This window comes from Sminthopsis crassicaudata, chromosome 5, assembly GCF_048593235.1.
Source record: "Sminthopsis crassicaudata isolate SCR6 chromosome 5, ASM4859323v1, whole genome shotgun sequence".
NCBI classification, from domain to species: domain Eukaryota; kingdom Metazoa; phylum Chordata; class Mammalia; order Dasyuromorphia; family Dasyuridae; genus Sminthopsis; species Sminthopsis crassicaudata.
The window spans coordinates 202297707-202416574 of record NC_133621.1 but is presented as its reverse complement, the minus strand read 5'-3'; the positions used below and the strand labels follow the sequence as shown (position 1 = coordinate 202416574).

The 118868-nt window shown below is 32.8% G+C and overlaps 1 protein-coding gene and 1 pseudogene across 2 annotated transcripts; both read right to left on the bottom strand.

Moving 5' to 3' along the window:
* Positions 1-3675: 3675 nt before the first annotated feature.
* ABCD2 (ATP binding cassette subfamily D member 2) lies at positions 3676-112414 on the bottom strand. Of its 2 annotated transcripts, XM_074269470.1 has the most exons (10): positions 111148-112414; positions 108279-108459; positions 98771-98892; positions 93813-93978; positions 92482-92576; positions 88384-88529; positions 57138-57283; positions 27339-27423; positions 13453-13578; positions 3676-7510 (listed from the first exon to the last, which is right to left on the bottom strand). In XM_074269470.1, the coding sequence occupies exons 1-10, from the start codon at positions 112081-112083 to the stop codon at positions 7291-7293; spliced, it is 2223 nt and encodes a 740-aa protein (XP_074125571.1). In that variant the 5' UTR covers positions 112084-112414; the 3' UTR covers positions 3676-7290. The 2 variants fall into 2 exon arrangements, with proteins under 2 accessions (XP_074125571.1, XP_074125572.1); XM_074269471.1 differs by lacking the exons at positions 3676-7510; positions 13453-13578 and adding an exon at positions 39737-39786 and having other exon boundaries at positions 27372-27423.
* Positions 18658-21337, bottom strand: LOC141542640 (aldo-keto reductase family 1 member B1 pseudogene; annotated as a pseudogene).
* Positions 112415-118868: the final 6454 nt, after the last annotated feature.

Here is a 118868-nt window from a genome sequence, read left to right as displayed (position 1 = left end):
TGAAATTAGGGTCCTTGGTCCACACATTGGGCACCAAATGTGAAGACCGAGTTAGCACCCTGGATACCTTAGAATCAGGATAAGCAAAAGTCCTTGGACTTTATTCTTGGTCTCTCGGGGTAGAAGTAAATTGGATGGTTACAGGAGCTCTAAGACCTCCCTTCTCCTCCTCTACCACCAAAGTGACTCTGGCTTATTTTACTCCACCCTCTAATCCCTCTTACAATTCTCTGTATACAGCAAAAGATAGTGCCAGCACAGAATAGTGGGAAGGGCCATTTTCCAAGCATATGCTAATAAAATATTGTCCAATTGGTAATTAGCCTCAAGTGCTTGGTTGTCCAACCTCAGTGCATCAACTCAGAGTTTCAGACTTTTCAGTGAATTCTTTTATTTTGTAATTCAGCTGACTGAGAAAAACATAGAAAACAAACTACAAACTCACACACACACACACACACACACATAAACACAAACTACTTTTAAATTTCTTTTCTTTCTGTCTAGTACAGTGTTGTTCCTTCCTCACTTCCTAGAAAAGAACCTCTTCTCTTTTGAGACCCCACTTTTTTTTATTCTCCCCTAGAGTTTCTTATAAATACATGTCTTGTGCAGATTCTCCCTGCATTCCAGCTTGGAGATCCCCACACTCCAGTGATTCCAGATCACTCATATTTATTCAACCCTAGATTTCCTGGCATTCCCCTCTGAGAGGAATATCCCAGGAGTTCCCACTTTTTGGCTCACAAAATTTCCCCTCTTAATAACCTAACATCTCAGACCCCATAGGATGGCCCAAGCCACCAAAGGCAATACTAGGCAGTCCCTGTTCTTACCTTTGGTCTGTGCACAGAGCTGCCTGGCTGCTGCAGAAGCTACTCTAGTCCCTTCCTGATTCCTGGATCCATCAGTGACCTTACTTATCAACGCAGTCCTAGGATCTTGGACAGTCTATGGGGGGGGGGGGGGGAGAGAAGGGAAGCTGGAGCTGAGCCACAATGGGACGCATCTCCTTGAGCTTCAGCAGGGCCGAACGAACTCACATGATGTCTGGATCTCAGGCAGAGCCATCATTTATAAGAAACAAAATCTCTTACCAAGAACTCCACTGATTCACCAATGAATGCAGAAAAGATTTATTTTACACCCTTGCCTGAGTGGGTTTCTAGGTGCGCAGACACACTTTTGAAACTCCAAAAGGATTTTATTTCCTCTCCTGAAGCACAAATCCCTCCTGATTCCCTATTAATTGGATGTTACAGAAGTTAGGAGACATGAATCTCGACCCCTCATTACATAACCAGTCACTGCCCCAAAGGAGCTTCCATTCTAGAAGGGGAAGGTAACAGAAGAGGGCTAAGGGCAAAGAACCAAAGTTTCTTTTCAAATCTCAGGCCTCCATCCCTCCTTGCAAAAGCCAGTCTGTTCTCCCAAGGAGCTTATCTTCTCCATCCTTGATTATTTCTTTATGTCCTTGTGGGTTTCTTTTCTAATTTGTTTCCCTTTTCTATTTAATTTTCATAACTGTGGAAACATTCATTTCTCACACTTGGGAACACATTAGCAATACCTACACTACCCAGAGGCCTTTGAAGTAATGACAAGCTCTTCAAACAATGCATTTGGATAGGAATAAGATCCTGAATCCACACATTCTTACAGTACAATTTATTTAGCCATTCCACATTCATTCGATATCTATTTTGTTTCTACGTACTCACTACCAAAAAAAGTCATTGCAATAAAAATGACTAACAAAGATATAGGCTATTTTCAAGTATTTATTATTGCCTGTTATGTGCTGGGCACCTTGCTAAGTTGATGAGAACACAGCGCCAAAAACGAAACAGTTTTTGCTCTTTAAGAGCTTACTATCCAAAAAGGTGAGCTGTACATACATACATACATACATACATACATATATTACATATCTACATGCATACAAAATAGTTACAATATAATTTGGGGAAGGGAAGGCAACAGCAGTTGGGGGATGAAGGGATGAAGGTGAAAAGTGGTAACTGATAAGCCTTGAAGAAACTTAGAAATTTCAAGAGGGAGAGATGAGGAGGAAATACATTACAAGCATCAGAGACACCCAGAAATGGAGATGTTTAGTTAAAAAACGTTAATTTGGCTCTATTGTTCAAAGATGGTAAAGTAATTTATTCTATTCAGTCCTCGTTTATGTGGATCTTTGCTATGTTTGACTTGTTTTGTTAAGCAAGCTAGCCAGCAGGAAGGGATATTTTTTTTTTTCCTTTTACTTGCTCCATTGGCAGAAAGTTAATCATCTTGGAATTTATGTATGCAAATATGCATACAATACACACTATATTAGTATGTATGCAGTGCAAACATGTATGCAAATAAATTCTATTATATTTGTTTTCTGATGAGATGTCTTTCCATTTTTATGCCTTTTTCCAAGAAAGCAAAAAGGTCCCAAGCTAGCAACTTGGATTAACCAAGTATTACTGGTTTCTAAGTATTACTGTATTCCTGTTTCCAATCAATCTAAATACATAAGGCTGCAATTCACATGATCAAAATAAGATATTACTAAACTACATAGCAAAGAAATTATATTTATTTAACATTTAAAATAGAAATGACATTTATTGCTATATAGGCTGTTTGTAAAGGACATTAAACCTGAAAATTTCATAAAGAAGTGTTATTGAAAATTTCACCCATCTTACTATTTATAGAGAGACTAGAAAGGAAAGAATAAGTTATTTATGGATTGTACATATTTTTAAAATGCGTTAAATACATGTAATTATGGTTATGCACTGGGTAGTAAGTTATACATTTTGGGTTTTTTTCAGAACAAGATAGTTGTTTTATTTGCTCAAAGTCATCTCAATATACATAGCCCTTATTCTAAGTAAATTTGAAGTTATAGAATTGAAAAAGAAAGGAACCAGTTAATTTTACATGCCTTGAAGCTTTAAATTTAATGAATATTCAAGGAACATAGTGTATTAGCAAATCATAGAGAGACAGTTTGAAGTACAGTAGATAGAGCACAAGGTCTGCAGTAGGAAGATCTGAAGTCATTTAACTTCTGTTCCCTCAGTTTTTTCCACTGCAAAAAGAGAATAATAATAGCACCTATCTTGAAGGATTGTTGTATGAATTAAGTGATATAATATTTATAAAAGAACTAAGCTTAGTACCTGGCACATAGTAGGCACTATATCAATGCTTACTTCTTTCCCTTCCCTATTAGTCCTAGCAATTACTAAAGTATAATAAAGTATAAATGTAATCTATTTCATATTGAAACTATTCTGACCAAAAGAGGAAGGAGACGAAATTACCAGATTTATAGAGATTCCAGCTTCAGGGGGGGAAAAATGCTCAAGATTGAAGAATGATTGGCATTAAATGATCTTAAAGTGAAGAAAATCTTGCAAAGAAAAATCCATTGTTTATTAGGACTAAAAATACTAATGATTATAGAATGATAGTTTTCAATTATTGTATTACCATGTTCAAATGTCCAAAAAGTCATTCACTTGCTAGGTATCTTTTCATTTAAAAAAAAAATCAATTCTATTATTTTAAGAATTTTTCTATGAGATCAAAAATCAAAAGGAAAACAAAGTTCATTTTACTTAAATTTTCTTTTCACACATCTTTGCTAGAAAGTAATCAAGTACATGTATATCTAATCTCTTAAAATTCAGTATATCTAGTTTTAAAATGACAGCTGATCAAATGTGTCAATAAAATTTAAGAGATTTGAAACCCCACAGGAATTAATAATATAAGAAAGACTTAAGTCAATCAAAGAAAATGTATAGGACCTACTATGTAAACAGCCTTTTGTGTCAATGATCATGTGTTGGGTAATCTGTTAATAAAATTCTGTGTTGGTATAGTTAACATAGCAATTTAACTCAATTAATTAGAGAATTTATTATTTTTCTGTGACTAAATGCTTGACTTTAATCAAATATCTTTAATTTTCTTATCCCCAAGCTACTTAAAAGTATAAAAAGATGTGAAATTAAATCACTACATATTAGTCATAAATACATTTTGAGTATCACTGTCTAATTTAATGATAATTTTCGATAATATTAAGTGGAATTTATCTCTCATTAATTTTAATTCATACAAGTTCATACAAGAAATGAAATGTTTGATTTTCCTAGGTTAATGCATCAGGAAGTTATTACAACCACATTTCTTTCTTTCCTTTTTTAAAAAAATTATTTAATGCTAATCTTATTATTATTACATTTTTATGGAACTAAAAATTCCAATAAGAATTATCTTCAATTGTACCTTAATTGGCAGGGCTGTAATTAAATATTAGAAATAATGTGCAAAAGAAAGCATCCCACATGCAAATGTGACCTCACTTAATTTTTTAAGACATAGTATAATTGACATTAATCCAGAATGATTTAATATGTTATTCTTTACAGAGGACACATTGTTTTGCTATCATGCTTGACATAACTCTAAATGTTGTAGGAATATAGGGTAATATTTTGGTAGAACATAGCTTACTTTCCAAGTTATAATTTTTTAAAAATAATTTTTAAAAACTTGACTTTATATTCCATTATGGAAGTTTTCTTTACTGAAGAAGAAATATTTGGATAATGTGCATGGAATAGTTTGAGCATTAAAGTGTTTCCATGTGGTTTCTCCTTCTCTACATTTCTTCCTTGATCCATCCAAAGATGGCTACTTGGTTTTTTTCTCAATTTTCATTGAATATAATAATGGGAGCATAGAAATATGATATATTATGGTGGATCATTATGGAAACAACTTGAATGTTATCAGAATGTGTATGTGTATATATATATACATGTATATGTAGTGAGGCAATTGGGGTTAAGTGACTTGCCCAGGATTACATGGCCAGGAGGTGATAAGTGTCTGAGGCAGGATTTAAGTTCAGGTCCTCCTGCCTCCAGGACTGTCTATCCATTTTACCATCTAGCTGCCCCAACAAAATTATTTTTTTAATGAGACCTTCCTACTGTTAGGAAACAACTTTGAAAATAATAGGATACAAAAAATGTTTCACAAAGTTTTTTTAATGTTTTACATAGTACCTAATAATTTAAATGATGAATGTGGGTGACTTTCAATTGGCACCAATGATTTTAAGTGCACCCCCAAAATGTTATTATTCAAATCTCATCCAATCTTACATGCAAATGACACAGTTACATTTTATTATTTGGAGAGCATATACACAAAATGAGAGACAATATAGCATAGTAAATCAATGCTTCCCTTAGGGTCAAGAAAATCTGGGTCCATGTCCCACATCTGAAATACTTTGGCTGTGTGACACTAGACAAATCACTTATTCTTTCAATGCTCTAGGCAGAAGTTGCAGGGAAGGTACTAGCTTGCAGTGTTACAGAAAAATTATCTAGGAGTTCCCTTTGCCATAATTTAGTTTTTATCCTCTTAGTTTTTATCCTTATTAGTTCCTGATACTAAATACTAAATACATGCTAAGTAATTTTTACAATCTATATACTTTATGTCAAACAGAGGGCTTAGAAACTATTGGATTTTTAAAAATCAGAAGATAAGGAAGACACAACAATCAGACATCATAACCCAAAGGAAACCTTTTTTATTTCTCTGTTTTTCCAATAACTTCTTTTTTTATTCAAGAACTTTGATTTAGAGTTTAACAACTAAGAAGGCAAAGATGGTGTTAATACTTCTACATGTCACTGGAACCTGAGGGAGCTAAAAGTTTAGATTGTTCTGATTTTTTTTCTGTTCTGTCAACATGGTGTCACAAGCACCAGAAATCTCAAACACTGTTCTTTCATTTGCAGAGTATCAGAAAATTATAGGAAGTAAAAATAATCTAAACTTTTACTTGTATCAATAGCTAAAACATTCATATATGTAATGTGCTTTGCAAAACTTAAAAGTGCACTGTAATGTTAGCTATCATTATTTTAACCCATGTCACCTAGATATTCTATAAAATACCTGAACCACTGTGATTAAAAAATAATAAGTTTATTGCATAGGAGTTTTAACAAACTCCTGTTTGTTAAGGTTCAAGAAGACCATTATTATTTGTAATAATAGTAATAGTAAACAAGCATTTAAGTGCCTACTATGTGCCAGTAACTGTGCTAAGTGTTGGGGATACAAAGAAAGGCACAAAACAATTCCTGCTTTCAAAGAACTCTTGATCTAATATGGAAGACAACATGCAAACAACTGTGTGCAAACAGGCTTTTTGCTGAAGGTGGGATTTTTATCTGAAATTTGAAGGAAACCAACTAGGTGAGGATGAAGATAAGGACTACCTTTTCCTGTTCCTCACTGAATAAATTATGTCACCTCCATTTTTATTTTATCATTGTTACTTAGAAAACAATAGCATTAACACTAACATTACTAAATCCATTTTTTCTCAACACATTAATCAAACTTCTTTCATTTCATAACCAATTAGGTATGGTAAAAAATGATTTTCTATTTCTTTCCATTCTAATATTTTTGGAATGTCTATTTTTGCTATAATATAACTATTAGACTCATAAGTTTTGCATTTCTGGATTACAATTACATGTAGATAAGTTGAAGCAAACATTTTTGGATTGTCCTTTTTAATTTTGGCCATTCACTATTTGAAATTAAAGAATGTGAAATTCCCACTGAATTTGATGTTACATGCCTACATCAAGTTGTTTAAAGTCTAAAATTATAGATAAACAACTGAAGATATTTATCAAAATTTTCACAATTTGGCTTTCAAGTGCCAGTTTTTAACCACTCTTATTAATAAACTGCTTTCTTTTTGTTGAAATTCAGCAGCAACTTGGAAAAACGAACCATATAAAACTTACAATGGAGTATAAATGGACTGGAATCCTATGTAAACATTGTGTCTTATGCATTTATACACACAATTCAAACCTTATGTTGTTTCATGCCTGCAATAAATTTCATTTAATATAGTAGGCACATTAAGTAGATTGAAGAGTCCTGTATCTTGCTTATATCCTTTCAGATCGATAAAGTCTCCTTTTGATGATGAATTGGATTTTCATTAGAAATTAGAATAATCCATAGTGATTGCTCTTTTCAAAATGCAGTTATTTTCTTCTTAAAGTTCAAAACATATTCTATGGCCATGCTCAAATCTCATAAATCATTTTTTTGGCTGATTTTTCCCTCTGTGCTTAAGTTAGGGCAATGCATGCATTGTAATAGTGTCTCAGAGCTCATTAGCATCAACAGCAATGATGAAAAATTTCAAAAACACATCAGAACAAATTAAGATGTTTCATCTTCTTTTTTGTTTGTTTTCAGCACTGAATTTTCTCCTAAAATTTCGCAGAGTTCATTGAGTCTCTGCTGCATCTTGGGAATACCAGCTAGTTGAGATTCCAGTTTTTGTTTTTCTTCACTCAGTGATAAACGAATAGCTGTATCCAACTGTTCAAAGCGCCAGCCTCCTTCTCCATCAAACTGCAATAAATGAGTATGGTATTTCCTGCATAAACAAATTAAATTAAAACCATTAGAAAATGTTGGCACAATTATATACTAAGGCAGATCTTTAAGGAAGATCCCTAATTTTGTAGACAAAAGAGAAATAGGAACAGACTAGTCACTATGATAGTTGAAAATCTTTATTCTTGTCTCTTTAAAGTGCTTGTTGTTTCTATCCTATTTGTTTTACTATGGAATGTAAAACAAATTCTGTAAATACATTTGATCATGTTCTATGCTTTCTGAAATAATCCTAGATTTATACAAACCTGAGAGATTATACAGAGAGGGGAAAAAGGAAATGAAGGTTTTCAAAAGCATACTTTATGTAAGAAAATTTTTCAAAATGAAGCATTTTTCATAGAAATCTTTCTAAAAGATACTACACACTTTATGGTATTTTTCTCTTTTGAAAAAAAAAAGTATTTTCAGCATCCCCCCCTCAAACTTATGATTTCATGAATATGGTATGTGGTGGTATGGAAATATCCTGGACCTGCCACTCACTAGTAACTTATTATACTGAGAGATGCCAGGGACAAAAAGTAATAAAGTAACTTTCTGTTCATCCAATCAGTATATGTCAGAGGTTAAGACTTCCACCCAGGTCTTTCTGAATATGAGGCTGAATTTGTATTTATTGTACTATGCTGGCTAACATATCCTATCATGAGGAATATCAACGAATATCAAGTTGTGGAATTTTTTGTCCTTAATTGCCTCATAGAGAAGGTAAATGGAAATTGTTGTGGAGGGGCTTCCTCTCCCAGATTGGTTCCCTTTTTTTCTTTCTTTTTTACCTAGTCTTAAACACTGAATAAGTGATTGTACTCAGTTGTTTGCTGAGCATTTGGACTCAGTTGTACTCAGATCTTAATTGAAAAAAACAAACCCTGAACTGAAAAAAATTAAAACAAAAAACAAAAAACCTTGGCTGAAAAAGGCCAAGGCCTCCACCGCATCTGGTGCTATCTCCAGTAATTCTGATCTGTAGCTGACTACTGGACCCATATGGTTCCCAAGGAGAAAATGAGGCTGGTATCCTTGCACAGTCCTCCCTCCCTCAAATCAATTCACTTACATGTCAGCAATTAACCTACAATACAATTACATCACAAAGAAAAAAAGCACAGGAAAGTGGCTAATAAAAACTATAATTCTATCCAAGGATCTAATAATCTAATAAACTTCAGTAGCTTTGACATTCACAGATATTAGCATTGATTTTTACCATGTATTTTCCAATTACTATTCATTTATTACATAAACAATTCAATATAATTTGTCTATATTGGTACTCTGAAATCCTATGTAATGGTAAACCTTTTGGAGTCTAAGAGGGACCTCTTTCTTCTGATTTTCCTCTTCTACTTGACCTAATAAAATAGCCTAATAAATTTCTTTGTAAAACTATTTCAAATTCGGGGATTTATTCTCATGACTAACAATTTATTTTAAAATGTCAGAATTAACATGCAAAAAGGCAACATGTTACTCAAATTCCAGAATAGCAAAATAAACATAACATAATACACAATGAAAGAATATAAGTGAACATGAGAAACAAGTTCCTTCCTTTGCCATTTTGTCAATTTGATTTAGGATCATCTCTGGAAATATAATTCAGTACTACACAGGAAGAACACAAATAGGTCATTTTTGCTTGAGTCATTATTCAAACCAAGTTCAGAATACCTCAGAATTCTAGAGCAAAGGCATAATTGGCTTAAGGTTTCATTCATTCATTCAATAACAAATCTTTATTAAACTATTACTGTAGTTTAAGTTTACTGTAACAAGGCCTTGCACTAGATACTGAAAGTACAAGATATAGGTACATGTGAATATATATGTATGAATGTATATGTATATACATACATTTGAAACAAAACTTACTAAAAGGAATTTATAAGAGTACTAGACTCTATCAGTCACAATCTGTATGCTCTGAGGCAAGTCACTTGATGTCTCTGGGTCTCATATGAGTCTTTTAAATGGGGGGAGGGAAGGTGATATCTATGGTTCCTTAAAAGTCCAAATGCTATTATCCTATAATGGGAGGAAGAAAGGAAGGAAAGGGATGAGGAAAATAATGTACAGAAATAACTATGTCCAAAGGATAAATTTCTTTATTTCTCTGTTCAGACTTTTCTTAGTCATTATCTTTCTTGACTTCTTTTCACCATTTGACACAAATGGCCACCTTTTCCTTCTGGAACTCACTTCTTTCTGCTTTTCAAGATGCTATACTATCTTGTTCCCTTCCTTTCCCTCTGACTGATTTTTCTTAGTTCATCTTTGTCCCATTTCCACATGTGGGTATACTTCAGAACACTGTTCTGGAATTTCTCTTATTGTCTCTCTATTCTTTTGTTGGTTTCACTAGTTTCCATATATTCATTAATCATGTCTATTCAAATGGTTTCCAAATCTATACATTTAGACCTTACCTTTGTGACTCTCTAATCCTACATTTCCAAATGCCTGCTGGACAGCTCCCTCTGGATGTATTATAGATGTCTCAAATCCAAAATGTTCTAAACAGATTTTAATCTCTTCTTCCCCCAAAATCACTTTTCCCCCTAACTTCCCTATTTCTGTAAATGGTATCATCATTCTTTTATCCAGAGCAATTCACAATTTTTAGATTTTTCCCTTGCCCCTCAGCTCCACTATACAAATAGTTATCTCTTGATTTTAACTCAAACATCTTTCTTATCCATCCCTTTCTCTGAACTTACATAGTATCACCCTATTTCAGGCCCCATCACTTTTTACTTCAACTACTGCAATTATCCTCCTTGCCTCCATCCTTTTCCTTCTCCAATCCCTCCTTCCCACAGCTGTCAAAATGATAGTCTTAATATCTAACCATATTAATTAACCTCCTCCTTAAGAAGACGCATCAGATCTGTATTGTGGCCTCTAAGATAAAATATAAATTCATGTGTTAACCATTTAAAACTATTCACAATCTGTCTCCAGATTGCCCTTCCAGAATAATGAAACATTACTTTCCCCTTAAAGCATTCTCAGCTGTAGCTGAAGAGGTCCTTTTGTCTCTTGTATGTGATAGTCTATCTTAATCCTCTGTCTCCATGATTGGAAAGCTTTCCCCCCTCACCTCCATCTTTTTGAATCCTTTGCTTTCTTGTAGGCTTAGTGCTATCCTCTGCCTTTTCTGATTCTCCTAGCTGTCAGTGCTATCCCTTCCCCATCACTCTGTATTTATCTTGTATAAATATCCTACGTTTTCTTGTCTGTGACCTTACAAATATCTCATTTGATCCTCACCATGAGTCTGGAAGGCAGGTGCTAATATTATTCTCCTTTGGTAGTTGAAGAAATTGGGGCAGACAGAGGTGATGTGACCCTCCAAGGTTCACAAAGCTATGGGACATCTGAGATAAGATTTTAGCTCAGGTTTTTCTGAATTCAGCCTCTGCTCTATTCACTGTATTCTGCCTAATGGAAGTACTTAAACAAATAATGATGGATAAAGAAGGGAGAAGAATATATTTCAGATATGGTTTGAACAAAAGCATAGGAGTGTGAAAAAGCAAGTTACAGCTGGGGAACGAAGACTATACCCTGCCTATAATATATAATATGTAAAAAGGAGTGGTCTTAGACACTTTTGGAAAGGTAGGCTGGAGCCAGATTGTAGAGTACCCCTGAAACCAAGATCAGGGTTTTAATATTATCGAATTGTGTCAATGTTGGAAATGGAAACAACAGATTGGCTGAGAAATACACTTTGGACCAACTATTTTGAGTTCATCAGCAGGGTAGTCTCACCCAAAGAGGCAAAGACACTCTGAATGAACACTATAAAAAGTTTATATAGATTGGGAGGAGCAAGGAACAGAATAGGGTCTGGAGGAAAAATTGATTGGTCAAGTTCCCAATTGCTGGTAGCTGAGACTAATCTGGTGCAATAACCTTTTTCCACAATTTCAGGGTTAGGAATTTCTGCATAACAAGATATGAAAGGCGAGGTTGCGTTTCAGAATAGATTGCACAACATTCTATGTCCAATTTTAGGTTACTTGCATTGAAAGCACTAAGGGTAGAGTATAGACAAACCTATGTGAACAAAATGGAATGGTTCTTAAAATAAAGTAACTCTGGATCTGCAATAGGTGATCCAAAGGCTGAAGTTTTTCAAATAGTAAAGACCTTTTGAATAATTTTTGAACCTAAGTCTCCATATTTCACCCAAACTAGGAGTACAGGGGCTAGACATGAGCCCAATTCCATTACTAAATGGGAAAGAAAATTTGACTTCCTCCTTTTCCAACCCAGCTCATTTCACCCCTTCTTGGTCAGCATGCTGAATCCCCAGTCTTGGGGGTTTACCATATTGGTAACTAGGCTTATGGCAGATATCTATCATTAGTTTTACTACAACTCAGCTACAACTTTACTACAAGCTATCTGAAAAGCTCACTCCCTAAACAAGAAGAATTATAGGCATATATTACCACACTGAATGTAGTGAAGATTTTTAAATCATAAAGTAATGTGTGAAGATTTATTGAACAGAGAATAGACTAAAGGTAGAAATATAATTTAAGTTGCTTTTTTTTTTTTTTTTTAATCTTCCCCAGAGGAATTTCGGAGAGTTTATTTTGAAACTAAATATTACCTTATTCTATTTTGTACCTAAATCAATCTCATATTAGGTGTGGGGTAGCAAGGAGGGATTTTTAACAAGGTTAATAGAACCACTTTAAACCAATCTTCATATAGTTGTTTATACTAAATGGCTACATTATAAATTCTATAGAAATTCCTGCTTTCAGGTGGAGTCTGAAAGATGGGGAATTTAGAAATGAATCAAAGGAAGAGATATGATCTCAAATACAAAATACTCTAGAGGCTTAACTTGAACCAACATTTTACAAAAGTAAACATACTTTTTTCTAGGAGGGCCTAGGAGAGCTTTAAGAGTAAACTCAAATGGATCCTATCAATGCTATACACTTTTGAGATTGTTCTAGTTGAATGTTTGGGTCATGAAATTCAATAGTTGAATGTTTGAGGCATGAAATTCAGTCAACTGTCATAGTACATTGAAGCTAAAATGGTGATAAGAAGTGCACCATTCCTAGAAAATGGGACTCCAGAAAGTTAGAACAACCCTAGCTACTAGTATTGTAAAAAGAAATAAATAACTTTTGAATTTTGAACTGGAGTCAGCAATCAGAGAAATCATAATATTCAGCATGTAAATATTAAATAATAAAATATTTTTCAGGCTTTATCTATGGAGTACATTTTAATTAATGATAAATGAATAGAAACAAGCAAAATAACTATGAGAATAATGGCAGAATGTAAAAAAAAAAAAAAAGAAAAAGAAAGAAAAACTCTGAAAAAGTTCCTGGGATTCCAAAATGTTATTGTATAGTTAATCTTTTTGAAAAAGTTTCTTTTTCTTTCTTTCTTTTCATTATATTGGATGGGGGGTGGGATTAGGTAGTTCTTTTAAATACTGTCCTAGAAATTTGGGAGAAAATATTAAACCTATTTTTTTTTCTTTCTAAAGATTAGAGAATTATCATACAATTATCCTTTTTAAAAATGGTACATTATATTTTGTAGTTCTTACCAAATCTAACAGATAGCCTCTCAAAAATTTATCATATTTTTTTTTTTTTTCAGAACACACACATACAGTGATTTAAAGAGTAACATACAAGCATTTCAAAAAGTTGTTTGAAATTGTGATGTGACATGAATTTGAATTTCATCTTCATTATTGGTATACATCTTTACAGAAACTTGAAAATTAAATAATAAAAATGCTTAAATATAATTCCTGGCCTCTAGCATACAACAGTATAGTTAGTAGAAACAGTTCTATAGATGTTTCATTCATCAAAAATCTGAAAACAAAATGACATCAAATTTGGAACTTTATAATTTATAAGAACTTACCAAAGAGAAGGCCTGTGTGTAATTGACAGCAAAGATATCCCAGCACCTTTTGCAGCCTGAAATATCTTCCCTTCAACATCAATGCTGACTGCACTAGTACATTCATCCAGTAATGCATATTTTGGTCTTAAAAATAAACACACATTAACACATTAATAATTTTTATTAATATTACTGAAGTTTATACATGTAACATGGACTTAATCATTAAAAGTTTCACTTTTTTTTCTAATAAGGGAAGTTTGTAGAGATTTTTCTTTCTAAATTTTTTGAGATTATTTTGTGCAGTAGAGTTATTTACAAGCTCTTTACAAGTTTGAAAATTCTCCTAAACATTCAACTGGATGAGGGTTTTCTTTTAAAGCTAATTCAATTTTCTTTTTTGAAATTGTATTAAGGTACCTTTATGATATTTTGATGATTTTGGTATTTCATATTTTGCATATAATCCCCAATTTCTTTTATATTCTCAGGTTCGCTTGCATATGATTATATAGTAGGTTCTGATCATTCTCCTTTACTTCTTGTTCATTTTTGTGACCTTTATGTTAATTTTTGTTTATTTGATTTTCCTTCCTCTTTTTAATCAATGTGGTTAAATATTTCTTATTTTTGTTGGCTTTAAAAAAAAAAAAACAGCTTTGAGTTTTGTTTATTTCTATGATCTTTTTCTTTAAAAAAAAAAACAAAAACAAAAAAACCCTAGAAAAATCCTATCTAAAAATTCTCTAGGATGGAGAGATTGGAACATAGAAGATTCTGTAGACCAAGATTTTCAAAGAGAAAAACACAAAGATAAAATCATAAGCCATAGCAAATATATGGGAAGAAATCCAGATTCTTACACTTATTTTATTTTCTGAATTTTTGTTACCATGTTGCTTATTAAAATAAACCTAACTGTAGTTTGAGAAGGAAAATAGAGCAAGTAATGAAACGAAGGGAAAAGGATGATTAATGAGAAGATTGAGGGTGAGAATCATTGGGAATAGGGCCCCCTAAAAAATAAGCTAAAGTAATTGAAGGAATATTGTACTGTTTACAGCCAAAAGGAAAAAATCATAACTTGAAAAAAAATTAGAGACAGTTGAAAAAAAAATGTAAACCTATCTCTCATGACTTTAACTGTGAGTGAATCAAACAGTATTGAAAAATTAGAAAGTGACATTTTGAATAAGAAAACAAAAATAAAACCTACAATATGTTGCTTGTAGGAAACACATTTTTAAAAAAGCATCAAAGATATTAACAAAATAAAACTGAGGAGATGCAATTTTTTTTTCTTACTAGGCATTAAGTGAATCTTAAAAAAGCAGGAATTGCAATCATGCTAATAAAGCAAAAAACTACATTCAAAAGATAAAAAGGGGTAAACAAGAAAACAAAACCCATAGATACCATGGAACCTATGGACAGAAGACAATAGACAGAAAGGAACCATATCAGTGCTAACTCACTCTAACTGTTGATATGGGATTCTCCTTATTGATGGAGATCATTATTCCATACTACTATCAGAAGCAGGAAGGAGTTGGAAAGAGTTGGGAAGCAGAGAACTCATCAGTTCCAATTAACTTTTTTGAGGTGTCTTCTAGTTACTGAGTTTTTTTTTCAGACTTATTCAAGTTCTCTTCAAGATTTAAACCACTTTGGGTGATGAGGTTTAGATAGAGAACCAAAATAAGATTAGGGTTTCTGGTGGTCAGGGAGTTAAATGATAAGGTCTAGTGGCAGGTTTGGGGTTCAGGGAACCAAATGGAGAAGTGTGGCTCCCCTGCAACCCCTTGGAATTTGGCACAAGGGTCGGGAGTTGTGGGGAACCCCCTTCTGGTGGTGCAGAGATTCTCCATAAAGGAATTTACAGACCTGAAAAACTAGATGTATAAAAGGGCTTATTATGGGGATTGGAAGAATCTCTTCAAAGAGAGGGTTTTAGTTTGGCTCTTTTTATAATGAGAGATATAGCTAAAGGAGGCCTGTGGGTGGAGTCCCAAGTTGGCTCCTCACTGGGATTCAGCTTGAGCTAGAATTTGAATTGAATTCAATGAGTTTCAGAACTGAGCCAACCCCACCAGAGAACAAAGATGAAATTGTTTGTCCTTCGGGGAGAGGCCCCTCACTGAGGCAGAGTAGAAGGAGATTTTCTCCTTTAAGGATTTTCAGAGTTTCGGGGTCCCCTCTTCATGGCCTCTGTAATCACCTTAGAAAGTTTTGGTTTCCACTAGTTGTCATATTAGGTAGTCACAATTTTATAGTTTTTTAAGTACTGTTCCATTCGTTGTTCAGTTCTTTCAATTGTGTCTGAATCTTTGTGACCCCATTTTGGGTTTTCTTCACAAAGATACTTAAGCAAAGCAGTTTGTCATTTTCTTCTCCAGCTCATTCTATAGATGAGGAACTGAGGCAGAGTTAAGTGCTCAGGCTCACAGAGTTGGTAGGTATCTGAAGCCAGATTTGAACTTACAAAGAATGTCCAAAATGGAACAGAGGCTTCCATTGGGCATCAGAATGTAGAATGATTCAGAGAAATGGGATGAGGAGCCTAGCCCTAGGACCCAAGGCAAAAAAAACTTGTGGCATGATGGCAGTACCTAGACATGACCAATCAGCCAGTAAGAAATCTGATGGGAGAAAGGGAATACAATTGAGGAGAATAGAGTTATATGCAGCTGGGACAACTGACATACCCCCTGGAAAGGTGAAATCTGTTCCTCTCAAGGCTATGCATCCCTTGCCTTCAGGCACGGTAGGCTTGACCATTTCACCTCCTGAGAGTACTTGCAAAACAGTGTCCATCCGTATACTGATGTGGGAAACTGGGGAATGTGTAGATAATATCCTAGTCACTAATACAGGTAGACAATGTGTGACTTATCAACCAGGAGAAGTAGTAGCATCAGGTTTACTGATACAGAGTCCTAATAGGCAATCTGGTGATAGTCGCCCAGATTCTGACTCCAAGCAACAAAATCCAGGAATATTCTAGACAGCAGCTGTGACAGCTGACTGACCTATGCTCACTATCTATATAAATGGCATACCATTAGAAGGACTGGTGGACACAGGTGCAGATCATACAGTCATTAGAGGTGCCAACTGGCCCAGTCACTGGCCAAAGATTAAGGCAGACACCTACATGTCTGGAATAGAAGGATCAATAGCAGCTGAAGTTAGTGCTATCTCTTTGAGATGGACTTTTGAAGGTGAAACAGGAGTTTTTACTCCTTTTATAGTTGAAAAAATCCCCATCAATCTGTGGGGAAGAGACATTTTACAACAATTAGGATTACAAATGAGTACTTCAGTTTTTTAGGCAGGGCTGCTGTTGAAGGCCTGCCACCACTTTCACCTGTTCCTATCCAATGGAAAACTGATACACCAGTGTGGATAGAACAGTGGCCCTTAGCCAAAGATAAATTTAGGCCTTATTAGATATAGTACAGGAGCAACTTGACTAAGGACACTTACAACCTTCTCTAAGTCCTTGGAATTCCCCAGTATTTGTTTTAAGAAAGAAATCTGGAAAATGGAGGATGTTGACTGATTTAAGAAAGGTAACTGAACAGATGGAAACTATGGGAACTCTTCAGCCTGGACTTCCATCTCCTATTCAGTTGCCTAAAGAATGACCTCCTTGGGTTACAGACATTAAGGATTGTTTCTATTCTACCCCTCTAGATAAGGAGGATATGAAAAGATTTGCCTTTTCAGTGCCCAGCGTAAACTTAGCTGAGGCTTATAAAAGATATGAATGGACAATTATGTGTCAAATGTATGTTGCTGTTGCTCTTACTCCAGTAAGAAAAGCATTTCCAAAAGTAATGTTATTACATTACATAGATGATATATTGGGATGTGCACCTGAGGTACAAATGTTAGAAGCATATCTACAAAAGATCATGGAGACACTAAGGAACTACAAATTGCACAGAGCTCCAGAAAAAAAAAATTCAAAGACATGCTCCTTTTCAATATTTAGGATATGAAGTATACCCTAAGTACAAAAACTTTCCTTAAGAACAGAGAAGCTAAACACCTTAAATGACTTCTAGAAATTAATAGGAGATATCCAATAGATGTATCGAGTGTTAGGCTTGACTACCTATCAATTGCAACCATCATATGACATTTAATGGGGGACAATGCTTTAAAATCATCATGCCAGATTACAAAAGAAGCTCAAGAGGCTTGCTTTGAGAGAAATTGAATTGGCTTTATCCAATGTGGTTGAAAGAGTCATTCAAAAACCCTTGGAAATATCAGTTTTTGCTACATAAGAGGCACCCACAGCAGTCCTTCATCAAGGAGACGGTGTGATAGAGTGGCTGAACCTCCCAGCACAACCAGAAAAAAGCCTTACTCCTTACCCAGTGCTTGTGGCTAGAATTTTATTAAAGGCCATTAAGCAAACAGTACAATTATCTGGGATAAGACCTGACAAGATATACACCTTTTATACTAATGCACAAATTAACATATGCTGTGAAACCAATCTAGAGTGGCGAATTTTATTGGCCACAGCCCCAAATCTTCACGGGTCTCCCTTAAAGATAACCAGACTTTTTCATAATTTGTGAAGGATTCTTGAAGAAAATGTTTCTAAAGTTCCTCTCCTAAAGGACCAACTATCTTTAAAGATGCATCAAAACATAATATTTGTGCTTTATATTCTCCTGACTTAATTATAAAGAGAGTAGTCAGAACTCCTTCTCACTCCACTCAGCAGAATGAATTGTATGCAATCATTCTAGCTCTTACTTATTATCCAGGAGATATAAATATAATATCTGATTCGGCCTATTCAATAGATGTGGTACAAAGAATTGGCACAGCCCAAATAAAACTTGTAGCCTCTAATACATATCAGCTCTCTAAGCTGTGAGCAAGTGAGAAAGCATCCAGGTAAGATTATATCTTACATGTCCACTCTCATAGTGGACTTCCAGGTCCTATTTTTGATGATAATTCAAAGGCAGATAGCCTTCTAACCATGTTAGCCAATATTCTTTTATTTCAAGAATTTAAGTTAAATGTCATCAGGCTGCTTGAGCTTTACATTTACAATTTGGAATAACAAGAGAGGAAGCTAGGAGCATAATAAAAGCTTGTACAGCTTGCCTTCCTTTCCACACTCTTACGCTTCCTCCAGGGAAGAACCCTCATGCTTTGAGACCCAATGAAATCTGGCAAATGGATGTAGCCCATTATAAATCTTTTAGTCATCTGTCTTTTATCCATGTTGTGGTAGACCCCTTTTCAGGATTCACTTTTGCAATATCAGCAGCAAAAGAGACATCCTGAGTGGTCACTGAATTCCTTATACAAGCATTTGCAATTATGGGTGTGACACAAGCAATAAAAACAGACAATGGACTTGCTTATATTTCTAAAAAAATTTTGTACACTTTTGTGAACAGTATAAGATTTTACATACCCTGACATACCCTTTAATCCTCAAGGACAGGCAATAGTAGAGAGAAGAAACAGAGACATTTAGATGCTCCTCCAAAAACAAAAGAAAGGGGGAGCAACAGGTAACCCTAGAAAACCTCTAAATCTAGCTCTTTATACTGTTAACTTCTTGATTTTTGACAAAGATGTACTGGCTCCGGACAACAAGTTTTGTAGCCACCTGGAAGGGCCGTCCAGTGTGAGCAGCTCCACTATCTTTAGATATTCACCAGGTGATGTGCAGGGACCCAGAAAGTGGTGAATGGAAGGGACCAGATAGGTTAACTGCTTGAGGGAGAGGGTTTGCTTGTATCTCTACAGATGAAGAAGGAATCAGATGGGTGCCAACGAGCCATATTCACCTTGTCTATCAGAGAGATATGAAGCAGAACCTTGAAATGAAAGAGAAGATCCAAGAAACATCGGGTGGTTCCGTTGCTGACTGTGCCCACTACTGAAAGAGCCTGGCAGTTATGGCATTTGACTCATGGACATCAAAAATTGTTGGACTTCAAAATCCTCAGGAATCATTGGATTCTCTGAGACATGATAAGACTGTTGTAGGACTTGAAAACCCTCAGGAATCATTGGATTTTCTGAGACATGATAAGACTATTGTAGGACTTGAAAACCTTCAGGAATCATTGGATTCCCTGAGACATGATAAGGCTGCTACAAGATTTCAAAATCTGCAGGAATCATTAGATTCCCTGACACATGAAGCAATGGACAATAGATTGGTTTTGGACTATCTCTTGGCTACTGAAGAAGGTGTATGTGTGACTGTTGTTTACATACCTTCCTTCTAGGACTTCTGGAAATCTTTTACAACACCATGTTGATTATATTGTTTGTTATATCACTATTTGCATGTACAATTCATGTTTGTTATACTACATTGAACCTTCACTGGCTGTGGGGAGAATCATCACTAATAGCCTGTGTGTTATTGCTATGTGCTTGTGTAATACCTCCCATGCTGATGGGTTTGTGCATACCTGTCACTAGTAAGACCCTTCAGCCCAGAAACCCACTAACAATATCTGGCTTGACTCCCCACTTCCCTTTGGTGTCAGGGAAGGCATGATCATCTCCTTTTTAGTGCTTTCACCTCCCTTCCTGAGAAGTCAGGGAGGGCATGATCACCTCCTTTTTGGGGTTCTCACCTCCCTGAGAAGTCAGGGATGATGTGACCACCTGAGTTCTAACAAAAGAAAGCAGGAGATGTAAAGAGCTGAAACTCTGAGTAGGTGCATTGGACAACTGAGTACTTAAGGCTAATTACCTATTGGACAATATTCTATTAGCATAAGCTTGGAAAATGGCCCTTCCAACTATTCTGTACTGACTTGATCTTTTGGTGTATACTAATAATTGTAGGAGGAATTAGGGGGTGGAATAAGACAAGCCAAAGCCACTTTGGAGGAGGATGACAAGAAGGGAGATTGATCAGAGGAGAGTGTGAGCAATTCCCTTCACTTTTCCCCCTAAAGACCAAAGACTTTTGCTTATCCTGACTCTGGCTGATCCTCAGGTCAACAGAGAACTGACTTAGACTTCACAGGGATTACAACCACTTTTCTCTGGATGTGGAACCTCATCTGAAGCTGTGCTGCAGTTTTTTGTTGTTTTTCTATAATGGCCTACATCCTAGGGTCATTCCAAAGAAAAGAGTCCTATGGGTTGGCCCATGGGCAATTAGAAGGAGGGTGGGAGGGGAGTAAGGTAAGCTGTCACCACAATGCCCTTGACCTAGCAATATTTGATCAATTCGCCTAAGTGAGACAGGGATGATGGTCAGTCTGGTTAACTGCGGGCTCATGATTCAGTCCCAGTTTGAATGAAAGCCTCTTAATCTGGAGATGGTTGAAGTTGAAGAATCCATTGGCTATTTTACCCTGCACCAACAACTTTTCATTGGCCATACATGTATCCAAGAAGCTAGTGTTACTGGCTATCACACTGCCATTGTCATCCAACAAGAAAAAATCCTTCCCGACCTTAAATGCTGTGGACCAGCGAACAAGATAGAGATCCAAGTAATCCAGATTCAAGTCACCCAGAGTTTTTTGGCAGGCTTTCCTCATGGTACATGCACCCAAGTTTGCTGCCAATAAAGGATCTGCTCATTTGACAAAGCTCACTTTGATCTTCTCTTGGATGGTCTCACCCACTTAGTTCTCATAGTGAGCACAATCAATGTCAATCCAACATCAGTTGCAGCCTTTACTGACTCAGCCACTTTGCCAAGGGATGACCTGCTCAGGTCCAGGACTGGCATCTTTGCCTAGGTCTTCAGCACAAGGAAGATGGCCATGGTGTTCCAGCTTTGCAGAAGAGGGCCTTCACAGCAAACAGAACTGTTGCCCCAGCACAAGTTGACCTTGCTTGCTTTTGGTTTTAGATGCCTTGGTAACATTTTTTTTTTAAAGTTTTTTCTATCCATATATATTTTAGGGGTTTTTAAAAGTCAGAATTAATATTATAATACTAAAAAAAAAAAATCTATATATTGATCTAATTATCTAGTTGTGGGTGTCTTTATTTTAATGTGATTTGTTATGCTGATTGATTTTCTGATGTTGAATTAACCTTTCATTCCTAGATAGAAACCAATTAATCAAACAAATGACTTCTTGGATAAATTGCTACAGACTTATTGACTGTATTTTATTTTTTTAAAATTATAATCGATATCAATTCTATTGGTCAATAATTCTTTTTTTCTTGCCTTAATATTCCTTGTTTTATACTTTAGGACTATATTTGACTCATAAAAAGGGCTTGGAGAATGTTTTCTTTCTTAAGTTTTGAGAAAATTTTTATTTAGTATGGTTATAAATTATTCTTTAAAAGTTTGATAGAATTTTCCCATGAAACCATAAGGACTACAAAATTTTGTTTTTTACCCTCAGTGGTATTTCCTTTACATTTATTTGATTTTCTGGAATCAGGTTAGGTAAGATCTCTATTTATTCTTCTTTCAATTTGAGTATTTTATTTTTTAAAAGATATTCCTCTCTATTGAGTTTTCAGTTTTATTGATATATAATAATTTTAATAGATGATATATAATGTTTATTATTTTTGTTTCTGATTTTGTTGTGATTTCACTAGTACATTGCTATTTTCTTGGCTTGATTTTCTGCCCCTATTTTATTTTATTTTTATTTAGTATTTTATTTTCTCCCCAGTTACATGTAAAAATAATTTTTAACATTTATTTTTAAAACTTTGAGTTCCAAATTCTCTCCCTTTGTCTCTTCTCAATTCCCCACTGACAAGTCAAGCAGTTCAATTTGTTATACATTCCATAATATTTAGGTTGCAAAAGAAAATGTAAACAAAAAAAAAAACTCAAAAAAAAAGTTTAAAAAGTATGTTTCAATTTTTATTCAGACATCATAAGTTTTTTTTTTTTTTCTCTAGGAATGGATAGCATTTTTCATCCTAAATTCTTCAGAGTTGTCTTGGATCCTTGAATTACTGAGAATAATTAATGCATTCATAGCTGACCATCTTACAATATTGCTGTTAGTTTGTACACAATACATTTAACTTTGTATCAGCTCATGAAGTCTTTCCAGGCTTTTCTGAGAGCATCTTGTTCATTTTTTTCTTATAGCACAATAATGTTCTATAATAATCGCATACTACAATTTGTTTAGCTATTCTCCAATTGATGGCTCTCTCATCAATTTTCAATTCTTTGCTTCCAGAAAAGAGCTAGTACAAATATTTTTGTACACATTGGCCTTTTTCCTTTTTGTTTTTCTCTTCTTTTGGTGTACAGCTTAGAAGAGGTATTAATAGTTCAAAGGTTTTAAAGCCCTTTGGGCTTTACAGAATGGTTAAATCAGAATACAACTCCACCATGAGTGAATTAATGTATCATTTTTCCCATATCCCCTCCAATATTTATCAATTTCCTTTTCAGTTCTATTAGCAGATCTAATTCGTACTTCAGAATTGTTTTAATTTGTGTTTCTCTAATCAATAGTGAATTAGACAACATCACTACTAGGTATAAGTTCCAAAAGAGATTTTTTTTAAAAAAGGAAAAGGACTTTTATGTACAAAAATATTTATAGCAGCTCCCTTCTCAGAACAAAAAATTGGAAACTGAGGGGAATGCTCATCAATTGAGGACTGGCTGAATAAATTCTGGTATGTGATTATGATTGGAATATTATTGTTCTATGGAAACCTGGAAAGTCTTCCAAGAACTCAAGCAACGGGAAATGTAGTGTGTGCAAAGTAATATCAATTCTCTGGGATGATCAACTATGAATGACTTTGCTATTCTTAGCAATACAATGGTCCACTACTACTCTGAAAAACTTATGATGAAAATTCTACTCATACCGAGAGAAAGAATTGATTGTACCTGAATACTGATTGAAACGTACATTCTCTCTCTCTCTCTCTCTCTCTCTCTCTCTCTCTCTCTCTCTCTCTCTCTCTTCCTTTCTTTCTCTTTTTCCTCCCTGTCTCTGTGTCACTATCTATTTTTACTTTCTGCTTCTTGAAGGTATTTTTTAAAGGAGGGAAATCTATGTTTTCTTTCACAACATGACCCTTATGAAAATGTTTTGCATGACTTCACATGTGCTTTCTTAATGGGGGCTGGGAATAAGGGAGAGAACTGAAAATTTTAAAAACAAATGTAAAAAATTATTTTAAATGTAACTGGGGAAAAATAAAAAAATTAACATTTTAAAAAATATAGTTAAAGAATTTTCCCATACAACTATAGATCACTTTTATTTCTTTATCTGAAAACTGTCTATATTTTTTGGTCATTTATCAATTGGGAAATGGCTCTTATTTTTGTAAGTCTGACTCAATTCTCAATGTATTGAGAAATGTGACCTTTATCAGAGAAATTTGCTTCAAATTTTTTTCACTGTTACTTTTGCTAAATGCGTTTCCCTTCATCCTACATCCCTACTCTCTTTCTCCTTTCACCCTGTCCCTACTCAAAAATATTTTGCTTCTAACTACCCCATCTCCCAAATTGTCTTCCCTTCTATCACATCCCTTTCTCTTATACTCCTTCCCCTCCTACTTTCTTATATAGAAAGATAAATTTCTATATTCAACTGAGTGTGAATATTGTTCCCTCTTTGATACAGTTCTGATGAGAATAAAGAACACTTACTCTCTCTTGCTTCCCCTTTTTACCTTCCATTGTAAAAGCTTTTTCTTGTTTCTTTTATGCAAGATAATTTGTCCCATTCTACCCTTTCATTTCCTTTCCTTCCAATACATTCCTCTCTTACCTCTTAATTTTCTTTTTTTTAAGATATCATCCCTTCACATTTAACTCATACTGGTGCCCTCTGTTTATATATATATATTCCTTCTAATTGTCCCCCAAAATGAGAAAGTTCTTATGAGTTACACGTATCATCTTGTAAATGTAAATTTACATGTAAATATAAAGTTTTATTAAGTCATTTATGAATTCCCATGATTTCCCTTTCCTGTTTACCTTTTTATTCTTCTATTGAGTCTTGTATTTAAAAGCTAAATTTTAAATTTAGGTCTGGCCTTTTTTTTTTTTTTACCAAGAATGCTTGTAAGTCCTCTATATCACTGAATATCTATTTCTTCCCGCCTTCTCCCTGAAAGATTATACTCAGGTTTGCTGGCTAAATGATTCATGGTTGTAATTCTAGCTTCTTTCTCCTCTGGAATATCATATTCCAAGTCCTCTGATCCTTTAATATAGAAGTTGCTAGGATGATTTCAAAGGCTTGGAGAGACTTACATGAACTGATGCTGAGTGAAATGAGCAGAATCAGATCATTATACACAGCAACATCATATCATATAATGATCAATTCTGATGAACATGACTCTTTCCTACAATGAGATGATTGATACCAGTTCCAATGATCTTGTGATGAACAGAGCCATCTACACCAAGAGAGAGGACTATAGGAACTGAGTGTGGGTCACAACAGTAATATTTGTTTACTTGCTTTTTATTTTCTTTTTCATTTTTTTTCTTTTTGATTTGATTTTTCTTATGTAGCAATATAATTATATAAATATGTATGTATATATTGGATTTAACATATATTATTACCATGTTGAACATATACTGGATTGCTGTCTGGAGGAGGGGCTGGGATACATGCTAAATCTTGTGTTATACTGGCTGTGGCTCCAGGATCCTTGAATTGTTTCTTCTTGATCTAGGACCTTTGGAATTTAGCTATAATATTCCTGGGAATTTTCATGTTGGAATCTCTTTTAGGAGGTGATCAGTGAATTCTTTCAATTTCTATTTTACCTACTGGTTCTAGAATATCAGAATAGTTTTTTCCTTGATGATTTCTTAAAAGATGATGTTGAGGCTCTTTTTTTGATCATGTCTTTTAGGTAGTCCAACAATTTTTAAATTATCTCGCCTGATTTTCAAATCAGTTGTTTTTCCACTGAGATCTCGAGAAGAATCTGGGTCACAACTAATTCAGTAGCTCCCAAGATCTGCCCCTAGTTTGCTGGGCTGGGGCTGTGCTGGCCCCTGCACTGGACTACACTCTACTCTCATCTTGCTATAACAGACCTTTCCTGCTGACCTCTTAAGTTGTAATAGGCTGCAAAATTGTTTCTCTCCATCTTCTTGTGGATTCTGTTGCTCTAGAATTTGTTTAAAGTCCTTATTTAAAAGTTATTATTCAAAGGTATTTAGAGAGCTTTGGGGAGAGCTTAGGCAATCCTCTGCTTTTACTCTGCCAACTCAGCTCTGTCTATCTTTTCAATCACATTAGCTAAATATCTTTCTTCAGTCTGTTATTCTTCAAGAAATTAAAGCTTTTAAAGTACCTATTTTAATTTCCCTCTTCTAAAGTTTCTGAGTCTTATATATTTTGCCCTTTACCGCATTTTTCTTTTGTGCATTACTTTTAGAAGTATCAGTTCATGCATGAGATAGAAATAAATAATGCCCCTTTGTAGAAATATTTCTTTCCTTGATTAGATGGCTCATTACTACTTCTGTCTTCCTAATGACTATTTTACCTATTTGCCATAAAAATTTCTTCTTTATATCCATACCTTCCCATTGTTCCAGATACTAGTTTTCCCCAGGAGTTTTTCTTTTCCTGAGGTGGATTGCTTTTCACTGAGGCACAATATTATCCTAGAGGGAGATGTCCTTCTGATCCTTCCAAAAAAATTCTTTTATCTGTAGGAAAGTTGTTATGAAATTTAATGTATAGAGTTTTCAGATCTGCTCTTCCACCATCAATATAAATTCTGCTTTCACTTTCTTAATGTATTTTTACAAAGAAATCTCTGATTATGTTTCTGTTGTTGTGATGGTGGTAGTGGTGGTGGTGGTGGTGGTGGTGGGTGGGTGTGTGTATGAGTATTTTAAATACCTTAAGTATCTTTCTGTTTTTAAGTTATTTTCTTCTCTTATTTCTGAGATAATTTATTTAATCCTGTGTACTTTACTTGATTGCAGCACTTATTTATCTTTCTTATATTTCTGCTTTCTGGAGTGTTTAAAACCAATAATCTGTCCAAGTCTGGTATTTTTTTTAGTAGAGAGATGCCTCTAATTCTTCTCTTTTGTTGGTCCATTTTTAAATTGACAATTAGGCCTAGATTTATAAGATATACCTGTATGGTTGGCAACTTGAATTCCTCTGTTCTTCAGAACACATTCCATTCCCTTTTATAGTTTCTGGTGGGTACAGAGAGGCTGAATAATACTTTAACTTCATTCCTTTATATTTTAAGTTCTTTCTCCCCTGCTCATGCAGAATTTGTCATCAGAATTAGTACTTTAAAAAGTGCCTGACACATAATAAATGCTTAGTGACTTGATTTAAATGCTTGTAGGAGGTCAAAGTATTATGAGAATAGAATGAGGTGCATATCATTTCATTTGAACTATTTGCCATATGAGGACATTTGCAATGATATCATAGAAGATGAACTTTATTTTACCCCACAAAGATCTTTATCTGCCTAGGCAATGGTTCTTAGAACATCTAATATCAATCAGTTAACTTCAGGATGATAATTTATCCCAAGATCATTTCTGTCTGAATTCTATCAAAAAGATGGGAATAAAATAATCACCATCACAACAAAATAACAAATAAAACAATAAGAAACAAAATATACTCAATAGAATAAAAAAAATTCTGTGAATAATGTCAAATAAAATTAGTCAACTGAGTACAACATTGTGGTGTGATTTCAGAGTTACTCTGAAGGTAAACCAAACATTGGCCATGTTGTTGAACAAGAGCTCTATGTACTATATATGGATAGGCAGTTACATACACACACACTCTATAAACTGTACTATATACATTAATAAATCACATAATTCCATCCATTTAAATTGTTTCATGCTACATTGTCAAAAAATAATGTTTAACAAAAACAAAATAATATGTGGTACTTACTTATGATAGAACATCCGAGCCATGCCCATTCTCTGCTTCTCTCCTCCTGAGAGGACATCTTTCCAATCCATGACAGCATCCCACCCTTCCAAAATCACATGTAAAAAAGCATATATTTTTGTTAAAAATATTTACCCAACATTAATAATAGCTTCCTTCCCTAGGGTATTAGTAGAGCTTATTTATTATGAAACTAACTATAAAGTGGTTCTGAATGAATGGGGCATGTGCCCAGAATATTGGCAATACAAAATGAAGGCACATTCTTTTTTATAATTTATTTTCTAAGAATTCTAAGCATCACAATTATTTTAATTATTATTTTAAAATTCTTAAAATATTCTTTATCAAGTAGGTATTATTATTATTAGTGTAGGTATTATTCTGGAGAAGAGGAAATAGTGACAACTGAAAGGCTAACTTATTTAGATCCTTTTTATATTTCTTGAAATTAAGCAGTAAATTCAAACAGTAATCTACTTCTAAGTATTAAAATTCATTAAAATATAATGAGAAAAAAATGAATATATGGTACAATAAAAAGAGTGCTGGATTAGAAATCTGAAGTTTGGGTTCTTGTGACTGTTACTCTTTGACCATGTAATCATAGTCTTATCTCAAGGGATCTAGGATAGAAACAAACAAACAAAAAAGAAACTTTGCAGGTATGTTTGTTGGCTATCCAAAAAAGCCTTAATAAATAATTTCCTCTCTATAATGGCAATGTTAGAAAACAGAAGAAGGAGAATTCCAGTGGTGAAGCCAAGATGGTGGAGTAGCTGCTGGAGCTTTTTCAGTTTTGCTTGAAAACCTCCTGATACCAACTCTCTGAACAGAGTCTGACCCAAATGGAACCACTCTCCAGCTCAAGATAGATTGAAAAAACTTCATTGGGGTGAAAAGGGTTTCAGCTCCAGTCAGATAGACTCTGGGAAATTTGGTGAGAGAGTCTTAATCACAGCAAATCAGCAACTAAGACCCTCAGAAGGCAAACTCTGGGAAATCGAGTTATTTCCTGAACAGAGCAGGCAAAGCTACCCCTTACAAACACAAAATGACCACTATGCTCAAAGCCAAGACTCAGAACTACACAGGAAGCTTGGGACAGTTCTCCCTTGACCCCAGGAGCAGAGCTCAGTCTTAAAAATAAAAAAAAAGAGAAAGTATCAAAAGAAAAGAAAAGAAAATGAGCAAGAAACAGAAAAGAACCTTGACCATAGAAAGCTACTATGGTGACAGGGCAGACCAAAAACACCAACTCAGATGAGGACAAAATGCTTGCAGGAGAAATCTCAAAGAGTGAAATGATTGGTCCCAAATCCAAAGAGGCTTCTTGGAAATGTTCATAAAAGACTTCAAAAGGCAAATAAGAGAGGTAGAAGAAAAAATGAGAAAGGAAATGAGAGGTATGCATGAGAGAGTCCATAGTTTGGAAAAGGAAGGAAAAAAATTGTCTGCAGAAAACCCTACTTAGTAGTAGAATACACGAAAACAGCAGAATAAACCAAGTGGGAAAAGAGATACAAAAGATAACTGAAGAAAATCACACATTAAAAACAAGGCAAGTGGAAGCTAATGACTTTGTGAGACAGCAAGAATCAAACATATAGAAAAATAAAAAATATGGGAAAACTGTGAAATACCTCATTGATAAAACAGTTAACCTAGAAAATAGATCCAGGAGAGACACTTTAAAAATTGTTGGCCTACCTGAAGGCCATGACCAAAAACAAAACAAAACAAACCAAACAAAAAACAAATGAACAAAAAACCTGGGTAGCATCTATAAGAGGTTATTAAGGAAAACTGCTTCAATATTCTAGAAACAGAGGGGGAAATAACTCATTGAAAGAATCACCTATGCAAAGAGATCCCATAAGGAAAACCCCAAGGAACATTTTTGCGAAACTCCAAAACTATAATCTCAAGGAAAAAATACTGCAAGCTTCCAGACAAAAACAATTCAAATGTCAAGGAGCAACAGTCAGGATTACCTAGGATCTGACAGCTTCTATTATAAAGGAATTGAGGACCTGGAATACCATATTCTGGAAGGCAAAGAACTTGGGGTTGCAACCAAGAATTAACTATCCAGCAAGATTCAGCATCATTTTTCAGGGGTGGAAATGGAGCTTCAATGCAGTAAGAGACTTTCAATCATTTCTATTGAAAAAAACATAACTAAACAGAAATTTTAACCTACAAACACAGGACTCAAGAGAAGCATTGAATGGTAACCAGGGGAAATATATGGTGTGTATATCTATATATCTATATATCTATATATATATAGATCTATATAGATATATCTATATATCTATATAGATCTATATATATATAGATATATAAAGGTTAGACTGTTTGCATCTCTAGACAGGAAAACAATATCTGCAACTCTTGAGAATTGTATTTGGCACTGGGGCAGATGGAGGGAGGTATCACATGGACTGAGGGTATGGTTGTGAATGGACTCAGATGTGATGATATCAAAGAAAAAGGTATTAAGGAGAGGAAAAAGGTCTGTACTGGAAAACAGAGGAAATGGGGAGGTATAATGGGACAATTAATTCATATGAAGAGGCTCAAAAGACCTATTATAATCCAGGGAAAAGAGGAGGGGGATTACCACTGTCTGAAGCTGGATCTTATCAGTTTTGGCTCTATGAGTGAATAATTTAATCATTCAGTTGGGCATAAAAATTTATCTAGAAAGTACATCTTGATAAAGCTACAATAAATAATGAAGTAGTAATGATACTAAATGTTTATACACCAAGTGTAGAGCAGGAAAATTCTTAGAGAAGATTATAAGCTAGTTATAGGAATAAATAGGCAGCAAAACTATTCTAGTGGGGACCTCAACCTTCCCCTCTCAGAATCTCAAATCAACCACAAAATAGACAAGAAAGAAACTAGGGAGGTTAATAGGATTCTAGAAAACCTAGATATGTTAGACCTCTGGAAAAAACTGAATAGGAACAGAAAAAAAATACACCTTTTTCTCGGCAGTATATGGCAACTATACAAAAATTGATCAAGTATTAGGATATAAAAACCTCACAACCAAATGCAAAAAGACAGAAATAGTAAGTGCTTCCTTTTCAGATCACAATGCAATAAAAATTTCATTCAATAAAGGGTCAGGGAAAGATAGACTAACAATCAATCGGAAATTAACTAATCTAATTCTAAAGAATGAGTAAATCAAACAACAAATGAGAGAAACAATAATTTCATCCAAGAAAATTATCATGAGACAACATACCAAAACCTATGGGTTGCAGCCAAAGAAGTTCTTAGAGAAAATTTTAAACCTCTAATTAACTACATAAATAAAATAGACAAAGAGGAGATCAATGAAATAGGCATGCAACTAAAAAAAATTAGAAAAAGAATAAATTAAAACCCCCCAAATAAATGTTAAATTAGAAATTTTGAAACTCAAAGGAGAGATTAATAAAGACTAAGAAAATTAGTGAACTAATAAACAAAAATAAGAACTGGTTTTATGAAAAAAACTAACAAAATAGATAAACTTTTGATTAATTTCATCAGAAAAAGAAAAGAAAAAAAACAAATCACCAACATCAAAAATGGAAGGGTGAACTTACCACCAATGAAAAAGAAATTAAAGCAATAATTAGGACCTATTTTGCCCAACTCTTTGGCAGCAAGTCTCATAATCTAACCAAAATAGATAAAAATATAAATTGCCTAGGATAACAGAAGAGAAAATAAAATATTTATCCCATTTTAGAAAAAATAAATTGGACAAATCATTAATGAATTCCCTAAGAAAAAATCTCCAGGGCCAGATGAATTCACAAATAAATTCTAGCAAATATTTAAAGAACAATGAATTCCAATACTATGTAAACTATTTGGAAAAATAGGTAAAGAAGGAGTGCCAAATTCCTTCTATGACACAAGTATGGCACTCAAACCTAAATCAAGAAGGGCCAAAACATAAAAAGAAAAGTGCAGATTAATCTCTCAAATGAATATTGATGCTAAGATTTTAAATAAAATATTAGCAAAGAGATTACAACTTAGCAGCAGGATAATACATTATGACCAAATAGGATTTATACCAGGAATTCAGGGTTGATTCAATATCAGGAAAACTACTATCATAATCCACCATATCAACAACAAAACGATCAAAAATCATATGATAATCTCAATAGATGCAAAAAAAGCTTTTGACAAAATACAATGCCCAATCCTATTAAAAATATTAAGAGAGCATAGGGAAAACATACAGCAAGCATTATTTGTAATGGAGAGAAGCTAGACACATTCTCAATAAGATCAGGAGTGAAACAAAGATGCCCATTTTCACCACTATTATTCAACATTGTACTATAAATACTGACTTTAGCAATGAGAAAAGAAGAAGAAATAAAATGAATTAGAATAGGCAATGAGGTAATAAAACTATCACTCTTTGCAGATGATATGATGATACACTTAGAGAATCCTAGAAAATCATCCAAAAACCTACTGGATAGAATTCACAGCTTTAGCAAAGTTGCAGAATATAAAATAAATCCTCACAAATCATCAGCATTTCTATATATTACTGACAAACTCATCAGCAAGAGATAGAAAGAGAAATTCCATCTAAAATTACTGTAGACAAAATATAATACTTGGGGGTCAATCTGCCAAGACAAATCTAAGAACTATATGAACACAATTACTAAATACTTCTCACACAAATAAAATCAAATTTAAACAATTGGAAAAATATCAATTGTTCATAGCTAGTCTGAGCTAATATGATAAAAATGACAATTTTGCTTAAATTGATCTACTTGTTTAGTGCCATACTAATCAAACTGCCAAAACATGATTTTATAGAATTAGAAAAAATAATAACAAAATTTGTCTGGAAGAACAAAAAGTCAAGAATATCAAGGATGGTGGCTTAGCAGTGCCAAACCTAAAACTATATTATAAAGCAGCAGTAATCAAAACCATTTAGTACTGGCTAAGAAAGAGTGGTGGATCGGTGGAATAGATCAGACACACACAATAATCAAGGCTTATAGCAATCTAGTATTTGAAAAAACCCCAAACCCCAGCTTCTGGGATAAGAATTCAGTATTTAACAAAAATTGCTGGGAAAACTGGAAAACAATATGTCAGAAAAAAAGCATAGACCTACATCTCACACTCCACACCAAAATAAGGTCAAAATGGATACATGATTTGGACATAAAAAGAACATTAAATGTAAAGAGGGCATTAGGAGAACAAGGAATAACTTACCTATCAGATCTTTGGAGAAGGGAGGAATTTATGACAAAGAAGAACTAGAGAACATTATAAAATGCAAAATGGACAACTTTGATTACATTAAATTAAAAAGGGTTGTATAAACAAAATCAACAGAAAAAAAAGATTAAAAGGAAAGTAAAAAGCTAGGAAATTTTTTTACAGACAGTATTTCTGATAAAGGTCTCATTTCTAAAATGAAGAACTGTGTCAAATTTATAAGAATACAAGTCATTATTCAATTGATAAATGGTCAAAGTCTATGAACAGACAATTTTCAGATGATGAAATTAAAGTCATTTATAGTTATATGAAAAAACTGCTCTAAATCACTATTGATTAGAGAAATACAAATTAAAACAATTCTGACATACCATCTCACACCTCTCAGATTGGCTAAGGTGACAGGAAAAGATAATGATAAATGTTGGAGGAAATGTGGGAAAACTGGGACACTGATGCATTGTTGGTAGAGTTGTGAAATGATCCAACCATTCTGGAGAGCAATTTGGAACTATGCCCAAAGGGCTATCAAACTGCATACCCTTTGACCCAGCAGTGCCACTACTAGGTCTGTATTCCAAGTAAATCATAAAGGAGGGAAAAGTATCCACATGTGCAAAAATGTTTGCAGCATCTCTTTTAGTGCTAGTAAAGAATTTGAAAAAGGAATGAATGTTCATCAGTTGGGGAATGGTTGAACAAGATGTGGTATATGAAGATAATAGAATATTATTGTTCTATAAGTTGATTATAGAAAGCTCTAGAAAGATTTACATGAATTGATGCTGAGTGAAACAAGCTGAATCAGGAATACATTGTACACAATAACACCCTGAATGTGCGAAGATCAACTGTGCCTTCAGGCACATTGTTATTGTGTACAATGTATTCCTGATTCAGCTTGTTTCACTCAGCATCAATTCATAGACTGCATGCCATCTGCATCCAGAGAAAGAACTAAAGAGATTGAATGTAAATCAATATATGCTGTTCACTTCTCTTTTCTGTTTTGTTTTTTTTTTAATCTCTCCCATGGTTTTTCCCTTTTGCTCTGATTTTTTTCTCCCAACATGATTCTTACCACAATTTAAAAAAGCAATAAAGTAAATGGAGAACAACAAAAGTAATAAATAAATGAATTTTTTTAAAATAAAAATTTATAATTATATTTTAAAAAAAGAAAACAGAAGGATTCGCCAAACCAAGATTTATAAACAAGAAAAGAAACATTATAGTTGCCCAAATAGGAAATTTAGACCCTTAATCTTCTTTTTTTATTCTTTTTGTTATTTGCATTTTTGCCATGACTTTCTTTTCATATCGTCACATGTTGTATGACACCCAGCAATAATAGGCACTTAGTAAATGTTTGTTGCCCTGATTATTAATTATTACATTTTTGTTTATTATAGTTTGTTTTTGCATCACATGTATTGCTGAGAATAACTCTCCCTTCTCAAGAAGTCACCCCTTATAACAAAAAATAATAAAAAAAAGTTTTACAAAACTAATCAATGAATATGTAGTGTTCCATAGGCATAGTCCACCTCTACAAAGAAAATGCATTTTCATATTTTTGAGGTAGTCTCAGTCATTAAAATTTCATAGCATTATTTTGTTGTAATCATTATTGTACATTGCTTTCTTGGTACTGAACCATTTAGGTATATTCTACATGGATTCTACATTATTATCTATAAAATCTCAAAAATCATTAAAATGAATTTCAGGATTTTAAATTTCATTTAAAATAATTTTTTGCACATATATCCACGGGGAAATTAGTTCTTCAAAAGATCAAGGATAGTTGATGGAATGAGGGAGAGAGGGAGAAGGAAAGAAGGAGGGAAAGGGAGAGGGAGAAGGAAATAGAAGGAAATGACTTGAGCAGGGAGACCAATTAAAAGGCTATTACAAAAATTGAATCAAGAGATAATGAGGTGTATACATCTATTGTATTTAATTTATACTTTAACATATTTAACATGTATTGGTCAACCTGCCATCTGGGGTGGGGGGGAAGGAGAGGAAAAATTAGAACAAAAGGTTTGGCAATTGTCAATGTTGTAAAATTACCCATGCATATATTTGGTAAATAAAAACTATTAAAAAAAAAAAGGAGATAATGAGGGAGTGTTGTTTGTGTATGCATGAGAAATGTCATGAAAATAAAAACAAGATTTGGCAATTGAGTGCATATGTAGGAAAATGTTGGTCTCAACAGTGACAAGAAAATTGGGAAGAGAGAAGGGTTTTGGGGGGAAGATAATGAATTTTATTTGAGACATATGTAGTATGAAGCTCTTATAGAACATCCAATTTAAGATGTCCAAAAGGCATAACTGGAGCTCTGGGAAAAGATTAAGATCTTTCATCATATCTAGAAAATTATGCCAAAGAATGAAGGTGATGTCTTCTAATGGCAGTGCTCTCTAAATTGAGTCAGTACTGGGGAAAAGAGAAGCACATAATGAATGGTCTCTTTTTTTTTTTTTTTTTTTTTTTTTACATGAAGCATATGGATTGAGGACCTAGTTGAGAAAGCTGAAGTTAGAATAGAGAAAGACTGGGCTAGAACAGCCTTTAAATAAGAACCATGAGGATCTGGATTTGGTGATAAATTTGGATAACTCAAAGGAAGAGAGATTGCTTAAGGATGGTGATAGAGAATCTCGAAGTATCAACAAGAAGCAAGAAATATTTTCATTCCCCTGCTAAAAGTGAGTTAGGAAATAGTAAAGTACAACCAAAACTGGAAATAGTGACCAGGAATGCAATGTCATCAGAAGGAAGTCAAATCTCAGTGAATGCTAGAAAATGTAAGAATAAAAAAATAGTTTAAAATGAAAAGAAAAATTTTTAATTGAGGAGCAAGAATTCCGACAACATAGTGGGAGGGACATCAGGACATATTTGAAGTGGAACATTAAAGGGAAGAGAAAAAGGATTGAGTGCTTGGATTGGGATTAGGGTCGGAGATTGGAATAAAGAAGCAAATAGAACTGGGAAATAAGGTACATCAGAAAATTGAGGTTCAAAATCCTTGGGGTAGGGAGAATATGAGAGTGACAGGTAAGCTGAATATTGAAGAATGACATGTTCAAGCAATGTCAATGGTTGGAGAGAAGAACATTAAGGGAGGTAGGTGATTATATTGTTTACAGTTTTGTTTTTTTTTTCAAAGCCCGAACTCATGGTAGGTGCTGGTTTTTTCATACTCTGAAGGTTTGGGAGCTCACGACAAAAAAAAAAAAAAAAAAAAACAAAAAAAAGGCAGTCAGGAAGTATCAGATAGCTGCACAAAGTAGATTAGCTAAGAAAGGAGGAGCAAGAAAAATATTCTGGTCTAGGGGAGCACTGCAGTAGGCAGTGCAAGAGATAAATGTTACTAGTCTAGGACCAGGACTAGTGAAGAGCACTTAGAGTGAAAAGTCTGGAAGGTAGGTGGCATATGGCTTGTGCAAAGCGCTGGGGAGTGTCCTGGAATAAAGATGGTGACCAGGAGTCAGAGGGACTCTCTTTGTCAACACATTATTTCTCTAGTCTTTGGAGACATGCTTGCCATGTGATTCCAGGATATATGACCTTAAAGCCTTGCATAAAAATCAAATTAGGACTTATTTATTTAAAACTACCAACCTAATCTTCATTTGTGACTACAGTCTCTGCCAACACTGAGTGTGTCTGTTGACAGCTGAATCCAAATCTGCCATAATTGTTTTTTTGTGGTGGAGTTCTAGTTCTGAAATTTCTAAATTGGATCTATAATACATTATTGACACATGAGATTTGACCTCAATCTGACAATAAAGGAATAGTCTTTTCTAGAATTAGGAATGGCTTTTAATTTGTCTGTGGTCAATATTTCCTTACTCACAAGAGATATTTCTTTTAAAGTACCTTTTCCTCAGAAGATGGTGGGCAGAATAATATTATTTCCTACTTTCAGGACAGCAGTATTTTTTTAAAAGTCTGATTATTCTCAGAGAACTTCCACTTTAATTAACATCACTTTAAAACCCTCCAAATCTTGTGCTTCTATTAATTTTTAAATTAAAAAAATTTAAGTTAAAAATCTGAATGTATACCTAACTTATGGATACATTCATATACTTTAACACCCATATCACTACAATACTTTACAATCAATTCAACAGCCATGTTTTCAAGAAACTGCACCATGTTTAAAATACTCAGCAAAATTTTGGAGTCATGTGACCTGGACGGAGAAGTAAGCTTTTTTTTTCATGACTTCTAAACAAGAAATAAAGCAATTTTAGCCATTTCCCTAATCCAAGGCACCAAGAACCCAAACAAAGCAAAAGCATAATGAACAGAAAAAGCTAATAATTCCTAATCCCTAATACTCTGATTTCTCATCCCCTCCCATATCTCCTGAATTACTGGAGAACAAGGTTTCACAAATCAACTTTTATGCTTGCAAAATAATGCAACTTATTCCCCCACTCCACCCCAGTCCCCATCCCTAGTACCTCAGAGATCCAAATGACAGAAATTTGTTCAGGTTGCATTAGTAGCACAGTAGTACTCTGTACATTAACTTAGCCAGAGAATATTAAAAACAAAGAGAAAATGGATAAGATACATGTTTATAGCTGTGTGACACTAGATTTATTAAGTCTGAGAAAGTCTACTAATAGAAAGAGCCCAGTATCCAGCTGGGGCCAGATCTATCTTTCCCTTCTTAACAGAAGTTACTTGGGACAGAGACAGAATTCTAGATCCCAAAGAAACCACCATCAAAGGGAATGAAGTCAGAAAGTGAATAAAAGAGGAAAATAAGGAAAAATTTAAATTATCAAATATCTCAGGAGGAATATGACTTAATCAAAGACATTGAGCTAAACTAACAAGGAAGACAATTGTAGAAGGAAATAGAGCTACTACAAGATAAGGAAAATTAAAAATACCCATTAAGACAGAGAGTCCTATAGATTTTGAAATGTATGGTTTTCTTAAATGGCTTAAGAGAAAAATAATAATCTGGAAAGCAGAATTTATGTCCTATATAATGAAAAGAAAATTAACTGAATAGTCAAACTTGGATCCATAATGGCAGGTCTCACTAAAGAAATGAAAGAGAAGATAGCTGATTGGGAATGCAGATACCCAGAAGTAAAGGATAATCTGAAAGAAAAGATGTAAAAAATAATAATAACAAAAAAAATTATCTCCATGAATCAAGGAAAACATGCTGATCTTGAAGAATGAGTGGTATGTAGAGGCAACTTAAGGATTATAGAATTCCAAAGGAACATGATAATTTTTGAATATTATAAGGAAGTTGTATAGAACTTTTAAACAATAAAAACAAAATGTGAAAGAATCTACTGACCTATTCCAGAAAACAACAAAACTCTATGTTGCAAATTCCAAATATTTAAAAACTACATTGACAAACAAATTCTGCAAGTAACCAGGGGGAAAAAATCTTCAAATATAAAGGAAATCAAATAACACAAGATTGTTCTGTACTTATCAAAAACTGAAAGAAGAAAGGGAAAAATGTATTACAAAGAACAAAGGAACTCAAGATACCACCCAAAACAACCTACTCTTAAAACCTGAGTCTAACCATAAATGAAAAGCATGATTGTTTTTAAAAAATTAATAATGAGGTATTTAAAGAATTCCTAAAAGGAAATCATATCTGAAGAAATAACTTGCTTCTCAAACACACCAGTAAACAAAAATACAAGAAGGGTAAATAAATACAGAAAACAAAAACAACAAAACAAAAGTGAGATCATGAAGAGATTCATTTCTAAATGTGTATATAAGATATAAAGATAGAAGAAAAAGTCAAATAGAAATGATAGAGAAACAAGACTGAAACATCATGGATTAAGTGTTACATCCTGTCTAAAGGCAAATCAATGTTATTGCAAGTTCAAATTACAAAATGAAAGGGAACATAGAGAAAGAAAATAGAGGGAAATATATGATGCATTCCAACACTATATCTTCTTACAGTACAGCAAATTTTTTGTCTTTATGAATTCAAACGATAATAGATTGATATTGATTTGTTGTCTATGGTTCGATATTGATAAGATAATGAATAATGTAGTCTTGGGAAAGGAAAGAGCCTATAGGAGAATAGACAGAAAGATAAAATGAGAGCTTGAAAAAAAGAGGAGGTGGGAAGGGACAAACTTTGTTTCAGTGGTGGGAGGGGTATCATAGATGAATATTTCTATGAAAGGAGAGAGATAGTATATAAATGGATATGGTGACCAATGAATATGATCCACAAGAATCTGGATTTTTGAAAAACCATTCATCCCGCAACAGAAAAAAAAAAGGAATCAGTGGGTACATGGGGTAAATGACACCAACAAAGATGGGGCTAGGGAGGAGGCTTCAAAGAAAATGGGAGAAAAAATTATAAAGGGGAGGATGAAGGTCAATAATGACTTGCACAATGATATGTGGGGCAATATCCTCTTTGGCATCTGCAAGAATTAGTAGAAGACAATACAATACATAGAACATAGAATAACATAAAAATTATTTAGAAGGAATCCAAAATAGGTACAAAAACATTTACAAAGAAAAACTTAACATACATCAAGTAAATCCAAAAAAAAATCAAGGGTTGCAATCATTCTATCAGAAAAAAAAAAAAAGAAAAGAAAAGAAAATTCTCACTCTTTAAAAGAGATAACTTTCTGCTGACTGGACTATAAGAATATACAGATAGTAATGTTCTCTTAGTTTCATAAAAGCTAACATACATAAAGTTAAACAAAATGGAAAAAATAGAGCTGAATAAATTGCTGGAGAAATTAGGGTTATAAGTCTTACAGCATCTTCTTAAAAGTACTGCTGAAGAAAACACATACATGCAAACATACATAAATATTCATGTATGTATGTATGTATTAACACCATGTGAAACTTTGTAAAATTTGACTGTATTAAGGCACAAAGATACTGCAAACAAATATAAGGCAGAAATCATACAATAAAAAGACATGGACTCAAATGAAAACTAAAAATTATGAAATGGTAAATAATGGATAAGCCAAACAAAAAACTGAGAAGCAATTGATAACTGTGTTAAACAAAATGATAATGATGAAACGACATACCAAAGTTTCTGGGATGTAGCTAAAGCAGTCCTCAGGGGAAAATCATATCCCTAAAAACATACATTAACAAAATAGAAAAAGAGAGGATTAATGAACTGGACATGCATTTAAAAAATTAAAAAGTCAACAAATAAGCAAATCCCAAATAAGCACAAGAGAGGAGATCATAAAAATTAGAGCAGAAATAAATTGGAAATAAAAATTTAGAAATGAAGAATAAAATTAATAAAATTATTTAAATTCTAAATAAATGAAAACTTTTTTATGCCCAACTCATATTTAAAAGGGCAAAAAAATTATCAAATCAACAAAATAGCAAAGGAACATGGTGAAATCACAAAAAACTCAGAATAAAAAAACAAACGAATAATCAGGACCTATGATAGACAGCTATTGATTAGCAAAACAGAGAACACAAAAGGAATATAAAAATGCCTTCAAAAACTCAAAATATCCAAACTAAGAAAAGATAGAAAATCTTAAATCCAATTTCCAAAGAGAAAATAAAATTAGCTACAAAAGAAACAATCAAAGGAAAAAAAAAACACCTACTAGTCCTGATGGATTTACAAGAGAATTATATAAAACTTTTAAAGAAAAATTAGTACCTATACTACCTCAATTGTTCTCAAAAAATAAGAAAGAAAGCACTCTACCAAAAATAATTTTATAAGACAAATAGAGACTAATACACAAGCCAGAGACTAATAGGACACGGAAAAATACAATCAATATCAAAAAATATAAATAAAATCATATCATAATCCCATATCTTTATGACCAAGTTGGATTTATTCCAGTAATGCTTTTGATTTTTGAAAGTTTATTTTTCTGTTACAACTTTGCTGAAACACTGGTTTCTGTTAGTATAATTTCTAATTCCTTAGAATTTTTCAAGGAAACCATCCTATCATAGATAAGTAGGGGATTTTTTTTTTCTTTTTACCTTAGAACTTTTAATTTACCTCTTTTGTCCTTATTGCTACTATTAGCATTTTCCAGAACTATATCAAATAAATAGTAGGGAGAGTGAGGATCTTTGTTTTACTCTCCCCTTTATTTGACCAATAAATATAATATTAGCAAAGATTCTAGAGCAGGGGATAGAGAACTATTGCCAATTAAACAAAATTTTTCAAAAAATCTCATGTATGGATTTTCTTTTGTAATATTCATGGGCTAGGACTATATATTTTTAAATGACGTATCAAAATAAATAAAGCAGTTTAAAAATTTTAAATGTTCTTTGCTCAGACAAGCAAAATCCACTAGAGAAGGAAAAGTCAAATCATTTGCCAATAAAATGCCCAAAGGAGTCATGAAGTCAGATAAAACTGAATGACTGAACAACAGAGAGAGACAGAGAGAAAGAAAGAAAGATAAAGAGACAGACAAACTGAGTGAGACAAAGAGACAGAGACAGAGAGAATACATATGAATATGCACATTTGTGACAAGGGTAAAAGAATAAAGAACAAAAAAAGGGGAAGATAAAACATTCAAAAATGTTAGACAATGATCATAGGGTCAAGAAGGAATATTGGAATCCTGGCTATGTAGTTCTTGGGAAGTCAATTATCCTCTCAGAGTGTTCAGGCAATTCTTTAAGAACAGAGCCTTACCTGCATTTCTAGTCATTCCACATTTGGAGCTTCCTACATTGATGAGATTTGACCCTCTAGAAATAATATACAAAAGACCAACTCTCACGTAAGAATACAAAGTTACAAAATAATCAGAGAAAAATAGAAAAAAAAAAAAAAAGAACTTGAATATAGAAACATATTATAGTGACAGAGAGGATTAAGACAGATTTAGAAGAGCTCAATAGGGGAAGCTAGATGGCACAATGGCTAGAGCACCAGCCCTTAAGTCAGAAGGACCTGGGTTCAAATCTGGCCTCAGACACTTAACACTTCCTAGTTGTGTGACGCTGGGCAAGTCACTTAACCTCAATTGCCTCAGGGAGAAAAGGACAATAGTGTCAAAATGGCTACATGTGAATCCTTAAATAAAAATGTAAATTCTTCTCAAAATTCAAAAGAATTTTAAAAAGCAAATTAGAGAAGAAGAAAAGTTGGGAGGAATTAGAGTAATGCAAGAAAATCATGAAAAAAAGAGTGAACAGCATGGTAAAAGAAATACAAAAAATTGGAAAAAGATTTATAAAATTTCAAAAAGATACATAAAAGTAACTCCTTAAAAATAGAATTGGAAAAATAGAAAAGGTGGTACAAAAGCTTACTGAAAAAAATAATTCCTTAAAAATCACAATTGGACAAGTGAAAGCCAATGATTTTATAAAACAACAAGATATGATTAAAAACAACATTACAAGAACCACAAAAAAGGGGAAGATATAAAAGTTCTCATTGAAAAGGACAACTGATCTGGAAAATATATTAAGTAGATAATTTAAGACTTATGGTAGTACTTGAAAGTCATGATCAAAAAACAGCCTGAATATCATATTTCAAGAAATTATCAAGGAAAACTGCTTTGATATCATAAAACCAGAGGATAGAATAAAAAGTTCATTAGAAATTGAAAGAATCCACTGATCACCACCCGAAAGATATCCCAAAGTTAAAACTCCCAGGAACATCATAGACAAATTCCAGAGCTCCCAGATTAAGGAAAAAATACTGCAAATAGTCAAAAAGAAACAATTCGAACATTGCAGAGCCACAGTCAAAATTACACAAGATTTAGCAGCTTTCACATTAACGAATCAGGGAGCTTGGAATATGACAGTTTGAAAGGCAAAGGAGTTAGGATTACAAGCAAAACAATTTAATCTTTCAGTGAAAAAGTAGATATTCAATAAAATAGAGGACTTTCAAGCATCCTTAATTAAAAGAATGAAATAATTTGACTAAAAATTTGATCTTCAAATATGATACTCAAAAAAAAAATAAAAAGGGAAAAAAGAAATGAGAAAACATAAAAGATTTAATAAGGTTAAATTTCCTACAGGGCAAAATAACATTTATGATTATTAATATCCTTATTATGATAAGGTCAATGAGAGGGAGTATATCTAGATGGAACATGTGGGGGATATGAGGAAACATTAATGAGCTGATACCCACATAAAACAAAATAAGGGGGTGAGAAAGAAAATTGAACTAAGAGAATAGGGAGAGGAAAGATAGAATGGTGTAAATTATTGCACTAAAAAAGGGCATGAAAATGTATTATAACAAAGGGGAAGATGGAAAGATGAAGAGCAAAGCTTGAATCTTACTCTCATCAGGATTGGCTCAAAGAGGAAATAACATATACATTCAGTTGGATAAAGAAATCTATCTTACCCTATAGTAAAAAAAAAAAAAGAGCTAGGGATAAGAAAACTGGAGTGAGGGGCAATGGTGATAAGAATTAAAGCACTTATAAGGAGACACTGTGAAAATAAGGGACAGAGAAGAATAAACGATAGGAAAATAGAATGGAGGGAAACAAAATATTTAGTCATAATAAATGTGAATATTAATGGAATAAACTCATCTGTAAGATAGAAATAGACAGGAGAATGTATTAAAAACCAGAATCCTGCAATATATTGCTTACAAGAAAGGCATTTGAAACACAAAGAAAGAGTAAAGGCAAGGGGCTAGAGTAAAATTTATTATGCTTCTGTTGAAAGGGGGGGAAACATAGTTAGCAATCATAATCTTAGACAAAACAAAAGCAAAAAGAGATAAGGAAGCAAACTATATCTTGCTGAAAACTACTAGTCAAGAAGGTGACTAGAATTCTAAAAAAGTTAGATATAATAGATCTCTGGAGAAAATTGAATGAGAATAGAAAAGAATATACCTTTTTTCTCAGCAGTATCTGACCTTCACAAAAAAACTGACTGTACATTAGGACATAAAACCCTCATAACCAATGCAGAAAAGCATAAATATTAAATATATCCTTTTCAGATCATAATGGAATAAAAATCACAATCCTTAAGAGGCAGTGGAAAGATAGATGAAAATTTGTTGAAAAGTGAATAATCAAATGCTAAAGAATAGGTGGGTTAAAGAACAAATGCCAAGGGGAAAATCAATAATTTCACGAAAGAATGATAACATGTCCAAATTTATGGAATGCAGCTAATCTTAGGGGGAAATTTATATCTATAAATGCTTGCATCAATAAAATAGATATTTTTTTTTTGGACTAGGTGAAAGAAGAGATTCTTTGCCTCAATTTCTACCTATCCTTAATCTCTAAATGGGTGTGATTTCAGTCAAATTGAGAATTGTTGAAGACTTTAGCTTTAAAATACCACTGCATCCAGGAACATCTCCAGTTGTCTTGACCTATATCTTGTTATCGGACTCAGATGGCTCTGGAGGAGAAAGTGAGGCAGGTGACTTTGTACAATACAGCCTTCCCTCATTTAATCCAATACATTTGCATGTCATGGCATCACATCCTGATGTCATGGTCCTTTTCAAAAATGAAGGACAAACAACAATCTCTGTGAGTAAAGCTGGTCCACAAACTGGAATTGGTCAGTTGGAAGACTCCTTCCTATTTTCTTTTCTTTCTTCTTTCCATCCTTCCCTTTTTTTCCCTCTGTTCACATAGGCTATCATATCCTTATCTACAGATGCTCTTAGGAGTATTTTCCCCCCTTTTCTTTTGCACAAGATAGCGTGGGCTACATTTCTTTCTTAAGGAGCATACCTTAAACCAAAATCAATCTGAATCTCGTTGGCCACCAATAGGTTCTAGGCAATTTTATGAAATTTTCTTAGATTGTCTTCATCTTGACTCTTGTTTATTTTTGCTGTTCTACATTCCTTGTAGGATGATGTTCTGTTTTTTTTCTGTGGAAAAAATTTAGAGAGCCAAAACTTTTCTGATCTACTCTGCCATTTTCCCAGAATCCTCCCCACAATGTTAATTTAAGAGGCACATTTGATCTTGAATCGCATATATCCCATGTAGATGTCTGGTCCCTGGAGATATTCTTCTCTGGATATTCCCTTCCCCAAGGCAGCTCTAAAAGAGTTCCTCCTAGAAGACTTGCTTCTCTGGTTCCATGTCATTTGCAGAAATTTCTAGAAATTTGTTAAAACTTTCCAATAACAAGATTCAATACAATTTCGTATAACTTCCTAAATTTGGTTTTCCAATAAGTAGTTCACAAGATCAGAAACAGTCTAGATCTTATAGTTTTAATTCTATTAACAACAGTGTTGTAGAAAGAACATTACAAATTAAATATAATTTTATATGTAAAATCTTTAACCCAACTTTGAGAACTTGTTAACAAAACTTATTCAAGATCTGTATATCCCATTAGAAACATTTGGAAGCTAACAGATAGATAGAAAGGCAGGGAAACACATATTTTCTAATTTTTAGAGAAAATGACCTAATTCTGTTGATCTCTCAATATTAATTTTAATTAGAAAAATTTTAAACTTTTAGATCTTTATCTCAACACACACACACACACACACACACACACATACATACCAGGAAGATATTTTCCTCACATCATCTCCCCCAAAATGAGATACTTCATGAATACAACTATTAGCAAGTAGATTTTTAAAAAAACTAAGAACTGATTTATTTAGTTTCTTGGATATGGAATAGATTACAAATTCAGATTGAAATAGTACTTGAACTCAGATGTTTCAGTGTTACTCTATTAATGAACAGCTTTGGTTTTGCAACAACAAAACTTCTACTATTCAACTGCCTTGTGACAGAAATTTTCTATGAAATGAAAAAGAAGGGACATGATTAGGACATCAAGACTGACCCTCAAAGATACAGACTTGACATGACATGAGCTAAAATAGGAGAAAACTCCTTTGTTTTGTTTGATTGTAGGCATAAGGCATATTTGCCAATTAATCTTGCAACAAAGTTTCACATTATTCATAGGGTATCAAAAGCTAGGTTCTGAATAAACCAGATGGGAAAATTTCTTGTTCAGAAAAAAATAATATAATGGGGAAATTGAGTCAAGAGGCTCCAACCTGTGCCTATGCCAAGGTTTTTTTTTTTTCAATTTTTCCCTGGAAAAAACATTACAAACGTAATGTAGCAGTTCTGAGATTGTGCTTCCTTCGGCCAGCACATTGCATTCCCCTTGAATGGTGGACTATTAGTGCCATGACAATTCAGATGACCATAAATGAAATATCAGATCAGTCCCAGATTTTACCTCAAATAGCAAAATTTCACTAATTACAGCGTAGGATCAGATTATTGACACCACAGCTAATAATGAGTACAAATACATTTATCTTTCTTTCATAAATGACGAATAGACACATTTTGGAGTTTCACACATTTACAGTGACTACAAGTTCAAAAATACAGTGAATAGTTAGTTTAAAAGTTCTAGAAAATTCTTGACTACTGTAAGTTTCTAGACCAACATATATGAATTGAAATTATATCTTTGATCTGAATTTATCTAGCTAGCATTTATAAAAATAGTTCTAATATTCATACTCATAACTGATGGTTAAACAACCTTAGATAATAATCATTCTTTTTACTATAGTAAAATTCTAAATTTTCCCATCTTGGTTGGGAAAGGTCCTAGAGTTCCTCAAATTTTAGAATGTCAGAATTCTATCACATATTGTCTGCAGAGCTGATATGATCTTATGACCTCCTCCAAATTGAAAGTCTCAAGGAACTACACAGATAAAGATAACTTAAAAAGTACTTTGCTACTCTTTTTCTCATCAGCACATTATTACTATACATTTTAAAGCAAAATATACCCCATGAAATATTTAGCAGTTTTAAAAATTTGTCACATTTTAAACAGTTCAACTCATAATCTAACAGCATTTCTGAAACAATGTCTTCCCAAATTTTACAATATGTAACAATTTAGAAGCACAATAATAGCATAATTTAGTCAAATGCATTTGTGTAAATGTCAAAAGTGACAAAATAAATGCCTTATCCTAATCTTTCTTCTTATCAATCCTGGCATTTTATACCAATTACATTTAAATCAAATATAGAGTAATTCAGTATAGACAATAACATTTGTATAATGAGGCACTGTATTATATGTGAGGCATTGTATTAAGCATGTCAAAATTATGTGCTCCTCACAACAACCCTAGTATGTGGGTGATATTACTTATTATCACTTTTATTTAAAAGGAAAGCCAAGGCAAACAGAGGTAAAGTAATTGGCAAGATCACAGAGTTACTGATTCATACATTTCCCAGCATTGCTACTTTGAAAAGCAAATGAATTTTGTACTAAGTTCTTATTTACCATAATTATAATTTAATTTCAGAACAAAATTTTAACTTAATCAAATCTGGATTTACAACCAGTAATGGTAGCATTTAAATCTCAATTTTCCTAAAGACCAATTGTTTTCTGTTAACTTATGTAGACAGGAAAAAACTATTTATTAAAGAAGAGACAATATATCTATTAAGTATTTTATCAGGCAGGTTAATAAAGAGAAAGGATTTAATTCCTGGAATTATTTAAAATCACAGAAGTTTTCTTTTGTAATCTTAAAATGATTGAAGAAAGTAAGTAATGAAGAAAATATCCAGTACTTGTCAAAAAGGCATTTTTCTAAAAGTGTAAATTAAAACCTTCTCAAATCACTTTTCCAATTCCAAATCCTTCCCTTCACTTTACCCTTCATTCATATGATCAATATAAAAACCTCCATCATTAGCTTTTCTACTTGCTTTCCTTCTGCTTCTACTTACTTAAACTTCTCTCTCTCTTGCAAATCTTTTTTATTTTACCTTCACTGTCCACTTGAATCTATCTCATCTTATTCTCAATCATACACTAGGCTAACATTCCACTAAATCAATACCACAAACAATTAAATTCTGTTGAATTATTTCAAACTAGATTCAGGTCTGTTTAAAATCTAGTTCCTCTGTCCCTCAATTGGAGAATGATTGGGTAAATTATAGTATATGAAGGCTATGGAATATTATTGCTCTGTAAGAAATGACCAGCAGAATGAATTCGGAAAGGCTTGGAGAGACTTACATGAACTGATGCTGAATGAAATGAGCAGAACCAGAAGATCACTATACACTTCAGCAACAATACTGTATGAAGATATATTCTGATGGAAGTGAATATCTTCAACATAAAGAAGATCCAATTCACTTCCAGCTGATCAATGATAGACAGAAACAACCACACCCAGAGAAGGAACACTGGGAAGTGAATGTAAAATATTAGCACTACTGTCTATCTACCCAGGTTACCTATACCTTAGGAATCCAATACTTAATGTGCAACAAGAAAATTGGATTTACACACATATATTATATCTAGGTTATACTGTAACACATGTAAAATATATGAGATTGCCTGTCATCTAGGGGAGGGAGTAGAAGGAGGGAGGGGATAATCTGGAAAAATGAATTCAAGGGATAATGTTATAAAAAAAATTACTCATGCATATATACTGTCAAAAATGTATAATTATAAAATTAATAAAATTTTAAAAAGGAAAAAAAATAAAATAAAATCTAGTTCCTCTATCATTCTCCTGGAAAGGGGAGAAAGATTGTATATGCTTAACTTTAATCTTCAAACTTCCAAAATCTACTAAGATGTTTTAATAGTCATCATGATTTGGAAATTTACACTAAAGATATTACAATTTAGTCACAAAGTTTAGCCTCTAGTTCATAATGATATAAATTTCTACAGATAGGGAACAAAGATTCTCTTTCTTATTATCTTAGTTATTTGCTTGCCTTTATAAGTTGGCCAGAGTTAGAAAAGGAGAGATAAAAGAGAGAAGGGGTGGAGGAAGGAAAGAAGAGGGGAGAGAGAAAGAGGAGAGACAAAGATTTTCTCCTTTTTGAAGGTTTTGAAAGTTTTTCAGAAGAATACATTTCTTTTTTCTTGAACTAATCAGTCCATAGGAAGAAATTAACAGCATTTACCAAAAACACAGACAATATGCTGACAGATGTATAGGTATACTTGCCAGCACAGTTTTTCCTTCTTTTTTTTTTTTTTTTTACTGAAAGTTTAATCAAAAGTCATTATGCACAATTTAAAAAAAAATTTCAAAATCTTAATTTGATCAGTAGAAGTAGACTATCTAAGGAGGATTAGGGGGAAATGACACTTCATATAGGCCATTCCCCAAAAATCATAGTTCATTTTGTAGAAATAGGGTGGTTCAATGGCCAATTTTAATTTCTTTAATATACAGCAATCAAAAAGCCAGAATGATTTATCCACCGGATCCCTTGCAGTTTTAGACCAAACTTCCCCCAATTGAATAGCATGCTTTTTTGGTCATTCCTGACTGAATGGGAATTTCATATACATATACATACAAAGAGATATATATTCATTCCCCAATAAGTAGGTGAACAAATAATATTAACAAAAATTTCTTAAAAGAAGAAACACAAACTATTAAAAAACCATAAGAAAGAATACTCTAAATCAATAATAATAAAGGAAATGAAATAACTGATTCCCTTCTTACCTTGAAACATAGCAAAGGTAACAAAAGATGGGAATAGTTAATGAATTGTGGTGAAATTTACAGATTGTCACATGTTGGCGTAGCTGTGAATAAGTACAACCATTTTGGAAAGCAATACCTAGACATTCTATTATTAGGATTATATCCACATGAAGGGAAGAATAGTCCCATATACACCAAAATATTTACAGCTTTTTTTTTTTTTAGCAAAAAATTGGAAAAAAAAAAAAAAGGAAAAGCCTATCAGTTGGGGAATGGCTAAATAACGTGGCACTTGAATGAATGAAAAGTAATATAATTTGAATATCATTTGAAAGTAAAGTATCATTACTTTACTGTAAATAAAAATGTGATGAAAAATAGAGAAAGGCAAAATTCTCATGAACTTGGGCAGTGGGAAGTAAGTACAACCAAGAAAATAAGGTTTCCAATAATTATAACATTGTCAATAGAAAGAAAAACCACACATACATAAAATCAAAAGAAAATGTTGCAAATTATAAAGAAAAAGTTTGGCTCATAAGAAATTATATGAGAAGCATTCCTACCTCACCCCTTTGAAGAGTTTGGAGGTTGGCAAGTGTTGTACCTTGAACATATTTTCAGACTTCTTAACGTATTGATAAGTTTTGTCGATTTTTCCCCCTCTTCTTTTTTTGTCTTAAAAATACTATGTGTTATATGAGATGGCTCTCTGAGAGAAGTAATAGGAAGGATAATGGAGAAACTATAGTGAATTGAAAAAACAAAAAGACTTCAACAAAAGTATATTTTAAAATATTCAGAAAATCAGTAATGTACTTTTAAGAAACCAACATGTAGTTATACCCCCAAAACAATGCTATAAGCAATTAATATATCTACTATTCAAATTGTTATCATTGTAATAGAAGTCATAATATCATGAAATAACTGTTAACTTTAAAGTTGTTACAAATAGTTATGCAAAGAGTATGCAGAAAATCAAAACATTTGTTCTTATCTATACCCTCATCAATATAATGCATCGCTTCATATCACTAAGAAATAATTTGTATAAAAATATTGACATGGAACTACATATTGTTCATGTGAGAAAGAATTGCATCTATTAAGACTAGTAATAAGACTAAAATAAAACTGGAAAAAACACTACTTTCCCGGGATCAAAACTAAAAATCATAAATAGAAAGTATAAAAAGAAATATTTATAAATTTTTAAAATTTGAAACAAAAAATGGAAAGTAATTTTAAAGTAGCTACACTAATAGTCTGTACTAAGTGGAGAAAAGATCAAATTGAATAACATTTTTTTGAAAAAAGAAAGAAAATCCTAATGAACACACACACATACAAATGACAAAAATTAAAACTAAATTTAAAATATCTAAATAATAAAGTAAATAAGCAAAAATATATTAAAACTTATCATGGTAAAAAATAAGTACAAAAAAGTAAATGAAACAAAATAGAAACTGGCTCAAAAATAGCTTAAGTCACTTCTAAAAAATTCCAATGGAAAAAATATTGTCAAAAAATAATCCTAAGGAAAATCTCCCCTAAATTAATATATAATAGTTCTTCCTCCTTCTAGTACCACCAAGTATAGTGTCTGGACAAGGTATGTTTAGGTCCAGCATGTAGGATTTGAGTAAAATGAAAGCATTAGATTTCTGGAATCTTCTACTTGTAGGATCAATAAGCCCACAGGGTGAATACTGAAAGTATCCTTGCTCATATAAGGAAAACGAGACTAGTAACTGAGTTCATATTTGATCCTGAGATTTCTGATTTTTCTGATAATTTCTGATTCTAGGCCTGTTGCTCTTGTCTACTGCACCACCTAGCTGTCCCTGTTCTATAAGATACCAACTGTAATATCACCACATAGGCAAAAGGAGGCAATGTGTAACACATCTTTTAAAGAATTTTTTAATTTGAAGAATTCTTAAAATCCCATTTACCTCTCATAATTCTTAGACAATTGGTCAATTTATATAACTCCAATGTAGATTTTCATAACATCTGGTATTTGCTAATCCTACATTAAAATTTTAAAAATAATTTCAGTGTGCTAATAAGTAGAGAAATATTTCAAGTTTAGGAAATTACTCTTTCTTTTCTCTTTGGGAATATGCACTTGGACTGGGAACCTTTTTGGGTCAAAGGAAATTTAATGGAATGTAAATTGGATAATAAGAAAACATGGCTTATAAAACCATAACTCTGTTTCTAATTTAATCATTTTACAAAAGAAAAAGAACAGTTTTGTTTTTTGTTTTTTTAGATGTGTATGAACTTTCTGAGTTTTCTGCAGTCACTTTCTTAACTTTGCAGGCAATTTCTTTAAACTAACATTGAGGGAGGTGGCTTTTTGAACTTGTGGGATATCAACTTAATTTATTTCTATTCTTTGTTGAACAAAATTTTAAACAAGGATCTAAAAAGAATTTATTGCAGCTCCCTCCTAAAAATGTTATGAAGAAATAGGTTCATTTGTTGTATAGTAAATCAATAATGTATAATAAATAAACAAAAATGAACAGGATTTAAAACAAGGAAAAAAAACTTGTTTTTGAGATTGTTATATATATGTAATCAAAATATCTTCTAACTGAAACATAATACATTATTAAATGCATAGATGTTAGTTTCTGCTCTGCTAGTGATTAGGTACCATGTGACCTTGGAATAGGTATTAAAATACTCTGTTTTAGAAAGCTCCCTGTGAAAAATTTCTAGGACCAAATGAATTTATAAATGAATTACCAAATATTGAAAGAATTTGAAGAATAATTAATTCTAATATTATATTAAATATTTGAAAAAATGGATAAAAAGGACTCCTATCAAACTCCCCCAAAACACAAATATGGCTTTGACACCTAACTAGGGAGAATAAAAAGAGAAAAATAATTATATACGAATTTCCATAATGAATATTGGTGTAAAAACTTAAGTATTATGCTAGCAAGAGATTACAAAACTATACAATAAAAATCATATACTATGGTCAGATGGTATTTATGCCAGAAATATTGAGCTTGTTCAATATTTAAAAAATTAAAAGCATATTGTACTATCAATAATAAAAAATAATAAAAGTCATGAGATTATATCAATAGATAAAGAAATTTGACAAAATATAGCACCTATTACTCCTAAAAAGATTAGAAAGTATAAGAATAAATAGTTTTTAAAAAAGACAAGTACTACTTAACTAAAATCAAAAGTCATCTATAAATGGTATGAATTAAAAGTTTTTCCATTACAATGAGTGGGGAAATAAGAATGTCCATTATCTTATAATTCAGTAGTGTACTAAAACTGCTACAATGATAATGAGACAAAAAAATTAAAGGAATAAAGAAGTTGTAATGAAGAAGCAAAAAATATTACTTTTTGCACAAATATACTTAAGTATACTTAGAGTCTCTAGAGAGTCAACAGAAAAAAAAAGTTAAAACAACTAACAACTTTAGCAAAGTTGCAAGATATAAAATAACTCCACAAAATCACCAGCATTTCTAATTACCAACAAAACCAAGCAAAAAGAGACAGAAAGTGAAATTCCATTTAAAATAACTTCAGATAGTAAAAAATATTTGGGAGTTTACCTGCTAAGACACAGTAGATACATAAGCCACATAAAACTATATGAACACAATTACAAAACACTTTTTACTTAAATAAAATAGATGTAAATAATTTTAGAAATATTAAAAGCTCATGGGTAGATTGAAACAATCAGTATAATAAAAATGATAAAATCACCTAAACTAATGTATCTATTCAATGCCAAACCAATCAAACTACCAAAGAATTACTTTAAAAAGCTAGAAAAAATTTCATCTTTTCATTTTGAAAGAGAATCAATGGGGAAAAAAAGTGATGAAGGAAGGAGGCCTGCCAATACTAAATCTCAAACTATATTACAATGTGGTAATCATCACATCCATTTGTATAGGATAAGAAATACAGTGATTGATCAATGGAATAGATTAGGTATAATTATATAGAAAGAAATTAGCACAGTAATTTACAACAGTGTACGACAAACACAAAAATTCCAGCTACTGTGGCAAAAATTAACTATTTAACAAAAACTCCTGAGAACACTGGAAGGTAGTCTGGCAGAAAATAGGCATGGACCATCACCTAATACTGTTTAGCAAGATAAGGTCAAATTGACTATATCACCATCTCACACCTATCAGATTGATGCAAAAGGAGTCAGTGAGAAGTGAAAAATGAGAAAATGGGAACACCATTGTGGGCGGAATTGTGAACTGATCCAACCTTTCTGGAGAGCAATTTAAATATTCTAAAAGAGCCATAAAACCGTGCATACCCATTGATCCAGCAATACCACTATTGGATCTATATCCCAAAGGGATTAAAAAAAAAAAAGATTGGAGGAGGGGGCATATTTAATTGTACCAAAATATTTACAAGCAGCTTTTTTTAGGAAGGCAAAGAATTGGAAATTAAGTGGCTGTGTATCAACCAGGGAATGGCTGTGTTAAATGACTGTAATGGAATACTATTGTGTTACAACAAATGATAAATAGAATGATTTCAGAAAAACCTAGAAAGACTCACAAAAACTGTGAAGTGAAGTGAAACAAATCAAAAGAACAGAATACATTGTAACAGCCAAATTGGACAATGATGAACCATGAATGGCTTAGCTATTCTCAGCAATAAAATGATCCAAGACAATTCCAAAGGACTCATGTGAAAAATGTTACCCATAGCCACAGAAAGAATTGATGGAGATTGAATACAGATCAAAACATACTACTTTTCACTTTATTTTTTTCATAGTTTTTTTTGGAGGGGGAGGGAGAGGAGAAGGATGTCTATGTCTTCTTTCACGACATGACTAATATCAAAATACGTTTTGCTTGGATCCATATGTATAACCTATATCAAATTGGTTACTGACTTAGGGAGAAGTGAAAAGAGGCAGAGAATTTGGAATTCAAAAATTTAAAAAGCAAACACTAAAATTTGTCTTTACATATAACTGGGGAAAATAAAATATTTTAAAATGGGTATATAATTTAGACATAAAAAGTGAGATCATAAGCAAATTATGAAAATATGCTAAAAATCACTTGTCATAACTATGGACAGATAAAGAGTTCATAAGTAAGCAAGTGAGAGAAGATATATAAGAAGTAAAATGAATAATTTTGACTACACAAAATTTAAAAAGTTTTCACATAAACAAAACCAGTATAATCAACATTAGAAGACAAGTAGGAAAGTGAAAGGGAAGAGTGAACTTATAAATGGTTTCTCTGATAAAGGTCTTATCTTTCAAATATATAAAGAATTGAGCCAAATTTATAAAAATAAAATCATTCCCCAATTGATAAATGGTCAAAGGATGTGAACAGGCAATTTTCAGAGGAAGAAATTAAGGCTGAAAGAAATGATTATTTCTGTCTCGTATCAATAGTCAATTATTACAATTAGGGAACCTTTTTTTCTCTGTCCTATTTCATGGTTCAATCTGTCAAGGAAGGAGCTGATGGAAGAAAGATTAACATTCTCTTCATTTTGATGATTGCTACTTTATAGCTCTTCTGGGGAGGGGAGGAGAGATTATTATTTTTATATTTAATCTTCTTTCTAAATTATCTTAGTAAATATTTGTAGTCAGAAGATAATTAAATTTAACGGATTATTAAAGCAGTAGGGGATTAACGTAGTAGGGGATAATGAATGAGTAGTGGAAGCCTAGTCCTTCAGGTTTATTCCTAGAATACTGAGAATAGTAATAGTAGTTGTAGTCCCCCTTAGGGAATCTCTCCTTTGAGTGAGTATACAGGTTGGAAGAAATAAGGTATGCTGGTAAATATTTAACAACCGCATCGCTGAAAAAAAATGTAACACTTTTAAATTTAGTCGGCAGTTTTTTCATTTTCTCTATCACTTTTTAAAGCCTAGACAATCAACAAAACAATGCACGAACCCCTGACTTATAACTGTTTGCTAACAATTGACTCATAGGTCAATTAAATACAAACTGTCTCCTGCATATTCTCTGTGTATATGTGTGTGACAAAACAAATAAAATTAATTCAGAGAAGGAAGCAAAGGAGGCATTAGCATTAGAGGATAAGGAAAGACTGCTTGCCTATTGGAGATAATGTTTGAGCCGAGTTTTGAAGAAAGCTATAAGTTCTAAGAGAAGAGAATTCATACCATAAAAATTTTGAGGGTAGGTAAGGGATGGAATTTGTGGAAATGAACAAAGATGAGAAGTGTGACATTGTGTAAAATAGACAATTTTAAAAACTCATTTGGTTGGAATGCATAGTATACAAAAGGAAGTGATATGTATGTAATACATCTGGGAAAGTAGTAAGGATACTAAGAGCAATAGAGACCCATTGGAACTTTTAAAATGGGATAGTGACATGATCAAACCTGTATCTTAGGAAAATTAATTTGCTAGCTCTGTGGAAGATAGATTGGAGCTGGGGTGCTAGGAAGCCAGACTACAAGAGGTGATGGATGATGAAGGCCTGAACTAAAGTTGGTTTCCATGAAAATGGAGAGAAAGGGACAAATTTGGGAAATATTGCAGAGATAGAACCCAGAAGATGTGATGATTGATTGAATGGAGGGTAATTGAGAATTTAGAATGAAAATGTCCCGGAGGTGACTAAGAAAGGTCAGAAAAGGGATGGGTATAGAGGGAAGTATCTGTTTGGGACTTCTGATTTTGAGATGTTTATGGGATATTCAACTGAAAACGTCCAGTAGCTAGTTGGCTGTATGGGAATGGAGCTCCAGTCAGACATGACATAATAATAATTAGTAAAGAGTTAATAAGATTTACACAGTTCCTCAAAGTTAGTAAAACACTTTACAAATGTTATCTTATTTTATCTTCACAACAACCTTGGGAGAAAAGTGAAACTGTGGCTGAAAAAAGGTTAAACTTGCTTAGGATTTCTAAGGCTAGATTTGAATTCAGGTCTTCCTAGCTCAAGATCCAGTGTGCTTTATTCTCTCTATAATCTAGCTGCCTCCATATGTAAATATGTTCATGTACAATATATAAATCTGAGTTATTTTCATAAAGATTTTAACTTAACCAATAGGATCACCATATGTAGAGAAGAAAAGAGGGTCTATCTAAGAGAGCTTTGAGGACATCCATACTTACGAAGGAGTCATGTATAGTGATTCAGCAAAATAGTCTGAGAAGGAATAGCAGACAAGTAGCAGAAAAGTCAAGAGAGAACAGTGAGAGTTCAGAGAAGAGAAAATATTTAGGAAGAAAGAGAGGTCAACAAGGGTGAGAACTGAGAAAAAGGCTTTAGGATTCTGTAATAAAGAGGTCTCTGGTGACCTGAAAGAGAACAATTGCAGTTGAGTAATGAAGTCAAAAGTCAGATTGCATGGGATTGAGAAATGAGTGAAAAGGCAATGGAGATGATGGATACAATTTATTTCTAGAATTATGACTGTTAAATAGAAGAGAGATGTAATATGCTAGCTTGAGAGGGTGATAAGTTCAGATTCAGATTTTGTTTTTTTGGTTTTGTTTTTAAGAATGTGAAATATTTGGTAGTATTTGTTGGCAATAAAGTAAGAGGCCAGTAGATATAGAGAGACTTATGACTAAAAAGAGAAATGGGATTATTTGAGGGGTGAAGGCATTGCTGAAAGAGACATTGCTGATTCTGACTCTGGTAAACAGGAAGATCATCTTTTTATCAGGAACTAGAGAAAAGAAGACAACCTGTCAAATATTTGATATAGCCTACTTTCCTAATCAATCAAGAATATGATTTTCTTTAAAAAAAAAAAAAAAAAAAGAAAAGAAAAAGAACAAAAAAGAACAAAATTCTCACATTATGAAGATAGTGTAAAGATGACAGTAATGTAATCTGGCATTAAGAAAAAACATTTACCTCCTTCTCTCTGAACAATGTGATAGAGATGGACATTTTGGAGAATGCATTCCAGGTCTTGGTCATTATATCCTTTCTCATGCATATCATCTACCGAGTCAGGGTAAATAACTTGATCCCGAAGAGTTCCAAGAGACATGTAAGGCCTGTAAAAAACCCCAACAAGTTGGCACTGTAAGTTTCAAATCAAATAAACAGTTCAATCAGCGTATTAACTTAGTTGGACTATAAATTTCATGACATTTTAAATACTGTGTTTCTAGAATAATAATATGAGGATAATTTTTTTAAATCAAAGGTAACTACAGGATAATATATTTACATAAGAAATACTTAGGATATAGTCCAAGTAAAAGAATATTGTACTGTGATACTTCTAGTGTAAAAACACATTTTACTGGTCCTTGTTTCATTTTACTTGACAACATAGCTTCTCAAATTTACCTAAAAACTGAATTTCTTTGTTATAACAATTCTCAGTTTTGTGATTCAACACAAAGGAAAATAAAATAATTTACTAAAACCCTAAATCAACATTGTGGGAAATTTACTTATCTACCAATAGCCAGCTAGAAAGGTCTACAAGATTTACAGAACAAAAGATTTTGCTTTGGTCTGAAATTCCTTCTCTATTTACTATTCTACAGGCTTCAAACTATGGTAGAAGTAGGAATTGAGACCACTGCTGTTGCTGTTTAGTTCTAAACTTGCTCCTTATTTAGGTATATGGCCTAGATAGGGTTCCTGATCACTTCTCAGCTACCTCTGAGCACAGATCTCCTCAGCCTGTCCTGGGCCTATGACAGAGAACTGGATGGTGACATCCATTCCTGTATCAGGGACAAGATAGGAGTGAGCTAAATCTTGCAGCAGCAGGAATAACAAAAATGGAAGAAAATCGGAACATCTAGGGATTTCTGGGTACTCCAGTTGTGGCTCAGAGAGGAGTACCTGAGGTCAGGGCCCTGGATAGAGTTCAGAAAAGAATAGTATATAGAAAAACCTAAAGCCTAAGGTATTATCCATTATACCTTGGAGGACTAGAGCCAGTCCTCTAAAACCAAGTTAATTAATGAGAAGTAAGCACTTAAAATTGAGTTAACGAGAGAGAGAAGAGAGAGAGAGAGAGAGAGAGAGAGAGAGAGAGAGAGAGAGAGAGAGAGAGAGAGAGAAAGAGAGAGGAGAAAGAGAGAATTCAACCATAGAGAGCTATTGTTGGTGATAAGAAAGATCTGGGTTCAAACTAAAAAGATAGTGAAGTTATGATAACTTCTTCTTTAAAAAAAAAAAAAAGTATTTCTTTAAAACAGCTAAATTGAAAAAGAAAAAAAAAATCATTGCCATGTCCACAGAGAATTCAAAATGTAAAGCAATAAATTTCCATTTCAAGAAAGCCTATATAATAAATACTATACATTGTGTTAACTGTGCATCTTTTCTTTACTTCGTTGTAGCATTTTGTTCTCTGCTGTACACTTTTTACTTTATTCTTTTTTCCCCCCTTTCTCTACCCCCCACTCCCAATCCTTATCAAAAAGGCTACAATTAAGCATGGATACATTTAAATACACACACACACACACACACACACACACACACACACACACACACACACACACAAGACTGTCCCCTTGTTTGTCCTGTTTTTTCCTGATGGTGGATTAACATTTTCCTTCATAAGTCCCAGTCTTCCCATACTTTTCTAAATAAGCTAACTCATCATTTCTTACACCACAGCAACATTCCAATCTTATACTGTCTATTTACTTTAGTCTAAAACAATATTGATTACTGAGGTTGGCTTATAGCAGTGGTCCTCAAACTTTTTAAACAGGGGGCCAGTTCACTGTCCCTCAGACTGTGGGAGGGCCGTACTATAGTAAAAACAAAAGCTCACACTCTGTCTCCGCCCCTCAGCAACACCGGCGGGGCAGCATAAATATCCTCAGTGGCCACATCTGTCACGTGGCCGTAGTTTGAGAACCCCTAGCTTATAGCATAGTTTCCCTATTTTTTTCTCTTTTGATTAAATCTATTTTAGCTTTAATTTTATCTGAGATCATGACTACTATCCCTGCTTTTTCTTACCTAATAAATTCTGCTCTGGATCTTTATTATTTTGTTTGTGTGTATCTCTTATTCTTATCCCTACTAACTCTTCTGCTTTACTTCTACTCACTACTTTACCCTTTCATTATTACATCACCCTTCCATCCCCAGGATCCCTTCCTTATCCTCTCCTCTCATACTTTTCCCTTGCCCTCTTGTCTGTGTATGTGTGTGTGTGTGTTGTTCCCTCTGTATTCCATTTTCCTTAATTTATAGCCCCTCAGTTCCTCATCCTTTTATTTCTTCATAAATTTAGAAGACTTTTATTTCCTTCTAAAAGTATATGTTACTCTCTCTTTAATTAAGATCTAAGGTGATTTCCCTCTAAAATTCCTTCCTTATCCTCTCCTTCCTTTCAACCTTTTTGCCTCTTATTTCTTTCTGGATTCAGAAAACTTTTATGTCCTGAGTATTTGTATATTGTTCTCTCTTTAACTCATTCCTGATCAGAGGAGGGTTTTCCAGATTAGCATCTTTTCACCCCCTTCTAATTCCTCTGTCAATTTTTCCTCTTATGCCTTGTTATATAAAATAATTACTCTTTTTACTTTTTCCTACACAATTTGCTTTTTGGAATCCATACTCATTCTTTCTTATCTTTCTTTTGAACTACCCATTTACTAGTGACATCTTAGAATACAGTTTATATTTCCATATTTGAAAAGTAACAGTTTATCCTTATTGAGTCCCTTTTAATTATTCTTGGATCTCATATGCCAAATTTTCTATTGAGTTCAGGTCTTTTTTGTAACAAAGGATAATAGAAGAGAAAAAAGGAGGAAGGGAAATAGAAAATTAGTAATTGCAACTGAATGTGAATGGGATGAATTCACCCTCAAAAGGGAAATTGATAGTAGAATGGATTAAAAATCAGAATCTAATAATATGGTGCTAACAAGAAGCATGTTTGAAAGTGAGATTAACACAGAGTTAAAATAAAGGAGTAGAGTAAAATTTTTCTTTAGGGCACACAAAAAGGTATCAATCATGATCTCAAAGTTAAAGTTCAATAGATTTATCTAAAAGAGATAAACAGATAAACTACATTATTATAAAAGGGCCCTTGGGTAATAGAGTAATATCAATATTAAATTTGTAAGCATTTATAATATCCAAATTTTTAAAGGAAAAGCAAATAAATGAAAATAGATAATGAAACTATAATAGTGGAAACTTCTACCTTTCCCTCTCAAAACTAGGTAAATTTAACCAAAAAATAAACAAGGAAGTCGAGGAAATGAACAAAATCTTAGAGAAGCAATATATGATAGCTATCTGGAAAGAACTGAAAGGAATATAGCTTTTAGTGAATAATACATAGTACTTTACAAAAATTGACCATATGTTAGAGCATAAAATTTTCTAGTTAAATACAGAAAAGGAAAAATACAAAATGTATTCTTTTCAGATCATGATGAAATAAAAATCATATTTAGTAATGGACTGTGAAAACAAAGATTAACAATCAATTAAAGATTAAATAGTCTAATCTTTAAGAATGAGTGGATTCAACTACTATGAAGAATTCATACTGAAAAATTTTATCCATACCCAGAGAAGAAACTGATTGTGTCTGAATACAAATTGAATCACACTCTCTCTGTCTCTCTTTTAACTTTATTTTTCTTGAGGGTTTTTTTAATTGTGATGGAGTGTTTTCTTTCACATCATGACTTATATGGAAATGTTTTAACATAGCTTCACATGTGGTTTCTGAATGGGGGCTGGGAGTGGGGATAAGGAAAAGAATCTAAAAAAATATAAAAAATGTTTTCAACGTAACTGGGAAAATATTAAATAAAAATAATAAATTAAAAAAGCAAAAAAATGAGAGAATTAAAGAACAATTCATAGAAATAATAAATAATTTTATCAAAGAGAATAACGATACTGAGACAATATATCAAACCTATGGGATGCAGCAAAACTAGTAAGGAGAAGAAAAGCTGTATCTGTATATGCTTATATCAATAAAATAGAGAAAATAAAAAACCAGGCCAATGAATTGGCTATGTAATCAAAAACAAAAGCAAAATTACAAATTACCAATTAAACATCACATTGGAAATATTAAAAATTGAAGATAAGATTAATAAAACTAAATAAAAAGAAAATCATTGAGAGATTATAAATAAATTAGAAGAGTATAGGATAGTTTACCTCTCAGACCTGTGGAAAAGGAAGGAATTTGTGACCAAAGAAGAACTAGAGGTTCTTATTATTGATCACAAAATAGAAACATTTGATTATATCAAATTAAAAAGGTTTTGTACAAATAAAACTAATGCAGACAAGATTAGCATGGAAGTAATAAACTGGGAAAACATTTTTACAGTCAAAGGTTCTGATAAAGGTCTCATTTACAAAATATATAGAGAACTGACTCTATAAGAAATCAAACCATTCTCTAATTGATAAATGGTGAAAGGATATGAACAGACAATTCTCAGAAGAAGAAATTGAAACTATTTCTAGCCATATGAAAAGATGCTCCAAGTCATTATTAATCAGAGAAATGCAAATTAAGACAACTCTGAGATACCACTATTGGTCAGATTGGCTAGAATGACAGGGAAAGATAATGCAGAATGTTGGAGGGGATGTGGGAAAACAGGAACACTGATACATTGTTGGTAGAATTGTGAATGGATCCAGCCATTCTGGAGAGCAATTTGGAACTATGCTCAAAGAGTTATCAAACTGTGCATACCCTTTGATCCAACAGTGCTACTACTGGGTTTATATCCCAAAGAGATCTTAAAGAAGGGAAAGGGACCTGAATGTGCAAGAATGTTTGTGGCAGCCCTCTTTGTAGTGGCCAGAAACTGGAAACTGAGTGGATGTCCATCAATTGGAGAATGGCTGAATAAATTGTGGTATATAAATATTTTGGAATATGATTGTTCTGTAAGAAATGACCAATAGGATGATTTCAGAAAGGCCTGGAGAGACTTACATGAACTGATGCTGAGTGAAATGAGCAGGACCAAGAGATCATCAGTTCTGACGGACTTGGCCCTCTCCAACAATGAGATGAATCAAATTATTACCAATAGAGCAGTAATGAACTGAACCAGCTACACCCAGTGAAAGAATTCTGGGAGATGACTATGAACCAACCACTTCATAGAATTTCCAATCCCTCCATTTTTGTCCGCCTACATTTTTGATTTCCTTCACAGGCTACTTGTACACCGTTTCAAAGTTCGATTCCTTTTGTACAGCAAAATAACATGTTTGGACATGTATTTAACTTATACTTTAACATATGTAACATGTATTGGCCAACCTGCCATCTGGGGGAGGGGGTGTGGGGAAAGAAGGGAAAAGTTGAAACAAAAGGTTTTGCAATTGTCAGTACTGGAAAATTTCCTATGCATAAAATTTTTGTAAAAATTAATTAATTAATTAATTAAAAATCATTGAATTAACAGACAAAGCTAGGAACTGGTTTAATGCAATAAAATGGATAAATCACTGGTTAATATATTTTTTAAAAAGAGAGAGGAAAATCAATTGCTGGTATCAAAAATGAAAAATGAAATCACTACTAATGAAGATAAAAATCAAAGAAATTATTAGAAATAGATTTGCCCAATTATATGCCAATCAATTTAACAATTAAAGTGAAATTGAAAAATACTTACAAACATGCAAACATCTAGATAAAATAGAAGAGGAAATAGAATATCTAAATAAGCTATTTTAGAAAAAAGAAATTAAATAAGCTATAAATGAGCTTCCTAACAAAAGAGCATGAAAACAAGATAGAATTCTATCAAAAACATAAAGATCAACTAATTCCAATATTAAATAAATTATCTGGAATAATTGACAAAAGAGGAGTCACACCAAATTTTTTATGAGCCAAATATGGTGCTCATATCAGAAAGAGTAAAAAGAGAGAAAGAAACAGAGTAAAAGAGTAAAAGACAGAGAAACAGTCTAATGAATATAACAATCATAAATACCAGCCAGGAGATACAATAATGTACCACAAAAATGATACATAGCAACCAAGTGGGATTTATACCAGGAATATATGGATTATTTAACATGAGAAAAACCATTAATATAATTGATTATATCAATAACAAAAGTAACAAAAAAAATCTTATGATTATTTCAGTAGATGCAAAAAAAAGCTTTTTGGAAAAAATATCCTCATTCCTATCAAAAATACTTAGAAGCAGAAAGATGAATTTTTCCCCTTAAAATGTTAAGAAACCATCAGCAAGCATTTTTTTGTAACAAGAATAAGCCAGAAGTCTTCCCAATAAAGTCAGGAGGGAAACAAAATATCTATTATCATCAATACTATTTAATCTCATATAGCAACAAGAAAAGAAAAAATTAGATGAATCAGAATGGGCACTGAAGTAATAAAACTATCTCTTTTTATAGCTGACAAGATAATGTACTTGAAAAATCCTAGAAATTCAACTAAAATTTTAATAAAATCAATATTTTTAGCAAATAAGCAAGATTCGAATTAACTCCCCCCCAAATCAGCATCATTCTATATCAACAGCTAAATTCTGAAAGAAGAGATAGCAAGAGATACTACATTTAAAATAATTGTAGATTATATAAAGTCACTGGGAGCATACCTGTCAAAATAAAGTCAAATTTAAGTAATTGGAGAAATCTTAACTGTTTGTAGGTGGTTGAGCCAATATAATAAAAATAACAATTCTATCTAAACTAATTTGCTAATTCAAAGCTATTCCAATTAAATTACTCCAAAATTATTTTATTGAGTTAGAAAAAGATAATAACAAAATTATTTGGAAGAATAAAAGGTCAGAAATATCAAAGGAATTAATTTTTAAAATGTAAAGGAAAAGGTTTAGCAGTACCAGATTATATGCTACACGGCAGTAATTATCAAAACTACCTGATATTGGTTAAGAAATAGAATACTAACTTTATATTTGACAAAAGAAAAGACTTAAACTTGTGAAATAAGAATTCATTATTCAGTAGGTATTTTTGGAAAAAAAATGGAAAGCAGTCTGGCAAAAATTGGGTGTAGGCCAAAATCTTACCCCATTTACCAAGATTAAGTCAAAACAGATGCATAATCCAAATATAGATAGCATAAGAAAATTAGAAAAATATGGAATACATTACCATGTATTCCATGATAATAGGATGGATAGGAAAAGAATTTATGAATAAAAGAGAACATTATGAGATATAAAATAGACAATTTTGATTATATTAAATTAAAAACGCTTTGTAAAAATAAAATCCATGTAGCCAAGATTAGAAGGAAAGTAGAACCGAGGAGGGAGGGAGAGATTTTATAGACAGTTTCTCAGATAAAGGTCTCACATCTCAAATAAAGACCTTTGTTAAGTGTTTAAGAATATGAGTAATTTTCATCATTGATAAATGGTCAAAGGATATGAACAGGATTTTTTTAATAAAGAAATAAAAGCTATTTATAGTTATGTGGAAAATGCACTAAATCATTATTGATTAGAGAAATGCAAGTTAAAACAACTCTGAGATATTATCTGACATTTAGCAGATTGACTAAAATGATAGAAAGAGAAAGTGACAAATGTCGGAGAGCATATGGAGGAAAAATGGGACAATATACTCCTGGTGGAACTGAGAACTGATCTAATTATTTTAGAGAGCAGTCTGGAACTTTATGCCTACAGAGCTATAAAACTGTGGATACCCATTGATCCGCAATACTACTATTAAGTCTGTTTCCCAAAGTAATTTCCAAAATAGTTACAGTAGCTCTTTTTTTGATGGTGGCAAAGAACTTGAAATTCAGGAGATACCTGTCAACTGGGGAATGGCTGAAAAAGTTATACTATGTGATTGTGATGGAATAGCATTCTGCTATAAGAAATGATGAGCTACTGAGATATCACTTCACATCTTTCAGATTGGCTAAAATGGCAGGAAGAGATAATGGTAAATATTGGAAGGGTAGGAAAACCTGGACACTGATGCATTATTGGTCAAGTGATAAAATGATGCAACCATTCTGGGGAGCAATTTGTAACTATGTCCAAAGGATCATAAAACTGTGCATACCCTTTGATCCAGCAGGAAAAGGACCCACATTTGCAAAAATGTTTGTAGCAGCCCTTTTTATAGTGACAACAAATTGGAAATTGAATGATATTCATCAACTGGGAAATGGCTGAATAAATTATAGTATGTGAATGCAATAGAATATTATTTTTTATAAGAAATGATAAGCAAGCTGATTTCAGAAAAGCCTAGGAAGACTTACATGGAATTATGCTGAGTAAAGCAAGTAGAAACGAGGACATTATACACAGCAACAACAAAATTATGTCATGATCAACTGTGATGGACTTGACTTTTCTCAACAATATGGTGATTCAAGGCAATTCTAATAGATTTGTGATGGAGAGAGCCATCTTCATTCAGAGAGAGAACTATGGAGACTGAATGTGAATCAAAACACACTATTTTCATCTTTTAATAAACAAAAACAATAGTAAGCCTTATTTTTTCCTTTTTTAGGCTATTAAAATTGTTGAGTCAGCAAAAAATTAGTTTGAAGTCATAAAATTTTATATACTCTTTGTCTGTGATTTTGCTTTCCTTTGTGTCATAGAAATATGAAATTCTTATCTTATAGGTAGAATGAGTTCACAAATGCAAGGAAAACATGTTTGAAGTTGTGGTCTTTTGATTGTTTAAGTTCTTATAGAGTCCTTGGAAAATGTAAATGTTTAGAAGGTAAACTTTTAAAAGCAAACACTAATTTTAGTGAGATTTTTTTCATTTGAACCAAATTTCCCTCGGAAATTATTTTGTCTTTTTAGCATATATATACATATATGTGTGTATATATATATATATATATATATATATATATATATATATATATATATATATATATATATATATACACATATATATTGTTTATTTTATATTACTTACTCACCTCCAGAATTGTTATCTAAAATTCTATCATGTAATAAGTATAATAAATGAGAATTCTTAAAATGTTCACTGTGAAAAACTTGCTGATTAGAAATCTTCTTGGGTAAATATAAAGAATATGTAATAAAATGTTTATTATAGGTTTATTAAAATATCTATTATATACATTAAATATATGAAATTTTATCTTGTTTCATTATAATTGTACCTTCTTGGAAGCTAAAAGTTAAATTAATGCCATTCAACAAATGTTAGTTAAACTTCTACTTGTAGATATTACACAAAGCTAGATCACAAAACAATGTAACCTAGATTTCTAACCAAGTCTGAACTATTTTTTGCATTATGCTATGCTAATTGGTGGTGAGAGTGCTAATGAAACACTGCATGATTTTTATGAGGGATGGAGCTGGCACAAAAGCTTTGGAGGAGAGTCTTCATTCTTTCTTTTTGAGAGTAGACATATGGTTCCATATTCTTTTTCTGACTTCCAAGGAGGAAAAAGAGAAAAAGACTCTCTTGCAGATATATTCGGTAAGTTACCTTCTCAATATATCTCTGATTACCTGCTTGTCTCGCTAGAAACTTCAGGTTAATTTCTCCTTGGTGAGATAACAGCATCTTTCTTGGGAAAGCTGAGATTTCTTCAATCCAGAAAAATCTTATTCATGCTGAGTATTTTCTGATATATTCTAACTCACAGAATTTCTCTGATTTCTGCTTTATATTTTATTTGCTACTTGTTTGTATCTCTATTCACTATATTCTTATGTATAACTTGTACTTGATGGGAAGGGGCTATGTCTATGAATATATGTTATAAACTACCCTTTAAGGCATAGAGATCTGTGAAACTTGTGACTTTTTGATTCTATACTAATCATCTCCTTAGCCCCTAGCAATATTTAGAAGTTAAATAGAAATAATTCCCTCTCAGAGAAGAGAGTAGTAGCCTTATGAACTATTCTCCAGTTTCCCTCAAAGCAGAAATCAGTCTCTTAAAGAAGGATGGATAACATTCCAGAGGCTCCATCAATATCTCCCTCATTGGGTCATCTGTCTAGATAGTTAAACATCCCATGTGGAGATACACATTTTATCTGGGTAGCACACATTTTATAACTTCAATATAAGCATATATAAGAAGAAAAGCCCCATCTTTATCATCATCCTCATACCCTTTGGGAAATATTTATTGAGAGCACAAGGAGACTCAGTTTGGACATTTCTCTCAACCAGATCAATTCTTAAATTTGATATAATAATAAATTCATTTTTAAAAATTTCCAGCAGATTTATATCTATAATGCAGCCTACTATAATGACAGGTTTTTTTTTCCTCTAATAGTTAAATGACACCTTTGGATTCAAATTGCAATGCCTAATAGAAGCCACTATGGGCTAAGACAATTCCTATTAGAAAAAAATCTGAAGACCAAATAAATAAAGGTAAGGGACCTTCAAAATGATTATAGGCAGATTTTGTTTATTTGCTTTTTGATCAACACTTCCCAGGCTTACTGACTCATTTAGGCTCATGTAATCTGATTATTTAAGAGGACTGCCAAGTCTCTCCAAACAAATTAAGAGTTATTTGTACATGCTTCTGTTCATGTCTGGATTTGCACTGCTTTGTATGTTGTATATGAGCCATGACAACATAGATTCTTCATTTAACAGCTATTTTTCACTTACCTAGTAAGGGAATAAATCAATTCTACCCACACAAATTACTTGTGATTCTGAAAGTGATTGAGAGTGCTCTAAAATCAAGGGAGATTCAGCCAATTCTGTGAAAAACTTACAGGGACATTCATTTTTTGGCAAGGCAGTTGGGATTATGTGACTAACCCAGGGTTTCACAGCTAGTAAGTATTAAGTATCTGAAACCAGATTTGAACTCAGGTCATTCTGACCCTAGGGTCAGTGCTCTATCCACCATGCCACCTAGTTGCCCAAGGACACTTTATATATGCCCTTAACCTTGGGTAACAAACGCATTAAGTCTAAGACCAGTTGTTGGCCTTCATTCTCCAAGAGAACCAAAATCACTATAATAGAGTCAAGGTATTAAAGCTGATTATACACAGATCAGGCACAAATAATTTATGGTTTGATAACTGACCAGGAGCTTAATTGCTCTCAGATCCTTTAGGAATTCCAGGAAACTGTGGCTTTCTCTGCAGGAATACCCAATTGACATAAAGTGTTTAAATAGGCTTTTTTTTTTTCTCGTTTGATGTTGACTTGTTTAACGTATATGAATTTGTTCTGTATTTATAATTTATAAACTGTATATAGATGGGATATGCCAGAGCAGAGAATGGCTTCAGGTCCTAAGTTACATACCTGAGCAAGAATCAAGTTCAGAAACAAACTGAAGTCCATCGAAGTCATAGTTCCTACTTCTACCTTGGTTTGAAACTTGCAGAAGAATAACTAGGATAGACATTCCAGATTAATAGAACATAAAGTCCTAATCAGTATTTCCAGGTGTCTGACAGGGGCTAAATTCAGGGTGATAGAATAAAAGGCTCAAACTAAAATCCAGATTAGGAACTTGTAGAGGCCAGACAAGGGGAGTGGAGCAGACTTTGCTCTTTCAGAGCACTAAATGGAGGCCTCAGTCTGAGCTGTCACTGATATCCTAGAATAATGTAATACTCAATACTCAGGGAAAGTAGCAAAAATAGTAATCTAGACTTTCTCTCCAGAAGTGGTCAGAGCCCAGCTATAACATCAAGTGTAAAGTGAGGAAGCAGACTAAGCAAACAGAATAAATAAAACAAGAGAAGAATCTCAAGCAAAGTCTCAAAGGAAAACATACCTTGTTCATAAGTCTTATTAACTTCCCTGAAAGAAATGAAGTCAGAGTTTAAAAAAATTATAAATGAAATCAAAGTGCTAGAAGGAAAAAATGGGAAAAAAAATGAGTCATGGAAGAAAGAATTGGAAAGAGCATTAATAGTATAGCATAAAGCAAGAAAAAATGTAAAAAATTAAAATGGCAGTTAGTAACTCTAATAGACAAGAATTATTAAAAATAAAGTCGAAAAACAAAAAAAAACTAGAAAAGGCAAAGTATCTCATAGCAAAAACAAATGAACTGAAAAAAAGATGAAGAAAAAATTTAAAAGTCATTGGACTATTTGAAAACCGTATCTCCAAAAAAGAGCCTGTACGTCGTGTTTCAATAAATATTAAAAGATGACTGTCCAGATTTCTTAGAACTAGAAAGCAAAGTGTAAATAGAAAGAATTTAAGGAGGAATGACCTCCTTAAAGAAACTTCCAAACAAAAACTCCCAGGAATTCTATAGCCAAAACTCAGAGATTCAAGGTCAAATAAAAATTACTGCAAGGCAATTAATTTTATTCTGTATAAATTCTTTACTTATCTTGTTTATAGTTAGTTAATTTTGTCCTGTAACTGCCCCAAGCCATGATTCTTTGTTTCTGAACTTAGTTCAGAAAGTCAGCTGACCTCGTAATAAATTAAATTTAGAAATCCAGTTTTACTAATCATTGTCCTATTCTTGCCTCAAGGAATCTGCTATCCTTGAGAGATGCAGATGGACATTAGGGAGTCTGCTCTACTATCTCTATCTCTAATAGGCCAAAAAAAAAAAAATAATAAATTTAGCTTCCCTTTGAGTTAGTTATAATTAATGGAAAAAAACCTGTTATCTATCACACATTCAGCCCCTAGGAAAAAATACCAAGACATATAGTGTTATTTTTACACCCTGAAGCTAGCTGTGAGAGATATACCATCTACCCTTGCCTATTCTTGCACTATTAAGGAGGGTTCCATCTCCTTCTTAGACCAGGGAATCTGCTCTCTAAGCAATAATGCAAGAAATAATCAAAGAAAATTGTCCTGGAGTAATAGAATATGAGGAGAAAGTAGAAATAGAAAAAATCCATGAGGAGAAAGTAAAAATAGAAAAAATCTACACAGAAAAAGTAGAAATAAAAAAAATCCACTACCTCAAAAAAAATCCCATATGAAAAACACAGAGGAATATTATTGCTATTTCAATACCCCCAGATCAAAGAGAAAATTCTGCAAGAAACAAAGAAACAAAAAAGAAATTCAAATATGCTAGAACTACATCTAAAAATTGTACAGAATTTATCAGCAGCTACAATAAAAGATTGCAGGTCCTGGAATAATATATAATGACAATCAAAAGAACTAGGCCTGTAACCAAAAATATCATATCCAGTAAAGTTAACCATAATATTGAATGAAAAAATTGGACTTTCAATGAACTTGCAGATTTTCAGGACTTTCTCGCAATTAAACCTGAACTTAATAGAAATTTTAATATATAAAAGCCAACATCAAAGAATAATTTCAAGGGACTCAACAAGGACAAATTGTTTATGTTTTTCCATGGAAATGTATACCATATGTTTAATATTGACATCAGTAATTGAGTAGCTCAAAAAAAATGTATACAAATGAGGTACAGAGAAAGAACAGATACAGAAGCATTAGAGGGGGAAGTGGAGTTCATAATTCTAAAAACCTATTCACATCAGGAATGAGTTAAATAGGCAACATTACATATAGATCATGAAAAATTACTATGGTGACAGAGAAGATCAAAACACAAACTCAGAAAAAGGCAACAAAGTCAAAACACCTATATCAAAAGGTTAAAAAACAATTAAATGGCCTTAGCTCATGGAAAAACTGAAAAAGTTAAAAATCAAGAGAGAGGAAAAATTGAAAAGAAAAATGAGAGTGAAACAAAAAAATCATGAAAAATAGTCAACAGCTTGGTAAAGGAGGCACAAAAATACTGAAGAAAATAGCACTTGAAAAAATAAAATAGGCTAAAAGGTAAGAGGCACAAAAATTCAAAGAGGAGAAGAATGCTTTGAAAAGCATAGTTGACCAAATGGAAAAATATATTTAAAAGTTCACTGAAGAGAAATCCTTAAAAAAGCAGAATTGGCCAAATGGAAAAGCATGTACAAATGCTCAATGGAGACAGTAATTCTTAAAAGTTAGAATTTGGACAAGTGGAAGCTCAAGACTTTATGAGACATCAATAAACATTAAAACAAAATGAAAAGAATGAAAATAATATGAAATATCTCAGTGGAAAAAAACAACTGGAAAATAGATCCAGGAGAGATAATTTAAGAATTATAAGACTACCAGAAAGCCATGATCAAAAAAAAAAAAAAAAGAGCCTAGAGATCATCTTTCAAGAAATTACTCAGAAAAATTGCCCTGTTATTCTAGAACAGAGTATAGAATAAAAATTGAAAGAATCCACCAATCACCTCCTGAAAGAATTCCAAAATGTAAATTTCCAAGGAATATGACAGTCAAATTTCAAAACACCCAGATCAAGGAGAAAATATTGCAGACATCTAGAAAGAAACAATTCAAGTATCATGAAGCCACAGTCAAAATAACACAAGATTTAGCAATTTCTACATTAAAGGATCAGAGGTTTGAAATATGGAGGACAAAAGAACTAGGATAGAATCACTTATCCAGAAAAAGTGAATATAATCATTTTGGGGTGTGGGAGGAGAAGAAGGGAATTCAATGAATTAGAGAACTTTCAAGCATGCCTGATGAAAATACCAAAGCTGAATAGGAAATTTAACTCTCAAATACAAGACTCAAGTGAAACATAAAAAGGTAAGTAGGAGAAAAATCATAAGACACTTAATAAAATTACATTCCTATAAACTCCTAAAAACATTCTTATTATTAGGGCATTTAGAAGGAATATACATAAAGGGTATAGCTGAGAGGTGAATATGATGGGATTATTATCTAAAAAAAAAAAAAATTAAGGGGCAAGAAAGAAAAATACCCTGAGTCAAGGGGAAAGGGCGGGGCAGAATAAGGTAAAAATTATCTGACAGAAAAAGGACCTGTGTATACAAAAAAAAATTATATTTATAGCAGCTTTTTGAAAGATGGAAAAGAATAGGAAATTGAAGGGATATCTGAATTGGGAAATAGCTAAACAAGTTATATATGATTGTGATCAAATACTATTGTCCTATAAGGAATGATGAGCAGTATGCTCTCAGAAAAACTAGAAAGAAACAATTCAAGTATCATGAAGCCACAGTCAGGATAACACAAGATTTAGCAATTTCTACATTAAAGGATCAGAGGGTTTGAAATATGGAGGATAAAAGAACTAGGGTAGAATCACTTATCCAGAAAAAGTGTTCCATAAAGACCAATTATGATGCTAGAGGACTAATGATGAAACATGTTAGATACTTCTTGATAGAGAGGTGAAAATATAAAATTTCCTGAGCATGTCTAATGTAGAAATATATTTTGCTTTACTATATGTGTTTGAAACAGGGATTTTGGTGTGGTTTTTTTCATTCTCAGTTGAGGTGTATGGGTGGAGTGGGAGGGCAAAATGGCTAATTTTGCTGATTCAAAAAAATACACACATATACATATACTCATATATATATATATACATACACACACACATAGATATACACATATATATGTATAAATATATACATACCTACACAGATAAATACTCATATAAGTAAAATAGAAAAAGTTTATCTAAAACCTAGATGAGTGATTTCAATTTCTGATTCTTGGTGGAATTTATACCAGGAAAGTACGGCTGGTTCAATATTAGAAAAACTACCGGCATAATTGGTCTTATTAACAATAAAAATAATAAAAAACATAGAAATGCCATTTTGACAAAATACAACATTCATTCCTATTAAAAGCACTAGAAATAAAGAATACAAGAATAAATGGAGATTTTCCTAAAGCAATAAATAATATCTACCTAAAAGCAGTAGTAAACATCTGTAATGGGGATAAACTAGATACCTTCCCAATAAGATCAAAATTTTTCTGTGCTCCCCTAATTTGCTTGTAAATCACCATATTTGAGTAAATGATATATCCATTTTGACTTGGCATATGGATACATCTTTTAGATATAAATAGTAATATTATAAACAAAGTAGGGGAGCATGGAAAATTTACCTCTCAGATCTATGGATAAGAATTTATGACTAAACAAATCAAAGTATTACAAGATGTAAAATTACACATTAATTTAAAAAGGTTTTACACAAATAAAACCAATGCTGCAAAGATTAGAGAGAAAACAGAAAACTAAGGAGGGAAATTGTAACCAAGTTTCTCTGATATAGGCCATATTTCTCAAATTTATAAATTTGTAAATTATAAATATATGAGTCATTCTCCAATTGATAAATGAGCATTTTTCTAGCCAAAGAAAACTTAGGAGATCCATAGGAGAAGTCTGTGGAGACCAGCCTGGACTGTTGCAGTAGCACAAGCAAGGGGCCTTAGAGGCTTCTGTGACAGCAACAGTAGCAGCTTCAAGAGCTCTCAGCCTAGCATGGTCAGCCAACTGGTCAGAAAAAGAATACAAGACAATGGGGTTGAAGGTGCTGATTAACAACTCTGTGGCCTACAAGCAGTTCTGGGTTGCAGTTCTAGGGCAAAGAGGAGAGATTATGGTCAGTCAGTGGTAGCAAGGAGCCTTGATCTCATTTCCAGGACCAAGAAGAGTGCAAGCTGGCACTTGTGCTTGCAGGAGAGCTAGGGAGCTGGTCACAGTACCAAGGCCAAGAGGAACATAGTACTTATGGGGAACTTATTGGTTAAAGACTAGACCTCAGAACAGGATAGCAGTGATCACATATCTCCCAGCATAACATCACCTTGGAAGCACTGAAAATCTTCAGACTCTCTGAATTAACTCTGAAAATAGCAGGATGAAGAGCCTGAAAATTGGTATGATACCTCCCAACTTCTAAGTGGGAAAAGCCCACCTTTAATAAATTTCAAGGTGAAGAAATAGCTCAAAAAATGAGCAAACAACAAAAAAAGGAACTTGACCATAAAAAGGTACTGTGAAAGAAAAGACAAAAATGTAAAAACAGCTATCCAGTGTCAGAGAACACAAAAAAATACACCTAGAAAAAAAAATACACCTAGAAGACCAAAAATGTTTACTAGCCATAAAAAAATCCTCAAAAAATGCTAATTATCCCCAAAGCCAGCAAGAATTCTAGGAGGCATTAAAGAAATGAGAGTAGTAGAGGGAAAATTGGGAAATGAGATTGATGCAAGAAAACCATGAAACATGGCTCTTTTCAACAATGAAGTGATTCAGGATAGTTCCAATGTACTTGTGATGGAGAGATTTGCACCTAAACAGAGGATTGTGGCGACTGAGTGTGGATCACAAAATAGTATTTTCCCCTTTTTTTGGTTGTTATTTGCTTGCATTTTGCTTTCTTTCTTTTTTTTTTTTTTTTTTGATCTGATTTTTCTTGTGCAGCATGATAAATGTAGAAATATGTATAGAAGAATTTTATATATTTAACTTATGTTGGATTAATTGCTATCCAGGGAAGCGAGTTGGAGAAGGAAGAGAGAAATATTTGCAACACAGGGTATTTTAAGGGTGAATGTCAAAAACTATCTTTGCACATATATTGAAAATAAAAGGCTATTATTTTTTAAAAAGAGAAAAAAAGGGGGTCAACTTTAACTGAAAATGACTAAACAAAAGAAATAAGAAAAATACTGAATAAAATAGCACCTTAAAAATCAGAATCCACCTAATGGCACAAACATTCACTAAAGAAAAGAAGTCCTTGAAAAGTAGAATTGGCCCAATAGAAGAAGGGATACAAAAGCTAAATGAAGAAAATATTTCTTAAAAATTAGAATTGGGCAAGTGAAAGATAATTATTTCCTAAGACATCAAGAACCAATAAAATAAAAAGAAGAAAAAATAAAAGAAAATATGAAATATCTCTTTGGAAATATGAATGACCTGGAAAATAGATCTAGGAGACATACTATAAAAATTATTGGACTATTTGAAATCCATTAACAAAGAAAGAACCTAGACATCATTTTTCAAAAAATGATCACAAAAACTGCTCTGATATCTTTGATTATGATATTTTTGAGAGTATAATGGAAATGGAAAAAATTCACTGGTCATCTCCTATAAATGATCTATATGAAGTGATGTAAAGTAAAGAGAGAAAAATTGGAAGATCATTATATAAAATAACAGCCATATGGTAATGATAATCAACTGTGAAAGATTTGGCAATTCTAATCAATCATAATGATCCAAGACAATTCTAAAGGACTCAGGATGAAAAAAATGGTATCCTTACCAGAGAGAAAACTGATGAATTCTGAGTGCAAATTGAAGTATAATTTTCCCTTTATTTTTCTTCTAATTTTAAAAAATATGACTAATATGAAAATGTTTTGCATGACTTCACATGTAGAATTGATATACTATTTTTGGCCTTTCAGCAGATGGGGTAGTGGGTTGGGGAATGGTGTTGGAGGGAAGGAGAGAATTTGGAACTCAAAATTTATAAAGAAAAGTAATGCTTTAAAAATAATAAATTGAAATATTAAAAAAATATGAATACTTTTCTTAAGATAACTCTGAAATATTTAGTTTGGAAAGTAAGATCTATTAACTACTACTTACTTCAAAATAGTCAGTTGTCCTTTCTGTTAAATACTTTACCTGACACTTCCTTCTTCAGTGGTCAAATGTATATACTTGTATACAAAATACCTGCAATGACTGATAATAGTGTTACTATCAGTGACCATACTATTCTCCATGTTAATATCACTAATTGCATGAGTAAGCAATTGATATAATCACTGCTTCTTGTATTGGTGATTGGAATGAGATGGAACCATAATGCTATCTTGTTGTCAAGTCATTTAGTCATGTCCAATTCTATGTGACTACGTGAAATGGGTAGGAGTTTCTCAGAAAAGATCCTGGAGTTGTTTGCTATTTCTTTCTCCTTGTACAGTCCCATTTTACAGATGAGGAACTGAGGCAAATAGGGGTAATGACTTTGATCACACAGCTAGGAAGTTTCTGGTACCAGATTTAAACTCAGATCTTCCTAACTGCAGGCCTGGTGCTCTATTCACTGTACCACCTAGCTGCCCATTCTATTACAAAACTTAAATGTGAGAAAAAAAGAAAGCTGTATATACTGTGCTAGAGATTTTTTAAATTATCATTTTTTAAAAAAAAACTTTCCCAATTTTTGTCCTAAGAAGACAGCTAACTGATTGATATAATTTAGAAATCTAACAAAGGAGCTAAGTGTCTTTATTGTTTTGAGAGATAAACAAGATCAAATTAGCACTGTACCTTGCATGTGGTAGGTATTTAATGTTTGTTGAATTGAATAGAATATCTTTGTTGGGATTGTAGTTTCAATCTGAAAAGTATGTCAAAGCCTCCAAATTGCCCAAATGAGAGGAGTCTAATTTAAAAAACATCAAGTGAATTTTGTGTAAAATTGTATGTCATTTTTGTACAGACTATGATATGAAAATTCTCTATTCCTCATTAATGAGTAAGGTTGTCTATTAAGCTGCTACACTACGAGATAGAACATGCTCTGAGGTTAAAAAAAATGTCTTAAATGAATAGATATGTGCCATATTTCACTTATTAGTGTTGACTTGAAAGTTCAAAGAATTAAGAATCCCTTTTAATTTATGGCCATAGAATTATGTCAAATTATTAAGCTAAGCTACCTTCTATTTCTATACTTATTAGGGAAATTGATCCCTATCTTAGGGATTCTGAGAAGGTTGCATGAGGCAAATTATCATAGTGTATAAACCATCAAGCCCTTGACATAGTTGATTTATTCATAAATACTCCTACAATAAAGCCAGATATTAACTATAGAAAATTAATAGTCAACTTTTTACCTAGTTTCAATGTGTACAAAAATATGAGATTAGACTGTAATTGTAGAACATAAGATATGCTGATTTAAACAAAAAATAAGAACTATATACTCTAGGTGAGAGTTATATTGAAAGTCTCAAGATAAATATCTTAGATAGATATATCTGTATAAATATATATGTGGGTATAAAAACACATAGAAATATAGATTTTCAATATATTTACTTTGTAATGGCTGTGACTAAGATCACATTATTTATTGGCCAGCTGATCAACAGAAGAATTATTTTAATCTGGACCACCTTGATCCAATTTAATTTTGCTCATCTTACTGGCTTTCTGGCTATTATTCAGAAGATTAAAAGGTTATAAACTTTAGTCTGTTGGAGTTCTGGGTTCTGTATCTACTTATAGCACTATTTTCTGAACTCTAATTCAAGATCATGCTCTTAAATCTTGTGTCATATGGCTTACATATGCATGCATCTCATGTATTAAAGAAAAATGCAGAGAACATATTTTGAGCAAAGTGGAGCAGGAATTCTTGTGTCTGTGATCTTTCTGGCAGTGTGGTACCTTTGGTAAAGAGTCTTTGAACTAGAATAGTATGTCCTATGACCAATTAGCAAATATAAAAATGAGATCCTAAAAATGAATGAACATAGATTACTTTTACAATTGTGCTGAGAACACGAACACACACACACACACACACACACACACACACACAAATGGAGAATGTACACCATGTAAAAATGTCCCCTCCTACCCTTTCAAACATACCCCATGCCCTTTTTTAAACATACTGAGTAACCATTTTTAAAGTGATGTAATCTAAAGCTTTTGAATTAATAAGAAAAAGAAACCCAAAATTAATTTCTTTCTACTTATCAATTTTGAAGAAGTATTTTCTTCCCAAGATCGGACCAAGAAGAAGGGACTCCTTACTTTGGGGGGTGACAAAACAAGGACAAGGAAAAGCAGGTGGTTGTGAATGATTCACCTAAGAACAATGGCCTCCTTCCCACTTTCCCAAAAACGTTTTTATATTAATCAGAAGGAGGTGGTCTCTTTGATTACTTCTGGTCTCCTGTGACCAGGTGGAAAGTAAACTTCTATAGAGAGATTAATTGTTTTAAGGAAAAGATTCTCCAAGATTAAGTGATCAGGGTTCTGATTGAATGAAGCAAAATGATCTTTTATCTTATCTTAAAATGTGTAACTATATTTTTATCATGTTGTAAAATTTACTCTTTAAAAAGAATCTTATTGATCTTAATTTAAAAAATCTTGATGAGAGAGAGAGTTGTCTGTGTGGGGGGGTCTGAGGACATTTCTCTCAAGCAGAGTTGGATTTAATGATGAGTTAAGGAAGACTGGTGCTTACAACAGAGTACATTATTAATATGTTTTCTTTGATACAAGGGAGAATGTGATAAGTGCAAAGGAGAAATACAGGCATGTGCAACAAGGAATCTGAGAAGGGAGAGATCATTTTCAGTTAGGTGAGGTAATATTTCATGAAAGATGAGACAGTTGAATTGAGCTTCAAAGAAATGGAGGGACTTTAGGATTTTCATTGCTTTTCAACTTCCTCTTCTAACCTTTTCCATTTATTTTGTTTTAGTTCTTGATTTATATTGCTTTCTTGGTTTCACTTACTTCCCTCTATATTAGTTTATGCATATCTTTCAATGTTTTTTCTGACTTCTTTATACTTCATTCAGTACTGCACAATAATTTTCCATTATACGCATTTACTATAATCTTTTTAACTAAATAACTTTTTGCAATCTGACCTCATCATTCCAGTGAAATTGTACTTTCCAAAATTACCTCCAAATTGTCAAACCTGATATAGGTTGGGGTTTTTTCCCCAGTTTTCTCCTAGATATTTCCCTTTATGTTTTCATTACACTACTCTCTGTTCTGGCCTATCTGATAGCTCTTTCTCTTTCCTCTTTGTTGTGTCTTTATCCATAGCAAATAATAATAATAATAATATAGCCTATTCCAGTCAATGCACAGCCAATGGAAAGAGGCTATTTCCTCCCTGGTGATAGGGAACATAGAATGCTTTCTGCCAGAAACAGGTCCCTACTATCTCCTAGTTCTGAGGTGATACTTCCAAATCCTGTTACATATATCATTTTAGTGGCCCCATAATCCCATACCAGTCCAACCTCTACACAGCTGGCAAAATGATTTTCCTCAAACACAGAGGAGGCCAAAGCATTTCTTGTTCAATAAACTCCAGTGCCTTCCTATTATTTATAGGCTAAATTAGACAGTTTGATTTTAAAATTCTTCCTAACCTAGCCCAATTCTACCTTTTCAGTCTAATAATTTTCCTTCTTACACTCTCAGTTTAGATAAGACTTATTTTCTCTTTATTCTTTGCTCAAGGCACACAAACTGGGCACTTTCTATGCTTTAGTTCTAGGCCTTTCCATGATTAGAATGTATTTCTTCCTTATTTCTACCTCATAAAATCAACTTAATTCATGATTTAGCTCATGCACTTCTTCTACATGATACCTTTGCTGATACCAAGTGTTCTCCCTTTCTAACTTCCTTGCACTTGTTTTATATTTATTCTGCATATATTTATATATGGATGTCTCCTTGATAACATCCAAACTTCCTGAGATCAGGGATTCTTTCATTTTTTGTATCTGTATCCTCAGCACCTAGCATAATGCCTGGCACTCAGTGCTTATTGATTGTTTGATTTAAGCAGATAGAAATTAAAGATTGGGAAAATGCATTTTAGATATAGCATGAGAAAAAGCATAGATATGTGAGAAAACAGGCAAAAATAGGGCATCCATACATATTTGACTGGAATTTAGAGTGGAAAATAGTGTTTAGAAAGATAATTGAAGTCAAGATAATTGTGAAAATGTTGTGAATATTATGATCAGGTTACATACTTTATTTAGTAGATATTAGGGAGGCACTTATTTGAAAAACTATTCTAAGTAAAATAATGTGATCAGAGTAAATTATTTATAAGATTACTTGAGCAGTAATATAAAGTAATATGAATGGTGAAAAGACAGGTTGAGAGGCAATAGTAGGAGGTCTGTAGTGAGAATAAAAATAACATAGATATTTTGGTGGCAGAACTGACAAAACTTAGCAAATGACTAGGTGGTGGTGGTGGTGATGGTAGTGACTGAAATAGAACAGTCAAAGATAACTGCAAAATTATGAGCCAGATTATTGGTAGAACAGTGTTGCCAGTACTAGAAAAGAGATAATTGGGAGAAAGTGTGGGAGTATGAAGTTGAGAGATGAATTTAAGCACATATAAATGGAGATAGTTAATAGGCAGTTATAAGCATTCTGGGGGGGGGGAGTTTGAGCAATATAGTTATGAAAGCTTTCTGTATGAAGATAACAGCTGAAAGGGTCACTGAAGAAGAAAGAAGAGAAATGCAAAAATGAAACCAGGAAAGGGAGGAAACCAAGGAGACCTAGAAGAAAAAGATAGTGAGCAAACAGAGAATTATCTGAGTTTGGTCATAGAAGTCAAGGAAATAGATGATACAAAGAAAAAGATCAGGAACATCAAAGATTGCTAAGAACTCAAGGGAGGATGAGAATAGAAAAAATCCCATTGTATTTAGAGATGAATTATGTATTTAGAGAATGTCTTTAGTGAACTGGAGAGATTTGTTTCTAAAGAAGAGATAGAGGTTAGACTGCAAGGAATTAAAGGATAGAAATAAAGTGAAGGTAATGAATATAAATTACTTATAGAAGAGAAAGAGAAAGATTAGGTATCTTGAGGAAAGGAATTGAAATTACTGGAGGTTTTTTTTTTTTTTTAGTATAGAAGACACTAGAGAATGTTTATTATCTTTTAAAATGTAGAAAATTCATAATATAGGAGATATTTTAGAGCACAATTATCAAGGAGATGTGAAAGGATATTCTTGCTTAATCCCTGTTATAATTGGAATAACCTCAAACATTTCTTACTTATATATAATGCTTATTCTCAGTTTTGGATAAATAATAATTACTGTATTAAGGAAAATTCCATTTATTACATGCTTTCTAGTGTTGATTTTTTAAAGAGAAGTTGATGTTAGATTTCAACAAAAATCAGTATCTATTATTATAATCATATGGTTTTAATTATTTTTGCTTTTAACACTCTATAAGGTTTATAGTTTCTCATTTTGAACTGATCTTAAGTTCCTAATATAAATCCAATAATAATAATGATAGATAATGATAATGTGTAATCTTTTAAAATCTGTTGTTTTAGTCTATTTGCTAATGTTTTATTTAATATTGTTACATAAATATTCATTAGGAATATTAATCTATAGTTTTGTTATTCTGTTTCATCTCTCCCTGTTTTAGATACCAAGTTCATATTTGTTATCTAGAAAGAAATAAGAAGGGTCTCTTTCCATTTTATTCAAATAGTTCATATATTTAGATTCACTTTTTGAGGATTTGGTGAGATTTGCTTGTAAAATCCATGTATTGGAGGTTTTTTCATTGGAATTTCATTTGAATCTTGTTCAATTTCTTTTTCTGATATAGATTTATTTAAATAATTGATTTCTTTTTCTATTAATATGGGGGTTTTACATTTTTGTAAATATTCATCTGTTTCATCCAAATCAGCTATTTTGTTGGTAGAGCTAAGCAAAATACTTTCAGATAGCTATTTTATTTTCTCTTCCCTTTTTGTGAATTATCCTTTCTTATTTTTATATAAGTAGTTTGATTTTGTGAAGAGCAGAAAAAGCACTTTCAGGCAATAAACAACAAGTCCTGAGGCATAGACGTATGGAGTAGCAGCCTGGAATTCATGAATTTTCATTTCAAGCTCAGTGTGAGACTGTGATACCTAGGTAGGAAAAGATTAACTGTCCCAGAACATCAAGGCAAGTTGAGCTGCCTAGAGGTAGTCCCAAGCTATAGCTGTGAATGAGGAGTGAGCAACAGGGGGCCCCAACAGTGGCTCAAGAACAGAGAAGAATGACCAAAACCTTAACAGTACTTAAAAAACAATGGTATGAAAAACCTAAAGCCTGATGCATCTCTTCTCATCTCTCAGGATTAGAACTGGACTCTGATAATAAATCATTAAAAATTAATATTAACATTAATGAATAAGAAAAGAAAAAAGAATGTGATCACAGATAGCTACTATGGAGATAGAGAAGAACTGGTTTACACTCAGAAGAAGGCAATTAAGTTTTAAAAAATCATTCCTACTTTAAAGGAAAATGTTAAATAGTAACAAGTTCAAAAAGAGTTCTTGAAAGAGCTTTAAGAGAACTTTAAAAATCAAATAAAGATGAGGAAACAAAAGAAAAAAATGAGAATAACCCAAGAAAATCAAGTAAATTATGAAAAGAAAGTCAACCAATTGTAAGAGATCCAAAAATCTTAAGGAAGAAAATGATTCCTTAAAAACTAGAATTGTGCAAGGGCAAGCTAATAACTTCATAAGACACCAAAAATAATAAAATCAAAAGAATAAAAAAGTAGAAGAGAATGTGAAACATCTCATTAGAAAAACAACTGATCTAGAGAATAGATAGAGAAGAGATAATATAAGAATTGTTGGACTACCTACAAATTATGATAACAAAAAGAAAAATCTAAGTATGATATTACAAGAAATCATTAAGGAAAATTATCCTATAGTAGAAAAAGAGAGTAAAATAGAAAAGGGAAAAAAATTCCTCAGTTATTACCTGAAAGAGATCCCAAGAATGAAAATTCTCATGGGAATCTCATAGTCAAGTTTCAAAATGACCAAATTAAGGAAAAAATACTATAAGCAGCAAGAAAAAAAGGCATTTTAAATACAGTAGAGCTGCACTCAGGATAACACAAGGTCTTGAAGCTTCTATATCAATAGATTGAAGGGTTTTGGAATGTTATATTTCAAAGAACAAAAGAGATGGGTTACCAACCAAAAATAACTTACATAGCAAAGCTCAGTACAATCCTGGATTTAAAAAAAAAAAAAAAGGAAATTTAATGAATTGAAAAACTTTCAGGTATTTGTGACAAAAAAAAAAAAAAATCCCCCCAAACAACAGAATTCAATAGAAAGTTGAATAAGATTCAACTTTAAAGATCAAGTTTAAGGAATTCAATAAGGTCAACCTGTTAAATTCTTATATGGGAATGTTATTTACAACTCTTAAGAATGTTGTCATTACTTAGGTAGTTTAAAAGGGCATACATAGATAGAAGGCTTGGTGCTGAATAAAATTGAGTAGGGAGAGGCAAAATGGAGTAATTATCTCATAAAAATGAGGCATGAATGAAAGAATTGTTACTGTGGAGGTAAGAGGGGGTGGAGAGCGGATAATGTCAAAACTTTATTCTCATCAGAAACTAGATTAAGGAGAATAAAATACTAGATTAAAATACATCTAGAAGAACATAAATCTTTTAAATTTATAAAGAAACAGGAGGGTAAGGGGGAGAGCATAAGAAAGGGACTTTTAAAAGCATGGATAGAGTAAGATTTAGGAGAGCAGGGAAGAAGACTTAAAAAGGTGGTAGATTAAGGAATTAGGAGAGCAACAAGAAAGGACAAGAGAAGGATTCTTAAAAAGATTGCAAATAAGGAAGATAGTGGTTAGAAGTAAATCCAATGTATAAGGAAGGATAGCATAACAAGAAAAGGTGAAAAGAATAGAGAGGAGAAATAGGATAGATGGAAATATGTAACTAGTAATTGTAACTGTGAATGTGAAGGGGATGAATTTACCCATAAAAGGGAAGTGGATAGAAGAATGGAGTAAAAGTCAGAATCCAACAATATGGTGCTTATAAGAAATATGTTTTAAAATGAGAAACAGAGTGGAAATAAAGGACTGGGGTTAAATTTATTATGTTTTAGCTGATATAAAAGAAAACAAGGATAACAATCATGTTCTAAGACAAAGTTAAAGCTAAAACAGATTTCATTAAAAGAGATAAACAGGGAAACTACATTATGATAAAAGGTACCATAGAAAATAAAGCAATATCAATACTAAACCAATATGCACCAAATGTTATATCATCTAAATGAGATGTGCAATGAGGTAATAAATACAATTAGTTCTTCAGGTGATATGATAATATATTTGAAAAGTCCTAAAGATCCAACCAAAAAGTTGGGGAAATAATTTTTACCACAGTAATAGTTTATAAAATAAATTTACATAAATCACCAGCATTTCTATATATCAACAAAACCTAAGAGCTAATCCATTTATAATAATTGCATTCAATATGAAATACCTGGGCATATCTACCAAAACAAATCCAGGAACTATATGAACATAATTATAAAACATTTTTAGACAAATAAAGTCAGATTTGAATAAATGGAGAAACGTTAATTGTTCATCAGTAAGTGGAACCTATATAAAACAAAAATTTTATGTAAACTAGTCTATATATTCAATACCAACCCAATTAAATTATCAAAAATTTATTTTATTGAGCTAGAAAAAATAACAAAATACATTTGGAAGAACAAAAGCTCAAAAATATAAAAAGAAATAATGAAAAAATTAGGTGTGTTTCTCAAGATGATTTCTAAAATATTTATAGCAGTTTTCTTTGTGGTAGCAAAGAACTAGAAATTGAAGGATGGCCATCAAATGGGGAATGGCTGAACAAGTTGTGGTATAAAATTGTGATGGAACACTACTGTGCTATAAGGAAAGATGAGCTGGTTGACTTTAAGAAAACTTGGAAAACTTTGATAATGAAGAGTGAAATAAGCCAAACCAAGAGAACAATCTAAATAGCAACAGTAATGTTATTCTAAAAACAACTTTAACTGTCAGTTTGAGTATTATAAATATAAATACTCAAACAACTACAAAGGACCTAAGAAGGAATATGTCATTCATATCTAGGGAAAAAACTACTAAATAGAAACATTGTATAGTTTTACACACACACACACACACACACACACACACACATAAATATGTGTGTGTGTGTGCCTATATAGCTACACATATTGTTGAATGGCAGCCTTCTTTAGGATGGAATGGGGAAGGAGGAAGAAAGAAATTTAAAGTGCACCAGAGAACAAAACAAAACTTGGAAGAAAGCACAGAAAAGCAAATATAGCTTTAAAAATGATGTCTAGTATTTATTACATAAGTTTTCAAAAAAACAAGCAGTGAAACAGAAATTCATAGTTTCATATTATTTTGTTGTTATGTGTCCAAAGATATTTTTTAAGTTCAAAATTAATAAAAATAAATATATAAATAAAAATTTTGCTGTGCTAAATTTTTCTACTGTAAATTCACAATATCAGAAGGACCATTTACCATGTATAATTGAAGATTCTTGTAAATTATTTTTAGAAGAAATGCACAAGATAATTTCAGATATGGAATAGACCCTGGAAATCATCTTGTCTGTAAAATGATATCTTACAGATGAAAAAATGGAGGTCCAAAGAGGTGAAAAAATTTGCCCAAGAGCAGAAATGAGATTAGAATTGATATCTCCTCATTTCTAATCTAGTGCTTTTCTTCTCAGATGCTAAGATGAATAAAAAAAAATAATAAAGTAGTACTAAACTAATAGAGCAATGCAAAACTTCTACAAAATCTAACAAAATTCATATGTTTTTTATTCAAAACACTTAGAAGGACCTTCCATGTAAAATCATTTTTACGAATCACTACATCTAAGAGATGAACAAAATGTTCTCCATCTTGGGAATTCTTCATTGACAACAAGCTTTTCAGATTTATAATTAAGGTAAGGATTGAAGATATTTCCTAAGTGACTGAAACTTAAAGGGCTCTACAAAAATTTGTATTTCTTCAGCTCGTGGAAATAGCTATTGGTTCGGGTAGGTAGCCTTCATCTGGAGGACATGCTTCCTCTTCTCCTAATGGTCTTTCATCCTGACTTCACCATGCCTTGTGATCCCTTATTGGCCCCATTCCACAGCCCTGACATCTGTAATCTGACTGCCATCAACCACTCACCACTCCTGTCATATTCCTGGGGTTAAAGCAGATAACCATCGCCATGCTCCTTGCCTGTTGCCTCTCTTGACTTGCTCCTTTTAAAGCTTGGATGGTCCTGAAATCATTGGTGGAGTTTCAGCAAGGATGGACTTTCCAGGAGCAGGGCTCTCTCTCCTGGGTCTAAATGCAACTAGATAGGATCAGCAACAATGCTGGCTACCTTTCCAACCTGTGTTGCAGTACAGATCAAGGAGTTTAACATGTGCATGAGTGAGGGGGGTTGCAAAAAAGCCACATGAGGTACAATAAAAGCCTAAGTGAGTTCCTCTCTGGCCCAGACCAACCTTAATCCTTCTTGGCAGAAATCTCTCATCACAAAAACTTGTCCTCTTCTCTAACCCCAAGCACCACAAGTGCTAGACATAATCTTTGGTTTTTGTCAGAAGAGATTAAAAGACAAAAAGTCCTTGCCCTCACCAGGTGCCAGACTCACCTTACACAGTCTATCTGGGGAGATAACATGTACATAAATATATATATATATATATATACATATATATGTAAAATAAATACAAAATGAATTGTCTGTAAGACCAAGGACATCAGCAGCTGGTAGGTCAAGAAAGTCCTGATAAAGAAGGAGTATTAATCACCAAGAACAGATAATAATAGACACTTCATTTCTCCTTTGCTTAAGTTGCTAGATATTAGAAGAATGACGTACAGACAGTATACATGGATTTTCTTGCTATCTTTGTGTTCTGGATGTGATCTAGATGACAGTCAATTATTGGAAACACTGCCCCTCTGCAACTTTTATTCACTGCTTCTAGATCTTCCCTTTGGGTTCAGAGAGAAAAAGACTAACCCTTCTACAATATCGCCCTTTAAAGACAACTTCTGGGACTCTCCTTCCCAGACTAAAGATCCCCAATTTTTCCAATAGGTTAAAAAAATTTTATTTATATTTAAATATTTAAAACTAGATATTTAATTTTATTTATATCTAAATATTTTAAAACTATTTAGCTATTTTTATTTAAAACTATTTATTTAAACTATTTTTATTTAAAACTATTTAAATATTTTAAAACTATTTAACTATTTTTATTTCAAACTAGAAAAGCCCTTAGAGGTCATTTATTCCATTTCTCATTTCACAGGTAAGGAAATGGAAGCCCAGGGACTGATATTATACAGATATTAACTAATCATCAGAGGCAAGCTTTTAATGTAGGTCCTCTGACTTCACAGATAGTCTTCTTTCCATCATCATCCTCTCCTTCCTCATTTGAACATGATATCAATGCCACTATCATTACCCATTCATTCCCCTCTAGCTCTTTCCTCTCTCCAAAAAAAGCCTTCCCTTCTAAGAAGTATTCTCTCTTATTTTTTTTTTCAGATACAAGACATCTATTTTCTACAAAAGATACTTTACATCGAATCCTAAATGTTCCCGGATAAAAATGTAAGATATATGTTAACCTATAATTCCTACCTATCACACTGTCACAGGTGGTTGGTATTTGAAACACTGAAACATGGAAAATTTAAGCATGACTATTGAATAGGCTTTTTGTCTTGTCTTTGGCTTTATGCTATTCAGTCAATTCCACCTTTGTTAATATTTTTTTTCCTTTTTTTATTAAAGATTTCATTTTCAAAACATATACATAAATCATTTTCAACATTCACCCTTGCCAAATCTCTAACAAGTACTTTCAAGCAAAACTGACTGTGTATCATCTCTTATCTAAGAAGTAGAAAATATGCTTCATTACCAGTCTTCTGAATTGTAGTCATTGTTAAAACTGCTCTCCAGGCTCTGCCCACTTGATTCTACATTAGTCATATGTCTTTCTAAGCATACAATAGGTCCTTAATAAATGCTTACTGATTGATTTGTTCACTAAGTTTTTCTGAATCTAAACATTTGATCATTTCTTATGTAACAATAAAATTTGTCATATGCCATAATATAATCATCTAGGCCCCAATTTAATTTTTTATATTTATTCATATATAATTTGTGTGAGGTATGAGGTGATGTATGAAAACAATTATACACTAGAATATGGTGTATAACATAGAAGGACTTTGGACTGGAAGTCGAAAGATGTGAATTCTAATTCTACCTTTAAAATCATTCTAGCTGCACGATTTCAGGAACATTACTAACTCTCTCTGGTTCTTACTTCTGTAATGAGATGCTTAGACACCTCCTTGAATCAAACAGAACAAGTCTTATCCTTCTTTTACATGACAATCTTGAAATGTTTCATCATAGTTATAACATCTGCTGCCCCTTTTCCCACACTCGCCAAATTTTTTCTTCTTCAAGCTAAAAAAAGCCCCTCAGTTTCTAGAGAACTGCTGCTAGTTAATTTTAACAAGAAATATTAAAACTTTTTGTGGACTAGAGAGAAGCACATACCTTTGTGGAATATAGAACATATGCTGAGGTGGGGGTTTATAGAGGACTCCTTCATATACAGGCCATAGCCCACTTAAAATCCTGAAGAGAGAACTTTTCCCACAACCATTGGGGCCAGTTATCAGAAGATGCATTCCTTCTTGTACCTAAAATAATTGAAAATTATTTTTATGCCTCTGAATATATCAGAAATTTTCTAAATAAATATTTCTTTCAAAACATTTAGTGCTGTATCACACATGTCATCTATTCAAAAATATTTAAAACCATGTGTTCTGGACGTAATGAGCAGAAGTGGCAAACAGGAAAATTCAAGCTTGATAGAAGGAAAAACTCTTGAATAATTAGAGTTGTATATAAGTAGAATAGTCTATCTTGGGAGGTAGTGAGTTCCTCTGTGAGCAAAAGCTTGATGATAACTTGTCAGATATGTTGGAGAGAGCATTCTTCTTCAGGTATGGATTGAACTAGTTGGCCCCTAAGGTCCCTTCCAATTTTATGCAAGGTGTTGTGCTAGACATTCTGTCTTTATATACATAATGGAAAGCCATGATCAAATAATTGAGAAACATTTATTAAATGCATACTATTAGATGCATGCACCAGGTGCTATGCTAAATGCTGGCATATAAAATGTATTCCATGAAACAAAGGAAAGTATTTATCATGGATGAAAATATTAATTTAGGGCTTTAATAGCATCTGAAGATCAAAAAATCTTTTAAAATTCCAAAGAAAATGATAAGAAAAGAATAAGCCCTAATTCTGACTCATTAAAATTCAAAATATTTAGTAAGTATACTCCATTCAAATTTGAGATGGATTGTATATATAAAGAGATAATTACTTAGGAAATAATTTTAAAGTATTAAAAGTATTAAAGTATTAAAAATAGGTTACTACTTTTTTGTACTGGTCTTATGGTCTCATTGGTATGTATTTTGGTGAGGAAATTCTATCTATAAATGCAAATCAACAAATTAAAATGTCTTGAGATTCTAAGAGGTTAAGCGACTTGCTCAATTTTTTAAAAAGGCTAGCATCTGTTATAGATAGAAGTTTTAACATGTCTTCCTAATTCATAGCTCTGGCTCTCTAATTCATTATACCATGATGCTAGTTTGGTTAAAAACATTTTAAAACTATTTATGACAATTTAAAGTTTTTACCTCATATATATTTACACTTTGTTATATTTTACATAATATATAAATAAATTTATAATATATTTGAATATATAAAAGTTTGTGTCATATATAAAATATAGATTGTATTTTAAAACACACCAATTGATACATTTCATCTGAAAGTCAGTAACGGTCATTTCAATTTTTTCAGTATATGGCAAAGGAAATGGGACTTGGGAAATACCTTTGTACCATCTGTCCTCCATTCCTAGAATTCTCTACCCCTTCACCTACACCTCTTGGTCTCCTTGCCTTCTTTCAAGACAGTTAAAACTTCTGCAAGAGACCTTTCCAAACCTTTCCTTGCAGATTATCTATTATATGTAAGACAGTTAGGTTGTACTGTGGATAGAAAGGCAGGACTGGAGTCAGAAAAACTTATTGTTCAGAGTTCAAATCTGGTGTTAGACATTTACTGGCTTATGACCCTAAGCAAGTCACTGAATACCATTTGCCTCAGTTTCCACATGTATAAAATGAGCTGTAGAGGGAGCAGGCTACTCTACTATTTTTGTCCCCAAAAAGCCTTCAAATTCCAAAGAGTTGGAAACAATTGAACAATACTCTCTTTATATCTTGTATATAGGGCTATTTACATATTATTTCCCCCATTAGAATATATAGTCATTGAGGGCAAGGCCTTTTCCTTTCTTTTTATCCTCATCACTTAGCACAATGCTTGGTACAATGTACATGCTTGATAAATGCTGTCTATCTAATTTCATGAGTATAGGGAACTACCTGCAAATGAAACTCCCTCTACTCAAAGTAGGTCAGTACTATCTCTATGGCTTATATAGTCTCATAGAGTTACCCTAAAGATATCTCCATTTTTCTAACTATTATGAATTTTTTTTTACATCAAGCTGAATCTCCATTTATCTACATATTAATGATTTTCTTTATAAAACAAATTGTATGTAGCACGAACTTGTAAGATTGTTTATCTATCTAATCAGAAGACATATTCTTTCTTGTACCTAAAATAGTGTGAAAATTAACTGCAATCTTTTCAATATTATGAATTATATGTATATGTATAGTGTGTATCTTTTTATGCTCAATAAGAAATTCCATGCTGTCCAAACCATATATATTAGATAACTCTCTACAGCTGTTTGCTTTCAAATTAAAATTTAATCAGTTCATTTTTATCTATGACTAAAGCTCTTAAAGAGATTGAGAAAGAAATCTTCCCTTTGAAGCAGTAAAAGCAAATTTTTAATTGTAGTACTGCTATGATGATGATAATGATAATAATAATGTATTTAATATTTTAATGTCTTCAGAGCACTTCAAAATCTTCTTTCATTTTAACCTTAAATTTTATAAATGAGGAAACTGAAGCAGACAAAAGTGATTTACTGACAGTCTATTGTCAATACACTTATGTACAAACCACATAGGATAAATATACAGAAAAAATATGGGAGCAATTTCAGAAGGAAGGAAATAAAACAAGGGGGAATTTTCTGACTTTTTACTGAGAAAATTCAGAATTTAACCTTGTATCACTCTGGGTCATTTTTTAAAAAATTAGGTAACAATAAAAAATAAGGAGGAATTCAAGAACTTTGTTAATTCTAATAAATAGAAACATCAAGAATGTATGCTGGTTTACCAGTACTGACAAGAAATAATATATGAAAGATATTAAGATTATAAGTACTTTAACTAATGATACATAATTAAAATATACTCTATTTACCAGAGACTACTGTGAAATAGACAGAGAACAGGATTCAGAGTTAAGAATTTGATTAAAGTCCTACTTCTGACATGACACAGACTCTGTGATCTAGGCAAGTCTCATGTAAATCTTAAGACTATAAATTGGAGAGCATGAATTTTTGTTTTCATTAATTACCTATACCAATGAAATCAAAGGCTTGATTTTTTAAAGAAGTATACAATTTAACAGATTTAATTTGAAGATTATTTTGTTTCCTTAACAGATATCTAATCAGTATTCATATCCAGATCTTATTCTAAAATCACTACATAAAAATCAAATTATAGGCCCATATAAAGATAGCAAGAAGATAGAAAGAAGGCAACTTTCTATATTTCACACTACAAAAAAATAAATATAAACTTCCCAAAGTTGTAGGAGGAATACATTTCTTTTGAGTGATTCCAATTGTCTCCTTTGTTGTTTTCTAGATCAATATACTTCTTGTCAGTAATTAGATTTTAGAAATCAGTGTGCTTATTTTTTGTTTGCATTTTTATTGTCAATTTTAAACATTTTTTTTAAAATTTAAATTAAATTCATCTGCTATGACTAGTAATTAGTATTTGTCAAGTTATAGCATTAGAATGCCACATATTTTTATTTTTGTCATATTTCTAGGCAGTCAATCAAATACTTTTACATGCTTTAACAACAAAAACCTAAGATCTTAAGTTAATAATTTTTTCAACACAATCTATACAGGATTATAAGAACCATAGAGCAAATTCAACTTTATGATTTTCTAATATTAGTCCCTGTTATATAAAGTAGTACTCAAAGCTTTATTGGGATAAAACTTGTAAATGAAAATTTTTAGCAAATTTTAGCCATGATTATGTTATAATAAAGGCTTATGTTTTCAAGTAATACACACAGGAAAGATAGAACAAATGACATTTTATTTTCAAATATTCATTTTTAAGGAAATGTCCTATTGCACCTATCGCCTGATTTGACTTTCAATCTAAAAATATAGAAATCAAAATTAAGTTTCTCTTTTAACTGTTTTCAGAAGGAGAAATTGCATTTAACTGCTTCTATCTATAATTGAGCCATTATTTTTTTTTCATTTCCCCTACTTTCCATAAGCTTCTTTAAACAATTAACAGAAAGTACATGAGTTCTGAGATGATTTATACTAGAGTGATTAAAAGAAGATTCTTGAATTCATCTTACTTTGAAGTTTAGCCTGGAAACCACCACTTCTCCAGCTGGTGTTATAATAGGGACATTTTCACAAATAATTCCATGATCAACATCGATAACTTTTCCTATAATTTAAGGAAAATTAAAAAGTTTGAAAAGCATCACCTTGATTAATTTGATATGTAAGTTTGATTATCATTTTTAAAGTTTATTTTAATTTTAATAGGATTAGATGTTTTTAATAGACTTTATTATATCTATACTATAACTTTATCAATTTTTTTCTAATGGACAATACTAATAAAATGGTAATATTAAAATTTTAAATCATGCAAAAAGAAAAATGTAGTAATAAGAAAACTGATCAATTGAAATGGATATTATATAAAATACACATTCAAAATACTGGATTTTCAAACAAATGTACTTTGGGTAAAAGCATGAAATGGTTAATTGTACAGTGCTTAAGGCCCAACAAGCAGCTAGGTGGCAGAGTAGAGTGGAGACTCATCTTCCTGAATTCAATTATGGTCTCCTTCAACTAGTAGTTGTGTGACCCTGAAATAGTCATTTGATTCTGTTTCCCTCAGTTTCCTCATTTGTAAAATAAGATAGAGAAAGAAATGGCAGAACACTGTCTTTTCTAAGAAAACTCCAATTGGGGTCCTAAAGGGGCACGCACAATTGAAATGACTAAACAATAACTTTGCAACAGCATAATAGACATATTTACATTAAAATATCTGACAGTGCTAAGACACCAGGAAATATGAATTTAAATTTTAAACAACTCTTTCTGTCACTTGTGCAGTTCACAAAAATGTCTAACAATTCTGCAGCAGTTCAAAGTAAAATAATATGGATATTTTACTAAGCATAGTTCCTAATGTAACATTAGATTAAATAATAGTTGATGTGAGGATCAGCTATTGCAGCAACTATTAATTCTGCAAAGATGTGTTTAGTATACCTAGTTAAAGGCCCTGACATGTCTTATAGAATCATGTTTTGATAAATAATGAAATATTTTAATATAGGGAAAAAAATTTTTTTATTTGTCCTGTGGCACTTCTCCCACTTCTAATTTTTTTTTAATTTCATACTTTTAAAAAATTAATTTTATAATTATAATTTTTTTGACAGTACATATACATGGATAATTTTTTACATTATCCCTTGTACTCACTTCTGTTCTGAATTTTCCCCTCCTTCCCTCCACCCCTTCCCCTAGATGACAGGCAGTCCCATACATGTTAAACGTGTTATAGTATATCCTATATACAATATATGTGTGCAGAACCAAATTTCTTGTTGCACAGGAAGAATTGGATTAGGAAAAGTTTTAAAAACTATTTCAATACCTTTGATTTCTAAGGTGTCACTGAGCGACAATTCTATTTTATCTCCAATCCTGGTAGGATTTTTAGTTTCTTGAATAGCAGTTCTCTTGTAAATTCCTTTGTTAACTTCATCAAAGACCCAAAACATATTGTATACTCGGGCAGTATAGCCTGCTAATTCGGTGATCTAAGAAATAAAATAACTAAATTACTTTTCCATTTAGTGTCAAACCTTTAAAAATTATTATTTAATAATGATACATACATATTACTAGCATAGGTAACTAAGACTAATAAATATAAATTACACAAAAAAGATAAGAAAAAATAAATTTAACTGAACATACTCAAAATAATAAAATATTATTTTAAATATAAGAATTTCAAATTAAGCAAAACACTTTCAGACTATTGATGATATTTTAAGGCCTTTCTCTGGGGCTGGTTCTTTCTTAGCATCTAATTAACTTTTATAGGAAGTAATTCTTTTGACTACAATATGCCATTAACTTGAAATTAGTTCAACAGAACATTAATAAGTGAATAGAATTAGTTTTCATTTCTTGATTTTTTTTTCTGAAGCACATTTGTTTTTATTATGAAATTAATACCAGTCTTCCTAATGTCCGATTGCCCCAATCAGGAGCCTAAAAAATGCTCAGTTCTGAAAGGACAATAGCAATAGTGATAAAAAAGAGAAAAGGATCCCCTTACATAAGATACTGACAAAGGTACAGTAAAAAAAAAACTCAAAATAGCCCTTTTATATCCAGAGGCTCATCAGGCAACCACTAACCAACTTGAATCAAGACCTCTCTTTCTTTTTAAGATCCTGAGAAATTTGCTGTGTTTATCTAATAGCTCTAATACCCAATAAAGGAAGACCTTACACAAAAGGAAGGTGAAAAGCAGAAATGGGGAGAGGTAGTTTGAAGGATATGATGTTCCCTAGAATCTAAACCAAGCAGAGCTGCTCTTAGAAAATGGAGAGTGCATAATGAATGTGAGAATGAATAAGGGAAGACTGAAATCTGCTGTTGTGGGAAGTCAGCCCTAGCAGTACTGATCAGACTAAAGGAGGAAGAAAAAAAGTAAAAAGACTTAAGGCTTAAGGCAACATTACTTAAATTTAGGATTACCACTTGATAATAATATTTAAGCCACTAAAAATAAAATAAGATAAATTAAAAATAAAATTGTGTATGCAAAGGGAAAAGAATTGTTTTATTGATAGTTACTTTGGTTTAAAAAAAGATATGGGTTCATATTAAAGAAAGATAGTAAGGTTAAAAAAGCCACTCCTACCCTAAAGAGTAACATCAAATGATCACAAGATCACAAAAGAGCTCTTAAAAGAATTTAAAAAGGAATCAAATAAGAGAGAATGAGGGAAAAAGTCAAGAAAATTATGAAAGGAAAATTAACCAATTAGAAAAGGAAATACAAAATATTAAAAAAGAAAATAAATCTCCCAAAATTATATATCACAAAGATTATTCACTATAATCAGACTGAATTTAGATCAGGAATGCAAGCATATTTCAATACTAGCAATAAATGTAAATGATTGTTTTAATAACAAGAAAAAAATCAGATTACAGCAAGAGATATAAAAAGCTTTTGACAAGATAAAACATCCATTTCTATCAAAAATGCCAAAGCACATAAGAATAAACAGATATTTCTTTAATATGTTTAATTTCTATTTAAAACCAAGAGCTAGTTTTATCTGTTATATTAATAAAATAGTCTTTTCAATAAGATCATGGGCAGAAAAAAAATTGTCCATTATCACTGATACTATTCAACGCAAATAAAAATGTTATCTTTGGCAATAAGACAAGAGAAATTTTAAAATAAACACAGGCAAAGATAAATCAAAATTATCACTTTTTTCTCAGATGATACTATAGATTATTTAGCACAGTGGATAGAACACTGGGCCTAGAGTCAGAAAGACCTGATTTAAAATTTGTCCAAAGACACTTACTATGTGACTCTGGACAATATATTTAACCTTTATTTGCCTCAGTTTCCTTACTTACAAAAAAAAAGGGAAAAAAATCACAACTACCTTAGATTTGTTACAAGGATCAAATGAAAAAATATTTGCAAAGTGTTTAGCAAAATGCCTGGCACATAGTAGGCACTTAGTAATTACTTATTTCCTTCTTTTTTTTTTTTTCTTGTAAATTTACAGAATATAACAACAATAATAATAAAAGTTAAAAAAAAATAAATAAATGTCCAGAGTTTAGGCAATAAGCCAGAAGGACTAGATGTCCTAACTCAAAGAAGCATGTTTAAATTCAAAGATCATCAATAAGATTTCATGAAACTCATAACTGGAATATAATTCTGAGTTTCAAAAGAAACTAGCTGTGTAAATGGTGAGGGGAGATACCATTGTATATTTAAAAATATATATTCACTGAGGAAAACCAGGAATCAGGAATTGCCAACATTTCTCCTACTTCCAAACCTTCTTTGTTCCAAATTATCTCTGAATTCATGCAAACAAATTATAAAATACTTGATCATCTATCTGTCGAAATACATAGGAATTATGTGCTATAAAATATTCTTTGCATAAATGACATTTAAATAATTTGAGAAATATTCATTATTTGTGGTTAAGTTGAGACAAAATAAAAATGACAATTCTTCCTAAATTAATTTTATTTTTCCATTAACAACTAAACTACCAAAGATTACTATATAGAGCTAGAAAAAATATCAATAAAATTCATCTGGAGAAACAAAAAGTTAATAATAATCTCCAAAAAAAAATGATAGAAAAAAGTGGGAAGGAAGTGGGTTGAACACTACAAATCTTACACTACAAGCAATAATGATCAGAACAATTTGGTACTAAGAAAGAAATAGATTGATCAGTGGAACAGATTAGGCAAATAATATACAGAAACAAACAAATATAATAGCTTAGTGTTTAATAAATCCAAATTTCCTAGTTATTGGGGTAAAAATGAACTATTTAACAAAAATTGTTGGGAAAATTAGAAAACAGTTTTTCAGAAACTAGATATAGACTAACATCTATATACCAAGATAAGCTCCAAATAGGTTTGTGATTTAAACACAGTGATATCCTGAACAGATTATTAGTGTAAGGAAGAAATGATTAGGAAAAGAATTAATGATCAAACAAGAGATAGAGAGGATCATAGAAGGTAAAATAGAAAATTTTAATTATATAAAATTTTGAAGTTTTGATAAATTTGATGAATAAACAATTTTCACAGAAAAAATCCAAGCTACCAAAAGCCATATGAAAATATGCTCTAACTCACTACTAATTAGAGAAATGCAAATTTAAGCCACATTTATGATTCACTTCTTACCAATCAGTTTTACAAAACAACAATAACAGTAGATATTTTATCTACTACTGGAGGAATGTGGGAAAGCATTAATGCATTATTTGTAGAACTATTAAGTGGTCCAAACATTCTAGAAAGCAATTCAGAACTTTATCTCCAAAATAACTAAACTGTATTTTCTTTGACTCAGAACTAACACGAGGTCAAGACTGAAAATGTATTAAAGAAAGGGGAACCTATAAGTAGAGAAATATTTATAACAGCTCTTTTGGTATTGACAAAAAACTGGAAACTAAGGTGATATCTATCACTTGGAATGGAATTGAATGCAGATTGAGATTTTAAAAGAGAATTCCCACTTACTGGAGATTTTCATGCAAAAGCTAATGAACAGTGTTTAGCAAAATGGCTAGCACCTAGTAGATGCTTAGTTTTAAAAGGGTTTATTTCCTATCTGTGGGTTGGACAAGTCACCAAGTTTCCTTCTAGCTCTAGAAAATTTTTTGAATATGATCGTCCAGATACTACTATTGATGGATATTGCTCTGACAATTGCATCCAATCCTAAAACATTAAGATGTTCCATGGTTATAGGGAGCCACAAAGAAAAAATAAAATGCTTATTATTCAGATTAGAAAATACACTAGAATGAATTTGATTTAGAACAATACATATATTTGGGACAAGTACTACCTATAGACAATGAGTTGAAGCCAGAACTGAATAAGAAAATGAGAGAAGAACGTACTGCATTTTATAAATTGCATGGTGCTTTAAATGATCTCAAGGTGCTCTCTAGTACACAAACCCATCTTTTCAACATGGATCATTTCCTAGTGATTTGCCATAGATGGAGATTTTAAACTATTACAATCGCTGTGAAATTAGAAGAGTGACAGAAGATGCTGGAGATTTGCATGGTGACCAAAGTTAAATTGTTGCATATTTTTACTGGTGACCTACATTCAAAAAGTGGCTTAAAGGATATTACTGAGGAAAAGTATGTTTGGAAAAGGAGGTCAGTCATATTACATCAGTAAGACTTAACAGATGGACAGCCCCCAGACAACATCGCTTATTCAATAAGCAAAATACAGGAAGGCCTTAAGCAGAGAATTATCTGCAGAAGATTCATAGAAGAAAAAATGATTTCTGTCTGTATCAAAGGATGGGGTGCCAATATCCATGAGATCACAGATCCACTGGTATGTTAAAGTATAAAAACAAGAAGAGCACAGGCTGGAATAAAAGTCCATGGGAAGATAATGTTTGATTTGTAATAATTTCTGTAATTGACTCTAACTCTTCCAGATGTCACAATTATTTCAAGGTACCTATGACACAAAATTCTCAAAAATTCATCAAAATGAACTAATTACAATTCTCTTTAATTTAGAAAACAAATGCTATATATCTTACCAGAAGCAGAAAAGAGGAATATGATGTACATCTTGAAGAATAAAGCAAATGATGAATATCAACACTAAAAAGACTTTAGTCACTAATGTGATTTTATTTTTCCCATGAGTTCTGTGCTGATTCCTAATTAAATATGACTTTCGCTAATTCACTATTTACATTTTATTTGTTTTTCAAATACCTTTCTTTTAGTGTAGGCAATAAGTAGTAAAAAGTACCTCTTTGTATGAAGACATGATCCTTTCGATGGCATCTGCTCCAGACGCCAATAAATTTCGTGCAGTTGTAAAGGCTTCTGTACGTTCACTAACCATAGCTTGCTTTTGGTCATCTTCTAAATCTTAAAGAAAAATAAATATTTGTTGTAGTTGTCAAGTAGCCTTTATCCCCATTACCATACACATATTTTTAATCAATTCAATTCTAGCTAAAAATTCAATGTGCATTAATTTATGATGCATTAGTATTAAAGAAAAGTTTTACATTAAACTGATTTTTTTTTTCTGGAAAGGGAAGAAGTGATGAAAGTATTGATTCAAAGTATTCTGATCTATGCCTAATTCAGGCCAGTTTTCTGAAAAGATATAGGAACAAAAGGAGACATTCAAAGATCATCCAACAATTATTTAAAAGGAAAAAAAAGATTTACTTAAGTTACAGCAGGAAAACATTTAGCAAGGAAAGTTATTGAGGGCACCTACAATTCATTCAGCTGAGGAAAGCTCCCTTGCCTGGGATCCTTTTTCAAACATCAGAATACCTTTGGAGCACTTGGTATCTGCTTTGTACTCATGTGTACCCATGTGATAAGGAAATAATATCAAGAGTATGAGTTTTTATTCCTCTAAGTCAATCAAGTCTTCAAGAAGATCATACCTTTTAAGGAAAAATCAATCTAAAGGAGGGAGGAATTAGAATATTTTTCATAATACCTGTATTTTTAAGTGTTTGGGGAAATCAACAGAGTCCTACCTTTGCCCTTATAAGAATCAAATGGATACTTGGCCTAAATATAAAAATATATATTACAAGCAAATTAAAAGGATGATAAATTTAAAGATTTAGAGTTGATAGTCTTTATAGATAAAGGCAACCATAGAAGATAATGGATTTTGATTACATAAAACTGAAAATACTTTTCGAAAGTAAATTCAATATAATTAGAAGGGAAGCATATAGCCAGATATAGCAATTTTCTCATAAAGTTCTCATACACAAGATAATTAAAGAACTAAAACAAGCCTTCCCTCAAAAGATAAGAGATCAGAAAATATGAAAGGACAACTTTCAAATTAAAAAAAAAAATAAACTAGTAACAACCATGTGAAAAATATGCTCCAAGTCACTAATAATAAAAGAAATGCAAATTAAAAGAGCTCTAGGATTCTATCTCACAGTCATCAGACTAGCAAAGATAAAAACTACAATTGTTGCATTCTGGAAAACAAGTTGGAATAAGATACCAAAAGTCCCTAAACTGTATATTTTGATTTAGCAAAGTCAAAAATGTGTTTTTAAAATTTACAGCAGGATTATTCTTAAAGCAAAGAACTGAAAATAAATTAGGTAGCAAAGCTGTGGAATGGACAAATGAAATTTATTATATATTATTGTATTGTGAATTCATGCAGTACAAAATGAACAAATTACAGGAACAATTTACAAGAGCAATTTATAGCAATTTACTAATTCACTATAATGTAAAGTGAAACAATTTAAAAACCTTTAAAACCATGATCAAAGCAGTTACCAATCATTACTTTAGAAGATTAATGGTGACCCATTTCTTCACATAGAAGTGCTAGATTAGGGATTATAGCAAAATAATGCTGATATAATTTTCCTCTAAGCAAGATCATTTTAATTTTAATTCATATCCGTAACAATGACTTATATGCTGTTAATAAAATAGGGCATTGGCACCTCAGCAGTAAGCCATGGATCTGAGCATGATCTTTTAATTAATTAGCCAAGCAATAACAAATGGTGGTAGTTAGGTGGAGAAATAGAGTACTGATCTTCCTAAATTCAAATCCAGCCTCAGACAGTTTCTAGCTGTGTGAGCCTAGGCAAGTCACTTAATCCTGTTTGCCTCAGTTTCCTTATCTGTTAAATGAGCAGGTATCTTTGTCAATCAGGTATCTTTGCCAAGAAAATCCAAATGAGGTCATAAAGAGTCCAACAAGACTGGAAAAAGGAAAAAAGAAAAAGCTGAACCACAAAAGCAATAACAATAAATTGGATCAGTGGTCTCTCTCAACCATCAAAATCAAGAAGTTAAAACAAATAAGATAATTTAAATCTAGGTGACTGATCTTTTGATTGACCTGACAGTACATCATTTGGACCTCCCCTGGCAAAGGTAAAACAACCCCAATTGGCAGACATTTTAATGAGGAGGGTTGAGTTATCTCAGCTCCTCTAGATTATTATTGGGAGGGAGGAGTATTAATCAAATAATAGTATTAGCCAGCAGCTAGGGGAAGGTGGGCTGGCCTTCTGTGTGGCTGATTGTACCCCTCTCTTAGACTTAAGGAATATTAGTTGCTTTATGACACACAGATTATTTCAATCATGGTCCTCTCTCTGTTGGAGAGCAACTAAACCCTAATTTTGAAAAGGAGAAGTTAGGAGAGGGAAGTTGTCCCCAGAAAAAGTCTACGTAACTAGTTAAACTAAGAGGTAAACTGAAGAAATAAAGGTCCCATTTTAAATTGGAAAATTAGCAGAAGTCCTAGGAGATAAGCAGAAGTCCTCAACTGGGCCTGTGTTGGACTGGGAGAGGTCTCCTATAGAGCTAAGATGGAATTTTGACAAAACAAGAAAATAATGGATTAACAAAATAATATTGATTATCAAATGAGTAATTCTCCTCTAGATGCAAGATGTGTTTTTAAAAGCTTTTTTTTTGTTGTTGTTCATTTGTTTTAGTTAATCATACATATTTGTTAAGAGAAGAATTTATTAAATGCTTTATATCCTCCAAGTATTTAGGCTAGGTTCTAGAGATTCAATGACAAAAAAATGAAACGATTGCTGCCTGATTTGGGGAGACAACTCATACATATGTGTATACATATATACTATATACATACTTGCATATGATTTCACAAGTTAAGTTATCATATATAAGATTTTTTATTCCACCCTTATATATTATGTAACATATGCGATTATGTTATATGTTTGTGTATTATATAATTTTAATATAATTAAATTATGTAAATTTATTATTTTTATTTTATTTATATCATTTTATTTATATATTTATTTATATTAATTAGTAATTAATTAATTAATTAAAATTGTGTGGTGTATATGTAACATATATTATGGAACTACATAATATAGTTCCATATTGATGTTAATAGATTACATATATATATGTATTCATATGATATATTAAGAGACCACATATGTGTATTTTAGGCTCATATAGTACATATATTATAAATTAACATATTACATATTTCAAGAATAGGGTTAAACCTAAGTCATCCAATTTTAGCTTTAATACCTTAGCTAAGTAATCATAGATTTTAAATTCAATTTGAACAATCCTTCAAACTAGAATAATATTCCATAAGAACTGTGTTTGGAGAGGCAGAGGAAACTTGGCAACTTGACTATGCCCAAAGGAGCATCTATAAATTATCAAGTGAATTAAAATATATTCATTTTAGAAATTGTTGCAATTATGGAGTTCAACCACCAGCACTCTAACCCCCATATCCTCATCAAGAAGGAATCTCCTAGAGAGAAGGAAAAGCACCTTTAGCCTCAGCCTGGTCCCTTTTCCCAGACCTACTTTGGCAGGAAGAGGACTTTGAAGCTTGGAAGAGTCCAAATGATTTTTGTATTACTAATTTTTTTATTGCTGATCTAGCTAGCACCCCCAAATCAGCTGGCAAACAATATCCACTTTGAGTCAAGGACCACTTAACTATGTTTAAAGGGAACTTCTTGAATATCCCACAAATAGGGAAAAAGGACTTCAAGAAACAAAGAACTGTTAATTAACCCCCAGTCTGGGGGAGGAGCCACTGATTCCTCAGGTGCCATATTTTGTGTTTAGACCATCAAGAAGCTGTCAATGCTTTGAGTGTTAGTCCCTTGATATCAATTAAGTCTCCAAGATAGTTTCAACACCTTTGAAAGAGAAAATTAAAAATCCTGCAAAGTTAATGTTGTTTGTCCTTTATCCTCAAATAGGACCATGATCTCAAGGAGATGATGCCATAACATGAAAGTGAATTGGATTTAAGTGAGGGGGGGCTGGGCAAGGTCACCTGCCTCACTTTCCCCTCTAGAGGCCTCTGGGCTCAGTGGCCAAATATGGATCAGGTGGACTGGAGATGACCCTGGAGCCTTCAAGGGGTAAAGTTAGAAAAAGAACACCACCTAATTGCAGTAATGCCCTCAGACATGTTTTTATCACAAGCTTTAAACATTGTGAGCCTGCATCTACTCTAGAGGCAATGCAGAATAGAAGAATAAGCACATAATTGTTTGTCCGTGAGATCTGGTCATAGTCATTTCTCTTCCATTAATTAGCAATCCAATTTTGTCATATTAGGCCATCTCCTTAAAGAACTTCAGGCCCCAGATCCTCACTTGCAAAATGAATTGAACTAAGTGCACTCTAAAAATTATTCTAGTTTTAAAATACTACTTAAACATTTTGCATCATAATTCAGGAAAACAAAAAGTCCTCTTTACTACTTTTCTCTGGTTTTCCCATTCCTTTTCCTATTCACCTATCCATCCCTAAACTTTGCTTCTTTTATCTTTTTTATAATTGTGATTGATTTAAACATTTCAGGGAACTCTAAAAATAGTAGAACTGAAAATGTAATGTGAATAATAATGAACACAATGGTTTCATCACCTTGAGAAAAAAATAGATTTTATTCTTAAACAACAAATTCCATGTATCTTAGAACCTTGGGGAGAACAGAAGACTCTGGAGGATCAAATAAATACCTTATGAAAATGACTTGAGAAAGCCCATTTTACCTGTGCTACGATATTACTTTTCAATGGTTAGCTTTCAAAATTCTCTAGAAAATTGCTAGGAAAGGTCATATTTAATTAAGTTTTATAGTTGCTTAATTATTTTGAGATCACATTTTATTTTATCCAATCAATGTCTTATTCTAGCATTTTTAAGTTCATAGAATGAGCTATTTTTAAAATGTCTTTTTTCAGTACCTCCCATAACTTAAAAAAAAAAAAAAATGTTTTCATCAACCTTAAATCACCTACAGCAATAAATTCTTCACGTGTCTTGTTTACTTCTTACTTATCTCACTGGGGTTAATTTGTCATTATTAATAACTACATTTTCTCTACTCTATGTTGCATGCCCCAGGGTTCTATAATAAGGCCAGTGCATCTAAACAATATTATTGCTAACTATGCTATAACCTTGTCATTAAGTTCTCCTCTAAATACACTTATCAGAAAAAACAAACAAACAATATTTCCTTAATTGTCATGGAAGTTAGAAATTTAATCTGAAACATCAGATAATTTTTCTCATTGGTTTTAAATGTATTTAATTTTTTCCTCCATATGCCATCTCTTTCTGTGTCCCAAATATCTCTTTATATTTATCCATATGCCTATAACTCTTAACCTCCCCAAAATAGAGGGGTAAGTTAATTTTTTTTTTTTTTTTATTCCTGTCAAGGCATGGAGGATCCAAAAAGACCTTGACAAAACATTAGATTAAATTGAATGAGATTACATTTAATAGGGATAAATGTTTTATCCTTGTCATTAAAGAATCAATTGCACAAATATCAGATGGAGTTGGTATGACTCTTTGGCACTTTGTTGGGAAAAGGTTGTAGGTGTTTAGAGAACTACAAACTCAATATGCAACATCGGTGTTAGGCAGAAGTCAATATGCAGCTGTATCATTTGGGAGAGGGTCTTACTTCCCCAGTGTCTCACTTAAGAACACTCTGAAGTATTGTACTCAATGCTAAGGAACACATTTTAAGAAGCAATGGAGAAGTCCTAAGAAGAGCAAACAAGGCCCCTATTTCAGGGTTGTCTCTTTTCTGGACTACTTTTCTACTTTGTACCTGCTCTCAAATTGGATCTCAAGATGGGGGGCTCCCTTTCATGAGGTTCTGGGTGCAGTTGTAGAGAAAGAATGAAACATTGATGTAATTGTTCCCTGGATCAGGGCACTGAGAGGAATCAGGGAATTTCCACTCCCACACTCCAGCCATCCCCCAGCCCCACTCCCACCCTTCTGTATCCCCAGCCCTGTTAGGTTTCTTACAAGGTGCTAAATCGGTTGTCTGGCACTTAACAATTCTCTAGTTCAGAGTTTACACCTTTAAAGGAGTTCACTCATTGGCCCCTTAAGGAGCTCCCAGAAGCCCATTCTCTGGGAGGATAAAAGGAGCCAGGATTCAGGAAGGAGAGGTCATTAGAGATTCTACTGTGATGCTGGCTGGGGACACTTGGACAAGAGCAGATTCACAAGTCTAAAGGAAAAGCCTGTTCATGGACTTCCGGGAGATTCACATCTAGGATTGAATTCTGGGAAACCCACAATCCCACACTTGGAGGCAGAGTCTGATTCATTCCCACGTCTACCTTCGTGCTGACTGGAGGCTTTGGATTCAGAGGAGCTAGAGACTGAAGCTGGCTGGAGACATTCTGACAGGAAAAGATTCAAGACTTTAAAGGACACAATATGGGATCCAGACTTTAACTCCTGGCTGCATTTTGGGATTATTGGAACTGGAACTAAAACTAAGGCTGCCTCCCCAGAAGCTCCCCAAGACATCTGCACCCAGAGAATGATCTATAATCTAGAGACAACAGAACATTACATTTTGGCGCCCAACGTAGGGCAAGGAATTTTGCTTATCCTGACTCTGGCTGATTCTGAACCCTTTAGGGAGCTAGCCAGGACTTCATACAGCCCCACTCCTATGGAGGTGCTGTGTCCTTTCAGAAGTCCCAGTCATGCCCCTGAGGTTAAATTTCTCTATAAATCTGTCTGTGGTCCATGCTATCTTTGCTGGAGGCCTTTGGGTCAATCCACCATGGCCCTCTGCCTGGTTCCCTTCTCACCTCTCCCAAGCCAAGTGTTTTCTCTCCTCTCACCCCAGCATGCTCTACAGTGTCTTTCTTCTTCATCCTCCACTATGCCAAAAGAACACTCCTTCTTATACCTAACTAATCTTTTGGGGTACTAAACCCCTTATAGAATTCAGCCTGCCACCTAAGGGCATATCCCAGTCTCCTGTCTAATTGTGAGTTCCACTAGGGAACTTGTCTTTTCCATCATTAATTATTAAGAACCTTTTGCTTGCTCTGTGCTCTCCCAATTCTATTTCATATTTACCATTCCTTATGTCTATTGTATCTCTTCATTGTATCTCTAACCTCTATTCCTAAATAACCCCACCTTTTGCCAAAGAGAATGGCCATTGTGAGTTCTTCACATGACTAAACCCCAACATTTAGTGCTCTCCTAGATTGCATCATCTGGCGCTTACAAACCACATAATTTGGTACATCAGCCACATCACCTTGGTTTCAAGAATATACACTATGACTCCATCAGCATGTTTTCTATTATTAATTTACAGGCGGTAGATTCAGCTAGCTCTTACCAAAACATACTAAAGTGGCATGGTAAAAACATTAGCTACAAAATGTTCATCCCATAGTCATGTTTCAAAATCTCCCACAAATACATATATATATATATACACACAATATATAGAATGAATACGAACTTAAGAGTACCACAATAAATATTATAAATATCCAAATTAATTATAGAGATATCCTCTGTGAAGAAAGATGCTAGAGAAAGAACTGAAATAGAAGTACATATAGAACACTTTTAGATATACATACTTATTTATATATAATGGTAGCCATATTTGGGGGAGAGATTAAAGGGGAGAAAAAAAGAAATCTATAGAATAACTTTGATGCATATGAAAGGAATAGCAAGTTGTTCATAGTAGACTTAAAGTTTCATATGCAATCATTTTTTATTGTGTTGTTATGTAAATTATTTATTCCATAAATTAAAAATAAAATTTAAAAGATAGAGTACCATAACAGTGAGGGACACATATAGAGAGTATATGTGGAAAAGGCAACTCACAACTGTAGACCTTCAGGATCTTTTCCTTTCTCTGGAGAATATTCACAAGGCTTATTATCACTGGGATTCATGGGTTGCTCTGCAGTTAAGCTAGACTCCCCAGAGGGGTTAGTATCTCTGCTGCATAAGGGGACTACATGGGATTCGAATGGATGGTATTTATATATGTCATATAAATTCTCTTAGATGGACAATTGTAATCTCTATCATGGGCAAACTGGGGCCCGGATGGAACGCTACAATGCTCTTTCAGAACAGGCAGAGACCTTTAGCCTAGTTCTGACAGAAACCTTTCTTTGCATTTCTATTCCCCCAGAGCCTTGCTCAGCTCCAAGGCTTATCATTCCCCAGACAGGAGAAGGAAGAGACTTAGTTTTTACCTTTGGCAGCTCTTCCTGGTTCAAGGACAGGTTGCCTTCATGAGAGACCTCACCCTAACTTACAATGTCCATCATGTACATTTTTCAAATCATTTCTGTTATTCAGGACATAGCTAGGCAATGACTATTCAATGATCTCTCACAATTTATTCAGTTTTTTTTTTTTAAGTTCTATTGGTCTTCAGTAGATCTCTGAAAATGAAAGGCTAAGGAAAAGTTACAGGAGGAATTTGTGCCATAGAAGAAAATTCAGTGTTTCAGTCTTTTCATTTACAAATGGACTCATGTCAAGTGAAAAATTATCCACTAATGTCTGAAATGGATTCAAACTCTATTAGGTGCAAATATAATTTGAATTGGACTTGCCCTTACATCTCCTGGCCTCAGCAAAATGCTCTTAATGAACAACAAATTTTCTGAAGTCTAAAAGGGGTATACTTCATCAAGACTGGTTGAAAGAAAATGCTGTCTTCAAGTGTTGTTTAAAGGTCTGTCACATGAAATTTAACCCCAAAAGGAAAAATTAGGAAAAATCAGGAAAAATCAATGGAAGTTGCCAAAAAATATGTAAATTTAGACTTGATGCATCAAAAAATTCTTAGCAATTAGATCTATTAAAAGTGAAGTGGGGGGGGGGTAGCTAGGTGGTGCAGTGGATAGAGCACCAGCCTTGAATTCAGGAGGACCTGAGTTCAAATCTGATCTCAGACACTTAACACTTTCTAGCTGTGTGACCCTGGGCAAGTCACTTAACCCCAGCCTGGGGGGAGGAGGGAGTGAAGTGGGTGTCTCATGAGGTAGTGAGTTGAATAAGGTATTTTCATTTAAAAGTTATAAGACTATTTGTGGATTATGACATATAGAAGATTCTTACTTTAGGGTAATATTATTATTTATGCATATTATAGCTTTATGTGTATACATTCATTTAATTAATTCTGTGAGTTAAAACTACATTTTGTAAATGAGGAAGCTTAAACTTATTTTTAAAGTGATTATGAAAAAGGTGATTAAAAACTAGTACGTGGCAGAGGGAAGTCTTAAATTTAGGTCTTCTGACACAGGTCCAGTTCCTCTTCCCAATAATTATAGTAAAATTACTACAATCACAGTATTATTAAAATTAAAATAAACAAAAATTATAAAAATTATTTCTACTTAAAACCCATATTTGAAATAAAATAGAAATGTCATTACCACTATCTGCAAAGCCAGTTGCAGTGATAATTGGTACAGCTACCATAATCAGTCCACTGCTGCTCCAGACATACTTCATCAAGAATTGTTCTATCATAATGTACCATAAGCGTTTAGATAAAATGAGATTCATTTGCTCTGCTAGAGCCTTGTAACTTTTCTGAAGTTGTTTCATTTCTACCTATAGGGAAAAAAAGAAAGGTATTTACATTGCATGTCTGAAAACCCTTTTACCCCTCCCCAATCTAGCAGCTAATAAACATAGTTTCTTTAAGTAGAATTCTTGTTATAAAATGACTAGTTTTGTAAGTGATGCAATATTAAATATTAAATTCCTAATCCTTAATTGCATTTCTATATTTTGATGCTTTGAAAAGCATGTACATAAAAATGTCTTTTATAGTGATACAAACATTTTCTTAAGAAAAATAGTTGAAAGTAATCTGTATTTTTCTTTTTACAATGAAAATGTGTTATTTATATTTCTCAAATGTATCTTTTTACTTGAGTAGGGTCTTAGGCTTTAAGAAAATAAATTGTGAGGAGCAGCTAGGTGGCGCAGTGGAAAGAAAGCCAGTCCTGAAGTCAGGATGAAATCAGTTCAAATCTGGTCTCAGAAGCTTAACACTTCCTAACTGAGTGACTGACCCTGGGCAAGTCACTTAACCCCAAATGCCTCAGCAAAAAAACAAACAAACAAGAAAATAAACTGTGACAATAAAAATGACAATTCTTCCTAGGTTAATCTGTTTGCTCAGTACCACATACCAAACTAATAAAAATTATTTTATATAAATAGAAAAAAATAATAAAATTCAAGTGGAACAATAAGGGAATCAATGAAAAAAACAAAAAAAAAGAGTTTGTTGAACCAGATCTCAAATTATATTATAAAGTGGTAATTATCAAAAACAATCTGGTGTTGGCTAAGAGATAAGAGTGGTAGATTCGTGGAATAGGTACAAATTGCATTATATAGTAAATGACCATAGTAATCAAATATATGACAAACCCAAAGATCCAAGCTTTTGGAACAAAAACTCATTATTTCAGAAAAGCTGCTGGGAAAACTTTTAGTCACCTATGTATAGACCAACATCTCATACCATCTCACCCCCTACACTAAAATAGGGTCAAAATGGATACATGATTTACACATAAAGAGTAACATCATAAGTAAATCAAGAAAGCGTGGAATAGTTTATCTGTCAGGATTAAGGATAAAGAAAATATCTATGACCAAAGAAGAAAGAAAAAAATTATATAACGTAAAATAAATAATTTTGATTATATAAAATTAAAAAGTCTTTGCATAAATAAGACCAATGCAACCAAAATTATAAGGAAAGTCAAAAACTGCGGGAAAATTTTTACAACAAGCATCTCTGATAAAAGCCTAATTTTTCTCAAATATATAGAGAATTGAGTCTAATTTATAAAAAATACATTCCAAAAATGATAAATGGTCCAAGGATATGAACAGGCAAAAGAAATCAAAACTATCTCATCTGAAAAAAAAAAAAAAACAGCTCTAATTGCACTTATGTTTAACTTATATCAGACTGCTTGCTGTCTTGGAGAGGGGAAGATAAAGAGATAGGGGGAAAAAAAACTTGGACTACAAAGTTTTACAAAAAATGAATGTTGAAAACTATCTTTACATGTATTTGAAAAAATAAAACGATTTTTTTAAAGGCTGTAATTCATTATTAATTAGAAAAATACAAATTAAAACAACTCTGAGGTATCACCTCATACCAATCAGATTGACTGACATGATCAGAAAAAAAGTTGGATGTTGGAGGGGATGTGGGAAAACAAGGACATTAATGCACTGTTGGTAGAGCTGTGAATTGATCCAAACATTCTGGAGAGCAATTTGGAACTATGCCCAAAACTATGCATACTCTTTGATCCAGCTAAGTCCTAAACTACTGCTAGGTTTATATTCCAAAGACATCCAAAAAAGGGGTGAAAGGACTTATTTCTACAAAAACATTTATAGACAAACTTTTTGTGTTGGCTAAGAACTGAAATAGAAGGGATGCTTGTCAACTAGGGAATGGATAAATAAGTTCTGGTATAGGATTATAGTGGAATATTTCTGTGCTATAAGAAATGACAAGATGATTTCAGAAAATCCTGGAAAGACTTGTATGAACTGATACAGAGTGAAATAAGTAGAACCAGGAAGAACATTGTACACAATGACAGTAATATTTTAAAATGAAGAATGGTGAATGACAGCTATTCTCAGCAATACAATGATCTAAGACAATCCCAAAGGACTAGTGAGAAAGCATACTATCCACCTCCAGAGAAAGAACTGATATTGTTTGAATAGAGACTAAAGCATGCTACTGTTCACTTTCTTTTCTTTTTTTTTTTTTCTGCTTTTATTCAAGTCTTCTAGGACACAGTGACTAATATGGAAATGTCTTTACATAGTTGCATATATATAATCTATATCTGATTACTTACCATCTCAAGGATGGGGAGGAAAAGGAAGGAAGAAGGATTAGAATTTGGAACTTGAAACTTCAAATAAAAATGTTGATATAAAAAAGAAAGGAGGAAAAAGGAAAATAAATTGTGGAACATAAATATTTAATGTATTTGTGAAACTAAGTACACTTTTTGTTTAGAATTAAATTACTCTTACTCTAGATATTTAAGAAAAATGAAACTTTAAAAAATATGTTCCGCAATTCCCTCTGTGATTAAAAGAGTAAGAGGGCATATATTTTCATAGAAGTTCAGATGTCAGAGGAATCTAACCCACTGAGGAAGTGAAACAAGACTATCTTTTTCTGCAGCAGCAGCATTGAGCCGTCTCACATTTCAACTATCACCTTAATTTTAGCCTTACCTTATGTCCTCTGTAAAAGGCAATTTCTTCCACATTGGCTATAATTCGGGAGTGAACATATCGCAAATACCCTTTCCTGTGAGCTTCTTCAGCCACCAATTTACCAAATTTGGGAGAGCATGCTTTTAATACTTTGGCAGTAGCATACACCACAAGCCCTGCCAGCAATGTAGGCCCAATCGGGCTTGCTCCTCTGGATGTAGCAGTCTGGATAAGAGTATAGGAAGTCAGCATTACATCCAAAATGGGTTTGGTCAAATTAGAATACAAGTGAGCTACAGACTGGGCGAACATCATAATATCCTCGGTGAGAGACTGATCAGGGTTTGCCAGTCTCCCATCCATATTGATCACCTTGTAATAAGTCTGATTTGTGAAATAGGTCTCATAAGCATGGTCTACCAAACGAGTTCTGAAAGCCAAAGCAAGCTTGCACTCCAGATACCTTATTGCACTGTTCACGAATGTGGCAGGAATTGCAATCATAAGCCATTTGATTAATTTCATGATGAAAGTCCTAGGTTTTTTTTCCACTATGCTCTTCACAATTTTTCCATCTAGACCAGCCACATAGATAGAAAGAAAAGTTCTTGAGATTAAAGCCACGGAATGAAGGCATAGCCAGCCCGTTTCGGTGGTCACAAGTTTGGGGAAGAGAATTTTCCGTAGATGCAGAAGCTGTTTGAAAAAATCTGCATTCACTCCGGGAGCTTTTTTCCAGGAGCCCTCAGAGGAATGCAGCTTTCCCCGGTTGTCTGCAGTGGGACAGATTTCCTCTGGCTTCTTCTTGCTGTCGGACTGCTTTAAACGCTTGCCAATAACGGGGTAGAGGGTTTTCAGAGCATATGCCGCAGCCACCAGGCAGGCAGCCCTTTTAGCAGTCCTAGATCTGGTCCATTTCACTCGATTTGCCGCTGCGTTTAACATATGGGTCATTTTCTCTGTCGCGCTAATACAGCTTTCCAAAAACAAGCAGACAAACAAAACCCTCCTTATTTGTTTTAAATATCCATGATCCTCAGAAAGTCCGAACTGATCTTTCACTAAATCAGACTTATTCCACGGTCGGCAGCATTTCCCGTAGTGACAGATGCAGTGGAGGTTAGAATCGACTCTATCTATCCCTGGTTTTATCTAAGAACTTGGAGCTCCACAATGCTTGCCAGCCACAGCTAGAAACTCCTCCCCTTCCAATCCACTTATTGGCTGCAAAGAGAGTGGGAGCTTTGTAATCGCGTAGTTTCTCTTTGAGCCTTGAAAAGGGGAGGGGAAGGGAGAATGGAAGGCAGAGGAAATGTGTTGCTTCCTCAAAAAAAAAAAAAAAAAAAAAAAAAAAAAAGCAGTACTGAGAGTTAAATGTCTCTGAAGGGGTTGAATAAGGGCAGCTGGATGGGAGCAAAACCTGACCTGCCTACTGAGCATGCTCTGCACCGTCACTTGGGAACAAGTTTTAAGATAGCAGTCGTCCTCGTCATCGTCACCATCATCTATCATCACCATCACCACCATCCCTAACACTTCTCTAGATTTTAGAAGGTGCGCTAGGAAGTAGGAATCAAACAAGGGATTATCTGCAAGGGAAATCATTTCTGGACAGGAAGGTTTGAATGACAGTAGCAGAAATAGCCTGGGGATGGTACTTGCAAAGCAGAGAAAGAAAAGTGGGAGGGGCATTTAGGAAAGCATTGTCCCCATAGATTATTCTTTCGAATCTTCCAATGTTTGCATAGTAGGATCACTCAAGTCCCCTGAGACCTAGTGGAAAGATCTTATTTCTATTGTTTATGACTTTTCCTGGATCTCATTTGGGATATGTCATTTTCTCCAGTTCATCTGAGAGATGAAACTGAGGCAAACACAGTTAAGTGACTTATCCAATGTCAAACAGCTGGGAAGTGTCTGAAGCCAGGTCTGAACTGAGGAAGAAGAGGCTTCCTGACTCCGGGTTGGGCGTTCTATCTACCTGCCACCTTGCTGACCTGGGTAGACCATATTATAGGAGATATTGTTAGTGTATAAATGGAAATTGGATCCATTATTCGCTGTATCCCTCGAGTTGATTTGATTCCCTGAGGCCAGTCAAATAACTAGAAGTAAAATTGGTTTTACTAACTTAGCTTTACTAACTTTTCACCTTTTATTGTAAACTCAGGTAGTTGGGTTTTTTTTTTTTTGTTTTTTGTTTTTACTTTTTTGGATAAATAACATTTTCTTGTTTGTTTGGTAGGCTGAATGTGTCTAGAAATCTGTTTTATTAGTGGACTAAAGTCAGTAAATACTAGGTATATTTCCCTCAGTGCTTTTTCTCCACAAGTTTTGTAAAATGTTAGGTTCTTTTTCTTTAATTTTTTTTTTAATTGAAGATAGACTAATCTTACTTTCTTCTTCCTTGATCAACTGTTAAAATAAAGATTCGAGAATTCTGCTAGCCAGGTTAAGACATTTAATTGCATTCCATTTTGGGGAGAAAAGACACAATTTCTTGTAGTTACATTTAATATTTTTTCAATTCTCATTCTATTTACTAAAAAATTATATTCTAAGAATTCTAGATTCCCAACCTTAGTATCTACTTGTGTTATGTTATAAATTGAAAAAGACACAATAATTATGTTTGACTACACAAACAGAACATTAAAGTCTATACATACAAATATTTCCTGGCATTTCGATTGATCTTCATATGGAATGATCTTGAATCCTTCACATTTTGATTATCCTCTTCTGGATACATAATAGCCTCTTAATCACAAAATGGAGGTTTAAAACAAAAAGCAATTCATTTTACATAAATACATTTATTGTCATTACACTTGCTCAGAATGTGACTTGTTCCATAAGTGACCTCAGATAGAAATTGTAATTCTTTATTAAAAGTAAAAAATTACCATGCTACATGTAGATGTTATAAGATAGAAAATAGGATTTACAGGAGAACATAATGGATATATGCAGCTTCCCAAAAAGCTAATTTAAACTTAGGCTTCATTGAGAGGTATAGTGTACAGGGTAATAATATACATAATGCTACTGTTGACTATGTCCTGATCATACAACATCTGGAATATGGTATACAATTCTGGTTCTTCACATTCTTGGAAAAACATTGACAAGCATAAACATAATGCTGATGGCAAGATTATCGGATGATCAATTCTGATGGACATGGCTCTTTTCAACAGTGAGATGATTTAGGCCAGTTTCAATGATCTTGTGATGAAGGGAGCCATTTGTGCCCAAAGAGGACTGTGGGGACTGAGTGTGGATCACAATATAGTATTTTCACTTTTTTGTTGTTTTTTGATTGCATTTTGGTTTTTTTCTCATTTTTTTTTTCTTTTTGATTTTTTTTTTCCTTGGGCAGCATGCTAATTGTGGAAATATGTATATAAGAATTACATATTTAACATACTGGATTACTTGCTGTCTAGAGGAGGGGGTGGAAGGAAAAAAATTTGGAATACAAGATTTTGTAAGGGTGAATATTGAAAATTACCTATGCAAGTTTTGAAAATTAAAAAAAAAAGCTTTAATAATAATAATAAAAAAGCTGGAAACATAAAAAAGACACTGACCTGACTTAAGGGGAAAAAAAAAAAAAAAGGAGTAATGCTGGACAGAGGCTTGCTAGAAGATACTCTGCCTTTGGCTGGCCAGAAATGAGCCTTGTTTTGAACACCAACATGAAAAAAGGAACCAGGTTGATGCTTGTTTTATTTGCATGTGTTTGATTGCATGCACTGAGAAGTGCAAGTCTAATTCTATCACATTAGTGTATACATAACAGCAAATTGGTTTTAAGTGTGCACAATTCATTATAACAAGCTTTGAGTTTTTGGATTTCTGAAGCACTAGAAGAAGAGAATTGAATTGTGTTGCAAGCTAGTAGCTCAATTTGTGCAGATGTGCTGTAGGAATATGGTATGCTATGGAATGTTAAATGAGTATGTTAGGAGCTTGTGAATTGATTTCTCTACTACAAATTATGGTTTTTGTATTCTTGGAATTCTAGATTATGAAAACTGTTGAAATTGTTTCTCTTTTGTGGATACTTCCTATTTTGTAAAAGTTGGAGAAGTCATTAAGATCACAGAAAACATCTAGTCTCCCATCTTGTTGATTGACCCAGAAGACTTTTTAAAAAATAAGTTTTTTATTGATAGCTTCTACTTCTTATATAAGTCTCTCTCTCCCTCCCAAAGTCAGCATAATTAACTAATTCACTGGAAAGGTACAAAAATATATGCAACCACCTCTCTTAATATTAGTGATTTGAAACAATCTTTCATGTAATCTTGCAATTTTTCTTTTGAAAATTGTTTTTCATATCTTTGACCACCTATCTATTGGCAAATGACTTTTAGTCATACTGACAAATGGGTTTTTAGTATATATACGTGTGTATATGTATACATTCCATATTGATATATCTTGAATACTGAACCTTTAACAGAGGAATTTCATTTAATTTTTCCCCATTTGACTACTTCCCTTCATATTCTAGACACATGTACAGAAATTTAGTTTGAAGTGATCAAAATAATCTATTTTTTCATCTTTTGTAATTCTTCAGTCTCTTGTCCTGATAAAAGTATTTCTCCTAACCAGATCTGTTTCTTTAAAAAAATTAATACTAATTTTCTCCAAATGTTTAATCTTTAATATTAAAGTCAAATATCCATTTAGGATGCATTAGATTGTAGTTGTAGTTGTAAGTTGTAGTCAAAGCCAGACTGCTTTCCAATCAATTTTTTTTAAAAAATCAAATGTGTTTTCTCCCAGCTAAGTTATATTTCAGGATCATTCTTCTCTAGTCTGTCCCACTGATCTACCAAATACAAGAGATTTTGCTATAATGCTATTTTATAAAAGTTTCAAGTCTAGAAGTATTATTTCCCCCATTCCTCTTTTCATAATTTTCCTTAATATTCTAGATATTTTGTTTTTCCAAATGAATTTTGTTATATCAAGCTCTATAATTCATCTCAAGTAATTTGATTAGCATTAAAATGTAAATTAATTTTGATAGTATTGCCATTTTTATTACATTGGCACAATCTAATCATGAACACTGAATATCCTTCTAGCAAAGTTATTCTTTAAGGAATTCTTTATAATTGAATCTTTTGTGTGCTTTAGTGGGTTGATTCCCAGATATTTTATGGATTTTCTTATTATTTGGAATAGGATTATCCTTTTCCATTGTGCCTAACTTCCAGAATAATGCCAAATATTGCAGGTATCAGAGAAGGCATTGTGGCATAATAGAGTCCCTCTCCCTTTACATCCCTAATTATGCAGCCAATCACTGATCTATACTCTGCCCTGGTTACCTTCCTGTTAAGGGACATAGCATCTGAAGGAGTTGCAGGACAGCCTTTGCTGACACAGGTGTTGCAGACTGGGAATGAGATAAATTGGAGGTAGAGGGAAGAGAAGAGAGGTCAGAGGATGCAACTGCCTCTCAGTCTCCTTGTATCATCCTCTCACAAGAGGAGATCCATTCTGGGTTGGATCTCCAGCAGCCACTCTCAGCTAGCTCCCAGGTATTCTAACACCTTCTTTTTTCTATTTGCCACAAAATCTCCTTCCCCCAGGTGCCAGTTTATTCCGAACCTTGACTTGCTCCTATCCAAGATAGGAAAGGTAGATTATTCAAGCACTACCTCCCCCAGGGCAAGGCCCCATCTCCTTTGATAGAACAACTCTTAAGCCATAGGATTATTTATCAGTGGGACTCCTATTTCAATCATTTCCCTCTCCTCCCTTCCCCTCATTGTTAGTCCTTGATTTAATACTGTTGGATCACTCACTTTTCTCTTTTCCTCTGCTTCCCTCTTCCACTCTCCCATCATGTAACCCTCCATAATATAAAGCAAGGTATCCATATGCGCCATATCCACCTTGCCTTCATCAATTTCTCTTTTTACACATTTAGAAAGAAGCTTCTTACTGTTCTCTCTGCTTTCACTATTACTACTGCCATCCTTGACTGCTGGATATATTCACTTCTGAATTTCTATTTTTTGAGGTGCCTGACAAACAAATCATCTTTTTGATAAGAAAGGAAAGGGAGAACCCCGTTTGTCGGTGCAAAGATCCCATGAGGTGCAGTGTCCCCTGTAAATGAATTTACAGGCCCGAAAACCTAGATTGATAAATAAAAGGTTTATTGTAGAAATTTGGAAGTAAAGTTCAGTTAGAAAGATGCCAGAGCCAAAGGGGGCCACTGAGAGGGCAGGAACCCTTACATGGCCGGAAGGATACAATGTGTTGGGGGGGAAGGGCTCCTGCAAAGAGAGAGCTCCAGCTTGGCTCTTTTATACCTAAAAGGAGCTTTGTGGGAGGTACTCCAAGTTCTGGCGAGCTTTTCAGTTAGCTCAGTTCGGGTGCGGGCTGGGCCTGGATATTCAGCCATGGGGGTTGGGAAATCAGTAAGGAATCTTAAATAGATCTCAACCCCTATCATTTTCAGTTCTGGTTTCCTTTCTAAAAATGTTTCAAGTGATTCTTTATTATTAAATCTTTTTTTTTTTTTTTTTTTTTTCATGTGCAACTGAGTTCAAAATCGCAGGATTAGTCGCTTTTTTTTTTTTTTTTTTTTTTTTTTTTTTGAGGCTGGGGTTAAGTGACTTACCTAGAGTTACACAGCTAGGAAGTGTTAAGTGTCTGAGACCAGGTTTGATCTCGGGTCTTCCTGAATTCAAGGCTGGTGCTCTATCCACTGCGCCACCTAGCTGCCCCAAGATTAGTCACTTCTTGCTGAATCTTCAACTCCCTTGCTTTTCAGAACATATTATTCCATTCTCTCCTGTTTTCTGGCAGGATGCAGAATAGTCTTACTTCATTCAAATTTTTTTTTCCCTTTTTATTTCAAAGTCTTTACCCAAGTCCTAACAAAATTGTCATTTCAGAACTTTGTTCTGAAAATTGTTAATTTTAACCACTATAGGTTTGTAGCCTTGAGGGTATTTTTTTCCTGGCAATGATCTATGAATTCTTTTGATTGTTATTTCATTTTCTATATGAATATAGAAGCTTTGGGAAGCCAAAAGATACAACAAATAATTATGGCCTTAAAGGAGCTTACAATCTAATAAAGAAGACATATTCAAATATGTACAAACAAGCTATATTCCAGTATTGATAATAATTAACAGAGGAAAGGGACCAGAATTAAGGTTTGTAAAAAAAAACAACAAACAATATTTTAGATGGAACTTAAAAGATGCCAGGAACAGGACAGGATAATTACATTTAAGAAACATTTGCATAAAGAAGGTAATTAAGAGGCAGGTAGGTGGTACAGTTTTGGATAAAGTACCCGCCCTGCAGTCAAGAGGACCTGACTTCAAATCCCAACTCAGACTCTGAATACTTTCTAGCTGTGTGACCCTGGGCAAGTCACTTAATCCCAGTTGCCTCAGCAAAAAAAAAAAAAAAAAAAAAAAAAAAGTAAATCATGGGAGCTGAAGACATCACCAAATGTAATAGGTTAGGACAAAGCTTTTTAAACCATCACAATCCCGATATGGAGTTACATAATTGAATGTGGAGGTCATGAAATTATGATTTATGATCAGTAAATATTTGATTTGTATACCTATTTTATATGCCTAAATACTCAGGATCACTTACAAATTTCTTAGGCAAAAAGGAATCGCAAATGGAAAAAGTTTAAGAAGCCCCACAATAGAGGAAGAGAAAAAGGTCTAGAAAAG

Bases quoted from the DNA above. Each gene is read 5' to 3' on its own strand.
- ABCD2 (XM_074269470.1), bottom strand. From the start codon at position 112,083: ATGACCCATATGTTAAACGCAGCGGCAAATCGAGTGAAATGGACCAGA. The intron at 98,893-108,278 runs GTAATGACATTT...TTTTTCTTTAAG, and splicing joins AACTGGCTTTGCAGATAGTG to ATTTAGAAGATGACCAAAAG. The intron at 57,284-88,383 runs GTATGTGCTTCT...GGTTTTTTACAG, and splicing joins ATGTTCTATATTCCACAAAG to GCCTTACATGTCTCTTGGAA.